The sequence below is a fragment of the Pseudophryne corroboree genome, chromosome 4, assembly GCF_028390025.1.
Source record: "Pseudophryne corroboree isolate aPseCor3 chromosome 4, aPseCor3.hap2, whole genome shotgun sequence".
Classification (NCBI taxonomy): Eukaryota; Metazoa; Chordata; class Amphibia; order Anura; family Myobatrachidae; genus Pseudophryne; species Pseudophryne corroboree.
This window is the reverse complement of record NC_086447.1, coordinates 853,973,278-854,117,456: the sequence shown is the minus strand read 5'-3', so window position 1 is coordinate 854,117,456 and position 144,179 is coordinate 853,973,278. Positions and strand designations below refer to the sequence as shown.

The 144,179-nt window shown below is 45.2% G+C and overlaps 1 long non-coding RNA gene across 1 annotated transcript; it reads left to right on the top strand.

Annotated features, from left to right (window-relative positions):
- The first annotated feature begins 72,774 nt into the window (after nucleotides 1-72,774).
- On the top strand, nucleotides 72,775-122,827 carry LOC134911837 (uncharacterized). Its single transcript, XR_010176885.1, has 3 exons — nucleotides 72,775-72,954; nucleotides 117,752-117,809; nucleotides 122,648-122,827. It is a non-coding gene; the product is annotated as an uncharacterized LOC134911837 (long non-coding RNA).
- Nucleotides 122,828-144,179: the final 21,352 nt, after the last annotated feature.

The window sequence follows — 144,179 nt, the reverse complement described above, 5'->3', positions numbered from 1 at the left end:
ACAGATTTAGGCTTCAGAACACGGTGGGCACCATTTTTCGGGGTCTGAACATATGCAGTAGACTATAGCTTAATGCCAGCATCTACTGCGCCGGTTAGAGGAGGGGATCCACCTGAATCCCGCACACGGACCCCCTCCTCTGGTGAAACGCCTTTGACGGCAGCATTTTGTTACTTAAATGCCATATATGGATGAGAATTCTTCAAATCTTGTGGACAGGTTCTGTAGATTAAATCTCACTTTGACTCTCAAGTACTTATTTCCTCCCTGTTTTACAAGACTGTTGGATGACTCAGTTGAGAAATTCAGTTCAGAGCAGAAATCTGCATGTCATAACCATTCTAAAAATGAACGTGATGCTGTGATGAACTTAATCATTATGAGGGCATTGTTATTCACCTCGCTGATAAAGTCTGTATAATAGTTATAGAAAATGTCTACGATTATAGGAGGAAAATTATGTGTCAATTAAATGATTTGAAGGTCTATAAAAAAATTGCAGAGAAATCCAACTGCTAAATTTAAGAGGAGCTTGATGCTATTCTGTGTAAAGCTTTCTTAGATTGGGGTCATTTCAGCCCTGGTTTTGAATGAGCTATCACAGGTTAATCCTATTACTGGTGGCGAAATTTCTGCCACCCAGCTCAGTGTCAGTGAGCCAGATGCAGTCCGTGACTACACTGGCTTCTCTGTGACTGGCAGTGACTTCCTATTGGAAGTCCTACCTGTCAGTTAAAGACACACAAGGCAGTCCCATTGGGAAGTGTTTCCTCCATCCGGGACTGCCAGACCGGGCTGCAATAAGCAGAGAGCTGGCTTCCTGTAGGAAGCCACTTCCTGCCTTTCGCACAGCCCAATCCGGCTTCTATGGCCTGCAGCCGATGCAGTCCATAGAAGCAGGGGGTTTGCACATGTGCAGTAACATCATGGTATCTTCAGGATCCATTGCACAAGTGCAGTCACCTGGGGCTGGCTGCCTCCTTTCCGGGCATGGGGGTAGTGGAAGCCCCCTACTAAAAGTAGGAGCCATGCTGCCTATTACCAATGTTCTTAACACAATTGCTAAAGTACACTAGAAACCTACCATGCCACTTGGTGGTGCCATTGTGTCCATTAGAGGTTTGCTCTATCAACCAATCCAATCACACTATGCACGTGCCAAAGGGGTGATACAGATATGCTGTGTCGCAATCAGGTGCTAACTACGCATGCATATGCACTAGAGATGTGCACCGGAAATTTTTCGGGTTTTGTGTTTTGGTTTTGGGTTCGGTTCCGTGGCCGTGTTTTGGGTTCGAACGCGTTTTGGCAAAACCTCACCGAATTTTTTTTGTCGGATTCGGGTGTGTTTTGGATTCGGGTGTTTTTTTCAAAAAACCCTAAAAAACAGCTTAAATCATAGAATTTGGGGGTCATTTTGATCCCAAAGTATTATTAACCTCAATAACCATAATTTCCACTCATTTTCAGTCTATTCTGAACACCTCACACCTCACAATATTATTTTTAGTCCTAAAATTTGCACCGAGGTCGCTGGATGACTAAGCTCAGCGACCCAAGTGGCCGACACAAACACCTGGCCCATCTAGGAGTGGCACTGCAGTGTCACGCAGGATGGCCCTTCCAAAAAACACTCCCCAAACAGCACATGACGCAAAGAAAAAAAGAGGCGCAATGAGGTAGCTGTGTGAGTAAGCTAAGCGACCCTAGTGGCCGACACAAACACCTGGCCCATCTAGGAGTGGCACTGCAGTGTCAGGCCGGATGGCCCTTCCAAAAAATACTCCCCAAACAGCACATGACGCAAAGAAGAAAAAAAAGAGGCGCAATGAGGTAGCTGTGTGACTAAGATAAGTGACCCTAGTGGCCGACACAAACACCTGGCCCATCTAGGAGTGGCACTGCAGTGTCACGCAGGATGGCCCTTCCAAAAAACACTCCCCAAACAGCACATGACGCAAAGAAAAATAGAGGCGCAATGAGGTAGCTGTGTGAGTAAGCTAAGCGACCCTAGTGGCCGACACAAACACCTGGCCCATCTAGGAGTGGCACTGCAGTGTCAGGCCGGATGGCCCTTCCAAATAATACTCCCCAAACAGCACATGACGCAAAGAAGAAAAAAAAGAGGCGCAATGAGGTAGCTGTGTGACTAAGATAAGTGACCCTAGTGGCCGACACAAACACCTGGCCCATCTAGGAGTGGCACTGCAGTGTCACGCAGGATGGCCCTTCCAAAAAACACTCCCCAAACAGCACATGACGCAAAGAAAAATGAAAGAAAAAAGAGGTGCAATATGGAATTGTCCTTTGGCCCTCCCACCCACCCTTATGTTGTATAAACAGGACATGCACACTTTAACCAACCCATCATTTCAGTGACAGGGTCTGCCACACGACTGTGACTGAAATGACGGGTTGGTTTGGACCCCCACCAAAAAAGAAGCAATTAATCTCTCCTTGCACAAACTGTCTCTACAGAGGCAAGATGTCCACCTCATCATCATCCTCCGATTCATCACCGTGTACATCCCCCTCCTCACAGATTATCAATTTGTCCCCACTGGAATCCACCATCACAGCTCCCTGTGTACTTTGTGGAGGCAATTGCTGCTGGTGAATGTCTCCATGGAGGAATTGATTATAATTCATTTTAATGAACATCATCTTCTCCACATTTTCTGGAAGTAACCTCGTACGCCGATTGCTGACAAAGTGAACGGCGGCACTAAACACTCTTTCGGAGTACACACTTGTGGGAGGGCAAGTTAGGTAGAATAAAGCCAGTTTGTGCAAGGGCCTCCAAATTGCCTCTTTTTCCTGCCAGTATACGTACGGACTGTCTGACGTGCCTACTTGGATGCGGTCACTCATATAATCCTCCACCATTCTTTCAATGGTGAGAGAATCATATGCAGTGACAGTAGACGACATGTCCGTAATCGTTGTCAGGTCCTTCAGTCCGGACCAGATGTCAGCATCAGCAGTCGCTCCAGACTGCCCTGCATCACCGCCAGCGGGTGGGCTCGGAATTCTGAGCCTTTTCCTCGCACCCCCAGTTGCGGGAGAATGTGAAGGAGGAGATGTTGACAGGTCGCGTTCCGCTTGACTTGACAATTTTCTCACCAGCAGTTCTTTGAACCCCTGCAGACTTGTGTCTGCCGGAAAGAGAGATACAATGTAGGTTTTAAATCTAGGATCGAGCACGGTGGCCAAAATGTAGTGCTCTGATTTCAACAGATTGACCACCCGTGAATCCTTGTTAAGCGAATTAAGGGCTCCATCCACAAGTCCCACATGCCTAGCGGAATCGCTCAGTGTTAGCTCCTTCTTCAATGTCCCCAGCTTCTTCTGCAAAAGCCTGATGAGGGGAATGACCTGACTCAGGCTGGCAGTGTCTGAACTGACTTCACGTGTGGCAAGTTCAAAAGGTTGCAGAACCTTGCACAACGTTGAAATCATTCTCCACTGCGCTTGAGACAGGTGCATTCCACCTCCTATATCGTGGTCAGTTGTATAGGCTTGAATGGCCTTTTGCTGCCCCTCCAACCTCTGAAGCATATAGAGGGTTGAATTCCACCTCGTTACCACTTCTTGCTTCAGATGATGGCAGGGCAGGTTCAGGCGTTTTTGGTGTTGCTCCAGTCTTCTGTACGTGGTGCCTGTACGCCGAAAGTGTCCCGCAATTCTTCTGGCCACCGACAGCATCTCTTGCACGCCCCTCTCGTTTTTTAAATAATTCTGCACCAGCAAGTTCAAGGTATGTGCAAAACATGGAACGTGCTGGAATTTGCCCATATTTAATGCACACACAATATTGCTGGCGTTGTCCGATGCCACAAATCCACAGGAGAGTCCAATTGGGGTAAGCCATTCTGCGATGATCTTCCTCAGTTGCCGTAAGAGGTTTTCAGCTGTGTGCGTATTCTGGAAAGCGGTGATACAAAGCGTAGCCTGCCTAGGAAAGAGTTGGCGTTTGCGAGATGCTGCTACTGGTGCCGCCGCTGCTGTTCTTGCGGCGGGAGTCAATACATCTACCCAGTGGGCTGTCACAGTCATATAGTCCTGAGTCTGCCCTGCTCCACTTGCCCACATGTCCGTGGTTAAGTGGACATTGGGTACAACTGCATTTTTTAGGACACTGGTGAGTCTTTTTCTGAGGTCTGTGTACATTTTCGGTATCGCCTGCCTAGAGAAATGGAACCTAGATGGTATTTGGTACCGGGGACACAGTACCTCATTCAAGTCTATAGTTGGCTCTGCAGTAATGATGGATACCGGAACCACGTTTCTCACAGCCCAGGATGCCAAGGCCTCAGTTATCCGCTTTGCAGCAGGATGACTGCTGTGATATTTCATCTTCCTCGCAAAGGACTGTTGGACAGTCAATTGCTTGGTGGAAGTAGTAAAAGTCGTCTTACGACTTCCCCTCTGGGATGACCATCGACTCCCAGCAGCAACAACAGCAGCGCCAGCAGCAGTAGGCGTTACACGCAAGGATGCATTGGAGGAATCCCAGGCAGGAGAGGACTCGTCAGAATTGCCAGTGGCATGGCCTGCAGGACTATTGGCATTCCTGGGGAAGGAGGAAATTGACACTGAGGGAGTTGGTGGGGTGGTTTGCGTGAGCTTGGTTACAAGAGGAAGGGATTTACTGGTCAGTGGACTGCTTCCGCTGTCGCTCAAAGTTTTTGAACTTGTCACTGACTTATGATGAATGCGCTGCAGGTGACGTATAAGGGAGGATGTTCCGAGGTGGTTAACGTCCTTACCCCTACTTATTACAGCTTGTCAAAGGCAACACACGGATTGACAAATGTTGTCCGCATTTCTGTTGAAATACTTCCACACCGAAGAGCTGATTTTTTGGGTATTTTCACCAGGCATGTCAATGGCCATATTCCTCCCACGGACAACAGGTGTCTCCCCGGGTGCCTGACTTAAACAAACCACCTCACCATCAGAATCCTCCTTGTCAATTTCCTCCCCAGCGCCAGCAACACCCATATCCTCCTCATCCTGGTGTACTTCAACACTGACATCTTCAATCTGACTATCAGGAACTGGACTGCGGGTGCTCCTTCCAGCACTTGCAGGGGGCGTGCAAATGGTGGAAGGCGCATGCTCTTCACGTCCAGTGTTGGGAAGGTCAGGCATCGCAACCGACACAATTGGACTCTCCTTGTGGATTTGTGATTTCGAAGAACGCACAGTTCTTTGCTGTGCTTTTGCCAGCTTAAGTCTTTTCATTTTTCTAGCGAGAGGCTGAGTGCTTCCATCCTCATGTGAAGCTGAACGACTAGCCATGAACATAGGCCAGTGCCTCAGCCGTTCCTTGCCACTCCGTGTGGTCAATGGCATATTGGCAAGTTTACGCTTCTCCTCCGACGATTTATTTTAGATTTTTGAGTCCTTTTTTTACTGATATTTTGTGTTTTGGATTTTACATGCTCTGTACTATGACATTGGGCATCGGCCTTGGCAGACGACGTTGATGGAATTTCATCGTCTCGGCCATGACTAGTGGCAGCAGCTTCAGCACGAGGTGGAAGTGGATCTTGATCTTTCCCTATTTTTGGAACCTCAACATTTTTTACTCCATATTTTAATAGGCACAACTAAAAGGCACCTCAGGTAAACAATGGAGATGGATGGATACTAGTATACTTATGGATGACGAGTGACTGACGACACAGAGGTAGCTACAGCCGTGGACTACCGTACTGCGTCTGCTAGTATAGAGATGATAATGATATAAAAAATATATATATATCACTACTGCAGGTATATATAATATAATGACGGACCTTCTGGACACTGTCAGCAGACTCCTAAACTACTAGTATGAAGAAGATAGAAAAAAAAAACCCACCACAGGTAGGTATACAATTATGGACGAGCACTGACGACACAGAGGTAGCTACAGCCGTGGACTACTGTACTGCGTCTGCTAGTATAGAGATGATAATGATATAAAAAATATATATATATCACTACTGCAGGTATATATAATATAATGACGGACCTGCTGGACACTGTCAGCAGACTCCTAAACTACTAGTATGAAGAAGATAGAAAAAAAAAACCACCACAGGTAGGTATACAATTATGGACGAGCACTGACGACACAGAGGTAGCCACAGCCGTGGACTACCGTACTGCGTCTGCTAATATAGAGATGATAAAGATGATAGAGATGAACAAAAAAATATAACACTACTGCAGGTAAATATTTATATAATATAATGAATGACGGACCTGCTGGACACTGTCAGCAGAATGCGTTTATAGAATAATAAAAAAAACACCACAGGAGTGTTTAACTTTTTCAGGCAGACAATATACTGGTGGTCACTGGTCAGTCACACTGGCAGCAAAAGTGTGCACTGTACTACTGCTATAACTGCACCCCAGTCTCCCCCACAATTCAGCTGTGTGAGCAGTCAGATATACATATAGATGATATTATCATGCAGCACACTGAGGCTGAGCACAGATATGGTATGTGACTGTGTATCGTTTTTTTCAGGCAGAGAACGGATTATATTAAATAATAAATAAAACTGGTGGTGGTCACTAGTAACTATCAGCAAAACTCTGCACTCTGAGTACTCCCTAATGCTCCCCAAAATTACTAAGTAATCAACTCAAGTGTCTCTATCTATTCTAACGGAGAGGACGCCAGCCACGTCCTCTCCCTATCAATCTCAATGCACGTGTGAAAATGGCGGCGACGCGCGGCTCCTTATATAGAATCCGAGTCTCGCGATAGAATACGAGCCTCGCGAGAATCCGACAGCGGGATGATGACGTTCGGGTGGGCTCGGGTTAGCTGAGCAAGGCGGGAAGATCCGAGTCTGCCTCGGACCCGTGTAAAAAGGCTGAAGTTCGGGGGGTTCGGATTCCGAGGAACCGAACCCGCTCATCTCTAATATGCACCACAATGAGCTCGAGTGTCGGACAACAACAATGGGCATCACCGGTCAGTGACAGGATGGTGTGATAAATCTGATCGCACAGGCATTCGCAAAGTGATTGACGGGAAGGTGCCGTTTGTGGGTGGCAACTGAGCATTTATTGGGAGCATCCGGAAATACGCAGGCATGTCCAAGCGTTTCAGGGAGGGTGTCTGACGTCAGCTCCGGCCACGATCAGCCTGTTCTCTTCGCACTGAAGAAATGAGTCCTGGGCTGCGCATAGACTGCACACAGTGGATTTTTGCAGCTTGGCATACACATGCGATAACACACTTGCACGGCGAATTTACACTCCCCTTGCAGGCGGCGACTATCTGAATGCAGGACAACAAAGTTTGCAGCCCAGCGATCAGATCTGAATCACCCCCAAGCAGGGGCGTATCTACGCCTTGGCCAGGATGGCACTCACCAGGGGCGCCAGCAGAGGAGTTGCACCACCCGGTCGTGCCACCCGCAGCCAGAGTGTAGAATCAATTACTAGAGGCAGTACCTGTATAGCTCAGCAGATTGCAGACACTGGAATTTGAGTCGGTGTCCGGCACCGTGGCCGCCCTACAGTGAAGAAACTCAATTTAAACTACAGTTCCCAGCAGCCCTTGCTCCCGGGACCTCGTGTCAGCAATGACTGCTGGGAACTGTAGTTTATTTAGAGTTTCCATTCCTCACTGTAGTGTGGTCGCTGTGCTGGACTCCGGCTCAAGTTCCAGTGGCTGCTATCGGCTGAGCTACACAGGTACTGCATATGGGCATGGCCGGATTAAGGCAGGGGCGGCAGTCCCGGGGCCCCCACACTGTCCGTTGTCTATTGGAGGAGTCTCCCTCCGGCAGCTCAGCTGTTCAGTAACAGCTGCCGTGAGGAGCTCCTCCAATCAAAGGTAGTCTTGCGGGACAGTAAAGGGGGATCCCATGAGCCAGAGACGTGCTGTACCTGCTGGCCGCTCAAGTGAAGTCCCTGCTACAGGAGATCTGTGAGCGATGCCTATTGGCCACCCCAGTGTGTCTATTGCAGGGGGGAGGGTGTCTCTTGCGGGCAGCCACGGAGGGGAGTTAATGTCTCTCGCGGGGGGATGGGGGTGTCCCTTTCGGGTAGCCGAGGGGGAAGTTAGTGTTTTGTGCAGGTGGGCAGCCGCAGAGGGGTGGAGTTAGTATCTCGCGCAGGTGGGTGGCCAGCCGCAGGGGGGAAGGGGTATTAGTGTCTCTTGCAGGCAGACAGTGGTGTCCCTACTGTATGGTTAGTTGTAATGTGTACAAGTGGTAACACTGTGCAGTGTAATGTGTATTGGTATTGTTTTTCACTCCCCTTCCCCCACGTCCCTTTATTTTTGGCACATGCCTGTAGTGCTTGCTATCCCTGTTTCTATCCCTGCTACAAGAGTGTGGGGGGGGGAGGGGGCTACCAACTCTCTTTCTTGCACAGGGCACCAAACTGTATAGTTTATACAGCACTGAATGAACGCTACTGTGTGGTGTAATGTGAGTGAGGGGTACAAATGTGCAGGGTAATGTGAGTGAGGGGTACTACTGTGCAGTGTAATGTGAGTAAGGGGTACTACTGTATGGTGCAATTTGAATTGGGGATACTAGTGTGTGGCCACGCGCCTTTTTCGGCCTTCCGAACATCAAATCTGGGGGGCAGGGCACCAGTTTCTTACTTTGCCATGGGCGCTTGGACCCCTAGATACACCCCTGCCCCCAAGGTACCATTGATAAGACCACAATTCTCATATTTTACAAATTCCATTCATCAGGGCTTACTGTAAGTCTGGTTTACCATAATCACAACTGCTACAGATGGCCATGATAAACAGCAACAATATTGCATTGGAAGTACAACTTAACAAGATCAGTGATGCACGCAGGGGGGTTTCTGATTACCCAGTAAACCCCTGATGACCAAATTTTTTAAATTTAAAAAAGCAACCTGCCAATTTAAGACCTGCCCCTCTGGCATTTAATACCACCCCCTTTCCAAGACCTGCAAACTGCGGGTTGTGCAGAAGATCCCTCCATGCAGGGACTCTGCCTCCGTCTCTCCACTTCTGCTGCAGCACTGCTTAATCCATAGAAAATCATCATAATTGCTGTATTTCAGCTGTCCAGCATCCCTACAGCCCACTGTCTGATCCTTTTCCCGGAGGCACTTCTTCTACTGTAATTGCTGATAAAGCTATGTATTTAAAGTTTCAGTTGTTCCAAAAATTCTCCAGTATATTTTCAATGTTTATATATATATATGATGTGATGATTTGAATACACACCTGTTTGCTTTTCAACAAATCTCTGAGTGCCGCCTAATTTTTTGATCTACATATCGGCGTTGCCAAACCCAGATGGAGGGCACCAGAGTAAGCAAGCCCTAGGGGGCATCCAGAGTGCCGGCGTTACGCTGTATGTACATATATACATATATATATATACATATATATATTTATATATATATATATATATATATATATACCACACAGAAAACCCGGCACTCTCCTAAGCAGCTTCATTCACCTTAATGCTTTAATATACATCTAAATAAATAATGGGGTTTTGGTTTATGAATTGTACAATGCATGTAAGCTTGCGGCCCACTCCACTGGACCCCATTTCACCGCAAGTCCTACTCTATCACAAACTTTCACATAGATTTTATAGAAACCTGGCAACTGCTGTCTCATAGAGGAAAATGTGCTTATCTGGTTTAAAGCTTACCTGCCACACTTATGGCTTTTAAAAAGGTAAGACAGTCACCAACACAAATAACACAACTACACAAGTGTGCTTACCTGGTTTACAGCTCACCTGCCAACAGACTACTGGCTTTCAAAGTGAGACAGTCACCAACACACCTAAATATATATATATATATATATATATATATATATATATACACACACTGCTCAAAAAACATAAAGGGAACACTTAAACAACACAATGTAACTCCAAGTCAAGTACACTTCTGTGAAATCAAACTGTCCACTTAGGAAGCAACACTGATTGACAATCAATTTCACATGCTGTTGTGCAAATGGAAAAGACAACAGGTGGGAATTATAGGCAATTAGCAAGACACCCCCAATAAAGGAGTTGTTCTGCAGGTGGTGACCACAGACCACTTCTCAGCTCCTATGCTTTCTGGCTGATGTTTTGGTCACTTTTGAAACCTGGTGGTGCTTTCACTCTAGTGGTAGCATGAGACGGAGTCTACAACCCACATAAGTGGCTCAGGTAGTGCAGCTCATCAAGGATGGCACATCAATGCGAGCTGTGGCAAGAAGGTTTGCTGTGTCTGTCAGGCGCTACCAGGAGACAGGCCAGTACATCAGGAGACGTGAAGGAGGCCGTAGGAAGGCAACAACCCAGCAGCAGGACCGCTACCTCCGCCTTTGTGCAAGGAGGAACAGGAGGAGCACTGCCAGAGCCCTGCAAAATGACCTCCAGCAAGCCACAAATGTGCATGTGTCTACTCAAACGATCAGAAACAGACTCCATGAGGGTGGTATGAGGGCCCGATGTCCACAGGTGGGGGTTGTGCTTACAGCCCAACACCATGCAGGACATTTGGCATTTGCCAGGGAACACCAAGATAGGCAAATTCACCACTGGCGCCCTGTGCTCTTCACAGATGAAAGCAGGTTCTCACTGAGCACATGTGACAGACGTGAGAGTCTGGAGACGCCAAGGAGAACGTTCTGCTGCCTGCAACATCCTCCAGCATGACCGGTTTGGCAGTGGGTCAATAATGGTGTGGGGTGGCATTTCTTTGGGCGGCAGCACAGCCCTCCATGTGCTTGCCAGAGGTAGCCTGACTGCCATTAGGTACTGAGATGAGATCCTCAGACCCCTTGTGAGACCATATGCAGGTGTGGTTGGCCCTGGGTTCCTCCTAATGCAAGACAATGCTAGACCTCATGTGGCTGGAGTGTGTCAGCAGTTCCTGCAAGACGAAGGCATTGATGCTATGGACTGGTCCGCCCATTCCCCAGACCTGAATTCAATTGAGCACATCTGGGACATCATGTCTCGCTCCACCCACCAATGCCACGTTGCACCACAGACTGTCCAGGAGTTGGCGGATGCTTTAGTCCAGGTCTGGGAGGAGATCCCTCAGGAGACCATCCACCACCTCATCAGTAGCATGCCCAGGCATTGTAGGGAGGTCATACAGGCACGTGGAGGCCACACACACTACTGAGCCTCATTTTGACTTGTTTTAAGGACATCACATCAAAGCTGGATCAGCCTGTAGTGTGTTTTTCCACTTTAATTTTGAGGGTGACTCCAAATCCAAACCTCCATGGGTTAATAAATTTGATTTCCATTGATAATTTTTGTATGATTTTGTTGTCAGCACATTCAACTATGTAAAGAACAAAGTATTTAATAAGGAATATTTCAATCATTTAGATCTAGGATGTGTTATTTTAGTGTTCCCTTTATTTTTTTGAGCAGTGTGTGTATATATATATATATATATATATATATAAAATAAACGCAGATAGATATATATATATATATATATATATATCAAACAAATACTCTCCCTTTGCGCTAATTTGTAAAACCTGTCACCCTGAATAAATACGTACGTAAACTATTTGGTATAGGCAGCCTGATTCAACTAAGTCCCCTGTTAGAAGGGACTGGAAATAAGGAATATACAACAATAGAAGAATTGGCGCCAGGGGGTCGCATCAACTCCCACTATTCCAACCCCTAATTGGTTAATACTTTTTAAAAAAATAATAACATGTTCCATCATAAAACATTTATTAAAAACATATTCAAATTAATACAGAGGAGATATATTATTCCACACTTTAAGATGTATGACTCTTAGCGCTGAATAAAAATGTTGAAGGATCACAACAATCTCCTCCTTCTCCTTATAGTTGGTTCGGAGATAGCTTCACAACACAGACAACCAACGCGTTTCGTCTTATACAAAAGACTTCATCAGGGGTATTTCTCAAGCAGCTGAGAAGTACAGTAGTTTATGCAAACAGTATAATGCAACAAAACTTGTTCATACATGCATGATGGAAACTTCAATATAACACAGAGGCTTTCTGATGAACAATCAGTGTGGCCTTGTGGTGAGATAACTTGTACAAAAATTCGTAAACCAAGGTACTGAAGGGTCACTTAGAAAGGAAACCTTCTATATATCTGCAGTGGATGCTCAGTACCTGTGCATCCACTGCAGATATATAGAAGGTTTCCTTTCTAAGTGACCCTTCAGTGCCTTGGTTTCCGAATTTTTGTACAAGTTATCTCACCACAAGGCCACACTGATTGTTCATCAGAAAGCCTCGGTGTTATATTGAAGTTTCCATCATGCATGTATGAACAAGTTTTGTCACATTATACTGTTTGTATAAACTACTGTACTTCTCAGCTGCTTGAGAGATACCCCTGATGAAGTCTTTTGTATAAGACGAAACGCGTTGGATTGTCTGTGTTGTGAAGCTATCTCCGAACCAACTATAAGGAGAAGGAGGAGATTGTTGTGATCCTTCAACATTTGTATTCAGCGCTAAGAGTCATACATCTTAAAGTGTGGAATAATATATCTCCTCTGTATTAATTTGAATATGTTTTTAAAAAATGTTTTATGATGGAACATGTTATTATTTTTTTTAAAAGTATTAACCAATTAGGGGTTGGAATAGTGGGAGTTAATGCGACCCCCTGGCGCCAATTTCTTCTATTGTTGTATATATATATATATATATATATATATATATATATATATATATAGACAGGAGGTGCAGGAGGCACTCAGAGACTTGCACACGTTGGCCCTCATTCCGAGTTGTTCGCTCGCTAGCTGCTTTTAGCAGCATTGCACACGCTAAGCCGCCGCCTTCTGGGAGTGTATCTTAGCTTAGCAGAATTGCGAACGAAAGATTCGCAAAATTGCGAATAGAAATTTCTTAGAAGTTTCTGAGTAGCTCGACACTTACTCTGCCACTGCGATCAGTTCAGTCAGTTTCGTTCCTGGTTTGACGTCACAAACACACCCAGCGTTCGCCCAGGCACTCCCCCGTTTCTCCAGCCACTCCCGCGTTTTTCCCAGAAACGGCAGCGTTTTTTCACACACACCCATAAAACGGCCAGTTTCCACCCAGAAACACCCACTTCCTGTCAATCACACTCCGATCACCAGAACGAAGAAAAATCCTCGTAATGCCGTGAGTAAAATACCTAACTTTTGAGTAAAATAACTATGCGCATGCACTCTGCGAACATTGCGCATGCGCAGTAAGCGACTAATCGCAAAATAGCGAAATTCGGCAACGAGCGGACAACTCGGAATGAGGGCCCTTGTTAATGAAAAAAAGCCAGGTGAGTTCTAGAGATGAGCGCCTGAAATTTTTCGGGTTTTGTGTTTTGGTTTTGGGTTCGGTTCCGCGGCCGTGTTTTGGGTTCGAACGCGTTTTGGCAAAACCTCACCGAATTTTTTTTGTCGGATTCGGGTGTGTTTTGGATTCGGGTGTTTTTTTCAAAAAACACTAAAAAACAGCTTAAATCATAGAATTTGGGGGTCATTTTGATCCCAAAGTATTATTAACCTCAAAAACCATAATTTACACTCATTTTCAGTCTATTATGAATACCTCACACCTCACAATATTATTTTTAGTCCTAAAATTTGCACCGAGGTCGCTGTGTGAGTAAGATAAGCGACCCTAGTGGCCGACACAAACACCGGGCCCATCTAGGAGTGGCACTGCAGTGTCACGCAGGATGTCCCTTCCAAAAAACCCTCCCCAAACAGCACATGACGCAAAGAAAAAAAGAGGCGCAATGAGGTAGCTGTGTGAGTAAGATTAGCGACCCTAGTGGCCGACACAAACACCGGGCCCATCTAGGAGTGGCACTGCAGTGTCACGCAGGATGGCCCTTCCAAAAAACCCTCCCCAAACAGCACATGACGCAAAGAAAAAAAGAGGCGCAATGAGGTAGCTGTGTGAGTAAGATTAGCGACCCTAGTGGCCGACACAAACACCGGGCCCATCTAGGAGTGGCACTGCAGTGTCACGCAGGATGTCCCTTCCAAAAAACCCTCCCCAAACAGCACATGACGCAAAGAAAAAAAGAGGCGCAATGAGGTAGCTGTGTGAGTAAGATTAGCGACCCTAGTGGCCGACACAAACACCGGGCCCATCTAGGAGTGGCACTGCAGTGTCACGCAGGATGTCCCTTCCAAAAAACCCTCCCCAAACAGCACATGACGCAAAGAAAAAAAGAGGCGCAATGAGGTAGCTGACTGTGTGAGTAAGATTAGCGACCCGTGTGGCCGACACAAACACCGGGCCCATCTAGGAGTGGCACTGCAGTGTCACGCAGGATGTCCCTTCCAAAAAACCCTCCCCAATCAGCACATGATGCAAAGAAAAAGAAAAGAAAAAAGAGGTGCAAGAAGGAATTGTCCTTGGGCCCTCCCACCCACCCTTATGTTGTATAAACAAAACAGGACATGCACACTTTAACCAACCCATCATTTCAGTGACAGGGTCTGCCACACGACTGTGACTGATATGACGGGTTGGTTTGGACCCCCCCCAAAAAAGAAGCAATTAATCTCTCCTTGCACAAACTGGCTCTACAGAGGCAAGATGTCCACCTCATCTTCACCCTCCGATATATCACCGTGTACATCCCCCTCCTCACAGATTATCAATTCGTCCCCACTGGAATCCACCATCTCAGCTCCCTGTGTACTTTGTGGAGGCAATTGCTGCTGGTCAATGTCTCCGCGGAGGAATTGATTATAATTCATTTTAATGAACATCATCTTCTCCACATTTTCTGGATGTAACCTCGTACGCCGATTGCTGACAAGGTGAGCGGCGGCACTAAACACTCTTTCGGAGTACACACTTGTGGGAGGGCAACTTAGGTAGAATAAAGCCAGTTTGTGCAAGGGCCTCCAAATTGCCTCTTTTTCCTGCCAGTATAAGTACGGACTGTGTGACGTGCCTACTTGGATGCGGTCACTCATATAATCCTCCACCATTCTATCAATGTTGAGAGAATCATATGCAGTGACAGTAGACGACATGTCCGTAATCGTTGTCAGGTCCTTCAGTCCGGACCAGATGTCAGCATCAGCAGTCGCTCCAGACTGCCCTGCATCACCGCCAGCGGGTGGGCTCGGAATTCTGAGCCTTTTCCTCGCACCCCCAGTTGCGGGAGAATGTGAAGGAGGAGATGTTGACAGGTCGCGTTCCGCTTGACTTGACAATTTTGTCACCAGCAGGTCTTTCAACCCCAGCAGACTTGTGTCTGCCGGAAAGAGAGATCCAAGGTAGGCTTTAAATCTAGGATCGAGCACGGTGGCCAAAATGTAGTGCTCTGATTTCAACAGATTGACCACCCGTGAATCCTTGTTAAGCGAATTAAGGGCTGCATCCACAAGTCCCACATGCCTAGCGGAATCGCTCCCTTTTAGCTCCTTCTTAAATGCCTCCAGCTTCTTCTGCAAAAGCCTGATGAGGGGAATGACCTGACTCAGGCTGGCAGTGTCTGAACTGACTTCACGTGTGGCAAGTTCAAAGGGCATCAGAACCTTGCACAACGTTGAAATCATTCTCCACTGCACTTGAGACAGGTGCATTCCACCTCCTATATCGTGCTCAATTGTATAGGCTTGAATGGCCTTTTGCTGCTCCTCCAACCTCTGAAGCATATAGAGGGTTGAATTCCACCTCGTTACCACTTCTTGCTTCAGATGATGGCAGGGCAGGTTCAGTAGTTTTTGGTGGTGCTCCAGTCTTCTGTACGTGGTGCCTGTACGCCGAAAGTGTCCCGCAATTCTTCTGGCCACCGACAGCATCTCTTGCACGCCCCTGTCGTTTTTTAAAAAATTCTGCACCACCAAATTCAAGGTATGTGCAAAACATGGGACGTGCTGGAATTTGCCCATATTTAATGCACACACAATATTGCTGGCGTTGTCCGATGCCACAAATCCACAGGAGAGTCCAATTGGGGTAAGCCATTCCGCGATGATCTTCCTCAGTTGCCGTAAGAGGTTTTCAGCTGTGTGCGTATTCTGGAAAGCGGTGATACAAAGCGTAGCCTGCCTAGGAAAGAGTTGGCGTTTGCGAGATGCTGCTACTGGTGCCGCCGCTGCTGTTCTTGCGGCGGGAGTCCATACATCTACCCAGTGGGCTGTCACAGTCATATAGTCCTGACCCTGCCCTGCTCCACTTGTCCACATGTCCGTGGTTAAGTGGACATTGGGTACAACTGCATTTTTTAGGACACTGGTGAGTCTTTTTCTGACGTCCGTGTACATTCTCGGTATCGCCTGCCTAGAGAAGTGGAACCTAGATGGTATTTGGTAACGGGGGCACACTGCCTCAATAAATTGTCTAGTTCCCTGTGAACTAACGGCGGATACCGGACGCACGTCTAACACCAACATAGTTGTCAAGGCCTCAGTTATCCGCTTTGCAGTAGGATGACTGCTGTGATATTTCATCTTCCTCGCAAAGGACTGTTGAACAGTCAATTGCTTACTGGAAGTAGTACAAGTGGGCTTACGACTTCCCCTCTGGGATGACCATCGACTCCCAGCGGCAACAACAGCAGCGCCAGCAGCAGTAGGCGTTACACGCAAGGATGCATCGGAGGAATCCCAGGCAGGAGAGGACTCGTCAGAATTGCCAGTGACATGGCCTGCAGGACTATTGGCATTCCTGGGGAAGGAGGAAATTGACACTGAGGGAGTTGGTGGGGTGGTTTGCGTGAGCTTGGTTACAAGAGGAAGGGATTTACTGGTCAGTGGACTGCTTCCGCTGTCACCCAAAGTTTTTGAACTTGTAACTGACTTATTATGAATGCGCTGCAGGTGACGTATAAGGGAGGATGTTCCGAGGTGGTTAACGTCCTTACCCCTACTTATTACAGCTTGACAAAGGGAACACACGGCTTGACACCTGTTGTCCGCATTTCTGGTGAAATACCTCCACACCGAAGAGCTGATTTTTTTGGTATTTTCACCTGGCATGTCAACGGCCATATTCCTCCCACGGACAACAGGTGTCTCCCCGGGTGCCTGACTTAAACAAACCACCTCACCATCAGAATCCTCCTGGTCAATTTCCTCCCCAGCGCCAGCAACACCCATATCCTCCTCATCCTGGTGTACTTCAACACTGACATCTTCAATCTGACTATCAGGAACTGGACTGCGGGTGCTCCTTCCAGCACTTGCAGGGGGCGTGCAAATGGTGGAAGGCGCATGCTCTTCACGTCCAGTGTTGGGAAGGTCAGGCATCGCAACCGACACAATTGGACTCTCCTTGTGGATTTGGGATTTCGAAGAATGCACAGTTCTTTGCTGTGCTGCTTTTGCCAGCTTGAGTCTTTTCATTTTTCTAGCGAGAGGCTGAGTGCTTCCATCCTCATGTAAAGCTGAACCACTAGCCATGAACATAGGCCAGGGCCTCAGCCGTTCCTTGCCACTCCGTGTGGTAAATGGCATATTGGCAAGTTTACGCTTCTCCTCCGACAATTTTATTTTAGGTTTTGGAGTCCTTTTTTTTTCTGATATTTGGTGTTTTGGATTTGACATGCTCTGTACTATGACATTGGGCATCGGCCTTGGCAGACGACGTTGCTGGCATTTCATCGTCTCGGCCATGACTAGTGGCAGCAGCTTCAGCACGAGGTGGAAGTGGATCTTGATCTTTCCCTAATTTTGGAACCTCAACATTTTTGTTCTCCATATTTTAATAGGCACAACTAAAAGGCACCTCAGGTAAACAATGGAGATGGATACTAGTATACAATTATGGACTGCCTGCCGACTGCAGACACAGAGGTAGCCACAGCCGTGAACTACCGTACTGTACTGTGTCTGCAGCTAATATAGACTGGTTGATAAAGAGAAGATGTCTATGTAACTATGTATGTATAAAGAAGACTGAAAAAAATCCACGGTTAGGTGGTATACAATTATGGACGGACTGCCTGCCGAGTGCAGACACAGAGGTAGCCACAGCCGTGAACTACCGTACTGTACTGTGTCTGCAGCTAATATAGACTGGTTGATAAAGAGAAGATGTCTATGTAACTATGTATGTATAAAGAAGAATGAAAAAAAACCACGGTTAGGTGGTATACAATTATGGACGGACTGCCTGCCGAGTGCAGACACAGAGGTAGCCACAGCCGTGAACTACCGTACTGTACTGTGTCTGCAGCTAATATAGACTGGTTGATAAAGAGAAGATGTCTATGTAACTATGTATGTATAAAGAAGAATGAAAAAAATCCACGGTTAGGTGGTATTACAATTATGGACGGACTGCCTGCCGAGTGCAGAGACACAGAGGTAGCCACAGCCGTGAACTACCGTACTGTGTCTGCTGCGACTGGATGATAAATGATATAAAAATATATATATATCACTACTGCAGCCGGACAGGTATATATTATATATTATATAATGACGGACCTGCTGGACACTGTCTGTCAGCAGAATGAGTTTTATTTTTATAGAATAAAAAAAAAAAAACACAAGTGAAGTCACACGACGAGTGTTTAACTTTTTCAGGCAATCACAATATAAGTATACTACTAACTATACTGGTGGTCAGTGTGGTCAGGTCACTGGTCAGTCACACTGGCAGTGGCACTCCTGCAGCAAAAGTGTGCACTGTTTAATTTTAATATAATATGTACTCCTGGCTCCTGCTATAACCTATAACTGGCACTGCAGTAGTGCTCCCCAGTCTCCCCCACAATTATAAGCTGTGTGAGCTGAGCAGTCAGACAGATATATAATATATATAGATGATGCAGCACACTGGCCTGAGCCTGAGCAGTGCACACAGATATGGTATGTGACTGACTGAGTCACTGTGTGTATCGCTTTTTTCAGGCAGAGAACGGATATATTAAATAAACTGCACTGTGTGTCTGGTGGTCACTCACTATATAATATATTATGTACTCCTGGCTCCTGCTATAACCTATAACTGGCACTGCAGTAGTGCTCCCCAGTCTCCCCCACAATTATAAGCTGTGTGAGCTGAGCAGTCAGACAGATATATATAATATTATATATAGATAATAGATGATGCAGCACACTGGCCTGAGCCTGAGCAGTGCACACAGATATGGTATGTGACTGACTGAGTCACTGTGTGTATCGCTTTTTTCAGGCAGAGAACGGATATATTAAATAAACTGCACTGTGTGTCTGGTGGTCACTCACTATATAATATATTATGTACTCCTGGCTCCTGCTATAACCTATAACTGGCACTGCAGTAGTGCTCCCCAGTCTCCCCCACAATTATAAGCTGTGTGAGCTGAGCAGTCAGACAGATATATATAATATTATATATAGATAATAGATGATGCAGCACACTGGCCTGAGCCTGAGCAGTGCACACAGATATGGTATGTGACTGACTGAGTCACTGTGTGTATCGCTTTTTTCAGGCAGAGAACGGATATATTAAATAAACTGCACTGTGTGTCTGGTGGTCACTCACTATATAATATATTATGTACTCCTGGCTCCTGCTATAACCTATAACTGGCACTGCAGTAGTGCTCCCCAGTCTCCCCCACAATTATAAGCTGTGTGAGCTGAGCAGTCAGACAGATATATATAATATTATATATAGATAATAGATGATGCAGCACACTGGCCTGAGCCTGAGCAGTGCACACAGATATGGTATGTGACTGACTGAATCACTGTGTGTATCGCTTTTTTCAGGCAGAGAACGGATATATTAAATAAACTGCACTGTGTGTCTGGTGGTCACTCACTATATAATATATTATGTACTCCTGGCTCCTGCTATAACCTATAACTGGCACTGCAGTAGTGCTCCCCAGTCTCCCCCACAATTATAAGCTGTGTGAGCTGAGCAGTCAGACAGATATATATAATATTATATATAGATAATAGATGATGCAGCACACTGGCCTGAGCCTGAGCAGTGCACACAGATATGGTATGTGACTGACTGAGTCACTGTGTGTATCGCTTTTTTCAGGCAGAGAACGGATATATTAAATAAACTGCACTGTGTGTCTGGTGGTCACTCACTATATAATATATTATGTACTCCTGGCTCCTGCTATAACCTATAACTGGCACTGCAGTAGTGCTCCCCAGTCTCCCCCACAATTATAAGCTGTATGAGCTGAGCAGTCAGACAGATATATATAATATTATATATAGATAATAGATGATGCAGCACACTGGCCTGAGCCTGAGCAGTGCACACAGATATGGTATGTGACTGAGTCACTGTGTGCTGTGTATCGCTTTTTTCAGGCAGAGAACGGATTATAAAGTAAACTGCACTGTCCTCACTAGTAAACTCTCTCCACTCAGTCTCTACACTTCTACAGTAACAGTACTCCTCCTAGTCAGCTCCAGTAAATCTCTCTCAGTCTCTTATAATCTAAATGGAGAGGACGCCAGCCACGTCCTCTCCCTATCAATCTCAATGCACGTGTGAAAATGGCGGCGACGCGCGGCTCCTTATATAGAATCCGAGTCTCGCGATAGAATCCGAGCCTCGCGAGAATCCGACAGCGTCATGATGACGTTCGGGCGCGCTCGGGTTAACCGAGCAAGGCGGGAAGATCCGAGTCGCTCGGACCCGTGAAAAAAAACATGAAGTTCTGGCGGGTTCGGATTCAGAGAAACCGAACCCGCTCATCTCTAGTTTGAACGCATCTGCATTCACATTCCTTGTTGTAAAGTAGAAATGAAAAGAGATGAAAAGTAACAATACAATAAATAAATATTATGTAATTAGACCGTGAATTCCCAAGATGAACATTAAGAAAGAAGATGTTTGAAAGGTTCTGTTACAAATGTAATAATGAAATAATAAACTATTAAATCTAATAGACTTCAAGATGCAACCGAATAAATTGCAACTCAATATAAAGTGATCATCTGTAGCGATAGCAAAAGGGAAATAATGAACAACTAATTGGAGTGACCTTTGAAGAGACGAGAAAAAAAGGAATATATTTTAAAAAGTGACAACTTTGATATTGCCCAACCACTTTTTAACACATTGCATTTGCTTTTTCACACTGTTACCTACATTTTAAAACACCTACTGTACTTGCTTTAGATTTCAGGGATAAACTGGATGTCTACCCATGAAAAAAAGAAATACTTTAAAACAACAAGTGCCATAATGCCCAGCTATCAAGGGCATGCACACAGTGGCGTTATACCTGTATAAAACAAATACAAATAAAGAATGGGCACCATGACATAAAGCATTTTATTGAAAGCACTGTTCCACGCAATCCTCGTTCACCACTTTATTTCTCAACTATATTCTACAGTATATGTCCCTGTAGGCAACCACAGCGACGCTGAAGTTGTCCTGTGAGGGACCCTGATGTGAATGACTAGTCTGTCACTCGTATTAAACCTAATGGCTATGCTCTAATTGGTCAAAGAGTGTGAAAAGCCATCTTTAAGTCGCAAAGACAGATGAGTACAATTTATATTTTCTTTTTGTACAAGGACATTTTATTTTATTATTGGATGTGAATTACATTGGTAATTGAATGGATGGCACAGTCTCTTCATTGATTACATAACTCACACTTTATATTTCTAGTAGAAACACAGGCTGCTTTGTTTGGATAATTCCCCAATGTCTTTCCAGACTTTGCTGCGCTTTTCACATCAAAAAATATTTATTATGTTTTAAATGTTCTAATTAGGTCACAGTGATTTAAGTATGGGTTTAGTGCTTGATCGCAAATTCAAACAATGCCTTTCCTGGCATAGGATCCCCCACTGGAATAGTCAGTACCACTTCTTTAAAATAAATAGTTTATTGGAGATTAGTAGTATGGCAAAAACACAAATGTGTCTTGATCAGCTGGTACAGCATGTGATAAACTGCATAAACTTTGTGACGCGTTTCATGGGACAACTGACTGCTTCTTCAGACAGTTTATGCCTATTTATTTCTGATGATATTGATGCTGGAATCAGCATAAACACGCTTTTTATCTTTGCAGAGTGTCTAGTTTGTTCTTTGCTGTGGATTTCTAGTGGAGTTGATCACAAATTGCATTTATACTTCTATGTGTCATACCCCCGATGAAGTTACAGTAAAATTACTGTTGTGTCATAAGAAACACTTTGGGTGTTTCACCTCTGTTATTTTGAAGGTGCTTGAAGGTGGATTTCCTTTTTGATGTCAGAATTGATCATTATCTGTAATATCAGATAAGCTCTATAATTTTTTTTTACAATGTATAGTACAGATGTGTCCAGTCTCATCTTACCCGCGAACGAGTCACATATGCACCGAGATTATGACTAGCGACGCCCACGTGTGACTTGTTCACAAGAGTGTACATACCATGCAATCCTGTGGATCGTGGGTGCATATGCTCAGTGGCACGAGGGTAGGGGGGGAGCAGGTATTCTTTACCCGGGCCTGTTGGAGGGTCCTGCTGCCCCACCTTCCTCAATGTAGACAGTGCCGGCATGGAGCAGGGAGAGAGAGGACACTGCTGAAGCAGCAGCCTCTCTCCCCAGTGCAGCACACCAAGGGAGTGAACGATCCCCGCGGCCTCCTTCTGCTCACTTGGCGTCTCCTTCCCTGTCCAGTGTGTGTGACCACAAAACTTTATTTTTAAATATTTTTAAAAGTGGTGCGCTGAAAACACCTCACTACATTGGCTAGGATCCCTCAGATTACCTGGGCCTGGCACAGGTGTCGGCACGCCTGGACATGCTAGTCACAGCAAATGACTGGCAATTGTGAGGAGGCTGGACAACTCTGTATGTGTGAGTCTTTGGATTTAATAAATATTCTTTGTCTGAGAATATTAAACCAGAGTTATATTAAAAGCCACATGGGCTGGGGCAGTAAATGATCAATGGCCTATTGTAAGAAGCAAAGGATCTGTGACCCGTGTTGTGTGGGTGTGGCCAGTGCTCAGTGGGTGTGGCCAGTGTCATATGGACCTGTGCATCCACTACACAATCAGCTCCAATAATTCTCTTTAAAAATAGCATAGTTTGTTAGGAAAATAGAAATACAATAGTTAGGGCCGGCTCGAGGCGCATTCCTTAGGAGCAGATGCGCAGGTCACTGGACTCCTAGGGGCGGCCATCTACCGGCCCATCAGACTTCTCAAATCAGGCAACGGTGAACTGGTACCATATCTGAGATGGTCACTGCATGAGACTGGAGTGAGGGCAGGAGAGACGCATGCCACGCTATCCTCTCCTCGGCCACAGGGGCAGCAACAGAGGAGCCCGGTGATAGCCAGTGGCTGTGGTGATAGAAGAAGAGGAGCCCGGCAGCAGTGACAGCAGGAGAGGAGCCTGGCAGCAGCTCCGGGGGTGGTGAGCAGTTCTCTTGGGGGCATATGTGTATCTGGCACTGGGACATATGTGTATCTGACACTGTACTGGAATGTTATGTGTATCTGACACTATACTGGGGACATTAGGGAAGATGTATTAAGCCTGGAGACGTGATAAAGCAGTGATAAGTGCAAGGTGATAATGCAGCAGCCAATCAGCATGCACTTATCACTGCTTTATTACTTCTCCAGGCTTAATACATCTGCCCCATTATGTCTAAGGAGCACTACTGTGGGCATTGTGTGTAAAGCTGCTAATTGTGTGTGTGTATGTGTAGAGAGGGGGGTGTAATTATATATTTATAGTTTTATATCAATATAAGATTGCAAGGCAATGTCCACTTTCCTAGGATGTTGGTAGGCCTGCAGCCGGCCCTGACGATTGTAACGCTTATGATGTATGGCTATAGTCAGCTAGGCAGATGATGGGCTTATTTTATGTGGAGGCCTGGAGCTGTATTCCCATCCACTCCATTGTTATTCTGGCTCTTTATTAAACTGTGTTTATTTATTTATTTATTTTGAGAGGTAAATGAGAAAAATAAACAGATCTGTTGGACTTCCTCATTCACAGCTTGATTAATTGTGTTCATCCTACACACTGCACCTGATGTGAGGAGGATGGCTTTAATACTGTGATAAATTTACCGGTGGGACTATAAATGGAAAAGATGAGTAAACACTATGGGGGTTATCCAATTAGTTGTGATCCAATTTCAGTGGATCAAAATGGCCGGATATTGTGATTTTTTTTACTGATGGTCATTATCGCAGTATCCAATTCGGGTCCATTTTGATCAGCCGAAAACGGACCCACGATCATGTAAAAAGTAAACACATATCCTGATCCCATGTGTTATTGCGATTCCAGCATCCCACTTATTGGGTACTCAAAGCAAAATCCGTGAAAAGTGTCGGCATCGTGGGAAGGAATGAGCCGCATTGGTGCTAATAGGATAGCTCCCGGTGATACAATTACCCATGGTTATTGACCATGGGTAATTGAATACCCCCCAGTCTGTTTTTGTACACAGATTTTTTAATTTGGGGAGAACTTATTTCCTATAGAAAAGGATTTCGGATGCGGTTATGTGACCGGTGGTCAGGAGACCACCGGTCACATTACCGACGCCGGGATCCTGAACGCTGAATAGCCCACTGGTTAGCATGCCGACCAACAGGGACTTTTCCCACTCCTGGGTGTCCACGACACCAATAGTCTTGGAATAGAACCTGTGGCGAACCCGTTGTATGGCGAGCACAGTGAGCCCACAAAGGGCTTCGTTGCGCTAGTTCCCCCATCGGCCATCTAAAAGCCGGGATCCCAGAGTCAGTAGAGTGACCGGTTGTCTCCCAACTGCTGGTCACCTGAACCCAACCCAAGGATTTGCACTACCAAATAGCATTTTATATGTTCCTGGTTCAGCTGGTTACCATTGATTAATAACTTATAACTACCTAACTGACTACAAGGATGGTGCAGGCTGAGCTTTTCTATTATAATTACAGTAGCTGTAATACTAGCACTTTATAGTGGCACAATTTCTGCCATGTTGATTAAATCTGTAAAGATTACTATTAATACATATATTTGATTCATTATAGAATTTGATGGATTACAGGATGTTATACTAAACTAAGATGTTTTTCATTAAAACCATCTCTTTAGTGTTTTTATGAAAAAGCAGATATTGGATGATTATTTTAACCAGCCAAGAATTTAGTATTATTTTCTGCTTACTAAGCAACAAGTACAGTATATTCCTTACACTACTCCTTTTATATAGGGCAGGTTTTGTTTTTGGTTGCATAGGGTCATGGGTCATTTTAAGACAAGCGAGGCACTGTGTGCAAGTTTCCATGATCCTCCTCCCCCTTGAGAAAATGTGCAGAAGATAACAAAGACTGTCGAAGAGTATTTGATATCTTCTGGTATATGTTCATGATGTAGATAGACAGAATGTTGCCACCAGAATGTTGATATGGTATAAATGTTGTCATGGACAGAATCTCAAAATTCAACATGTTGGCATTGACACAACACTGACAATTTTAGGATTAGACATGGTTAGGATAAGGGTTAGCCTTAGGGTTAAGATTAGGTTGTGCTTAGGGACAGATAATGGTTCGGTTTAGGGTTAGTTGATAAGTATATGGAAAACTGCATTGTTGACATGCCGACTGTTGACATTCACAATTTCAAAATTCTGGCAATGTTGACATTGCTTTGACCCCTCACCTTCATGCACCTGATTAGTGCTGCCAGACTGATTGAGCAGCTATCTCTGTGTTTGCAATTGTGATGGGCATTGTATGGGATCAGGCATGCTGATTGCTTTAATGCTACTTGGAGATCCCAGTGGTGGATACATTTCTGTATGGGCCTGTATCATGAGGCCTTACAATAGACAATTACATGGCCCTAAGTGTGCACTGTTATCATGCAGTGTAGGGACTGCCAATAATCAGAGAAGCTGTGAAAGGGTTTGGCCACTTACCATGTATTTGCAACAAATATCTCTGAGTTTCTATTGCCATATAGTTTTCAAATATTGTTGCAAGTATTATTTAGTGACAGGGGGATACCAGGGTCCTGCTTTTATCCCCATCATGCCTCTCAGTCCTGCTTTTATCCCCATAATGCCCCCAGTCCTGCTTTTATCCCCACCATGCCCCTCAGTCCTGCTTTTATCCCCATCATGCCCCCCAGTCCTGCTTTTATCCCCATCATGCCCCTCAGTCCTGCTTTTATCCCTATCATGCCCCTCAGTCCTGCTTTTATCCCCATCATGCCCCTCAGTCCTGCTTTTATCCCCATCATAACCATCAGTCCTGCTTTTATCCCCATCACCCAGCACCCTCAGTCCTGCTTTACAATACTTTACTTACCTTTTTTTTTGTCTTCACTTTCCTCTTTTTCTGTACTCTCTCTGCGGTGCTGCTGTAAATGGCGCTGGCATGCACGCCAGCGTCATTCACAGAAAACGAGGGGAGGGTGACCGCTCACTGTGAGATACTGAGACGCTGCAGCTGTGATTGAATGCCATCATTAAATCTTTAACAGCGGCATCCATTTCATGCGGGGGGTGGGGGGGCGGAGCTGGGGGCATTGTAGTGTAGCGCAGGGACCGGACAAAATTGGGATTTAGCTAGGTCTTATTTTCAGGGTAGGGTTTATTTTGAAAGAAGAAATATCTCTGTGGAGCGCTCTTATTCTATAATCTGATATAATTAGATGATTGTTGGTGGATGTTATATAAAGAGAGGATGACCTTACACATTTATACACCCATATTAGAATCACATATATCTCTTTATTAAAAGATTTTGATTTAAAACTTATCATAAAAATTTTCCTTTTCTTTTACATTGGAGATACAATTGTATATTTCAACATTATTTGTATAAGGAAAAAAACAACAATATAATGAGCTTTCATCCAACGCGTTTCGTCTATATCGACTTCTTCAGGGGTGTTTTCTAAATAACAGCTCTCTGTTTATATTGGAATAACTGAAGTATTCAAAAGGTATGAAGTTCTAATTGAACCAAAGTTGTACTGAAAAATATTTATTACCAAGTTGAAAAAACTTGAAGAAAATTATTCCCAGAATATGATAGCATTTATTGGGATTCCTTATTCTAGGCCACCTAATGAATTATATTCTCCTCCAGCATGTAGATATATATTTCATTCATTTTTCTTGGCTCATTGGGTTGGCATTTCCTCAGTTTTTCAAAGTATCAGTGAAGTCCAACAGAAGGGATCCACTTGTAAACAGCAGTTGTCCTATAGGTCTGCCTGCATAGGTATCCAATATTGGATACCTATGCAGGCAGACCTATAGGACAACTGCTGTTTACAAGTGGATCCCTTCTGTTGGACTTCACTGATACTTTGAAAAACTGAGGAAATGCCAACCCAATGAGCCAAGAAAAATTAATGAAATATATATCTACATGCTGGAGAAGAATATAATTCATTAGGTAGCCTAGAATAAGGAATCCCAATAAATGCTATCATATTCTGGGAATAATTTTCTTCAAGTTTTTTCAACTTGGTAATAAATATTTTTCAGTACAACTTTGGTTCAATTAGAACTTCATACCTTTTGAATACTACAGTTATTCCAATATAAACAGAGAGCTGTTATTTAGAAAACACCCCTGAAGAAGTCGATATAGACGAAACGCGTTGGGTGAAAGCTCATTATATTGTTGTTTTTTTCCTTATACAAATAATGTTGAAATATACAATTGTATCTCCAATGTAAAAGAAAAGGAAAATTTTTATGATAAGTTTTAAATCAAAATCTTTTAATAAAGAGATATATGTGATTCTAATATGGGTGTATAAATGTGTAAGGTCATCCTCTCTTTATATAACATCCACCAACAATCATCTAATTATATCAGATTATATAGAATAAGAGCGCTCCACAGAGATATTTCTTCTTTTATCTATTTTTGATCCTTACCGACAAAGGATTCTCTCTGTGTTGAAGCTTGCTTTCCCGTTTGGAAATATAATAGTATTTATGTTAGTAAACTCAGACACTAACTGACAAAGTAATTAGACATTTCAGTAGTGTATAATAAGAGCGCACTAAGGGAACATACTAATTTTTAGGGTTTATTTTGGCCTGTTCTGCAGAAGTAAGGTTAGGTCTTATTATCGGGGTAGGTCTTAATATCGGGGAAACACGGTAGGGTCTAATGACACACTCCAAGTATACTTTTCTCTTTCTAATTGCTAGAGATAGATATGAAAAAGTGGGTTTACCCCTTGTAAATCCATTAAACTGCTCAGTTATTAAAAGTCAATGCTTTTTTTCCTCATCATTAAGTATGTATCAAACAGTGGATATTTGCGCTCATTATCATTTGAGAGCCAGTTCATTTGGACAAAGAGGCAGTGTAAGAGAGGAGACGGCCTGTTTGTAGGCTCCTTGCGGGCACCCTGCTCTCGGGCAGCACTGTAGACTTTGTGCCAGAGTCTACTGCGCATTCATTAGAATAGGGAGGAGTCCCGCGCCAAAATGTTCTCAGAGGGTGACTTGTTAAGTATGCAGCCAGGAACATCAGGAATCTTACAACAGGATTCCTTAGTGGGTATGCAGTAGAATAAATAAATTTTAGCACCACACAAAGTACAACGTACAAAATCTATTCAGAGCATAGATTTTACTCATTTTTAAATCACTCACCAATGGACTTCGAGCTATATAACTAAGTGTCCAAAGCGCCGCCGGTTCAATAAAAAAAGATGAGTACTATACTAACTCAAGTACATTTTGGTCTGATCATGTTTGGAACCTTATCTTCCCAATATATGAGGTATTTAACTATCTAAGACTCTGGAGGAAGGTAAGATACCCACAGAATCGTGGGGGAGAGTGGTCTTGTATGGTAGCAAAATGCACTCTTCTCAGCTTGTTCTTCCATTGAGATAAGGAACTCCTACATCTATCTACACCAACTAGTTGACTATGCGACCACCACAGGACATCAGTGCTATCATTGTCCATCATCTATTATCACTCGCAATGAGTATACCGTACAAGACCATCCTCTGCATTGTAGCACAGTGTACACTCTATTCTTTTTTTTTTCTATATTTTCATTCTTCATTATTCATTATTACCTTCTTGGTGATTGCGCATTGATGGCTAAGAAGATCTGGACCCACTTACACTACTGTGCATGCACAGGTATCCAGGAACAAGGCGTCTGTGCCCTATTCACGGAGACATCTTTATTGTGTTTGCAAAAAATCGCTGGGAAAATGGCCATGGCTGGAATTTCTCAGTTATTTCTGAAGTTCCACAGCACTGCAGGACTCCAGAGAAGAAAGCATGATTATGGGTGAAGGTTGTGTGATGTGGGCATTGCCTGGACCCAGGAGCCCATGCACCCATTATAGGTATGCCAATGTTTGGTTTCCTGATGAAAGATTAAATTCTGAAATATTGGAATGCTGCCACATGAGAGTAGTGGTTATTTTCTGTATGAATCCTGAGTGCCAATGATACTTCTGCAATTTTGGTATACCTTAGTCTTTAAATATACACCTGGGCAAGAAAATTGGCCTGTAAGATGAGTGCCACCTGCTATGGATGATTTTAGATAGATAGATAGATAGATAGATAGATAGATAGATAGATAGATAGAGTCACAGAAATAACTTATCCTGTGCCAGACTTTCAATGAGCCTCCTGTTAGTGGGGCAAGAAATTATTCATGGTTTCAAATATCGATGGGATATTACCTTAAGGAGCTAATATAGAAGTTATTCTTATATAGGACATACCTTCCTATTTCCCTGACTAGTAGTAAAAAAATTTACCTTTTTTGTTTTACTGAATAGATGCCCCCAAAATATCTTTAACATAATATCATGTAGTAACACCCTATAAAACAAACTTATTATAACTATTTAAAAAAATATTAATATTGTGATCTCACATAGTAAGATCCACCTAGAGTATCCACCTTGAGGATTTAAAACTGGAGTGAGTGTGTGTGTGTGTGTGTGTGTGTGTGTGTGTGTGTGTGTGTGTGTGTGTGTGTGTGTGTGTACACAGCAGAAACCCTACGCTATAAACACGCCAATCATTATAGTGCACATTTTTTGTGAACCTTTTTGAGCTTTTTTCAATGGTACTGTAGCTGCAGTTGCAAAGAGAATTTAAATGACCATGACATAATACAAGGGATTTGTGAAAATAATAAATAATACATTTTTAGACAAATTCAGAAGAATATGAATGCTTTAAAGATATGCTGTCTGACTATTGAAAACCAAACTTAAATTTTACCCATAAGGTGACCTCTCTTGAATAAATGACATGCTGACTTTCCAACTAGTTTAAATTTGAATACATTTAAGAGCAGGAACTTGGGATGATTGCCCCTCTATATCCACCTGTGATAGAGTCAGTGCAAATGAACACAGTGCTGTAACTAGGGGTGTGTGAGTGGTGCCGCCCCTCAGAACACAGAGCCCTGTAGGTGGCATCACCACTCACCCATGTGTCCTGCATAAGGCTACCAATGTACCATTCCAGAATCATTGCTGCAGTGCCGCTAGAGGCTCAAGACATGCACACTGCAGCTCCCTCCCTCCCCCTCCCGGTGCACTCTGAGGATACTCCAGTCAGTGTTGTAATTTCCAGTGCTGCCGATCCCATCCCCCCTCTACATGATGTCATACGGTCAGCAGTCTTTAATGTAACCAAAGCTGGTAATACCCATAATATATCATATGGAAGATTAAAAGATAACACAGAAGGTCTGAGAAGGTACACTTTCACAAGAGAGGTACAACACAGTGATGACTTCTGACACAGTGCCACCTACTGGTCCTCCCATATATTTTCCAAACAGAGCTCAGCCTTTAGCTGTTGCCATACAGCATCACGTGATTGTAGATCACTTCATTAAATCACATTTTAATACTTTTCTTGGTGGGAGAAAGTGATAGGTTCTCTTTAACAGATTTGGTAGGGGTTTGCTTTAATGTACATTGGCCCTCATTCCGAGTTGTTCGCTCGCAAGCTGCTTTTAGCAGCATTGGACACGCTAAGCCGCCGCCTACTTGGAGTGAATCTTAGCTTAGCAAAATTGCGAACGAAAGATTCTCATAATTGCGAATAGAAATTTCTAAGCAGTTTCTGAGTAGCTCGAGACTTACTCTGCCACTGCGATCAGTTCAGTCAGTTTCGTTCCTGGTTTGACGTCACAAACACACCCAGCGTTCACCCAGACACTACCCCGTTTCTCCAGCCACTCCCGCGTTTTTCCCAGAAACGGCAGCGTTTTTTCACACACTCCCATAAAACGGCCAGTTTCCGCCCAGAAACACCCACTTCCTGTCAATCACACAACGATCACCAGAACGAAGAAAAAACCTTGTAATGCCGTGAGTAAAATACCAAACTTCTTAGCAAATTTACTTGGCGCAGTCGCAGTGCGAACATTGCGCATGCGCAGTTTGCGGAAAATCGCTGCGATGCGATGAAAAAGAATGAGCAAACAACTCGGAATTACCCCCATTGATGGGCCACCCTCCATGATAGAAGTACATTATTAATTATCCCCGTTGTCACTCATATACTTTAAAAAACCATATCACCTATAATAAAAAAACACACCTTAAAATAATTATAATCAATTAACTATAATTAATTCAATAAATTGTCTAAGCTGGTTCGTGCCTTTGTTAGGAGTAAAGGTTGTAATTAATGCATTTCTAGACTTAAGGGGTGACCTATAATTGACTATATGCCCGTTTGTGTAGAGAATTTTGAATGAAATCTCACTGAACATGCTCAGAAAATGGATGCATGCAAGTTTATACAGTCAAGTTTGCTGTGGTGCGCTCCCTGGGTTATTAGGGCAATATTCAATCTTCAGACGTGTTAGGCTCAGGTGAGTATATTCTTAGTTCGACAACGATTCCCCACTCCAATTCACACGATTTTACCCAAAAAATAGAAAAGAGAGCAATATAGTGAAGTATAGTCTGATTCAGTTATATTAATATGAATGGGGTTATTCTAACGTATGGAGTCCCAATGAATGGGCGGACCCACGTACCAGTTTTTTTGGGGTGTCAATAGTGCCCACCCAAATACGCCTGTGGTGTTACTTCCACTGCTCTCTGGTAGTTTTCCTCAAGGATTCTTCACCAATTCACCTCTCCAATCAGAGTTTAAACCCCGAAAAGTAGGAAGAGAACAGCAGTATATAGTGAAGTACTGTTTGTTTTGATATGCAAATGATAATTTTATTTAAAGTGCAATGGAAATTCTTTTTCTAAAAACATATGACGTCCAAGTGCAAATTCAAAAGGCGCTTTTTTGGGTGGACATTTGATACACCCCAACAACTCTGGTACGTGGGTCCACTAATCTGTGTTGGATTGCAATTTTATTATTCATTTTATTCTTGCTGAATTTGCACTTGGACGTCATATGTTTTTAGAAAAAGAATTTCCATTGCACTTTAAATAAAATTATCATTTGCATATCAAAACAAACAGTACTTCACTATATACTGCTGTTCTCTTCCTACTTTTGGGGGTTTAAACTCTGATTGGAGAGGTGAATTGGTGAAGAATCCTTGAGGAAAACTACCAGAGAGCAGTGGAAGTAACACCACAGGCGTATTTGGGTGGGCACTATTGACACCCCAAAAAATCTGGTACGTGGGTCCGCCCATTCATTGGGACTCCATACGTTAGAATAACCCCATTCATATTAATATAACTGAATCAGACTATACTTCACTATATTGCTCTCTTTTCTATTTTTTGGGTAAAATCGTGTGAATTGGAGTGGGGAATCGTTGTCGAACTAAGAATATACTCACCTGAGCCTAACACGTCTGAAGATTGAATATTGCCCTAATAACCCAGGGAGCGCACCACAGCAAACTTGACTGTATAAACTGTGATTTTTTTGGGGATTTAGTTGACCATCCCGGCTGGAGGACTGCAGCACCTTTGAACTTAAGCGCCATCTTTACATTTCTTTTGTCTACGGATGCATGCAAGTGTCAGTGATGCAAAGTAGAATGGCTTTTTATTGCATCTGTACTTATCACCAAAGAGTTGAAAGGGGGTTATAACGGGGCATTCTTATATAAGCAAAGGTCAGAAAGGTGCGTTCATGAAAATGCAGGCTATATAGATCTGAACATACTGTAAGTGAAAAATTAGCCAGTTTATTTGTTGCATCTAGTAAAAGTGAAATGCAAGTGATTGCTGCTGATGATGCATGGACACATCTATTGTATAATGAGTGTAGGGTCTACAGAGCATGTTGAAACCATGTTGGCTCCTTTAGGGAGGCTTCAATCCCTAACCAAGATGGCCACCTTCTGTACTTCTGCTCATGCGTGGTGCAATCTTGTCACTGTGTTAGAGCTCTACAGTGGAACACAGATGTGTGAGACACTGTGACTCCATAAATACTGTTACTGCTATAACAGTTGAAATCAGTGGCGGCTCCTGAGGTGGGGCTGCAGCACAGTCCAACTTTCAAATAGGAGAGATACACCAACTGCCACCCCAAATGCTGACAAACAATTGGGCAGATGTATTAGCCTGGAGAAGGCATAAGGAAGTGATAAATCAGTGATAAGTGCAATGTGATAAACGCAGCAGCCAATCACCTCCAATATGTAAATTAACAGTTATGAGCTGATTGGCTGGTGCGTTTATCACCTTGCACTTATCACTGGTTTATCACTTCCTTATGTCTTCTCCAGGTTAATACATCTGCCCCATTGTTGGCCGGGACTCACTGGCAGTTGGTATGGCTCCCCTATTTGAATTTTAGACTGCGCTGCAGCCCCACTTCTGGAGTCACAACTGGTTGGTATTGGTTGCATCCCGCACCGCCACCCACATGTAGTCATCCATTGGTGGTCTGTATGCTCTGCTCAAGCTCCGCTACATTATGAGAGTCTGTTACATATATAACTGTGAGTATAACTGTATACCCAGATTACTGCTGTATTAAGCACTTCTCTGGTTAAGCACTGGGCTGTTCACTGACTTCAGGGCATCTGCTGGTGTGTACATATTCTATTAGTGCACATGGGTGGTCATTCCGAGTTGTTCGCTCGCTAGCTGCTTTTAGCAGCATTGCACACGCTAGGCCGCCGCCCTCTGGGAGTGTATCTTAGCATAGCAGAATAGCGAACGAAAGATTAGCAGAACTGCTAATAAATAATTATTTGCAGTTTCTGAGTAGCTCCAGACCTACTCCTAGATTGCGATCACCTCAGTCCGTTTAGTTCCTGGTTTGACGTCAAAAACACGCCCTGCGTTCGGCCAGCCACTCCCCCATTTCTCCAGCCACTCCTGTGTTTTTACCTGACACGCCTGCGTTTTTTAGCACACTCCCGGAAAACGCTCAGTTACCACCCAGAATTGAAACGCCCCTTTCCTGTCAATCACTCACCGATCAGCAGTGTGACTGAAAAGCGCTGCACGAACAACAGCAAAACTGCTAAGTTTTTAGTTAAACAACTAAGCGCATGCGCGCTGCGTACCATGCGCATGCGCATTTAGCAACAAATTGCAGCATAGCGAAAATCGGCAATGAGCGAACAACTCGGAATGACCACCATTGTCCCCTGGGGATCCACAGTGTACACCCTGCACCCATTCAAGTTAATTATCTCTCCATGTCCATATTTCTGGAAATCTGCACATGCGTATTACAAAAATCACTGGCAAAATGGCACCTGCGCTATTTTTCTGGAGATTGGTGCATGCAGGCAAATATACACAATTTTTATTTTGAGCTGTACACTCCCGTTTTACTTCTATCTCTGTACCAGGTCTCTTATACATTTCCTCTGGAGTAGGGTCCTAACAACATTCCAGAGTGCATGGGTTGAGCAAGGGGAATGATTAAGGCTAAGATCCATCCATGAACCAACAATATCTGCATGGACCAGTAAGATCCTGCCTATATTTAATAATATTTTGTTTCATTATAACTAAAGAATTCTGGCAGACCAGAAGCCATTGCTGCATAATATGTGTAAATCTTCCTTACTAGTAATTTCATAGTGTTGAAAATATTTCTCGGTTACGATAAGTTCACAATATAAATCCACATGTTGAAATAGGTTTTCAATATAAACCCTCACACAATGCATCATTATATTTTGTATTTTAGCACTAAAACATCGCTTCTCCTACTTTAAGCAATATGTGTACTAAAATTGGATTACTTTATCAAAGCTGACACTGCTGAGTAAAACAAAATGAGCACAAATGGCCAAAACGGATTCTGAAAGAACAAGCAAACTGCAGCGTTACTCAGATCAGATTACATCTGTCTATTCCAGTTTTCCTATACTCGGGGAAATGCCCATGCTTACATATAGAAACAATAAAGGCAAATTTTAAAATGCATACATGAAATAGTATACTAAGAAGTGTTCATTAGCCTTTAATTATGCGTCAGATCTCTGTCTGGAACTTGCCGCTACTGTCACACCTTCTAATATCTTTGTATTACCTAAATAGAATTGTGCATTGACTGAAACCTTGATGGAACATAATGAGGCTTATTTTGAAACATACCAGAAAATAAATATATATCGGCTCTCGGTTTTAAGCCCCGTACACACAGGGAAGATGTGTGCTGAGTGATCTAGCACAGACTGCTCGGCACACATCCCCCCCTCCCCCTCAGCACTCAACGCGATGTGTGCTGAGCGAGGGGGGGGGGGGGAACCGCTCACTTCACCCAGCAGTGAAATGAGAGATCTACTAGATGTGGCATGCATGCAAGCCAAATCTAGAGCCGGTGATAGCGACGCGCGGAACCGCGCATCACTGGCACCCTACACACAGAGAGAAACGTGCTTAATTTCTAAGCAATCTAGTTAGATTACTTAGAATTTAAGCATTGATCCCTCCGTGTGTACCCCCCTTTACCCGCGCTGTACATGGTACCAGCTGTGTGTCAGCATTATTGCCACATACTGTACAGTATGTATACAAAACAGAAAGACTTTTGCTATCGGCACTACAATAATATACAGATGTGTTCTGCTACCTTTTATCTCCATATGCCATGTAGTGGGCCTTGCTAGTCGTGCCTTGCTGTGCCGCTGCCTGACCTTCTAAGTCATTAATGTAACATAACATTGTAACATAATGTACTGAGGCACTGGAAAAGATGGAGAGTGTAATACAACTTTCTGTCCACCAGATGTCACTTTTCCTAAACTGCACAGCGCATGCGTCAAATAGCCAATGAAGCTTCTGTAGTGCCTCTTGCTGATTGGCTGATGGAACCTGTCATTCATTACACTATACAGTAGTGCTGAACAGCATTTTGTCACGATCATCCTTCTAAGGAAGCCACTGACGGGTGTAAAAGACGGGGAAATGCATCTGGCAGTACGGATGGTTTAATGGTTAGCATTACTGCCTCACAGCACTGAGGTCATGTGTTTGATTCCCACCATGGCTCTACCTGTGCAGAGTTTGTATATTCTCCCCGTACTTGGTGAGTTTCCTCAGGGTACTCCGGTTTCCTCCCAAAATCCAAAAATATACTGGTAGGTCAATTGGATCCCAACAAAATTAACCCTAGTATGAATGTTTGCGTGTGTACATGTGGTAGGGAATATAGTTTGTAAGCTCCACTGGGGCAGGGACCAATGTGAATGGCCAAATATTCTATGTAAAGTGCTGCCGAATATGTGTGCGCTATATAAATAACTGGTAATAATAAATAATAAGTATCCTCTTACTATCGGCCATCTGCTAGCTGTAAGGGACGTGGAATCTCCAGAAAAGCTGACAAACAACGGTTATTAATAGCACCAGCAGCCGGGAGACACAAACCCCAAGTCCCCACTGAACTTCTAATTGGATCTTTTCAGCATAAGCAGACTTCCAATTTACAATCATGCAATTCCTGGCCAGGAGTGCTACATAAAGGAGGTGATTATAGGGTATAATTCAGACCTGATCACTAGGCTGCATATTCACACAGCGGGCGATCGGGTCCCAAACTGCGCATGCATATGCATCGCAATGCGCAGGCGCCTCACATGGGTACACAGCAGATCACCGCTCAGCGATGGGTTTGTGCAAAGGATCCATTTGCACAGGCGTTCGCAAGGAGATTGACAGGAAGAAGCTGTTTATGGGTGGCAACTGACCATTTTCTGGGAGTGTTTGGAAAAATGCAGACGTGTCCCATCGTTTGCAGAGAGGGTTCCTGAAATCAATTCCGGTCCCGGACAGGCTGAAGTGATCGCAGCGGCTGAGTAAGTCCTGTGCTACTCAGAGAGTGCACAAAATCTGTTTGTACAGCTCTGCTACACATGTGTTTGCACACTTGCAAAGCGAAAATATACTCCCCTATGGGTGGCGACTATGCGAACGCAGGACTGAAAAAACCCTCTAGCAAGCGAACAGGTCTGAATTAGCCCCATAGCCTCTTATTGGAAGCTAGACCTTTTACTGTGGATTGTTTCCACTTAGAACTTCATACGCTATAAAATTGCATGGCTCTTACTAACTGATTTCAGCTATAGGGGATCACTCTGACCCGATCGTATGCTGCAGTTTATCGCAGCAGTGCGATCGGGTCAGCACTGCGCATGCGCCGGTGCCACAGTGCGCCAGTGCATGCCAGACGTCCAAAGGTCGTTGTTGCCTAGCGATCGCCTCTGCCTGATTGGCGGTCGCAGGGCGGGAGGGGGCTTGGTGGCGATGTTAAGCCGCCATTTAGGGGGCGCAGTCCGGCCAAAGCAGGCATGGCCGGACCATTGGGGGGCGGGCCGCGTAGGCTGCGCGATGCCACACGAAGCCACTGCGACCCGGGCAGCAAAGAGGTTCTCCGGCCAGCCGCAGGACCTGCGCTGGCTGGGAGTTACTCCTCAAATGCAAAAGCATCGCCGCTGTGCGATGCTTTTGCACTTCTGGGGGGGGGGGGCGGCACTGACATGCGGGGTGGACTAGCCCTGTGCTGGGCATCCCTCCGCATGTCTGAGTGCCTGATCGTAGCTGTGCTAAATTTAGCACAGCTACGATCAACTCGGAATGACCCCCATAGTGAATTGCATTAATGCTCTGCAAAACTAAAAAGGCTAAGTGTTTTTTATAAGTTTGCAAACTAATCGAATTACTTTTTTTCAGCTTCTTTGCATATCTATGGAAAGTTAACATGTAATAACACCAACATGTATTTTTAGAATTGTTTATTTTATCGTATAACAGGCTGGTACTGTGTATTTTGATATGTATCAATTTCAATTATATTTGTAAACTCATCTATATATATAAATTAGTAATGTGCACCGGAAATTTTTCGGGTTTTGTGTTTTGGTTTTGGATTCGGTTCAGCGGCCATGTTTTGGATTCGGACGCGTTTGGGCAAAACTTCCCTAAAAATTTTTTGTCGGATTCGGGTGTGTTTTGGATTCGGGTGTTTTTTACAAAAAAACCTCAAAAACAGCTTAAATCATAGAATTTGGGGGTCATTTTGATCCCATAGAATTATTAACCTCAATAACCATAATTTCCACTCATTTCCAGTCTATTCTGAACACCTCACACCTCACAATATTATTTTTAGTCCTAAAATTTGCACCGAGGTTGCTGGATGACTAAGCTAAGCGACCCAAGTGGCCGACACAAACACCTGGCCCATCTAGGAATGGCACTGCAGTGTCAGACAGGATGGCACTTCAAAAAAATAGTCCCCAAACAGCACAATATGCAAAGAAAAAAAGAGGCGCAATGAGGTAGCTGTGTGACTAAGCTAAGCGACCCAAGTGGCCGACACAAACACCTGGCCCATCTAGGATTGGCACTGCAGTGTCAGACAGGATGGCAGATTTAAAAAATAGTCCCAAACAGCACATAATGCAAAGAAAAAAAGAGGTGCACCAAGGTCGTTGGATGGCTAAGCTAAGCGACACAAGTGGCCGACACGAAAACCTGGCCCATCTAGGAGTGGCACTGCAGTGTCAGACAGGATGGCACTTCAAAAAAATAGTCCCCAAACAGCACATGATGCAAAGAAAAAAAGAGGCGCAATGAGGTAGCTGTGTGACTAAGCTAAGCGACCCAAGTGGCCGACACAAACACCTGGCCCATCTAGGATTGGCACTGCAGTCTCAGACAGGATGGCAGATTTAAAAAATAGTCCCAAACAGCACATAATGCAAAGAAAAAAAGAGGTGCACCAAGGTCGCTGGATGGCTTAGCTAAGCGACCCAAGTGGCCGACACAAACACCTGGCCCATCTAGGATTGGCACTGCAGTGTCAGACAGGATGGCCGATTTAAAAAATAGTCCCAAACAGCACATGCTGCAAAGAAAAAAAAGAGGTGCACCAAGGTCGCTGGATGGCTAAGCTAAGCGACCCAAGTGGCCAACACAAACACCTGGCCCATCTAGGAGTGGCACTGCAGTGTCAAACAGGATGGCCGATTTAAAAAATAGTCCCCAAACAGCACATGATGCAAAGAAAAAAAGAGGTGCACCAAGGTCGTTGTATGGCTAAGCTAAGCGACCCAAGTGGCCGACACAAACACCTGGCCCACTTAGGAGTGGCACTGCAGTTTTCTAGCGATAGGATGAGTGCTTCCATCCTCATGTGAATCTGAACCACTAACCATGAACATAGGCCAGGGCCTCAGCCGTTCCTTGCCACTCCGTGTCATAAATGGCATATTGGCAAGTTTACGCTTCTCATCAGATGCTTTTAATTTTGATTTTTGGGTCATTTACTGAACTTTTGTAGTATACTTGACGACACAGAGGTAGAGCAATGGACTACTGTACCGTGCTGCTATATATATACTGGTGGTCAGCAAAATTCTGCACTGTCCTCCTACTATATAATACTGCGCACAACTAAAATGCACCAAAGGTATGGATGGATAGTATACTTGACGACACAGAGATAGGTAGAGCAGTGGACTACTGTACCGTACTGCTATATATTATATGCTGGTGGCCAGCAAAATTCTGCAATGTCCTCCTACTATATAATACTGCGCACAACTAAAATGCACCTCAGGTATGGATGGATAGTATACTTGACGACACAGAGGTAGGTAGAGCAGTGGACTACTGTACCGTACTGCTATATATTATATACTGGTGGTCAGCAAAATTCTGCACTGTCCTCCTACTATATAATACTGCGCTCAACTAAAATGCACCACAGGTATGGATTGATAGTATACTTGATGACACAGAGGTAGGTAGAGCAGTGGACTACTGTACGTACTGCTATATATTATATACTGGTGGTCAGCAAAATTCTGCACTGTCCTCCTTCTATATATACTGTGCACAACTAAAATGCACCACAGGTATGGATGCATAGTATTTAAAAAATGGTTTGTCAGTTCCGCACTAGCTGTGTACAGTAAAGCCACATTTAAATATGAAAAAATCTGAAAATGACCAATATAGACGGTGCCAATATTCAAATCCTTTAAAAGCACCTTGGTTATTGGTGGTGCTCCCAAAAAAACTTTTGTAGATTAACTACATAGAAGGGAGACAAGACAAAAGAAATCCTTTTCGGGAGCACTCTTAATTGAAAAATTATAGTGATAATTAATCAATATATAGTGAAATGATATGATGATAAATAATCTAAAACTTAACTTTTATTTTATTCCATTAAAATATCGACCTGAGTGGTCCAAACATATTATATATCTATTAATCAAAAATAGAAGAGAGAAAAAGGTGAAATATAGTTAAGATGAGTGAGAGTGAGCAGATTAGAACTGCCCCACCAGTGTTTTCACATGAAGATATAGGTGATCATCTTGGTGATATCCACAGTGCCTGGTATTCCTAAGTGGTCCCCCTTCAAAGTACTAACCAGGTCTATCCTATCAGCTTCCAAGATAGAAGATCGGGCTACTCTCAGGATAGTAAGACCTTGAATGATGAAGATGACATATGAAGGAAGAGAGAACCCACTTCTGCTGTCTGTACTCTGCCTGCTATACGTCACTGGATAAATTGGCCCCAGGCTTTTCCAGATGAGAGAGTGTTGGAAAAGAGAACCATTACCAGTTTTTGAATAGGGGAAGATCATGAATTGGTTAGTCTACCTCCACTTAGGATCAAGGCAGAAGGAAGAAAGGAGCACTTCTACTTTCTGTTGTGATAGCCAAGTGTACGCTGGGAAGGGCGGAACCCAAGCCAGCACAGCTATCAGCCAGATGAGAGGGTGCTGAGAAGAGATAAAGCTCTGATGGATAATCAGAAATGTATAATTTGTTTGAACTAATTCATTCAAATAACATTCAAAATATTATAGTTAATCTCCTCTTATTCTCCCATGCCAAAGTGCATAAGAATAATACAGTGATTTTCATAAACAGGAAATCAATTAATATTCACACACTTTTTCTAATTAAATTATATCCTGAGCATTTATCAATCAACATATGCTGGTAATTCAGATGAGGCATTTAGGCAGAGGTGGCAACTCGTGGTAATCATACAAAATCATAAATATCTAAAGTACCTTAAATGATAAATAATTATTGGCAGGAAAGTCCTAATCTCTCACATAAAGATATAAAGAAACAGTGTTGCAGAGAAATACTCCAGCAGAAAGTCTGCAAAATCAATTGGTTATCACATGAAGATATAAGAGAAACAATGTTGCAGAAAAAGTTTTCCAGCAATAGGTCTACAAAATCAATCACTTGGTAAATTAACCTTGTATAGGCATGTAACAATTCTGCAATCAGAGAAAACACTATCTCCTGGGCTTGTAACAATTTAGCATTAAAGTGATCCCCAATGCACATAATTACATGAGCTCATTGAATAACATTTCATTGCTACAAGTACGTCATCAAGCTTTGATGCATTAATAAAATTCCAGAAATTTGTTAATTCATTATATTGCACTGTGTTACGTATATTAACAGACCTAACGGTCTTAGTCTTTTGTCAACGCAAGAGGTACAGTTAATCAGCAAACTAATTATGGTTTATACTGATTGAAAACAAATGCATGACTGTCAGATATGATAATATCGCCTTGCTAGCATCAGAGTACAAGGAACTCTGCTTTGAAGTTTCATTAGTATCAGTTCAGAAATGCATAAACCACATAAATGGAAGAATAGTGTGCAACAAATGTATCACAGTGTAACAGAGTATCACATAAGTATGCAACATGTATATTTTAAAATGAAATAGATGCACCTTTTTGATGCTTTCATTTTTGTGCATCAAGTGAGGACAACATGAAATGATCTAGACTAATGAGGATGTTAGAAAAATATATTAACCCCTAGTGATGATCCTCAATTGATAGCAAGCAATAGGGGGAGAGGGAGGGGGGGAGGGGGGGAAAGGTGGAAAAAGAAGACGTAATAAATGTAGCCGTGAGTGGAGAATATATTTTGAATATTATTCAATTTGTCACCACTCCAGCCAAATTTAAGTACCGGTCTGTCACCTTCACTTTCTAGCCCGACCCGTTTCTGCTTCCCTTAATGCACCTTCCACCTTGTATAGGGAATACATAAATATGAATATCCCTATTGATTAACCTCAGATACCGGTGTGTGGTGTAGGGCAGGGAGGAGGGGATAAAGAAGGGGATATGAAGAGACACGACCGTGAAAGGATTATGCAGGATAGTGCCGTGATGTTACCAATCGCCGCTCCAACTGTTTTGGATGCCGGCGTTCGTCTGTCGTCTCCACAGGTCCGGCTCGACCCGCTCCTGCTTTCCCCCTCGTCTCACATGTGTGTCCTCACAGTAAAGGTGCTGCGGCCGCCCGAAATCCAAAAGGGGCGTGACCGTACGACGTCCTTGATGACGTCAATCCCTACGTACGTTTCACCTAACGGGCTTGTTCACGGGAGCCTCAGTCCTTCAAGCCCAGCCATACCTTTATATAGCGATGTGTTAATTAACAGTAGTTATGTAAATTAAACGATTGTGCTGTTAGTACTTAATCTGGTCTGAAATGGTAAGCAACCCTCCTAATGCCAAAGCAATACAGTTAATCGGCATTAAATTTGAGCTGTTTAATTGATCTAAAAATCTGAATGATTTCCTTAATTACTAAATCGATGTTTTAATTATGTTGACAATTGAGTCTTAGTATAGTAAAACCTGGAAATCAAACGGTACAGGACATCATGTATATAAATGGAGTCTCATTCGATGTATAATAAATATAAAAAATAAAAATAATAAATAAAAATAAATATAAAATATATAAATAAAAATAAAAATACTCAAAAACAATTTTCTTAAATGAGATATGAGTAATGTATATATATGTGTTATACATGTAAAGGAGAGCTACCAAAATAGATTATGAGGAGAGTATTGGGACTATATAGGTCCTTGCATGAGGATCTCTATAAAGTGTCAATTTCCACATGTATGTACTTCTATATGTCCAGCTAGTATTTGTCTATTTATATCTTCTTTTATGAGAAATTATTTGATCAGGATTTTATTTCTATAGGTAATTGTGTATTATTGTTAGTGGCTTGGAAAGGCACATAGACATTAGTACCATTCCAAAGAAAAAGTAATGATTCAAAAGGGAAACATTAATATTTATAAATGAGTCATCAATGGATGATATTAATTCCAGGGATAGTGATTAGGTGACTGAGTGACATAAAAATAAGTAAGTAGATGTTGAAACAGTGAAAATGATGATGTAGACTATGAATATAATATTATTAGAACATTATTTTTAATATTATTGTTTATTATTATGAATATTAGAGCTGTGTACTAAAAAAGGGGGATTGTGTACTCAAAAAGTATACACCTGAATAGGTGTACATAAAGTAAGAAAAAGTGAAAATGTTAAAATATAAAAATTAAAATTAAAAATTAATTAAAATAAAAAATATATAAAAAAATATATATATAGAAAATACTTACTCTTGGTGTGCTGAGCAGATGTCTCTTTGGTTGTCCTGAGAAAGGCTTGCTTAAGCCGAAACGTCGACAGTATGAATTGGCTCTGATGTACCATTAAATCCTTTATATTGAAATTGAACTGGTGAGTGCCCTCTATTCTGGATTTGTTGTCTGGAAAAACACCTGATATATGTGGATGTCCTGATTTGGGCCTCCCTGAGGAGCACCCCCCTGGTGACTTTGATTGCTGTGAGTGCGGACATTACATATTGGTATATATAGAAAATATATATAAAAGTATAATAATATATATGTGAAAAAATATATGTAATAATTTATTTTGACACACACTCTAGATATTCTAGTCATATTTAAACGATCAATAATACTTATTTTGGTGCCTAAAAGCCCAAAAAATGTTTTAACTAAATCTCAATTCATGTCATCACATTTTCCCACATATATTTTCTTACATATATTTTTTCACATATATATTATTATACTTTTATATATATTTTCTATATATATTTTTTTTTATATATTTTTTATTTTAATTAATTTTTAATTTTTATTTTTATATTTTCACATTTTCACTTTTTCTTACTTTATGTACACCTATTCAGGTGTATACTTTTTGAGTACACAATCCCCCTTTTTTTAGTACACAGCTCTAATATTCATAATAATAAACAACAATATTAAAAATAATGTTCTAATAATATTATATTCATAGTCTACATCATCATTTTCACTGTTTCAACATCTACTTACTTATTTTTATGTCACTCAGTCACCTAATCACTATCCCTGGAATGAATATCATCCATTGATGACTCATTTATAAATATTAATGTTTCCCTTTTGAATCATCACTTTTTCTTTGGAATGGTACTAATGTCTATGTGCCTTTCCAAGCCACTAACAATAATACACAATTAGCTATAGAAATAAAATCCTGATCAAATAATTTCTCATAAAAGAAGATATAAATAGACAAATACTAGCTGGACATATAGAAGTACATACATGTGGAAATTGACACTTTATAGAGATCCTCATGCAAGGACCTATATAGTCCCAATACTCTCCTCATAATCTATTTTGGTAGCTCTCCTTTACATGTATAACACATATATATACATTACTCATATCTCATTTAAGAAAATTGTTTTTGAGTATTTTTATTTTTATTTATATATTTTATATTTATTTTTATTTATTTTTTATTTTTTATATTTATTATACATCGAATGAGACTCCATTTATATACATGATGTCCTGTACCATTTGATTTCCAGGTTTTACTATACTAAGACTCAATTGTCAACATAATTAAAACATCGATTTAGTAATTAAGGAAATCATTCAGATTTTTAGATCAATTAAACAGCTCAAATTTAATGCCGATTAACTGTATTGCTTTGGCATTAGGAGGGTTGCTTACCATTTCAGACCAGATTAAGTACTAACAGCACAATCGTTTAATTTACATAACTACTGTTAATTAACACATCGCTATATAAAGGTATGGCTGGGCTTGAAGGACTGAGGCTCCCGTGAACAAGCCCGTTAGGTGAAACGTACGTAGGGATTGACGTCATCAAGGACGTCGTACGGTCACGCCCCTTTTGGATTTTGGGCGGCCGCAGCACCTTTACTGTGAGGACACACATGTGAGACAAGGGGGAAAGCAGGAGCGGGTCGAGCCGGACCTGTGGAGACGACAGACGAACGTCGGCATCCAAAACAGTTGGAGCGGCGATTGGTAACATCACGGCACTATCCTGCATAATCCTTTCACGGTCGTGTCTCTTCATATCCCCTTCTTTATCCCCTCCTCCCTGCCCTACACCACACTCCGGTATCTGAGGTTAATCAATAGGGATATTCATATTTATGTATTCCCTATACAAGGTGGAAAGTGCATTAAGGGAAGCAGGAACGGGTCGGGCTAGAAAGTGAAGGTGACAGACCGGTACTTAAATTTGGCTGGAGTGGTGACAAATTGAATAATATTCAAAATATATTCTCCACTCACGGCTACATTTATTACGTCTTCTTTTTCCACCTTTCCCCCCCTCCCCCCCTCCCTCTCCCCCTATTGCTTGCTATCAATTGAGGATCATCACTAGGGGTTAATATATTTTTCTAACATCCTCATTAGTCTAGATCATTTCATGTTGTCCTCACTTGATGCACAAAAATGAAAGCATCAAAAAGGTGCATCTATTTCATTTTAAAATATACATGTTGCATACTTATGTGATACTCTGTTACACTGTGATACATTTGTTGCACACTATTCTTCCATTTATGTGGTTTATGCATTTCTGAACTGATACTAATGAAACTTCAAAGCAGAGTTCCTTGTACTCTGATGCTAGCAAGGCGATATTATCATATCTGACAGTCATGCATTTGTTTTCAATCAGTATAAACCATAATTAGTTTGCTGATTAACTGTACCTCTTGCGTTGACAAAAGACTAAGACCGTTAGGTCTGTTAATATACGTAACACAGTGCAATATAATGAATTAACAAATTTCTGGAATTTTATTAATGCATCAAAGCTTGATGACGTACTTGTAGCAATGAAATGTTATTCAATGAGCTCATGTAATTATGTGCATTGGGGATCACTTTAATGCTAAATTGTTACAAGCCCAGGAGATAGTGTTTTCTCTGATTGCAGAATTGTTACATGCCTATACAAGGTTAATTTACCAAGTGATTGATTTTGTAGACCTATTGCTGGAAAACTTTTTCTGCAACATTGTTTCTCTTATATCTTCATGTGATAACCAATTGATTTTGCAGACTTTCTGCTGGAGTATTTCTCTGCAACACTGTTTATTTATATCTTTATGTGAGAGATTAGGACTTTCCTGCCAATAATTATTTATCATTTAAGGTACTTTAGATATTTATGATTTTGTATGATTACCACGAGTTGCCACCTCTGCCTAAATGCCTCATCTGAATTACCAGCATATGTTGATTGATAAATGCTCAGGATATAATTTAATTAGAAAAAGTGTGTGAATATTAATTGATTTCCTGTTTATGAAAATCACTGTATTATTCTTATGCACTTTGGCATGGGAGAATAAGAGGAGATTAACTATAATATTTTGAATGTTATTTGAATGAATTAGTTCAAACAAATTATACATTTCTGATTATCCATCAGAGCATTATCTCTTCTCAGCACCCTCTCATCTGGCTGATAGCTGTGCTGGCTTGGGTTCCACCCTTCCCAGCGTACACTTGGCTATCACAACAGAAAGTAGAAGTGCTCCTTTCTTCCTTCTGCCTTGATCCTAAGTGGAGGTAGACTAACCAATTCATGATCTTCCCCTATTCAAAAACTGGTAATGGTTCTCTTTTCCAACACTCTCTCATCTGGAAAAGCTTGGGGCCAATTTATCCAGTGACGTATAGCAGGCAGAGTACAGACAGCAGAAGTGGGTTCTCTCTTCCTTCATATGTCATCTTCACCATTCAAGGTCTTACTATCCTGAGAGTAGCCCGATCTTCTATCTCGGAAGCTGATAGGATAGACCTGGTTAGTACTTTGAAGGGGGACCACTTAGGAATACCAGGCACTGTGGATATCACCAAGATGATCACCTATATCTTCATGTGAAAACACTGGTGGGGCAGTTCTAATCTGCTCACTCTCACTCATCTTATCTATATTTCACCTTTTTCTCTCTTCTATTTTTGATTAATAGATATATAATATGTTTGGACCACTCAGGTCGATATTTTAATGGAATAAAATAAAAGTTAAGTTTTAGATTATTTATCATCATATCATTTCACTATATATTGATTAATTATCACTATCATTTTTCAATTAAGAGTGCTCCCGAAAAGGATTTCTTTTGTCTTGTCTCCCTTCTATGGATGCATAGTATACTTGACGACACAGAGGTAGGTAGAGCAGTGGACTACTGCACCGTACTGCTTTATAATACTGGTGGTCACTGGTCAGCAAAATTCTGCACTGTCCTCCTATACTACAATGCAGCACAGATATGGAGCATTTTTCAGGCAGAGAACGTAGATATTTTCAGTAGAGATGTGCACTTGAAATTTTTCGGGTTTTGTGTTTTGGTTTTGGGTTCGGTTCCGCGGCCGTGTTTTGGGTTCGGCCGCGTTTTGGCAAAACCTCACCGAATTTTTTTTGTCGGATTCGGGTGTGTTTTGGATTTGGGTGTTTTTTCAAAAAACACTAAAAAACAGCTTAAATCATAGATTTTGGGGGTCATTTTGATCCCAAAGTATTATTAACCTCAAAAACCATAATTTTCACTCATTTTCAGTCTATTCTGAACACCTCACACCTCACAATATTATTTTTAGTCCTAAAATTTGCACCGAGGTCGCTGGATGACTAAGCTAAGCGACCCTAGTGGCCGACACAAACACCTGGCCCATCTAGGAGTGGCACTGCAGTGTCACGCAGGATGGCCCTTCCAAAAAACACTCCCCAAACAGCACATGACGCAAAGAAAAAAAGAGGCGCAATGAGGTAGCTGTGTGACTAAGCTAAGCGACCCTAGTGGCCGACACAAACACCTGGCCCATCTAGGAGTGGCACTGCAGTGTCACGCAGGATGGCCCTTCCAAAAAACACTCCCCAAACAGCACATGACGCAAAGAAAAAAAGAGGCGCAATGAGGTAGCTGTGTGACTAAGCTAAGCGACCCTAGTGGCCGACACAAACACCTGGCCCATCTAGGAGTGGCACTGCAGTGTCACGCAGGATGGCCCTTCCAAAAAACACTCCCCAAACAGCACATGACACAAAGAAAAAAAGAGGCGCAATGAGGTAGCTGTGTGAGTAAGCTAAGTGACCCTAGTGGCCGACACAAACACCTGGCCCATCTAGGAGTGGCACTGCAGTGTCACACAGGATGGCCCTTCCAAAAAACACTCCCCAAACAGCACATGACGCAAAGAAAAAAAGAGGCGCAATGAGGTAGCTGTGTGAGTAAGCTAAGCGACCCTAGTGGCCGACACAAACACCTGGCCCATCTAGGAGTGGCACTGCAGTGTCACGCAGGATGGCCCTTCCAAAAAACACTCCCCAAACAGCACATGACGCAAAGAAAAAAAGAGGCGCAATGAGGTAGCTGTGTGACTAAGCTAAGCGACCCTAGTGGCCGACACAAACACCTGGCCCATCTAGGAGTGGCACTGCAGTGTCACGCAGGATGGCCCTTCCAAAAAACACTCCCCAAACAGCACAAGACGCAAAGAAAAAAAGAGGCGCAATGAGGTAGCTGTGTGACTAAGCTAAGCGACCCTAGTGGCCGACACAAACACTTGGCCCATCTAGGAGTGGCACTGCAGTGTCACGCAGGATGGCCCTTCCAAAAAACACTCCCCAAACAGCACATGACGCAAAGAAAAAAAGAGGCGCAATGAGGTAGCTGTGTGAGTAAGCTAAGCGACCCTAGTGGCCGACACAAACACCTGGCCCATCTAGGAGTGGCACTGCAGTGTCACGCAGGATGGCCCTTCCAAAAAACACTCCCCAAACAGCACATGACGCAAAGAAAAAAAGAGGCGCAATGAGGTAGCTGTGTGAGAAAGCTAAGCGACCCTAGTGGCCGACACAAACACCTGGCCCATCTAGGAGTGGCACTGCAGTGTCACGCAGGATGGCCCTTCCAAAAAACACTCCCCAAGCAGCACATGACGCAAAGAAAAAAAGAGGCGCAATGAGGTAGCTGTGTGAGAAAGCTAAGCGACCCTAGTGGCCGACACAAACACCTGGCCCATCTAGGAGTGGCACTGCAGTGTCACGCAGGATGGCCCTTCCAAAAAACACTCCCCAAACAGCACATGACGCAAAGAAAAAAAGAGGCGCAATGAGGTAGCTGTGTGAGTAAGCTAAGCGACCCTAGTGGCCGACACAAACACCTGGCCCATCTAGGAGTGGCACTGCAGTGTCACGCAGGATGGCCCTTCAAAAAAATACTCCCCAAACAGCACATGACGCAAAGAAAAATTAAAGAAAAAAGAGGTGCAAGATGGAATTGTCCTTGGGCCCTCCCACCCACCCTTATGTTGTATAAACAGGACATGCACACTTTAACCAACCCATCATTTCAGTGACAAGGTCTGCCACACGACTGTGACTGAAATGACGGGTTGGTTTGGACCCCCACCAAAAAAGAAGCAATTAATCTCTCCTTGCACAAACTGGCTCTACAGAGGCAAGATGTCCACCTCATCATCATCCTCCAATATATCACCGTGTACATCCCCCTCCTCACAGATTATTAATTCGTCCCCACTGGAATCCACCATCTCAGCTCCCTGTGTACTTTGTGGAGGCAATTGCTGCTGGTCAATGTCTCCACGGAGGAATTGATTATAATTCATTTTAATGAACATCATCTTCTCCACATTTTCTGGAAGTAACCTCGTACGCCGATTGCTGACAAGGTGAGCGGCGGCACTAAACACTCTTTCGGAGTACACACTTGTGGGAGGGCAACTTAGGTAGAATAAAGCCAGTTTGTGCAAGGGCCTCCAAATTGCCTCTTTTTCCTGCCAGTATAAGTACGGACTGTCTGACGTGCCTACTTGGATGCGGTCACTCATATAATCCTCCACCATTCTTTCAATGGGGAGAGAATCATATGCAGTGACAGTAGACGACATGTCCGTAATCGTTGTCAGGTCCTTCAGTCCGGACCAGATGTCAGCATCAGCAGTCGCTCCAGACTGCCCTGCATCACCGCCAGCGGGTGGGCTCGGAATTCTGAGCCTTTTCCTCGCACCCCCAGTTGCGGGAGAATGTGAAGGAGGAGATGTTGACAGGTCGCGTTCCGCTTGACTTGACAATTTTCTCACCAGCAGGTCTTTGAACCCCAGCAGACTTGTGTCTGCCGGAAAGAGAGATCCAAGGTAGGTTTTAAATCTAGGATCGAGTACGGTGGCCAAAATGTAGTGCTCTGATTTCAACAGATTGACCACCCGTGAATCCTTGTTAAGCGAATTAAGGGCTCCATCCACAAGTCCCACATGCCTAGCGGAATCGCTCCGTGTTAGCTCCTCCTTCAATGTCTCCAGCTTCTTCTGCAAAAGCCTGATGAGGGGAATGACCTGACTCAGGCTGGCAGTGTCTGAACTGACTTCACGTGTGGCAAGTTCAAAGGGCAGCAGAACCTTGCACAACGTTGAAATCATTCTCCACTGCGCTTGAGACAGGTGCATTCCACCTCCTATATCGTGCTCAATTGTATAGGCTTGAATGGCCTTTTGCTGCTCCTCCAACCTCTGAAGCATATATAGGGTTGAATTCCACCTCGTTACCACTTCTTGCTTCAGATGATGGCAGGGCAGGTTCAGGCGTTTTTGGTGTTGCTCCAGTCTTCTGTACGTGGTGCCTGTACGCCGAAACTGTCCCGCAATTCTTCTGGCCACCGACAGCATCTCTTGCACGCCCCTGTCGTTTTTTTAAAAATTCTGCACCATCAAATTCAAGGTATGTGCAAAACATGGGACGTGCTGGAATTTGCCCATATTTAATGCACACACAATATTGCTGGCGTTATCTGATGCCACAAATCCACAGGAGAGTCCAATTGGGGTAAGCCATTCCGCGATGATCTTCCTCAGTTGCCGTAAGAGGTTTTCAGCTGTGTGCGTATTCTGGAAACCGGTGATACAAAGCGTAGCCTGCCTAGGAAAGAGTTGGCGTTTGCGAGATGCTGCTACTGGTGCCGCCGCTGCTGTTCTTGCGGCGGGAGTCCATACATCTACCCAGTGGGCTGTCACAGTCATATAGTCCTGACCCTGCCCTGCTCCACTTGTCCACATGTCCGTGGTTAAGTGGACATTGGGTACAACTGCATTTTTTAGGACACTGGTGAGTCTTTTTCTGACGTCCGTGTACATTCTCGGTATCGCCTGCCTAGAGAAGTGGAACCTAGATGGTATTTGGTAATGGGGGCACACTACCTCAAGAAATTGTCTAGTTCCCTGTGAACTAACGGCGGATACCGGACGCACGTCTAACACCAACATAGTTGTCAAGGCCTCAGTTATCCGCTTTGCAACAGGATGACTGCTGTGATATTTCATCTTCCTCGCAAAGGACTGTTGGACAGTCAATTGCTTGGTGGAAGTAGTAAAAGTGGGCTTACGACTTCCCCTCTGGGATGACCATCGACTCCCAGCAGCAACAACAGCAGCGCCAGTAGCAGTAGGCGTTACACGCAAGGATGCATCGGAGGAATCCCAGGCAGGAGAGGACTCGTCAGAATTGCCAGTGACATGGCCTGCAGGACTATTGGCATTCCTGGGGAAGGAGGAAATTGACACTGAGGGAGTTGGTGGGGTGGTTTGCGTGAGCTTGGTTACAAGAGGAAGGGATTTACTGGTCAGTGGACTGCTTCCGCTGTCGCCCAAAGTTTTTGAACTTGTCACTGACTTATTATGAATGCGCTGCAGGTGACGTATAAGGGAGGATGTTCCGAGGTGATTAACGTCCTTACCCCTACTTATTACAGCTTGACAAAGGCAACACACGGCTTGACAAATGTTGTCCGCATTTCTGTTGAAATACTTCCACACCGAAGAGCTGATTTTTTTGGTATTTTCACCAGGCATGTCAATGGCCATATTCCTCCCACGGACAACAGGTGTCTCCCCGGGTGCCTGACTTAAACAAACCACCTCACCATCAGAATCCTCCTTGTCAATTTCCTCCCCAGCGCCAGCAACACCCATATCCTCCTCATCCTGGTGTACTTCAACACTGACATCTTCAATCTGACTATCAGGAACTGGACTGCGGGTGCTCCTTCCAGCACTTGCAGGGGGCGTGCAAATGGTGGAAGGTGCATGCTCTTCACGTCCAGTGTTGGGAAGGTCAGGCATCGCAACCGACACAATTGGACTCTCCTTGTGGATTTGGGATTTCGAAGAACGCACAGTTCTTTGCGGTGCTTTTGCCAGCTTGAGTCTTTTCATTTTTCTAGCGAGAGGCTGAGTGCTTCCATCCTCATGTGAAGCTGAACCACTAGCCATGAACATAGGCCAGGGCCTCAGCCGTTCCTTGCCACTCCGTGTGGTAAATGGCATATTGGCAAGTTTACGCTTCTCCTCCGACAATTTTTTTTTTAGATTTTTGAGTCCTTTTTTTACTGATATTTGGTGTTTTGGATTTTACATGCTCTGTACTATGACATTGGGCATCGGCCTTGGCAGATGACGTTGCTGGCATTTCATCATCTCGGCCATGACTAGTGGCAGCAGCTTCAGCACGAGGTGGAAGTCGATCTTGATCTTTCCCTAATTTTGGAACCTCAACATTTTTGTTCTCCATATTTTAATAGGCACAACTAAAAGGCACCTCAGGTAAACAATGGAGATGGATGGATACTAGTATACTTATGGATGGACGAGTGACTGCCGACACAGAGGTAGCAACAGCCGTGGACTACCGTACTGTGTCTGCTGCTAATATAGACTGGATGATAATGAGATAAAATTAAAATATATATATATATATCACACTAGTACTGCAGCCGGACAGGTATATATATTATGTAATGACGGACCTGCTGGACACTGTCTGTCAGACTCAGCACTGCAGACTCCTAAAGTAAGCTACTAGTATCAAGAAGATAGAAAAAAAAAAAAACCACGGGTAGGTTGTATACAATTATGGATGGACGAGCGACTGCCGACACAGAGGTAGCTACAGCCGTGGACTACCGTACTGTGTCTGCTGCTAATATAGACTGGATGATAATGAGATAAAATTAAAATATATATATATATCACACTAGTACTGCAGCCGGACAGGTATATATATTATGTAATGACGGACCTGCTGGACACTGTCTGTCAGACTCAGCACTGCAGACTCCTAAAGTAAGCTACTAGTATCAAGAAGATAGAAAAAAAAAACACGGGTAGGTGGTATACAATTATGGATGGACGAGCGACTGCCGACACAGAGGTAGCTACAGCCGTGGACTACCGTACTGTGTCTGCTGCTAATATAGACTGGATGATAATGAGATAAAATTAATATATATATATATATATCACACTAGTACTGCAGCCGGACAGGTATATATATTATGTAATGACGGACCTGCTGGACACTGTCTGTCAGACTCAGCACTGCAGACTCCTAAAGTAAGCTACTAGTATCAAGAAGATAGAAAAAAAAAAACCACGGGTAGGTGGTATACAATTATGGATGGACGAGCGACTGCCGACACAGAGGTAGCTACAGCCGTGGACTACCGTACTGTGTCTGCTGCTAATATAGACTGGATGATAATGAGATAAAATTAAAATATATATATATATCACACTAGTACTGCAGCCGGACAGGTATATATATTATGTAATGACGGACCTGCTGGATACTGTCTGTCAGACTCAGCACTGCAGACTCCTAAAGTAAGCTACTAGTATCAAGAAGATAGAAAAAAAAAAAAACACGGGTAGGTGGTATACAATTATGGATGGACGAGCGACTGCCGACACAGAGGTAGCTACAGCCGTGGACTACCGTACTGTGTCTGCTGCTAATATAGACTGGATGATAATGAGATAAAATTAAAATATATATATATATCACACTAGTACTGCAGCCGGACAGGTATATATATTATGTAATGACGGACCTGCTGGACACTGTCTGTCAGACTCAGCACTGCAGACTCCTAAAGTAAGCTACTAGTATCAAGAAGATAGAAAAGAAAAAAAAACACGGGTAGGTGGTATACAATTATGGATGGACGAGCGACTGACGACACAGAGGTAGCTACAGCCGTGGACTACCGTACTGTGTCTGCTGCTAATATAGACTGGATGATAATGAGATAAAATTAAAATATATATATATATATATATATATATATCACACTAGTACTGCAGCCGGACAGGTATATATTATGTAATGACGGACCTGCTGGACACTGTCTACAGAATGCGTTTATAAAAACACCACACGACGAGTGTTTAACTTTTTCAGGCAGACAATCACAATATACTGGTGGTCAGCAGACAATTACAATACTGGTGGTCAGTGGTCACTGGTCAGTCACACTGGCAGTGGCACTCTGGCAGCAAAAGTGTGCACTGTACTTAAGTGCAGTCAGATAATGATATACAGTATATGATGCAGCACACTGGGCTGAGCACAGATATGGTATGTGTGTGTGACTGTGTCACACTGTGTATCGTTTTTTTTCAGGCAGATAACGGATTAATTAAACTGGTGGCACTGGTCACTGGTCACACTATCAGCAGCAAGTAGTACTCCTCCTATATGCTCCCCAAAATTTGTGTCTCTCTCTAGTACTCTAGTCACTCTAAACGGAGAGGACGCCAGCCACGTCCTCTCCCTATCAATCTCAATGCACGTGTGAAAATGGCGGCGACGCGCGGCTCCTTATATAGAATCCGAGTCTCGCGATAGAATCCGAGCCTCGCGAGAATCCGACAGCGGGATGATGACGTTCGGGCGCGCTCGGGTTAACCGAGCAAGGCGGGAGGATCCGAGCCTGCTCGGCCCCGTGTAAAAAAAGCTGAAGTTCGGCGGGTTCGGATTCCGAGGAACCGAACCCGCTCATCTCTAATTTTCAGCACACTGAGCACAGATATTTGCAAGCACACTGAGCACAGATATTTGCAGTACACTGAGCACAGATATTTGCAGCACACTGAACACAGAAACTGTGAGAATGCTGCACGTCCTCTCCCTATCATCTCCAATGCACGAGTGAAAATGGCGGCGATGCGCGGCTCCTTATATAGAATATGAATCTCGCGAGAATCCGACAGTGGTATGATGACGTTCTGGCGTGCTTGGGTTAACCAAGCAAGGCGGGAAGATCCGAGTCTACCTCGGAACCGCGTAAAATGGGTGAAGTTCGGGGGGGTTCGGATTCCGAGAAACCGAACCCGCTCATCACTTATATAAATATACATTATTATTATGATGACACCTGGTTTCCAAGTGCCCTGTTTTTTTACTGTTATCTTTCGAAGTGTTGAAGGAGCTAAGTAGTCTCTATCTCAGTGGCAGCTGGCAACACCGATATTTGATTTCTTTTACTTGCTTGCTAAAACATCAGCGCCAGATAACCCTTTTTTCTTTTTTGTAATGTAATGTACTGTGGTGATGGAAAAGCCAGAGAGTGTAATATAACTTTCTGTCCACCAGATGTCGCTTTATCTAAACTGCACAGCGCATGCGTCAAATAGCCAACGAAGCTTCTGTAGCACTGATTGCTAATTTGCTGATGGAACCTGTATTTCATTACACTATACAGTAGTGCTGAACAGTGTTTTGTCACGAATGCAGTTGACTATGTAATAAGCTATAAACTTATTTGGTATGTGAGTCCTGTGTTTAATAACAATACATAACAAAACATATCTGATATCTACATTGGTGTGAAAACGAACGCCCAGCATAACATATAGGCAGAACATTTTGAGTTCCATATTCTTAAGGTACTCTGCCAAAATACATTGCTACCAACTTGCCATCACCTGTCATTTCTGTGTTATGCCACCCAGCTGCATTTTGCGGTAAACCGCTTTTGATATTTTACTGTATACAACACTTTACCGGGCCGTCCGTAAACTGTTGTTACATGATGTACAGAAGTCTGTTGTAAAAACGCAGAGGAAGTTTTTCATAAAGAGAGATCATTTCAGGTTCAATACTCTGAAAATACCCTGCTCAACTTTATGTTTTGCTCTGCACTCTCTCCCTCCCTTCCTCTCTGTGTTAGGCCACCCAGCTGCATTACACTCTAAGGGGGACATTTACTAAGCAGTTATAAGAGCAGAGAAGTGAGCCAGTGGAGAAGTTGCCCATGGCAACCAATCAGCACTGAAGTAACATTTATAATTTGCACACTATAAAATTATACAAAGCTGCTGATTGGTTGATGGGGCCACTTCTCCACTGGCTCACTTCTCCGCTCTTATCACTGCTTAGTAAATGTCCCCCTAAGTCACTATTAATGACATGGTATTATACCCCATATGTGGGGTAAAGGCACACGCTTAACATCACATTTCCGACAGGTGTGGATACTGCTACGGCTGGCTTGCGTGGCGATTGGGTAAGGTGAGTGCCTTCTATAGCCGGCATCTCAGGTTCGAGGCCCAGACAGGGACAAAGTCATTGTATAAATCATTTATTTACTTATTTTTATTATAATCTTTAATACAGGAATAAATGAGGATTAAGTCATTTGGTGTGTGGGTCCCATGTTTGATAACAATACACTGCTACTGACATTGGGGGTAATTCCGAGTTGATCGCAGCAGGAATTTTGTTAGCAGTTGGGCAAAACCATGGGGGTAATTCTGAGTTGATCGCAGCAGGAACTTTGTTAGCAGTTGGGCAAAACCATGTGCACTGCAGGGGAGGCAGATATAACATTTGCAGAGAGAGTTAGATTTGGGAGGGTTATTTTGTTTCTGTGCAGGGTAAATACTGGCTGCTTTATTTTTACAATGCACTTTAGATTGCAAATTGAACACACCACACCCAAATCTAACTCTCTCTGCACATGTTATATCTGCCTCCCCTGCAGTGCACATGGTTTTGCCCAATTACTATCAAAAATCCTGCTGCGATCAACTTGGAATTACCCCCCATGTGCAGTGCAGGGGAGGCAGATTTAACATGTGCAGCGAGAGTTAGATTTGGGTGTGGTGTGTTCAATCTGCAATCTAAGTTGCAGTGTAAAAATAAAGCAGCCAGTATTTACCCTTCACAGAAACAAAATAACCCACCCAAATCTAACTCTCTCTGCACATGTTATATCTGCCCCCCCTACAGTGCACATGGTATTGCCCAACTGCTAACAAAAATCCTGCTGCGATCAACTCGGAGTTACCCCCATTGTATTCAACACTTTACTGTGCCATTCGTTAACTGTCGTTACATGATGTAAATAAGCCTGTTGTGAAAATGCACAGGAAGAGATCATTTCAGGTTCAATACTCTGAAAATACCCTACTCAACGCTATGTGTTGCTCTGCACTCTCTCCCTCCCTTCCTTTCTGTGTTAGACCCCCCTCCCCCGCTGCATTAAATTGTAAATCGCTATTAACGATATTGTATATTACACCTTATGTGGGGTAAAGGTGCATGCTTAACATCACATTTCCAACAGCTGTGGATGCTGCTATTGGTGGCTTGTGTGGCCGAGTTTGTAAGGTGAAATTTGAGTTTAAAATCCTAATACCAAACCAGGGGAAGATACAGACTGGACTCGGATCGAATCAGATCTCCTTGGGAGATCTGGACCGCGGTTTAGTTCAGTTCGAATTCCCAAAAAATGTGGGTGGATTTTGATGTCTGGAGAACTGCACATCTCTAGGTGTGATACAGTATGTGCATAATGTAAGCAGGCCTACTGTATCTGCACACAGTGGCGTCACAACGTGGGTGCGGGGGTGCGGCCCGCACCCGGCTGTCACCTGCCGAGGGGTGACACCAAAATGCCGGCTCCTGATCAGTGACAGGAGCCGGGCGCTGCACTGTAACAATACCTGCAGCAACTGGATCCTGTCCCTGTGTAGGAGCTGGCACTAGATTCTGCATTCAGCCTGTGCACGAGAGACTTGCTGCAGCTTCACCCGCTGGCAGCGCTACACACTCACATGCAGACCGGACCCAGGCGAGAGACTCAGGAGCCCCAGGCTGCAGGCTTAGGAGGGTGGGAAGGGGTGGGATGGGGGAGTAAGGGGCATGTATGAGGGATAGAGGCACTTCCCGGGGGGGGGCAGCCAACATCTTCTTAACCTCCTGGAGTGCCGAAAATGGGGGTCCAACCATGAGGCCACGCCACCTTATGGTAGGCCACGCCCCCGTTTCGCGACCTCCCGCACCGGGTGTCACCAGGGGCAGTGACTCCCCTGCCAGTACATAGCCGCAAATACTTCTCATATGTTTCGTTTTTAGAGCATGTTTAGCGCAAACTCAAGCAACATATGCTAGGCAAACTACTGTTCGCTGAACTGTGCATCAACCCAACTGTGGCCCTCATTCAGAGTTGTTCGCTCGCTAGCAGATTTTAGCAGCATTGCACACGCTAGGCCGCCGCCCTCTGGTAGTGTATCTTAGCATAGCAGAATTGCGAACGAAAGATTAGCAGAATTGCGAATAGAAAATTCTTAGCAGTTTCTGAGTAGCTCGAGACTTACTCCTACACTGCGATCAGCTCAGCCCGTTTCGTTCCTGGTTTGACGTCACAAACATGCCCTGCGTTCGGCCAGCCACTCCCCCGTTTCTCCAGACACTCCCGCATTTTATCCTGACACGCCTGCGTTTTTCCGCACACTCCCAGAAAACGGTCAGTTTCCGCCCAGAAACACCCACTTCCTGTCAATCACACTACGATCACTTCAACGATGAAAATTCTTTGTTCGGACGTGAGTAAATCTACTAAGTTTTGTGCTAAAATACTTAGCGCATGCGCACTGCGTACCATGCGCATGCACATTTTCGCCTTAATCGCTCCGTTGCGAAAATCGGCAACGAGCGAACAACTCGGAATGACCCCCTGTGTGCAATACAGTACATTGCTACATTGTATTCAGTTTGAGTGTCTGTGTATTTTCAGCATTTCTTGTTTCACAAACATTTCTTTTATTTACTAACAATTTCAATTTTATGGCTTTCTGCCAGATATATGCTTATTAGCAAAAAAAGTAAAAATAAATATTTCAGTACTCATTAGTACGCCAAATGCAGCAAAGTAGTGTAATCACTGGGAGCTTCGGTTTAGGATTCCCATGGGGCAGACTTTTTGCATTTTGCTGTATAGCATATAATTGGCCCCTTTTTGCAGATGCATATTAATTAGCAATGCAGAACATAAAAGCACATAATTCATATATTATTAACTTATTGTTCAAATGAAATTATAAACTTTAAAAATGTACACATTCAGTAGTAGATCACTGTATTCATGCCTTGTTTGAAATGTAATATGGAATTTTTGAATATTGTCAAATTGACCATTTTTGTTTTACTCCTCCTCAGTTGCTGCATGCGAGGATGACTCCTGCTCTAAAATAAAATGGTCAGGACATACCTTTATGGCATCTGTTGTTAGAGGTAAGTCTACATCCAGGACAAGTACATACCATCGCTTTGCATATTAGTCTATTGCATTTTGCTGTGTTAAGGTTAATATTATATTACAATTATATTACATGTATTACAAGTCTCTACACATATTATAACTAGTGATGTGCACCTGAAATTTTTCGGGTTTTGTGTTTTGGTTTTGGGTTCGGTTCCGCGGCCGTGTTTTGGGTAGAGATGAGCGCCTGAAATTTTTCGGGTTTTGTGTTTTGGTTTTGGGTTCGGTTCCGCGGCCGTGTTTTGGGTTCGAACGCGTTTTGGCAAAACCTCACCGAATTATTTTTGTCGGATTCGGGTGTGTTTTGGATTCGGGTGTTTTTTTCCAAAAACACTAAAAAACAGCTTAAATCATAGAATTTGGGGGTCATTTTGATCCCAAAGTATTATTAACCTCAAAAACCATAATTTACACTCATTTTCAGTCTATTCTGAATACCTCACACCTCACAATATTATTTTTAGTCCTAAAATTTGCACCGAGGTCGCTGTGTGAGTAAGATAAGCGACCCTAGTGGCCGACACAAACACCGGGCCCATCTAGGAGTGGCACTGCAGTGTCACGCAGGATGTCCCTTCCAAAAAACCCTCCCCAAACAGCACATGACGCAAAGAAAAAAAGAGGCGCAATGAGGTAGCTGTGTGAGTAAGATTAGCGACCCTAGTGGCCGACACAAACACCGGGCCCATCTAGGAGTGGCACTGCAGTGTCACGCAGGATGGCCCTTCCAAAAAACCCTCCCCAAACAGCACATGACGCAAAGAAAAAAAGAGGCGCAATGAGGTAGCTGACTGTGTGAGTAAGATTAGCGACCCTAGTGGCCGACACAAACACCGGGCCCATCTAGGAGTGGCACTGCAGTGTCACGCAGGATGGCCCTTCCAAAAAACCCTCCCCAAACAGCACATGACGCAAAGAAAAAAAGAGGCGCAATGAGGTAGCTGACTGTGTGAGTAAGATTAGCGACCCTAGTGGCCGACACAAACACCGGGCCCATCTAGGAGTGGCACTGCAGTGTCACGCAGGATGTCCCTTCCAAAAAACCCTCCCCAAACAGCACATGACGCAAAGAAAAAAAGAGGCGCAATGAGGTAGCTGTGTGAGTAAGATTAGCGACCCTAGTGGCCGACACAAACACCGGGCCCATCTAGGAGTGGCACTGCAGTGTCACGCAGGATGTCCCTTCCAAAAAACCCTCCCCAAACAGCACATGACGCAAAGAAAAAAAGAGGCGCAATGAGGTAGCTGACTGTGTGAGTAAGATTAGCGACCCTAGTGGCCGACACAAACACCGGGCCCATTTAGGAGTGGCACTGCAGTGTCACGCAGGATGTCCCTTCCAAAAAACCCTCCCCAATCAGCACATGATGCAAAGAAAAAGAAAAGAAAAAAGAGGTGCAAGATGGAATTATCCTTGGGCCCTCCCACCCACCCTTATGTTGTATAAACAAAACAGGACATGCACACTTTAACCAACCCATCATTTCAGTGACAGGGTCTGCCACACGACTGTGACTGATATGACGGGTTGGTTTGGACCCCCCCCAAAAAAGAAGCAATTAATCTCTCCTTGCACAAACTGGCTCTACAGAGGCAAGATGTCCACCTCATCTTCACCCTCCGATATATCACCGTGTACATCCCCCTCCTCACAGATTATCAATTCGTCCCCACTGGAATCCACCATCTCAGCTCCCTGTGTACTTTGTGGAGGCAATTGCTGCTGGTCAATGTCTCCGCGGAGGAATTGATTATAATTCATTTTAATGAACATCATCTTCTCCACATTTTCTGGATGTAACCTCGTACGCCGATTGCTGACAAGGTGAGCGGCGGCACTAAACACTCTTTCGGAGTACACACTTGTGGGAGGGCAACTTAGGTAGAATAAAGCCAGTTTGTGCAAGGGCCTCCAAATTGCCTCTTTTTCCTGCCAGTATAAGTACGGACTGTGTGACGTGCCTACTTGGATGCGGTCACTCATATAATCCTCCACCATTCTATCAATGTTGAGAGAATCATATGCAGTGACAGTAGACGACATGCCCGTAATCGTTGTCAGGTCCTTCAGTCCGGACCAGATGTCAGCATCAGCAGTCGCTCCAGACTGCCCTGCATCACCGCCAGCGGGTGGGCTCGGAATTCTGAGCCTTTTCCTCGCACCCCCAGTTGCGGGAGAATGTGAAGGAGGAGATGTTGACAGGTCGCGTTCCGCTTGACTTGACAATTTTGTCACCAGCAGGTCTTTCAACCCCAGCAGACCTGTGTCTGCCGGAAAGAGAGATCCAAGGTAGGCTTTAAATCTAGGATCGAGCACGGTGGCCAAAATGTAGTGCTCTGATTTCAACAGATTGACCACCCGTGAATCCTTGTTAAGCGAATTAAGGGCTGCATCCACAAGTCCCACATGCCTAGCGGAATCGCTCCCTTTTAGCTCCTTCTTCAATGCCTCCAGCTTCTTCTGCAAAAGCCTGATGAGGGGAATGACCTGACTCAGGCTGGCAGTGTCTGAACTGACTTCACGTGTGGCAAGTTCAAAGGGCATCAGAACCTTGCACAACGTTGAAATCATTCTCCACTGCACTTGAGACAGGTGCATTCCATCTCCTATATCGTGCTCAATTGTATAGGCTTGAATGGCCTTTTGCTGCTCCTCCAACCTCTGAAGCATATAGAGGGTTGAATTCCACCTCGTTACCACTTCTTGCTTCAGATGATGGCAGGGCAGGTTCAGTAGTTTTTGGTGGTGCTCCAGTCTTCTGTACGTGGTGCCTGTACGCCGAAAGTGTCCCGCAATTTTTCTGGCCACCGACAGCATCTCTTGCACGCCCCTGTCGTTTTTTAAAAAATTCTGCACCACCAAATTCAAGGTATGTGCAAAACATGGGACGTGCTGGAATTTGCCCATATTTAATGCACACACAATATTGCTGGCGTTGTCCGATGCCACAAATCCACAGGAGAGTCCAATTGGGGTAAGCCATTCCGCGATGATCTTCCTCAGTTGCCGTAAGAGGTTTTCAGCTGTGTGCGTATTCTGGAAAGCGGTGATACAAAGCGTAGCCTGCCTAGGAAAGAGTTGGCGTTTGCGAGATGCTGCTACTGGTGCCGCCGCTGCTGTTCTTGCGGCGGGAGTCCATACATCTACCCAGTGGGCTGTCACAGTCATATAGTCCTGACCCTGCCCTGCTCCACTTGTCCACATGTCCGTGGTTAAGTGGACATTGGGTACAACTGCATTTTTTAGGAGACTGGTGAGTCTTTTTCTGACGTCCGTGTACATTCTCGGTATCGCCTGCCTAGAGAAGTGGAACCTAGATGGTATTTGGTAACGGGGGCACACTGCCTCAATAAATTGTCTAGTTCCCTGTGAACTAACGGCGGATACCGGACGCACGTCTAACACCAACATAGTTGTCAAGGACTCAGTTATCCGCTTTGCAGTAGGATGACTGCTGTGATATTTCATCTTCCTCGCAAAGGACTGTTGAACAGTCAATTGCTTACTGGAAGTAGTACAAGTGGGCTTACGACTTCCCCTCTGGGATGACCATCGACTCCCAGCGGCAACAACAGCAGCGCCAGCAGCAGTAGGCGTTACACGCAAGGATGCATCGGAGGAATCCCAGGCAGGAGAGGACTTGTCAGACTTGCCAGTGACATGGCCTGCAGGACTATTGGCATTCCTGGGGAAGGAGGAAATTGACACTGAGGGAGTTGGTGGGGTGGTTTGCGTGAGCTTGGTTACAAGAGGAAGGGATTTACTGGTCAGTGGACTGCTTCCGCTGTCACCCAAAGTTTTTGAACTTGTCACTGACTTATTATGAATGCGCTGCAGGTGACGTATAAGGGAGGATGTTCCGAAGTGGTTAACGTCCTTACCCCTACTTATTACAGCTTGACAAAGGGAACACACGGCTTGACACCTGTTGTCCGCATTTCTGGTGAAATACCTCCACACCGAAGAGCTGATTTTTTTGGTATTTTCACCTGGCATGTCAACGGCCATATTCCTCCCACGGACAACAGGTGTCTCCCCGGGTGCCTGACTTAAACAAACCACCTCACCATCAGAATCCTCCTGGTCAATTTCCTCCCCAGCGCCAGCAACACCCATATCCTCCTCATCCTGGTGTACTTCAACACTGACATCTTCAATCTGACTATCAGGAACTGGACTGCGGGTGCTCCTTCCAGCACTTGCAGGGGGCGTGCAAATGGTGGAAGGCGCATGCTCTTCACGTCCAGTGTTGGGAAGGTCAGGCATCGCAACCGACACAATTGGACTCTCCTTGTGGATTTGGGATTTCAAAGAACGCACAGTTCTTTGCGGTGCTTTTGCCAGCTTGAGTCTTTTCAGTTTTCTAGCGAGAGGCTGAGTGCTTCCATCCTCATGTGAAGCTGAACCACTAGCCATGAACATAGGCCAGGGCCTCAGCCGTTCCTTGCCACTCCGTGTGGTAAATGGCATATTGGCAAGTTTACGCTTCTCCTCCGACAATTTTATTTTAGGTTTTGGAGTCCTTTTTTTACTGATATTTGGTGTTTTGGTTTTGACATGCTCTGTACTATGCCATTGGGCATCGGCCTTGGCAGACGACGTTGCTGGCATTTCATCGTCTCGGCCATGACTAGTGGCAGCAGCTTCAGCACGAGGTGGAAGTGGATCTTGATCTTTCCCTAATTTTGGAACCTCAACATTTTTGTTCTCCATATTTTAATAGGCACAACTAAAAGGCACCTCAGGTAAACAATGCAGATGGATGGATTGGATACTAGTATACAATTATGGACGGGCTGCCGAGTGCCGACACAGAGGTAGCCACAGCCGTGAACTACCGCACTGTACTGTGTCTGCTGCTAATATATAGACTGGTTGATAAAGAGATAGTATACTCGTAACTAGTATGTATGTATAAAGAAAGAAAAAAAAACCACGGTTAGGTCACTGGTATATACAATTATGGACGGGCTGCCGAGTGCCGACACAGAGGTAGCCACAGCCGTGAACTACCGCACTGTACTGTGTCTGCTGCTAATATATAGACTGGTTGATAAAGAGATAGTATACTCGTAACTAGTATGTATGTATAAAGAAAGAAAAAAAAACCACGGTTAGGTCACTGGTATATACAATTATGGACGGGCTGCCGAGTGCCGACACAGAGGTAGCCACAGCCGTGAACTACCGCACTGTACTGTGTCTGCTGCTAATATATAGACTGGTTGATAAAGAGATAGTATACTCGTAACTAGTATGTATGTATAAAGAAAGAAAAAAAAACCACGGTTAGGTCACTGGTATATACAATTATGGACGGGCTGCGGAGTGCCGACACAGAGGTAGCCACAGCCGTGAACTACCGCACTGTACTGTGTCTGCTGCTAATATATAGACTGGTTGATAAAGAGATAGTATACTCGTAACTAGTATGTATGTATAAAGAAAGAAAAAAAAACCACGGTTAGGTGGTATATACAATTATGGACGGGCTGCCGAGTGCCGACACAGAGGTAGCCACAGCCGTGAACTACCGCACTGTACTGTGTCTGCTGCTAATATATAGACTGGTTGATAAAGAGATAGTATACTCGTAACTAGTATGTATGTATAAAGAAAGAAAAAAAAACCACGGTTAGGTCACTGGTATATACAATTATGGACGGGCTGCCGAGTGCCGACACAGAGGTAGCCACAGCCGTGAACTACCGCACTGTACACTGGTTGATAAAGAGATAGTAGTATACTCGTAACAACTAGTATGACGACGGTATAAAGAATGAAAAAAAAACCACGGTTAGGTGGTATATAATACAATTATGGTTGGACGGACTGCCTGCCGAGTGCCGACACAGAGGTAGCCACAGCCGTGAACTACCGCACTGTACACTGGTTGATAAAGAGATAGTAGTATACTCGTAACAACTAGTATGACGACGGTATAAAGAATGAAAAAAAAACCACGGTTAGGTGGTATATAATACAATTATGGTTGGACGGACTGCCTGCCGAGTGCCGACACAGAGGTAGCCACAGCCGTGAACTACCGCACTGTACACTGGTTGATAAAGAGATAGTAGTATACTCGTAACAACTAGTATGACGACGGTATAAAGAACGAAAAAAAAAACCACGGTTAGGTGGTATATATTATAATACAATTATGGATGGACGGACTGCCTGCCGTGTTCCGACACAGAGGTAGCCACAGCCGTGAACTACCGCACTGTACACTGGTTGATAAAGAGATAGTAGTATACTCGTAACAACTAGTATGACGACGGTATAAAGAACGAAAAAAAAACCACGGTTAGGTGGTATATATTATAATACAATTATGGATGGACGGACTGCCTGCCGAGTTCCGACACAGAGGTAGCCACAGCCGTGAACTACCGCACTGTACACTGGTTGATAAAGAGATAGTGGTATACTCGTAACAACTAGTATGACTATGACGACGGTATAAAGAAAGAAAAAAAAAACCACGGTTAGGTGGTATATAATACAATTATGGATGGACGGACTGCCTGCCGAGTGCCGACACAGAGGTAGCCACAGCCGTGAACTACCGCACTGTACTGTGTCTGCTGCTAATATAGACTGGTTGATAAAGAGATAGTATACAATACTACTAATATACTGGTGGTCAGGCACTGGTCACCACTAGTCACACTGGCAGTGGCACTCCTGCAGCAAAAGTGTGCACTGTTTAATTTTAATATAATATTATTTATCATGTACTCCTGGCTCCTGCTATAACAACCTGCAGTGCTCCCCAGTCTCCCCCACAATTATAAGCTTTATATACAATACATTGATGTGCAGCACACTGGGCTGAGCAGTGCACACAGACTGAGTCACTGTGTGACTGTGTATCGTTTTTTTCAGGCAGAGAACGGATATATTAAATAAAACAAACAACTGCACTGTCTCTGGTGGTCACTGGTCACTGTGGTCGTCAGTCACTAAACTCTGTCTGCACTCTGCACTCTCTTCTAATCTACAGTATCACAGCAATCTCTCTCTCTCTCTCTCTTCTAAATCTAATCTAAATGGAGAGGACGCCAGCCACGTCCTCTCCCTATCAATCTCAATGCACGTGTGAAAATGGCGGCGACGCGCGGCTCCTTATATAGAATCCGAGTCTCGCGAGAATCCGACAGCGTCATGATGACGTTCGGGCGCGCTCGGGTTAACCGAGCAAGGCGGGAAGATCCGAGTCGCTCGGACCCGTGAAAAAAAAAGTGAAGTTCGTGCGGGTTCGGATTCAAAGAAACCGAACCCGCTCATCTCTAGTTTTGGGTTCGGACGCGTTTTGGCAAAACCTCACCGAATTTTTTTTGTCGGATTCGGGTGTGTTTTGGATTCGGGTGTTTTTTTCAAAAAACCCTAAAAAACAGCTTAAATCATAGAATTTGGGAGTCATTTTGATCCCATAGTATTATTAACCTCAATAACCATAATTTCCACTAATTTTCAGTCTATTCTGAACACCTCACACCTCACAATATTATTTTTAGTCCTAAAATTTGCACCGAGGTCGCTGGATGGCTAAGCTAAGCGACCCAAGTGGACGACACAAACACCTGGCCCATCTAGGAGTGGCACTGCAGTGTCACACAGGATGGCCCTTCAAAAAAATACTCCCCAAACAGCACATGACGCAAAGAAAAAAAGAGGCGCAATGAGGTAGCTGTATGACTAAGCTAAGCGACCCTAGTGGCCGACACAAACACCTGGCCCATCTAGGAGTGGCACTGCAGTGTCACGCAGGATGGCCCTTCAAAAAAATACTCCACAAACAGCACATGACGCAAAGAAAAAAAGAGGCGCAATGAGGTAGCTGTATGACTAAGCTAAGCGACCCTAGTGGCCGACACAAACACCTGGCCCATCTAGGAGTGGCACTGCAGTGTCACGCAGGATGGCCCTTCAAAAAAATACTCCACAAACAGCACATGACGCAAAGAAAAATGAAAGAAAACAGAGGTGCAAGATGGAATTGTCCTTGGGCCCTCCCACCCACCCTTATGTTGTAAAAACAGGACATGCACACTTTAACGAACCCATCATTTCAGCGACAGGGTCTGCCACACGACTGTGACTGAAATGACTGGTTGGTTTGGGCCCCCACCAAAAAAGAAGCAATCAATCTCTCCTTGCACAAACTGGCTCTACGGAGGCAAGATGTCCACCTCATCATCATCGTCCGATTCATCACCCCTTTCACTGTGTACATCCCCCTCCTCACAGATTATTAATTCGTCCCCACTGGAATCCACCATCTCAGGTCCCCGTGTACTTTCTGGAGGCAATTGCTGCTGGTGAATGTCCACATGGAGGAATTGATTATAATTCATTTTAATGAACATCATCTTCTCCACATTTTCTGGAAGTAACCTCGTATGCCGATTGCTGACAAGGTGAGCGGCGGCACTAAACACTCTTTCGGAGTACACACTGGAGGGAGGGCAACTTAGGTAGAATAAAGCCAGTTTGTGCAAGGGCCTCCAAATTGCCTCTTTTTCCTGCCAGTATACATACGGACTGTCTGACGTGCCTACTTGGATGCGGTCACTCATATAATCCTCCACCATTCTTTCAATGGTGAGAGAATCATATGCAGTGACAGTAGACGACTTGTCAGTAATCGTTGGCAGGTCCTTCAGTCCGGACCAGATGTCAGCATCAGCAGTCGCTCCAGACTGCCCTGCATCACCGCCAGCGGGTGGGCTCGGAATTCGTAGCCTTTTCCTCGCACCCCCAGTTGCGGGAGAATGTGAAGGAGGAGATGTTGACGGGTCGCGTTCCGCTTGACTTGACAATTTTGTCACCAGCAGGTCTTTGAACCTCTGCAGACTTGTATCTGCCTTAAAGAGAGATCCAAGGTAGGTTTTAAATCTAGGATCAAGCACGGTGGCCAAAATGTAGTGCTCTGATTTCAACAGATTGACCACACGTGAATCCTGGTTAAGCGAATGAAGGGCTCCATCCACAAGTCCCACATGCCTAGCGGAATCGCTCTGTTTTAGCTCCTCCTTCAATGCTTCCAGCTTCTTCTGCAAAAGCCTGATGAGGGGAATGACCTGACTCAGGCTGGCAGTGTCTGAACTGACTTCACGTGTGGCAAGTTCAAAAGGTTGCAGAACCTTGCACAACGTTGAAATCATTCTCCACTGCGCTAGGTCCTTTGCCTATATCATGGCCAGATGTATAGGCTTGAATGGCCTTTTGCTGCTCCTCCATCCTCTGAAGCATATAGAGGGTTGAATTCCACCTCATTACCACCTCTTGCTTCAGATGATGGCAGGGCAGGTTCAGGTGTTTTTGGTGGTGCTCCAGTCTTCTGTACGCGGTGCCTGTACGCCGAAAGTGGCCCGCAATTCTTCTGGCCACCGACAGCATCTCTTGCACGCCCCTGTCGTTTTTTTAAAAATTCTGCACCACCAAATTCAAGGTATGTGCAAAACATGGGACGTGCTGGAATTTGCCCAGATGTAATGCACTCACAATATTGCTGGCATTGTCCGATGTCACAAATCCCCTGGAGAGTCCAATTGGGGTAAGCCATTCTGCGATGATCTTCCTCAGTTGCCGTAAGAGGTTTTCAGCTGTGTGCCTATTCTGGAAAGCGGTGATACAAAGCGTAGCCTGCCTAGGAACGAGTTGGCGTTTGCGAGATGCTGCTACTGGTGCCGCCGCTGCTGTTCTTGCAGCGGGAGGCAATACATCTACCCTGTGGGCTGTCACAGTCATGTAGTCCTGAGTCTGCCCTGCTCCACTTGTCCACATGTCCGTGGTTAAGTGGACATTGGGTACAACTGCATTTTTTAGGACACTGGTGAGTCTTTTTCTGACGTCCGTGTACATTCTCGGTATCGCCTGCCTAGAGAAGTGGAACCTAGATGGTATTTGGTAACGGGGGCACACTACCTTAAGAAATTGTCTAGTTCCCTGTGAACTAACGGCGGATACCGGACGCACGTCTAACACCAACATAGTTGTCAAAGCCTCAGTTATCCGCTTTGCAACAGGATGACTGCTGTGATATTTCATCTTCCTCGCAAAGGACTGTTGGACAGTCAATTGCTTACTGGAAGTAGTACAAGTGGTCTTCCGACTTCCCCTCTGGGATGACGATCGACTCCCAGCAGCATCAACAGCAGTGCCAGCAGCAGTAGGCGTTACACTCAAGGATGCATCGGAGGAATCCCAGGCAGGAGAGGACTCGTCAGACTTGCCAGTGACATGGCCTGCAGGACTATTGGCTTTCCTGGGTAAGGAGGAAATTGACACTGAGGGAGTTGGTGGTGTGGTTTGCAGGAGCTTGGTTACAAGAGGAAGGGATTTACTGGTCAGTGGACTGCTTCCGCTGTCGCCCAAAGTTTTTGAACTTGTCACTGACTTATGATGAATGCGCTGCAGGTGACGTATAAGGGAGGATGTTCCGAGGTGGTTAACGTCCTTACCCCTACTTATTACAGCTTGACAAAGGCAACACACGGCTTGACACCTGTTGTCCGCATTTCTGTTGAAATACTTCCACACTGAAGAGCTGATTTTTTTTGGTATTTTCACCAGGCATGTCAATGGCCATATTCCTCCCACGGACAACAGGTGTCTCCCCAGGTGCCTGACTTAAACAAACCACCTCACCATCAGAATCCTCCTTGTCAATTTCCTCCCCAGCGCCAGCAACACCCATATCCTCATCCTGGTGTACTTCAACACTGACATCTTCAATTTCACTATCAGGAACTGGACTGCGGGTGCTCCTTTCAACACTTGCAGGGGGCGTGCAAATGGTGGAAGGCGCAAGCTCTTCCCGTCCAGTTTTGGGAAGGTAAGGCATCGCAACCGACACAATTGGACCCTCCTTTGGGATTTGTGATTTCGAAGAACGCACAGTTCTTTGCTGTGCTTTTGCCGCAAGTCTTTTCTTTTTTCTAGCGAGAGGATGAGTACTTCCATCCTCATGTGAAGCTGAACCACTAGCCATGAACATAGGCCAGGGCATCAGCCGTTCCTTGCCACTCCGTGTCGTAAATGGCATATTGGCAAGTTTACGCTTCTCCTCAGACGCTTTTAATTTTGATTTTTGGGTCATTTTTTTACTGATCTTTTGTGTTTTGGATTTTACATGCTCTGTACTATGACATTGGGCATCGGCCTTGGCAGACGACGTTGATGGCATTTCATCGTCTCGGCTATGACTAGTGGCAGCAGCTTCAGCACGAGGTGGAAGTGGATTTTGATCTTTCCCTATTTTTGGAACCTCAACATTTTTGTTCTCCATATTTTGCGCACAACTAAAAGCCACCACAGGTATACAATGTAGATGGATGGATAGTATAGTATTATATTACTTATGGACGACGAGTGCACTGACGACACAGAGGTAGGTACAGCCGTGGCCTACCGTACTGCTGCTTATATATATAATATACTGTATAACGGACCTGGTGGACACTGTCAGCAGACTGCTAAACTAGGATGAAGAAGAAAAAAAACACCACAGGTATACAATGTAGATGGATGGATAGTATAGTATTATTATAAGGGCACGGTCGTGCCCTTATATTAAGGCTGAATCGAACAAACGGAATTCTCCCATAGGGAACGTCTGAGATGGGGGCATGGTGTTTGAGGGGCTCCACCTCAAAAGTAACTGGACGTACTGAGCTGAAATTTGGCATGGACGTGTAGAATCGTCACCCGGTGCTGCATGCCAAATTTCAGGGCAAAATAATAAAAAATGAGGATTTGGGAGTAACCTAAAGTTCCAACTGTCAGTTTTTTTCTGCCACTCCCTCTGTGGCTTTTTGACATGGTTTTCCTATAGAGTGAATGAGGAGATTTTTGGGAAGGCATAACTCAGGATAGAGGACGAATTAAGACCTGGGGTTTGTTTTACTAGATAGCGTATGTCCCAGTGTAGTGCCTTTTGGGGTTGTGGTTTTTCAGAAAGTTATAGTTTTTTTTAAATTAAGTAAAATATGCCCCATTATAAAGATAGGGATTTTCAATTTGTTGCGGCTGCGCAGTGGCCGCCAGCAGGGGGTGTACAGAGAGTAGCTTCACTTGGGTGTACAAACATGGCCGACGTCACCCATTTAGCTAATTTTATCCGTGTGTAGTAGAGGCTTTAGAGACATTTGTGTCATATTGCAGAGTAAGGGGGGAGGGGGGGGGGGTTTAGCTGTGCCGTGCAAACTGTGATTTTACGCTAGCAGTGCTCACATTAAAGACTGAGTCTGTGCGGTGGTCGGGCAGGTATTAACATAGCCGCACCCACTTCAGTGACGTCACCAGCGGGAAATTTAAAAGTGCTTTGGAAAGTGTAAACAAGCTCCTGCACGTGAAGTAGACTGTTTTTTACATTTGTTCGCACAATCCCCGTCCCTCCCACCCCACTGAGTCTGGCAGGTATGACAGGGCAGGAAGACAGGGGGAAGCTGCAGCCGCGGGATCCCCGGCAATCCTACTCCCACCATGTGATCCCACTGCTCCTCCTCAGTGACATGCTGCAGCCATGGCCCCCAGCATATATTCGACCATCCACACATCTGCCATCAGAGACCATCGCACACATGTTAGCAGCAGCCGATGCAGCAGCACCATAGCAAGAGACTCTCGTGCTGGGCTGGTCCTGGGACAGCTCGCACGGTGCCTGCCTATGGCACGGTAAGGTATAAGGTTTTGGGGTTTTTTTATGCTATTTTTTTAAAGGGGGCGTGGCCACACGGGTCGCGATTAGGCCCCGCCCCCAACTTTGCCGGAATTCGTCTTTCTTCTGCTCATGGTTGTGTCTATTTCATGGCTCCTGCTGTCTTTTCTCAACATTGGGTGAGAGTTTGTGTGTGTGCTGTGGGAACCCCCTCAACCCACCTCCCAGCATGTGATCCACTGGAGTCATCGCAGATAGCAGGCTCCCAGTACTTGGCTTTGCTGCAGCCATGTCACCCTGCTTCTGGCTGTAGAGGTGAGTGGATGGAGAAGAGATCATGATTGACTTATAATTCTTGCATTACATCTTCCTTTGTGCGGGTGCCCATGGGACCCTCTTCTGCAGGGGTGCTGGCTGTTGCTGGTTTGGCCACTCTCCATTACCCCCCACCTTAGGCGAAATTGGGGGTGGTCTAGAGGTGCACCGGACTAGGGTGGACATAATATGGGGTGGATGCAGTCTATGATATGATTATGCCCGGCCTGCTGCATCCCTCTGGTGCGCAATGACAAGCAGCCGTCACTAGCTCTAATTCGCAGCTGCCCATGGTCACTGTCAGATGCAACCGAGTGCAGTCAGCCTGGAATTACGTTGTGACATCGAGGGCTGGAACCAAAGGGAGGGTGTACTGTATGCGGGCAGCTGGAAGCCTCAAGGTATGCAGATCTCGCCACAGCACTGACTGCTTGGCTGTGGGACCTGCGTGGTAAGGAGGGCAGTAGTGCCCACGCGATTCGGGCTGCTGGGGAGCTGAGCATACTGATGCTGGGCAGGAACAGCTGTGCAGCCACAGAAGAAAGAGAGATTAAGCTACAGTACAGCAGGTAAATTTGCTTATGCTGCTGTGGGAGGTCCTGTTGTGTGATAATTGGAGAGGCTGTATCTATCAGTGTGGCCAGTCCTGCGTGTCAGTGTGGCCGGGTCCGTCTCTGTATATCTGTCCTACCGCTTTCAGATCGCAATGCCGGGTCCCTCCCGGAAATTGGAAACGGGTCCTTCCCGGGTGGGACCTGGCATTGGACCCTATACACCGCAATCCCGACCCAGCAATTTGCCGGGTCAAGTTGTCATCTGGGGGCAGAGACGGGGCCGGGATCAGAGGCAGGTGCCTCTCCCTATGCAGTGAACGGATACCGGGTCGCATTGACCCGGGTAACCTGTTCACACTGCACCTGACCCAGTAATTACCCGGGATTAACCCTTTTTATAACCCAGGGTGAATTATCAGGTCAGGCGACCCGGAAATTCGTCCATGTCCCCTTTCACACCACACAGTGACCCGTGTCGACCCGGCAATATACCAGGTCAAAACCGGGTTATTTGCGCAGTGTGAAAGGGGTATCTGTGAGTCCGGTCCCGTCTCTGTATATCTGTCAGTGTGGCCGGTCCCGTATCTGTATATCTGTCAGTGTGGCCGGTCCCGTATCTGTATATCTGTCAGTGTGGCCGGTCCCGTCTCTGTATATCTGTCAGTGTGGCCGGTCCCGTCTCTGTATATCTGTCAGTGTGGCCGGTCTCAAGTCTCTGTAAATTTATCTGAGGGCCCGGTCCTGTATGTCAATCTGAAAAGCAGGGCAACTTGGTTGCATTTGCCCCCCTGACCGAAAGCTGCCAGCCCCTGGAGGGAGGGGAGCTGGGAACTGTGCCCAGGGAGGGAGGGGAGCTGGGAACTGTGCCCAGGGAGGGAGGGGAGCTGAGAACTGTGCCCAGGGAGGGGAGCTTGGAACTGTGCCAAGGGTGGGGGTCAGTGGCGGAACTAGCGAGCGGTGGGCCCAGGTTCACCCCCTGGTGATCTGGTGAGTGGGACCTGCTCAGGGCCAGAGAAATGGATACCTAGCAATAGTGCCGTAACTAGACATTTTAGCACTGTGTGCAAGAAACGTCATCGAAGCCCCACCCCTGCATGCAAAACAGTGGCAGTGCGCGCAAAAATACATAGTGGCGTGGCTTCGTGGGGAAGGGGTGTGGCCACAAAATAATACCAATTCATAAAACGGTGCACAGTAGTCTCCATTATTCAAATTATGTCGCACAGTAGCACCACTACATCAGGTAGAGACCCTTTTACACCTTACGGCGGACAGATTCCTCTTTTTACACATAGCGGCAGACAGCGTGCCCTTGTTACACATAGCGGCAGACAGCGTGCCCTTGTTACACATAGCGGCAGACAGCGTGCCCTTGTTACACATAGCGGCAGACAGCGTGCCCTTGTTACACATAGCGGCAGACAGCGTGCCCTTGTTACACATAGCGGCAGACAGCGTGCCCTTGTTACACATAGCGGCAGACAGCGTGCCCTTGTTACACATAGCGGCAGACAGCGTGCCCTTGTTACACATAGCGGCAGACAGCGTGCCCTTGTTACACATAGCGGCAGACAGCGTGCCCTTGTTACACATAGCGGCAGACAGCGTGCCCTTGTTACACATAGCGGCAGACAGATTCCCCCTTTTTACACATTGCGGCAGGCAGATTCCCCATTTTCTCTATCGTCCTAGTGGATGCTGGGGTTCCTGAAAGGACCATGGGGAATAGCGGCTCCGTAGGAGACAGGGCACAAAAGTAAAGCTTTCCGATCAGGTGGTGTGCACTGGCTCCTCCCCCTATGACCCTCCTCCAAGCCAGTTAGATTTTTGTGCCCGGCCGAGAAGGGTGCAATCTAGGTGGCTCTCCTAAAGAGCTGCTTAGAAAAGTTTAGCTTAGGTTTTTTTATTTTACAGTGAGTCCTGCTGGCAACAGGATCACTGCAACGAGGGACTTAGGGGAGAAGAAGTGAACTCACCTGCGTGCAGGATGGATTGGCTTCTTGGCTACTGGACATCAGCTCCAGAGGGACGATCACAGGTACAGCCTGGATGGTCACCGGAGCCTTGCCGCCGGCCCCCTTGCAGATGCTGAAGTAAGAAGAGGTCCAGAATCGGCGGCAGAAGACTCCTCAGTCTTCTAAAGGTAGCGCACAGCACTGCAGCTGTGCGCCATTTTCCTCTCAGCACACTTCACACGGCAGTCACTGAGGGTGCAGGGCGCTGGGAGGGGGGCGCCCTGGGAGGCAAATGAATACCTATTTTGGCTAAAAATACCTCACATATAGCCTCCGGAGGCTATATGGAGATATTTAACCCCTGCCAGAATCCGTTAAGAGCGGGAGACGAGGCCGCCGAAAAAGGGGCGGGGCCTATCTCCTCAGCACACAGCGCCATTTTCCCTCACAGAAAGGCTGGAGGGAAGGCTCCCAGGCTCTCCCCTGCACTGCACTACAGAAACAGGGTTAAAACAGAGAGGGGGGGCACTAATTTGGCGTTAGAAATATATAAAAAAGATGCTATAAGGGAAAACACTTATATAAGGTTGTCCCTATATAATTATAGCGTTTTTGGTGTGTGCTGGTAAACTCTCCCTCTGTCTCTCCAAAGGGCTAGTGGGTCCTGTCCTCTATCAGAGCATTCCCTGTGTGTGTGCTGTGTGTCGGTACGTGTGTGTCGACATGTAGGAGGACGATGTTGGTGAGGAGGCGGAGCAATTGCCTGTAATGGTGATGTCACTCTCTAGGGAGTCGACACCGGAATGGATGGCTTATTTAGAGAATTACGTGATAATGTCAACACGCGGCAAGGTCGGTTGACGACATGAGACGGCCGACAAACAATTAGTACCGGTCCAGACGTCTCAAAAACACCGTCAGGGGTTTTAAAACGCCCGTTTACTTTAGTCGGTCGACACAGACACAGACAGGGACACTGAATCCAGTGTCGACGGTGAATAAACAAACGTATTCCTTATTAGGGCCACACGTTAAAGGCAATGAAGGAGGTGTTACATATTTCTGATACTACAAGTACCACAAAAGAGGGTATTATGTGGGATGTGAAAAAACTACCGTAGTTTTTCCTGAATCAGATAAATTAAATAAAGTGTGTGATGATGCGTGGGTTCCCCCCGATAGAAAATTATGGGCGGTATACCCTTTCCCGCCAGAAGTTAGGGCGCGTTGGGAAACACCCCTTAGGGTGGATAAGGCGCTCACACGCTTATCAAAACAAGTGGCGGTACCGTCTATAGATAGGGCCGTCCTCAAGGACCAGCTGACAGGAGGCTGGAAAATATCATAAAAAGTATATACACACATACTGGTGTTATACTGCGACCAGCGATCGCCTCAGCCTGGATGTGCAGAGCTGGGGTGGCTTGGTCGGATTCCCTGACTAAAAATATTGATACCCTTGACAGGGACAGTATTTTATTGACTATAGAGCATTTAAAGGATGCATTTCTATATATGCGAGATGCACAGAGGGATATTTGCACTCTGGCATCAAGAGTAAATGCGATGTCCATATCTGCCAGAAGATGTTATGGACACGACAGTGGTCAGGTGATACAGATTCCAAACGGCACAAAGGTGTATTGCCGTATAAAGGAAGAGGAGTTATTTGGGGTCGGTCCATCGGACCTGGTGGCCACGGCAACTGCTGGAAAATCCGCCGTTTTTACCCTAAGTCACATCTCTGCAGAAAAAGACACCGTCTTTTCAGCCTCAGTCCTTTCGTCCCTATAAGATCATATCTGCCCAGGGATAGAGGAAAGGGAAGAAGACTGCAGCAGGCAGCCCATTCCCAGGAACAGAAGCGTTCCACCGCTTCTGACAAGTTCTCAGCATGGCGCTGAGACCGTACAGGACCCCTGGATCCTACAAGTAGTATCCCAGGGGTACAGATTGGAATGTCGAGACGTTTCCCCTTCGCAGGCTCCTGAAGTCTGCTTTACCAAGGTCTCCCTCCGACAGGGAGGCAGTATGGGAAAAAATTCACAAGCTGTATTCCCAGCAGGTGATAATTAAATTACCCCTCCTACTACAAGAAAAGGGGTATTATTCCACACTATATTGTGGTACTGAAGCCAGAAGGCTAGGTGAGACTTATTCTAAAAAATTTTTTGAACACTTACAAAGGTTCAAATCAAGATGGAGTCACTCAGAGCAGTGATAACGAACCAGGAAGAAGGGGACTATATAGTGTCCCGGGACATCAGGGATGCTTACCTCTATGTCCCAAATTTGCCCTTCTCACTAAGGGTACCTCAGGTTCGTGGTGCAGAACTGTCACTATCAGTTTCAGACGCTGCCGTTTGGATTGTCCACGGCACCCCGGGTCTTTACCAAGGTAATGGCCGAAATGATGATTCTTCTTCGAAGAAAAGGCGTCTTAATTATCCCTTACTTGGACGATCTCCTGATAAGGGCATAGTCCAGGGAACAGTTGGAGGTCGGAGTAGCACTATCTCGGATACTGCTACAACAGCACGGGTGGATTCTAAATATTCCAAAATCGCAGCTGATCCCGACGACACGTCTGCTGTGCCTAGGGATGATTCTGGACACAGTCCAGAAAAAGGTGTTTCTCCCGGAAGAGAAAGCCAGGGAGTTATCCGAGCTAGTCAGGAACCTCCTAAAAACAGTGCATCATTGCACAAGGTTCCTGGTAAAAATGGTGGCTTCCTACGAAGCAATTCCATTCGGCAGATTTCACGCAAGAACTTTTCAGTGGGATCTGCTGGACAAATGGTCCGGATCGCATCTTCAGATGCATCAGCGGATAACCCTATATCCAAGGACAAGGGTGTCTCTCCTGTGGTGGTTATAGAGTGCTCATCTTCTAGAGGGCCGCAGATTCGGCATTCAGGATTGGATGCTGGTGACCACGGAGCCCAGCCCGAGAGGCTGGGGAGCAGTCACACAAGGGAATAAATTTCCAGGAAGTGTGATCAAGTCTGGAGACTTTTCTCCACATAAATATACTGGAGCTAAGGGTAAATTTATAATTCTCTAAGCTTAGCAAGACCTCTGCTTCAAGGTCAGCCGGTATTGATCCAGTGGGAAAAACATCACGGCAGTCGCCCACGTAAAAAGGACAGGGCGACACAAGAAGCAGGAGGGCAATGGCAAAAATTGCAAGGACTTTTCGCTGGGCGGAAAATCATGTGATAGCACTGTCAGCAGTGTTTCATCCCGGGAATGGAAACTGGGAAGCAGACTTCCTCAGCAGGCACGACCTCCACCCGGGAGAGTGGAAACTTCATCGGGAAGTTTTTTCCACATGATTGTAAACCGTTGGGAAATACCAAAGGTGGACATGATGGCGTCCCGTCTGAACAAAAAACGGGACAGGTATTGCGCCAGGTCAAGAGACCCTCAGGCAATAGCTGTGGACGTTCTGATAACACCATGGGTGTACCAGTCGGTGTATGTGTTCCCTCCTCTGCTTCTCATACCTAAGGTGCTGAGAATTATAAGACGTAGAGGAGTAAGAACTATACTCATGGCTCCGGATTGGCCAAGAAGGACTTGGTACCCGGAACTTCAAGAGATGCTTACAGAGGTCTTATGGCCTCTGCCGCTAAGAAGGGACTTGCTTCAGCAAGTACCATGTCTGTTCCAAGACTTACCGCAGCTGCGTTTGTCGGCATGGCGGTGGAAAGCCGGATCCTAAGGGAAAAAGGCATTCCGGAAGAGGTCATTCCTACCCTGGTCAAAGCCAGAAAGGAGGTGACCGCACAACATTATCACCACATGTGGCGAAAATATGTTGCGTGGTGTGAGGCCAGGAAGGCCCCACACAGAAATTTCAACTCGGTCGTTTCCTGCATTTCCTGCAAACAGGAGTGTCTATGGGCCTCAAATTGGGGTCCATTAAGGTTCAAATTTCGGCCCTGTCGATTTTCTTCCAGAAAGAATTGGCTTCAGTTCCTGAAGTCCAGAAGTTTGTCAAGGGAGTATTGCATATACAACCCCCTTTTGTGCCTCCAGTGGCACTGTGGGATCTCAACGTAGTTCTGGGATTCCTCAAATCACATTGGTTTAAAACCAGTCAAATCTGTGGATTTGAAGCATCTCACATGAAAAGTGACCATGCTCTTGGCCCTGGCCTGGACCAGGCGAGTGTCAAATTGGTGGTTTTTTCTCAAAAAAGCCCATATCTGTTTGTCCATTCGGACAGGGCAGAGCTGCGGACTCGTCCCCAGTTCTCTCCCTAAGGTGGTGTCAGTGTTTCACCTGAACCAGCTTATTGTGGTGCCTTGCACCTACTAGGGACTTGGAGGACTCCAAGTTGCTAGATGTTGTCAGGGCCCTGAAAATATGTTCCAGGACGGCTGGAGTCAGGAAAACTGACTTGCTGTTATCCTGTATGCACCCAACAAACTGGGTGCTATTGCTTCTAAGCAGACTATTGCTAGTTGGATGTGTAATACAATTCAGCTTGCACATTCTGTGGCAGGCCTGCCACAGCCAAAATATGTAAATGCCCATTCCACAAGGAAGGTGGGCTCATCTTGGGCGGCTGCCCGAGGGGTCTCGGCTTTACAACTTTGCCGAGCAGCTACTTGGTCAGGGGCAAACACGTTTGCTAAATTCTACAAATTTGATACCCTGGCTAAGGAGGACCTGGAGTTCTCTCATTCGGTGCTGCAGAGTCATCCGCACTCTCCCGCCCGTTTGGGAGCTTTGGTATAATCCCCATGGTCCTTTCAGGAACCCCAGCATCCACTAGGACGATAGAGAAAATAAGAATTTACTTACCGATAATTCTATTTCTCGGAGTCCGTAGTGGATGCTGGGCGCCCATCCCCAGTGCGGATTATCTGCAATACTTGTACATAGTTACAAAAATCGGGTTATTATTGTTGTGAGCCATCTTTTCAGAGGCTCCGCTGTTATCATACTGTTAACTGGGTTTAGATCACAAGTTGTACGGTGTGATTGGTGTGGCTGGTATGAGTCTTACCCGGGATTCAAAATTCCTCCCTTATTGTGTACGCTCGTCCGGGCACAGTACCTAACTGGCTTGGAGGAGGGTCATAGGGGGGGGAGCCAGTGCACACCACCTGATCGGAAAGCTTTACTTTTGTGCCCTGTCTCCTGCGGAGCCGCTATTCCCCATGGTCCTTTCAGGAACCCCAGCATCCACTACGGACTCCGAGAAATAGAATTATCGGTAAGTAAATTCTTATTTTTAAACATTGCTGCAGGCAGATTCCCCCTTTTTACACATTACGGCAGACAGTCCCAAGAAAGACAGACAGACAGAAAGAAAGAAAGAAAGAAAGAAAGAAAGAAAGAAAGAAAGAAAGAAAGAAAGAAAGAATTATACTTACCCTCTCCGCTGGCTCGGGCTCCTCGGTGCAGCTTCTGGTCACGATTCCCGGGCAGGAGAGAAGGAGGAGGAGGGAGGTGAAGGAGGGAGCCGTAGCAGCGCTGTGTTATTGGTGGGGGCGCTGCTGCTCCTCTGCTTCACTATAGGCTTTTCTCGGAAGACGGCCTATAGTGAAGCAGAGGGACAGCAGCAGCAGCGCCTCAACCAGTAATAAAGCGCTGCTGCGGATCCCTCCTCCACCTCCCACCTCCTCCTTTTCCCCCGTGGCCGCTGCAGTGCGCTCCTCTCCTCTCTGGGCGGCAGTGTGCTGCGGGCAGCGGTTGCCCGCAGCACACAGCGGCATGTTATGAGTCAGTTTGACTCATTACATGCTTTGGGCCCCTGGACATAGGCGGGCCCCAGTGCATCGCACTGGTTGCACTGGCGGTAGTTCCGCCTCTGGTGGGGGGAGGGGACCTGGGAACTGTACGGAGGGAGGGAGGGAGGGGACCTGGGAACTGTGCCCAGGGAGGGAGGGAGGGGACCTGGGAACTGTGCCCAGGGAGGGAGGGAGGGGACCTGGGAACTGTGCCCAGGGAGGGAGGGAGGGGAGCTGGAAACTGTGCCCAGGGAGGGAGGGAGGGGAGCTGGAAACTGTGCCCAGGGAGGGAGGGAGGGGAGCTGGAAACTGTGCCCAGGGTGGGAGGGAGGGGAGCTGGGAACTGTGCCCAGGGTGGGAGGGAGGGAAGCTGGGAACTGTGCCCAGGGAAAGAGGGAGGGGGAGCTGGGAACTGTGCCCAGTGAGAGATAGATGGAGGGAGGGGAGCTGGGAACTGTGTCCAGGGAGGGAGGGAAGCTGGGAACTGTGCCCAGGGTGGGAGGGAGGGGAGTTGGGAACTGTGCCCAGGGTGGGAGGGAGGGGAGCTGGGAACTATGCCCAGGGAGGGAGGGAGGGAGGGGAGCTGGGAACTGTGCCCAGGGAGAGAGGGAGGGGGAGCTGGGAACTGTGCCAGGGGGAGGGGGAGCTGGGAACTGTGCCCAGTGAGAGATAGATGGAGGGAGTGGGAGCTGGGAATTGTGCCCAGGGAGTGGGAGCTGGGAACTGTGCCTAGGGAGAGAGAGAGGAAGAAAGGGAGGGAGGGGGAGCTGGTAACTGTGCCCATGGAAGGAGGGAGGGGAGCTGGGAACTGTGCCCATGGAGGGAGGGGAGCTGGGAACTGTGCCCATGGAGGGAGGGAGGGGAGTTGGGAACTGTGCCCATGGAGGGAGGGAGCTTGGAACAGTATTGTTTATACAAGATATTTTGTGTTCTACCCTTCAATGTTCACTGAAATAATTGCCAACTCTTGCAGACTAAACATTTAATCTTTAATTAGTTGCATTGCTTTAATCAGTGTCCGCCAGGTCAGGAATGCATTTATTGACTGGGAGGACAATGACAGCATTGCAGCTCCCCAACTCTGCCTCCTTCTGTTTTAATCTATGTACTGAGTCCTCTGTGTATGTGCATGGTGTGACTAGATAACGTCATGACGCACTCAATCGGAGGTGATGGTGTTCTGAGAGATGACACAGGGGTAGGTGATGGTGTTCTGAGAGATGACACAGGGGGAGGTGATGGTGTTCTGAGAGATGACACAGGGGGAGGTGATGGTGTGCTGAGAGACGATGCAGGGGAAAGGTGAGTGACACAGAGGGCAGGAGGTGACACGAGTCTGGTTGAACCGCTGTTGTATGATGATGACCTTATTAATATTTCTACACAAACGGGCATCTTCTGGATGATATGATCTCCTTCATGAATAGTAAATACCGGCTGAAGACGCCATCTGCCTCAAAGGATACAGTTCTTCAGAGGTTCCACATTGTGATAAACCATCATATACTGTAGGCACGGTGCATTTAGAATTGAAAAGAATATTCTTAGTGTGACGAGAAACCGGTTGCGTGTCATGTTGACACTCCCCATTTTCAGTGACCACGCCCCTTCTGGTATTTGGCCACATGCACATGACTTACTTTACTGGTCTTTTTGGGAGGGGGGACCCAACTGGGACCGCCCATAACCAAAACTGTAGTTTCGCCTATGTCCCCTACTTTGACCTTACACACACCTTTGTGTGAGGGTGCAAGAAATCACGGCAAAGCTCCCAACCTACACCTTTGCCCTCCCACATGGGTGGCACTTGTATCCTGACCCCTTTGATGCCATCCATCAGTTATTTCTCTTACATCCTAGAGCAGGCTTTTTCAACCAGTGTGCCGTGGCACACTAGTGTGCCGTGACCAGTTGCAAGGTGTGCCGCGGAGCCAGAGCAGCTTCCTGCACCTTCAGAGTGAACTGTTGGACCGGGCTCTTCTTAGAGGATCATTTATGCTCTGGCTGTGACCTGTGCCATGTTGATGCGGCGGTGTGATATCATAGGTCACGGTCGCCGCATCTCACCACCCAGCCAGCCCACCTGCCTGCATACAATTCTTCCAGTTCCCGCGTGCATCCACAGCTTTCCTTGCCCTCCCACATCCACACCTGCCCGAACGCCCGCTGCTCAGTATTCGCTGTAATACACTATGAACAACCCCCGCCACTGAGGGACAGGAAGGACAGCTGCCCGGTACGGGCTAATATTTTTTATGTTATTTCTCCTGTGGGGAGCAATAGTATTTATGGGGGGAACAGTGTGAATTATTCATGTGGGGAGCAATAGGATTTATGTGGGGAGAAATGTGATTGTTTTTTCTATTTAGGCCGATGTATGTGTGGATTTTTTATTACTGTGAAGGCCAATGTGTGTTTTTTAGTTTTTTTGTGTGTGGAACGGATGGTGTGCCTTCGCAATTTTAAAATATTGTTTGGTGTGCCGAGAGAGAAAAAAGGTTGAAAATCACTGTCCTAGAGGATGCTGGGGTCCACATTAGTACCATGGGGTATAGACGGGTCCTCCAGGAACCATTGGCACTTTAAGAGTTTGAGAGTGTGGGCTGGCTCCTCCCTCTATGCCCCTCCTACCAGACTCAGTTAGAAAATGTGCCCGGAGGAGCCCGTCACAGCTAGGGGAACTCTCCTGAGTTTTCCTAGAAAAGTAATTTTTTTGAGTTTATTATTTTACAGGTAGGCTGCTGGAAACAGCCTCCCTGCAGCGAGAGACTGAGGGGGGAGCAGTGTCCACCCTGCGCGGTCTGAGCCACTATCTCCGCTGACTGGACGCTGAGCACCATAGGGGTCGGATCGTTCTCCGCCACAGTGGACCACTCGACCCAGCAGCATACCGTCACCCCCTTGCAGAGTTGAAGAATCGGTGGCGAGTGAGTCACCGACCCCCCCACGCAAGCGGGGGATCGGTGTGAAGATGGCGGTACAGGGTAGGAGCGCAGTGTGTTAACTGCGCTCCGGGGATGAGCCAGCGCAGACACCCTACACTAGTCCTGAAGCCTATCGGGGTCCCCGGATCTCAGCCAGCACTAATTCCTCAGGCCAGTATAATCCATGAAGAGCGGGAAGACAGCACCATTAAGGGGGTGGAGCTTCTCAGAGCGGACTCAGCAGCGTTTCAGCGCCATTTTCCTGCCTGCACAGCGCTGAGAAGGAGAAACACAACTCCAGCTATCTGTAAACGGTACCAGGGGGTTGTAGAAGGGTGGGGAGGCTGTAATACGACTGTGTGTCCTATTAAGATGCAGAGTCAGCGCTGACAAGGGGTCTAGCTTGGGTAAAAGCGCTGTGTGTGGGTTGGCTCCAATCTCTGTGTCTCTCTTGCCATTCTTGTGGGGGAAACTCTGTCTGCCCCCACCTGTGTGTTTGTGTGTGTAGAGTGTTTGGTGGTCTCCTTTAGCTATGTCCAGGGACACTGTGTCATATGCTGCAGAGGATTTGTCCTCCCAGGATGATCCCATTCTATGTAATCAGGATAGCACTGGTTTAGCACAGTTACCACCAAGGGTGCCTGAGTGGTTTTCCCCTATCAAATCTTGGATTTCTCAGATGTCTGACAGGGTTGCAAGTAATGAATCTGCAACCCAGGTATTACAGAACTCTATGGGAGTATGGCCCGATTCTGGTATCTCAGGACACTCCGCTATATACCCCCACAAACGTGCGCTGGTGCAGGTCACACAAGACGACACGGATACTGACTCTGACACCACAGACGGTGATGGGAATGTGTTGTGGGGGTCCGCATCTCTTGCAAAGGGGGTGCAATTGTTGATAGAGGCTATCAGGAATGTGTTGAATGTTAATGATACCACACCTGAACAGGTTGAGGAGGCTTTTTTCACTGAAAATAAAAAAGCCTTGCTAACCTTCCCTGCGTCAAAGTAATTGAATGCTATATTTGAGAAAGCATGGGAAAACCCTGAGAAAAAATTCCAGGTCCTTAAAATGGTCCAGGTGGCGTTTCCTTTCCCTGAGGAGGATAGGAAAAAATGGGAAAACCCGACGATTGTTGACAAATCTGTGTCCAGACTCTCAAAGAAGGTGGTTTTGCATGTTCCAGGATCTACTGCCTTAAAGGAGCCGGCTGATAAAAAAAATTGAAAACACCCTAAAATCAATGTACACTGCTTCAGGGGCCATATTATGTCCCACTAATGCTACTGCATGGATTGCAAAGGCAATAGAAAAGTGGTCGGCTACCTTACTTGAGCATTTGGATATAATGGATAGGGATGATACTGCATTATATTTACGCAGCATACATGATTCAGCAGGTTTTATGGTAGAATCCATGAAAGACCTGGGTTCCATGGCTGCTGGAATCTCTTCCATGTCTGTTTCAGCTCGTCGGGGACTGTGGCTGCACCAGTGGTCGGCTGATGCGGAGTCCCTACCCTATACAGGTCAGGCTCTCTTTGGGGAAGCTCTAGACGCGTGGATATCCACGGCTACAGCGGGTAAGTCTCCGTTTCTTCCCACAGCAGGTTCTTCATCTGCAATGCAGTCCTTTCGGACTAACAAGCCTAGAAAGGCCAGACCGTCCAATACCTTTTTTTAGGGGAGGTTTAGTTAAGCCCAAGAAACCTGCCGCTGCAGGTTCCCAGGACCAAAAGCCTGCTTCAGGTACACCAAAGTCCTCCGCATGACGGTGGACCGCGCGGCCTGGAGGTGGGGCCCATCGGAGCGAGACTCGGACAATTCAGTCACGTCTGGGTATCGTCTGGCCTGGATTCCTGGGTGATAGATATTATGTCCCAGGGATACAAGCTGAAATTTCAAAATCTACCTCCTCACCGATTTTTTTGTAAATCAGGCTTGCCAGTTCTACTGACAGACAGATCTGTACTACAGGAAGCAGTCCAGAAGTTGGTGGAGGCACAGGTCGTTGTACCAGTTCCTTATTTACAAACCACAGGTTACTATTCGAACCTTTTCGTGGTACCGAAACCGGATAGTTCGGTCAGGCCCATTCCGAACCTAAAATCACTGAACCCCTTTCTAAAGGAGTTCAAGATGGAGTCCCTCAGGGCGGTGATATCAGGTCTGGAAGAGGGGGAATTCTGGTATCACTGGATATCAAGGATGCGTACCTCTACATTCCGATATGGCTGCCGCATCAGGCTTATCTATGTTTCGCATTGCGGGACTGTCATTTCCAGTTCCATGCCCTGCCATTCGGCCTCTCCACAGCACCGAGGGTGTTTATCAAAGTAATGGCAGAAATTATAGTTTTCCTCCGCAAACAAGGGGTGAACATCATTCCATATTTGGACGATCTGCTGATAAAGGCATCGTCCAAGGAGAAGCTGCTGCAGTCCATTGTTCTCCCAACACGCCTCATCAAGAGTGATGGCTGGATTCTGAACCTTCCAAAGTCACATTTGGAACCAACCCAGAGTTGTCGTTTCTGGGAATGATCCTGGACACAGAAGTGCAGAAGGTGTTTCTTCCACAGGAAAAGTTGTTGGTGATACAAACTTGGTCCGGGATGTCCTGAAGCCAGCCCAGGTGTCGGTTCATCAATGCATTCACCTGTTGGGAAAAATGGTGGCCTCTTACGAGGCTCTCCAGTACGGGCAGTTCCACGCTCGGACCTTCCAACTGGATCTCCTGGACAAGTGGTCGGGATCTCATCTGCAGATGCATCAGAGAATTCGTCTGTCACCAAGGGCCAGGATTTCGCTCCTCTGGTGGTTGCAATTACCTCACCTTCTGGAGGGCCGCAGGTTCGGGATTCAGGAATGGGTCCTTCTAACCACGGATGCAAGTCTTCGGGGCTGGGGAGCAGTCACTCAAGGAATAACCTTACAAGGACGGTGGTCAGTCATGGAATCTGGCCTTCCCATCAGCATCCTGGGACTAAGAGCCGTCTACAACGGTCTTCTTCAGGCGGCCCCTCTTCTAAGAAATCGGGCCATTTAAATGCAGTCGGACAACGTAACAAGTGGCTTACATAAACCAACAAGGCGGAATGAAGACCAGAGGGGCACTGTCAGAGGTGACAAGAATACTCCTCTGGACAGAAAAACACGCGTTGGCGCTATCAGCCATCTTCATTCCAGGAGTAGACAACTGGGAAGCAGACTTCCTCAGCAGTCACAATCCCCATCCAGGGGAGTGGGGTCTCCATCCGGAGGTGTTCAAGGAAATAACAGACCTTTGGGGATTACCCCAAATAGACATGATGGCCTCTCGTCTCAACAAGAAGCTTCAGCGTTATTGGTCCAGGTCGAGGGACCCACAGGCAGTGGCAGTGGACGCCTTGGTGTCTCCGTGGGTGTTCCAGTCGGTGTACGTGTTTCCTCCACTTCCACTCACCCCGAGAATCCTAAAGCTCATGAGAACAAGGGTTCAAGCGATCCTCATTGCCCCAGACTGGCCAAGAAGGGCTTGGTACGCGGACCTTCTGAATTTACTGCGAGAAGAACTGAGGCCTCTTCGGGAGGACCTGCTGCAGCAGGCGCCGTTCACCTATCAAGAATTGCCGTGGCTATGTTTGACGGCATGGAAGTTGAACGCATGATACTTGCTCGGAAGGGCATTCCGACGAAGGTAATTCCTACCCTCATCCAGGCTAGGAAAGGGGTAACGTCTAAACATTACCATTGTATTTGGAAGAAATATGTCTCTTGGTGTGAATCCAAGAAGTTTCCTATGGTGGAGTTTCAACTCGGACGTTTTCTCCTCTTCCTGCAAGCGGGTGTGGATATGGGCCTGAGATTGGGATCTGTGAAGTTCCAGATTTCGGCCCTATCCTTTTTCTTTCAGAAACAATTGGATGCCCTCCCTGAGGTTCAGACTTTTATGAAGGGAGTTCTGCACATCCAACCTCTCTTTGAACCACCTGCGGCTCCTTGGGACCTTAACGTGGTGTTGCAGTTCCTCCATTCGGATTGGTTTGAGCCTCTACAGGAGGTTGAGGTCAAATTTCTTACATGGAAGGTGGTCACGTTGTTGGCCTTAGCTTTTGCTAGACGTATGTCCGAATTAGGGGCTTTATTCTGTAAAAACCCTTACTTGATCTTCCACGAAGATAGAGCTGAGCTCTGTACACGTCAGCAGTTTTCGCCGAAGGTTGTGTCGCCATTTCATATCAGCCAACTTATTGTGGTGCCAGTGGCTACTGACTCCTCAATTACATCAAAGTCCTTGGATGTTTATAAGGGCTCTGAAGATATATGTGAAGAGAACTTCTCGTCACAGAATGTCGGACTCTCTGTTTGTTCTATATGATCCCAAGAAAATTGGGTGTCCTACTTCTAAGCAGACTAGTTCTCGCTGGATTAGGTTCACTATCCAGCACGCTTATTTTATGGCAGGACTGCCGTGTCCAAAATCTGTTAAGGCCCACTCTATCCGTAAGGTGGGGTCTTCCAGGGCGGCTGCCCGGGGTGTCTCGACAGTGCAACTTTGCCGAGCTGCAACTTTGTCTGGGTCGAATACGTTTGCAAAGTTTTACATGTTTGATACTTTGGCCTCTGATGATCTGAAGTTCAGTCAATCAGTTCTGCAGGAGCCTCAGCGCTCTCCCTCCAGTTCTGCAGGAGCCTCAGCGCTCTCCCTCCAGTTCTGCAGGAGCCTCAGCGCTCCTTTTGGAAGCTTTGATACATCCCCATGGTACTAATGTGGACCCCAGCATCCTCTAGGACGTAAGAGAAAATAGAATTTTGGTACCTACCGGTAAATGCTTTTCTCTATCGTCCTAGTGGATGCTGGGGTTCCTGAAAGGACCATGGGGAATAGCGGCTCCGCAGGAGACAGGGCACAAAAAGTAAAGCTTTAGGATCAGGTGGTGTGCACTGGCTCCTCCCCCTATGACCCTCCTCCAAGCCTCAGTTAGATTTTTGTGCCCGGCCGAGAAGGGTGCAATCTAGGTGGCTCTCCTAAAGAGCTGCTTAGAAAAGTTTAGCTTAGGTTTTTTATTTTACAGTGAGTCCTGCTGGCAACAGGATCACTGCAACGAGGGACTTAGGGGAGAAGAAGTGAACTCACCTGCGTGCAGGATGGATTGGCTTCTTTGGCTACTGGACATTAGCTCCAGAGGGACGATCACAGGTACAGCCTGGATGGTCACCGGAGCCTCGCCGCCGGCCCCCTTGCAGATGCTGAAACAAGAAGAAGGTCCAGAATCGGCGGCATGAAGACTCCTCAGTCTTCTTAAGGTAGCGCACAGCACTGCAGCTGTGCGCCTTTTCCTCTCAGCACACTTCACACGGCAGTCACTGAGGGTGCAGGGCGCTGGGAGGGGGGCGCCCTCGGAGGCAATGAAAACCTATTTTTGGCTAAAAATACCTCACATATAGCCTCCGGGGGCTATATGGAGATATTTAACCCCTGCCAGAATCCGTTAAGAGCGGGAGACGAGGCCGCCGAAAAAGGGGCGGGGCCTATCTCCTCAGCACACAGCGCCATTTTCCCTCACAGAAAGGCTGGAGGGAAGGCTCCCAGGCTCTCCCCTGCACTGCACTACAGAAACAGGGTTAAAACAGAGAGGGGGGGCACTAATTTGGCGTTAAAAATATATAAAAAAGATGCTATAAGGGAAAACACTTATATAAGGTTGTCCCTATATAATTATAGCGTTTTTGGTGTGTGCTGGCAAACTCTCCCTCTGTCTCTCCAAAGGGCTAGTGGGTCCTGTCCTCTATCAGAGCATTCCCTGTGTGTGTGCTGTGTGTCGGTACGTGTGTGTCGACATGTATGAGGACGATGTTGGTGAGGAGGCGGAGCAATTGCCTGTAATGGTGATGTCACTCTCTAGGGAGTCGACACCGGAATGGATGGCTTATTTAGAGAATTACGTGATAATGTCAACACGCGGCAAGGTCGGTTGACGACATGAGACGGCCGACAAACAATTAGTACCGGTCCAGACGTCTCAAAAACACCGTCAGGGGTTTTAAAACGCCCGTTTACTTTAGTCGGTCGACACAGACACAGACAGGGACACTGAATCCAGTGTCGACGGTGAATAAACAAACGTATTCCTTATTAGGGCCACACGTTAAGGGCAATGAAGGAGGTGTTACATATTTCTGATACTACAAGTACCACAAAAGAGGGTATTATGTGGGATGTGAAAAAACTACCGTAGTTTTTCCTGAATCAGATAAATTAAATGAAGTGTGTGATGATGCGTGGGTTCCCCCCGATAGAAAATATGGGCGGTATACCCTTTCCCGCCAGAAGTTAGGGCGCGTTGGGAAACACCCCTTAGGGTGGATAAGGCGCTCACACGCTTATCAGAACAAGTGGCGGTACCGTCTATAGATAGGGCCGTCCTCAAGGAGCCAGCTGACAGGAGGCTGGAAAATATCATAAAAAGTATATACACACATACTGGTGTTATACTGCGACCAGCGATCGCCTCAGCCTGGATGTGCAGAGCTGGGGTGGCTTGGTCGGATTCCCTGACTAAAAATATTGATACCCTTGACAGGGACAGTATTTTATTGAATATAGAGCATTTAAAGGATGCATTTCTATATATGCGAGATGCACAGAGGGATATTTGCACTCTGGCATCAAGAGTAAGTGCGATGTCCATATCTGCCAGAAGATGTTTATGGACACGACAGTGGTCAGGTGATGCAGATTCCAAACGGCACAAAGGTGTATTGCCGTATAAAGGAAGAGGAGTTATTTGGGGTCGGTCCATCGGACCTGGTGGCCACGGCAACTGCTGGAAAATCCACCGTTTTTACCCTAAGTCACATCTCTGCAGAAAAAGACACCGTCTTTTCAGCTTCAGTCCTTTCGTCCCTATAAGAGTCATATCTGCCCAGGGATAGAGGAAAGGGAAGAAGACTGCAGCAGGCAGCCCATTCCCAGGAACAGAAGCGTTCCACCGCTTCTGACAAGCTCTCAGCATGACGCTGAGACCGTACAGGACCCCTGGATCCTACAAGTAGTATCCCAGGGGTACAGATTGGAATGTCGAGACGTTTCCCCTGCGCAGGCTCCTGAAGTCTGCTTTACCAAGGTCTCCCTCCGACAGGGAGGCAGTATGGGAAACAATTCACGAGCTGTATTCCCAGCAGGTGATAATTAAATTACCCCTCCTACAACAAGAAAAGGGGTATTATTCCACACTATATTGTGGTACTGAAGCCAGAAGGCTAGGTGAGACCTATTCTAAATCTAAAAAAATTTGAACACTTACAAAGGTTCAAATCAAGATGGAGTCACTCAGAGCAGTGATAACGAACCGGGAAGAAGGGGACTATATGGTGTCCCGAGACATCAGGGATGCTTACCTCCATGTCCCAAATTTGCCCTTATCACTAAGGGTACCTCAGGTTCGTGGTACAGAACTGTCACTATCAGTTTCAGACGCTGCCGTTTGGATTGTCCACGGCACCCCGGGTCTTTACCAAGGTAATGGCCGAAATGATGGTTCTTCTTCGAAGAAAAGGCGTCTTAATTATCCCTTACTTGGACGATCTCCTGATAAGGGCAAAGTCCAGGGAACAGTTGGAGGTCGGAGTAGCACTATCTCGGATACTGTTACAACAGCAGGGGTGGATTCTAAATATTCCAAAATCGCAGCTGATCCCGACAACAAGTCTCCTGTGCTTAGGGATGATTCTGGACACAGTCCAGAAAAAGGTGTTTCTCCCGGAAGAGAAAGCCAGGGAGTTATCCGAGCTAGTCAGGAACCTCCTAAAATCAGTGCATCATTGCACAAGGGCCATGGTAAAAAAATGGTGACTTCCTTCGAAGCAATTCCAGTCGGCAGATTTCATGCAAGAACTTTTCAGTGGGATCTGCTGGACAAATGGTCCGGATCGCATCTTCAGATGCATCAGCGGATAACCCTATATCCAAGGACAAGGGTGTCTCTCCTGTGGTGGTTACAGAGTGCTCATCTTCTAGAGGGCCGCAGATTCGGCATTCAGTTTTGGATGTTGGTGACCACGGAGGCCAGCCCGAGAGGCTGGGGAGCAGTCACACAAGGAAAAAATTTCCAGGGAGTGTGATCAAGTCTGGAGACTTTTCTCCACATAAATATAGCTAAGGGTAAATTTATAATGCTCTAAGCTTAGCAAGACCTCTGCTTCAAGGTCAGCCGGTATTGATCCAGTGGGATAAAACATCACGGCAGTCGCCCACGTAAATAGACAGGGCGGCACAAGAAGCAGGAGGGCAGTGGCAAAAACTGCAAGGACTTTTCGCTGGGCGGAAAATCATGTGATAGCACTGTCAGCAGTGTTTCATTCCGGGAATGGAAACTGGGAAGCAGACTTCCTCAGTAGGCACGACCTCCACCCGGCAGAGTGGGAACTTCATGAGGAAGTTTTCCACATGATTGTAAACCGTTGGGAATTACCAAAGGTGGACATGATGGCGTCCCGTCTGAACAAAAAACGGGACAGGTATTGCGCCAGGTTAAGAGACCCTCAGGCAATAGCTGTGGACGTTCTGGTAACACCGTGGGTGTACCAGTCGGTGTATGTGTTCCATCCTCTGCTTTTCATACCTAAGGTACTGAGACGTATAAGACGTAGAGGAGTAAGAACTATACTCATGGCTCCGGATTGGCCAAGAAGGACTTGGTACCCGGAACTTCAAGAGATGCTCACAGAGGACTTATGGCCTCTGCCGCTAAGAAGGGACTTGTTTCAGCAAGTACCATGTCTGTTCCAAGACTTACCGCAGCTGCGTTTGACGGCATGGCGGTGGAACGCCGGATCCTAAGGGAAAAGGCATTCAGGAAGAGGTCATTCCTACCCTGGTCAAAGCCAGAAAGGAGGTGACCGCACAACATTATCACCACATGTGGTGAAAATATGTTGCGTGGTGTGAGGCCAGGAAGGCCCCACGAAGAAATTTTCAACTCGGTCGATTCCTGCATTTCCTGCAAACAGGAGTGTCTATGGGCCTCAAATTGGGGTCCATTAAGGTTCAAATTTCGGCCCTGTCGATTTTTCTTCCAGAAAGAATTGGCTTCAGTTCCTGAAGTCCAGAAGTTTGTCAAGGGAGTATTGCATATACAACCCCCTTTTGTGCCTCCAGTGGCACTGTGGGATCTCAACGTAGTTCTGGGATTCCTCAAAACACATTGGTTTAAAACCAGTCAAATCTGTGGATTTGAAGCATCTCACATGAAAAGTGAACATGCTCTTGGACCTGGCCTGGACCAGGCGAGTGTCAAATTGGTGGTTTTTTTCTCAAAAAAGCCCATATCTGTTTGTCCATTCGGACAGGGCAGAGCTGCGGACTCGTCCCCAGTTCTCTCCCTAAGGTGGTGTCAGTGTTTCACCTGAACCAGCTTATTGTGGTGTCTTGCGCCTACTAGGGACTTGGAGGACTCCAAGTTGCTAGATGTGGTCAGGGCCCTGAAAATATAGGTTCCAGGACGGCTGGAGTCAGGAAAACTGACTTGCTGTTATCCTGTATGCACCCAACAAACTGGGTGCTCTTGCTTCTAAGCAGACTTTTGCTAGTTGGATGTGTAATACAATTCAGCTTGCACATTCTGTGGCAGGCCTGCCACAGCCAAAATATGTAAATACCCATTCCACAAGGAAGGTGGGCTCTTCTTGGGCGGCTGTCCGAGGGGTCTCGGCTTTACAACTTTGCCGAGCGGCTATTTAGTCAGGGGCAAACACGTTTGTAAAATCCTACAAATTTGATAACCTGGCTAAGGAGGACCTGGAGTTCTCTCATTCGGTGCTGCAGAGTCATCCGCACTCTCCCACCCGTTTGGGAGCTTTGGTATAATCCCCATGGTCCTTTCAGGAACCCCAGCATCCACTAGGACGATAGAGAAAATAAGAATTTACTTACCGATAATTCTATTTCTCGGAGTCCGTAGTGGATGCTGGGCGCCCATCCCAAGTGCGGATTATCTGCAATACTTGTACATAGTTACAAAAATCGGGTTATTATTGTTGTGAGCCATCTTTCAGAGGCTCCGCTGTTATCATACTGTTAACTGGGTTCAGATCACAGGTTGTACAGTGTGATTGGTGTGGCTGGTATGAGTCTTACCCGGGATTCATAAATCCTTCCTTATTGTGTACGCTCGTCCGGGCACAGTATCCTAACTGAGGCTTGGAGGAGGGTCATAGGGGGAGGAGCCAGTGCACACCACCTGATCCTAAAGCTTTACTTTTTGTGCCCTGTCTCCTGCGGAGCCGCTATTCCCCATGGTCCTTTCAGGAACCCCAGCATCCACTACGGACTCAGAAATAGAATTATCGGTAAGTAAATTCTTATTTTCTCGTAGTCCGTAGAGGATGCTGGGCGCCCGCCCAGCGCTTCATTTTCCTGCAAATGTTATTTGGTTCAGTACAACTTTGTTTTAGTTGAGTACTGCATTGTTACTTGGTAAGTAATGTTTCAGCTGTTGCTGAATGTTCAAGCTAGGTTAGCTTGATGTGCCTTGTGTGTGAGCTGGTGTGAATTTCGCCACTATCTGTGTTAAATTCTACTCTCAAAGATGTCAGTCTCCTCAGGCACAGTTTCTAGACTGAGTCTGGTAGGAGGGGCATAGAGGGAGGAGCCAGCACCCACTCTCAAACTCAATAAAGTGCCAATGGCTCCTGGTTGACCCATCTATACCCCATGGTACTAATGTGGACCCCAGCATCCTCTACCGCAGTGGTTCCCAAACTTTTTTTGAATTACGGTGCCCTACAGTATCAGAATTTTTTTCAGGGCACCCCATGGCGAAAAGTTTCTTATTGGGAAATTTTTAAATGAATTTTAAATTAGGTAAATTGTGTTTATATGTCATCCTTATGGCAAGTTATGTGTTGAGGGACAGGATTCACTTCTGTTTGTCCACATATTTTATGACTGGCAGCCACCAGCACTGGTTTTGTCTATTCTATTGACCATAAATAATTTGAATTGGTCCTTGACCACCAATCCAAGGCACCCCTGTTTGTGTCCCGAGGCGCCCCAGGGTGCCACAGCACACCGTTTGGGAACCAATGCTTTACAGACTACGAGAAAAGATTTACTGGTAGCTGGTAGGCAACCAAAATCCTATTTTTACCCCTATCCAACCCTGTCTGTGCTGATTAACCCTTGTGTGGTTCCTTGCAAAAGCAGATCATCATTCTGGGCCCTATGGGCCATTGATTGTGATGTCTCATCTCTTCCCAGCTCTCCCCTCTGCTTTCTGAGTGCCAAGGGGTGGTTGGCTGATAATGAGGGAGAGGCAGTGCCGCCGGAGATAACAGCCAGGCAGATAGGAGGAATAGCTTTGCCTGCAGAGCCAGACCATCTCACTGCCCATCCAAGCCATGCTGATCTGGACTTGGCCAGCCAATCCGTGCTGATCTACACTCGGCCCAAGAAGTATATTTATGAATGTCTCTGGGTGCATCCACCTCACAGCGGTCACCCACTATCTCCCTGTCACATCTGCCTCCCCAGTCGCCGACTATCTCCCTGTCACGCGCAGACCGCAAGGTTCCCACCACAGGCGATAATGGGGATTTCTCTCCCCATTACAGCCTATACGCTCCGCTTGATTGGCAGGCCTGGAGCGCATAGCTAATCAGGAGAGCGCTATGACCTGGCGCTCCCTTATTGGCTGACGGGTCCCCAACTGACAGACATCATGAGGGGTCCTGGCATTTGGGGAAAGCACATGGATCCCCTTTAGTTGCGAGGATCGGGTTGTTTTGTTTTTCTTTTTTACCCTGTGGATGCCTACTTGGAACAAAGAGGACCGACCGCCGCCAGTATTTATTTATTTTTCCTTTTTTAAAGGTACCCTAATGGATTCTACTGGAGAAGGGGACGTGAATGGCGGCGTGAGATGTAGGTAAGTATGTGTAATAGGCCCTACTCACATGGCGATGTGCCGCCGAGGTGCCCGACGGCCGATACGGCCGAAGAGCGACCCGGTGGCGGGGGGGCAGTGGCGGGGGGAGTGAAGTTTCTTCACTCCCCCCGTCACCCGGCTGCATTGAAGTGCAGGCAAATATGGACGAGATCGTCCATATTGGCCTGCATGCACAGCCGACGGGAGACCAGCGATGAACGAGCGCGGGGACGCGCATCGTTCATCGCTTAAGTCTCCACACTGAAAGATATGAATGAGTTCTCGTTCATTTATGAATGAGATCGTTCATATCTTTCATAATATCGCCAAGTGTGTAGGGCCTATAAGTGTGTTTTAATAAACTTATACTGTCACGGTGTGTTTCTTTATTTAAATATTTATTTTGTTTTGTAACAGTACCAGCTGTTTTGGAACTACAGGTACAGGTAAGATGCATCCTGGTACTTGTAATTCTCCAAGTACCAGCATTGTGGTTCTCCAAGTACCAGCATGTGGGGGAAGCTTGCTGGGACCTGTACTTCCACAACAAAAGACAATGTTTATTTAATAATTTTTTTTTTTTTTACACTTTCAATGGCCTGAGTGCTGGGGACAGGCTTGGGCTTCATCCCTGGCCCTTGGGTGCCTGTTGGGGGGACCCCTTTATTTAAGAGTTCCCCACTCCCCCAGGGAACCCCGCTCAGTGGTGACTAGTTGCGGTGTGTGTTGCCTCAGTAACCTGTATAAAAGTGTCCCCCAACTGTGGCATTACCTCCCTGGCTAGGGGAGCCTGGTGCTGGTTTTAAAAATACAGGGGGCTCCTATTTATTTTTGTCCCCCATATTTTTGGAACTAGGACTGGTCCAAGACCCAGTGCTGGATGTTGAATTACGGGGAACCCCTAGTCAATATTTTTCCCATATTTTTGCAACCAGGAGGGGCTCAAAGAGCTTGGGGCTGGTTGTGCTTTTGGGGGGGGACCTGCACGGGTTTTTTTTTTTTTGTTTGTTTTACAATTTCTTCACACTTCCATGTCTTAAATTTATTACTAAAAACCACATGTTTCCTTTACTAAAAAATTGCAAAACATTGCATGCGACTCCCTTTTTTACCCAAAAAAATCGCACCCTATCACAATTGTGATTTTTTTTTAGCATAAAATCAGGTGTTACAAACGTGCGTTTTGATGACATTTTTTGGGAAACCCGAAAAATTGCACTCCATTACATTTGGCCCCAAATATTTATTCTTACAGTGAAATATTACATTTCTGAATGAAAAAAATAAATTTTAAAAAAGCGATGAAATTCCATAGACAAAAAACCTTACGGTTTCACATGTCCCATTAAGGCTTCTTACACATGATCTGGCATTTCAGAAACCTGCTACAACTCTTCCACACAAACTCCAAAAAGCAATGAAATTCCTATCATTAAGGCTGACGCCTTAATGGACGTGTTCCTTGCGCAATACAGATATGGTATGCCATCACAGCCTGTGGGTAAGTGCAGATTCAGCACTCTCACAGAGTGAGATTGCTGTCACTCACACAATGGTGGAGCTGCTAATTCACAGATTTGTGTGCTCATTGGAATACACACATGCAGTCTGAGCGAAGACAAATACACACAACTGAAGGTCTGAGCGAAGACAAAGCTGCTCGGATGAAGTAAGAGTGTTGGTTGGAGGGAGGAGACAGAGCGGTGTGGATGGGGTAACAGAAGTGTGTGGATTGAGGGAACACTAAGACACTAAGCAGCACTGATGAGGGGGACAAAGAAACACAGGGGGTAATTCAGACGGCAGCGATCGCAGTTTGAATTAGTTTGTGGGGTGCATACGCGCAATGGCCGCACTGTGCATGCGTACCCCGGGAGAACCAGAGAGATGCTATCACTCTGCCTGATTGACAGGCAGAGGCGGTTGTGGGGAAGGAGGGGGGCGTGCCAACGGTGTTAGAATGCCGTTGGCGGGGCAAGGTCTGCAAAACGGAGGCATTTCCAGACCATTGGGGGGGTGGGCTGCGGCGGTTATTCCCCTGCCAAGAGCGCAGGAGCTGCACTGCCAGGGAGCTACTTGTCAGGTACAAAAGCATTGCCGCCATGCAATGCTTTTATACCTGTCGAGGGGGGAAAGGGCCTGACAAGCGGGGCGGACTAGCCCTGTGCGTTCCCCCGCATGTCAGAGTAAATGATCATAGAATAGCACATCTACGATCAACTCTGAATTACCCCCACAGATGGGGGGGAAGTAAGACCGAGTACAACAGATGGGGGAAAGACAATGGCACTGATGGTGGGGAGACAGAGCTGTGTGAATGGGTGGACAGTGCCGCGTGGATGAGGGGGAAAGAGCAGCACAGATGGAAAGAAATGGCACGGATGAGGAACACAGAGCAGCATGGATGAGGGGAATACAGTCCCAACATCGGAGGGGAAAAGTATTTTTACATTCCCTTGGGGGATGGCACCTAGGCCTAATCCTTGGGGGGGAAGGGGGGTTGCCCTATCCAACCCACCCAATAGTGACCCACAAAACTTACATTCAGGATGTCAGCTACATGAATAGAGTAAGAGTGGTGTGGATAGGGGGTAGATTAAGAAACAAGTATGGGAAGGGAGACAGTGGTGCGGATGGGGAAACGATGCAGATGGGTTGAAAACACTGGCACGGATGGGTAGAAAATTGGTGCAGATGGGAGAGAAGACACTGTGCCATGTATTGGAGGAGGCAGAGTGACGTCGAAGAGGGAAATACTGAGCAGCACAGAGAGAAGGAAATGGTGGTACAGACAAGGCACAGATGGGGAAAGACAGATGGTACAGATAAATTAGTACAGACTAGCACAGATGGGAGAACACAGCAGTAGGGATTGGAGAAGACAGGGCAGCATGGGGGTGTATAGGGGAAGTAAGTGTAGATGCATAGACCGTAGATGGGGTATTATAGTTTTAGCAATTAACCAAGATGTTTGAGGGAGCGAAATGTGTATACTAAGTGAGATGAATGTATGGAGTTAGAAGGATGTTGTAACAAGGTGGGATTGTTGTGGTGACCGAATGGGATGGTTGTGGGCACTGTGTGGGATGGGAGCAACACATAACTGCTCAGACCTTCAGTTGCATAGACTGCATGTGTGTATTCCAATGAGCACACAAATCTGTGAATTAGCAGCTCCACCATTGTGTGAGTGACAGCAATCTCACTCTGTGAGAGTGCTGAATCTGCACTTACCCACAGGCTGTGATGGCATACCATATCTGTATTGCGCAAGGAACACGTCCATTAAGGCGTCAGCCTTAATGATCGGAATTTCATTGCTTTTTGGAGTTTGTGTGGAAGAGTTGTAGCAGGTTTCTGAAATGCCAGATCATGTGTAAGAAGCCTTAATGGGACATGTGAAACCGTAAGGTTTTTTGTCTATGGAATATTACTTATGGACGACGAGTGACGACACAGAGGTAGGTACAGCCGTGGCCTACCGTACTGCTGCTTATATATATAATATACTGTATAACGGACCTGGTGGACACTGTCAGCAGCCTGCTAAACTAGGATGAAGAAAAAAAAAACACCACAGGTATACAATGTAGATGGATGGATAGTATAGTATTATATTACTTATGGACGACGAGTGACGACACAGAGGTAGGTACAGCCGTGGCCTACCGTACTGCTGCTTATATATATAATATACTGTATAACGGACCTGGTGGACACTGTCAGCAGACTGCTAAACTTAGTATGAAGAAAAAAAAAAAACACCACAGGTATACAATGTAGATGGATGGATAGTATAGTATTATATTACTTATGGACGACGAGTGACGACACAGAGGTAGGTACAGCCGTGGCCTACCGTACTGCTGCTTATATATATAATATACTGTATAACGGACCTGGTGGACACTGTCAGCAGACTGCTAAACTAGGATGAAGAAAAAAACAACAACACAGGTATACAATGTAGATGGATGGATAGTATAGTATTATATTACTTATGGAAGACGAGTGCACTGACAACACAGAGGTAGGTACAGCCGTGGCCTACCGTACTGCTGCTTATATATATAATATACTGTATAACGGACCTGGTGGACACTGTCAGCAGCCTGCTAAACTAGGATGAAGAAAAAAAAAACACCACAGGTATACAATGTAGATGGATGGATAGTATAGTATTATATTACTTATGGACGACGAGTGACGACACAGAGGTAGGTACAGCCGTGGCCTACCGTACTGCTGCTTATATATATAATATACTGTATAACGGACCTGGTGGACACTGTCAGCAGACTGCTAAACTAGTATGAAGAAAAAAAAAAACACCACAGGTATACAATGTAGATGGATGGATAGTATAGTATTATATTACTTATGGACGATGAGTGACGACACAGAGGTAGGCACAGCCGTGGCCTACCGTACTGCTGCTTATATATATAATATACTGTATAACGGACCTGGTGGACACTGTCAGCAGACTGCTAAACTAGTATGAAGGAAAAAAAAAACACCACAGGTATACAATGTAGATGGATGGATAGTATAGTATTATATTGCTTATGGACGACGAGTGCACTGACGACACAGAAGTAGGTACAGCCGTGGCCTACCATACTGCTGCTTATATATATAATATACTGTATAACGGACCTGGTGGACACTGTCAGCAGACTGCTAAACTAGGATGAAGAAAAAAAAAACCACAGGAATGTTTTTCAGGCAGACAAACGTATACTGGACTGGTGGTAACTGTCAGCAAAACTTTGCACTGTACTCCTGCTATAACTGCTCCCCAGTCCCCACAATTAGGCAGTGTGAGCAGAGCAGTGCACTCAGCACAGATATATCATGCAGCAGTGCAGCACACTGAGTGAGCACAGATATGGTGGTTGGAGCGTTTTTTTCAGGCAGAGAAACAAAGGATTAAACTCACTGGTGGTATAATCAAAACCCTGCACTGTACTCCCTAACAGTTGCTCCCCGTCCCCAATCCTCCCCACAATTATAACTAACTAAGTCACTCTGTGTTCTACTGTAACGGAGAGGACGCCAGCCACGTCCTCTCCCTATCAATCTCAATGCACGTGTGAAAATGGCGGCGACGCGCGGCTCCTTATATAGAATCCGAGTCTCGCGAGAATCCGACAGTGGGATGATGACGTTCGGGCGCGCTCGGGTTAACCGAGCAAGGCGGGATTATCCGAGTCGCTCGGACCCGTGTAAAAAAAAGGTGAAGTTCGGGCGGGTCAGATTCCGAGGATCCGAACCCGCTCATCACTAATTATAACCACCGACTACTTCGCCTTTGGGCGCATGGTATGAACTTACGCCCCTGCTGTTACAAACTACTGTAACTACACTCCCATTGTTTGGCGCTGACTGCATTCTGCATGCTGTTAAAGATATATGCAAGTATGTGTGCAGAAGAAGATCTTTGGTGGGGGTGTGGGCACATATACGATGATATTGCCTGGAGTTACAAAAACAGGCTACTGGGAATCAAGAACCACCACTGCTAACAGCACCTATATGCTAGAGTTGTGAGTAGGCATGTTCCATTTATCTCTGGCACAAATGCTACTGTTGAACACATCTTGAGATGCATCTACCTGAAAATATATATACATAAAAATATGCTTCTTCTGGTATGTATCAGGCTTACCTACTTTATGATCTCCTGTCCACGAGAAACCTGAAGAGGAGATGCAGGTGGCAACTGAAGGGGGTGAGGCAGACTAGTTAAAATTATGCAATTATCACAGAATTGCATCATATTGTCTCTGCCCTCATCCGCGATTCCCAGGATTATTTTCCTTATCCTGCCCTCTTCACTAGGAGGTGGGCAGGATGCAGGAGAACACCTACTCTTCCAGCAGCCCAGGGGACTAGCCATAAAATAGGTAGAGTCTTCCTGATTTTGCAGGAGAGTAGGTAATCATGGCATGCATTTCTCCTTCCAAGGAGACTCTACTGCTAAGAAACTGTAGATAGGATGAAAAAATCCAGAAGCTCTTTTCAAATCTGTACTTGAAAGGCTGTTTTTAGTGGGGAGGGAAATGGAAGATGGGGCAGCCTAACACTGTGTATGCGCTATAGCCCTCCCAGAGAAAAAGTCATCCACATTGGGGGTCATTCCGAGTTGTTTGCTCGCAAGATGCTTTTAGCAGCTTTGCACACGCTAAGCCGCCGCCTACTGGGAGTGAATCTTAGCTTATCAAAATTGCGAACGAAAGATTCGCAATATTGCGAAAAGACTTCTCTGTGCAGTTTCTGAGTAGCTCGAGACTTACTCTGCCAGTGCGATCAGTTCAGTGCTTGTCGTTCCTGGTTTGACGTCACAAACACACCCAGCGTTCGCCCAGAGACTCCTCCGTTTCTCCAGCCACTCCCGCATTTTTCCCAGAAACGGTAGCGTTTTTTCACACACTCCCATAAAACGGCCAGTTTCCGCCCAGAAACACCCACTTCCTGTCAATCACATTACGATCACCAGAACGAAGAAAAAACCTTGTAATGCCGTGAGTAAAATACCTACCTGCATAGCAAATTTACTTGGCGCAGTCGCACTGCGGACATTGCGCATGCGCATTAGCGACTAATCGCTCCGTTGCGAGAAAAAAATAACGAGCGAACAACTCAGAATGACCCCCATTATGGGGGTAATTCCAAGTTGATCGCAGCAGGATTTTTGTAAGCAATTGGGCAAAACCATGTGCACTGCAAGGGAGGCAGATATAACATGTGCAGAGAGAGTTAGATTTGGGTGGGGTATGTTCAATCTACAATCTAATTTGCAGTGTAAAAATAAAGCAGCCAGTATTTACCCTGCACAGAAATAAAATAACCCACCCAAATCTAACTCTTTCTGCACATGTTATATCTGCCTCCCCTGCAGTGCACATGGTTTTTACCCAATTGCTATCAAAAATCCTGCTGCGATAAACTTGGAATTACCCCCCATATCCTTAGTCCCCTTTCATATCCTAATGGTTAATCTGCCACTGCTACATTGGGATTCAGTTTACTCCATAGAGGGGTATTTTATAGGGTAATAGCCTTAATTACAGCAATACACAAAAACTGAAGAACACATATTGCCTAATTCATGTTGGTAAGTAAAGTAAAAAAAAAAAAGCAAGTAACTTTGTGTTTGGAACAAACCATGTTGCCATGCAAGTAGAGCAAGTACATTTATATTGTTTCTGTGCAGGGTAAATACTGGCTGCTTTTGCACGTAGCCCACAAATTTTAGACAGTTTTAGTTTTACACTGCAATTTAGATTTCAGTTTGAAGACACCCCGCCCAAATCTAATCTCTACAGTATGCACGGTACATCTGCCCCACCTGCAGTGCAACATGGTTTGGCCCAGTTGCTTGCTTTTTTGCTTTAGTTATATACTGTGCACTAACTAGGGTCAAAATTTAATATTGTGAAGGATAAATTAAATCATGAGTGAACCCCCAAAACCTCAACTCTGGCACTAAAAACTGACCAGGTTCCTGCAAAAATGTTCAAACACCACTGAGCGCCTTTGGAGGAAATCTTGCTCTCTGGCAAACTTCCTCCATTTCAAGTTTATTTTCTCTCCCTACAGCTCTGCCCTCTCCCTCCCCAAACAATCCTTTTTCCAATCACTAATCTCTTCTCAGTCCTCCAGTCCCTGTTGCTTCTTTGATATTTTCATCACTCCTTCGCCCCTCCTCATCCCCTCCCATCCTCCCTCACTGCCACTGACTTTGTCTCCTTCTCCTATAAAATTTAGGCAATCCAACATGAAGTCTCCTGTCTCCCCTTGCCCCAGCCATCTCACCAGCTACCTCTCTGACAACTCCATCCTTGATCCTCTTTAATTAGGCTTTCACTAACTCCACTGAAACTGTACTGGCCAAAGTCACCAATGACCTGCATTTGGCCAAATCCAGAGATCACTTCTCTGCTCATCTTCCTAGATTGGTCTGCTGCTCTTGACACTGTTAATCACCCTCTCCTCCTCAGCACCCTCCAGATAATTGTCCTATCAAGGACTATCCTTGCCTGGTTCACCTCTTACCTCACTAACGGTTCCTTCTCAAGTGTCTGCTTCCAGTCCACCTCCCCCTCTTCCCCTTCCATGGGCAGCACGGATGGTGTAATGGTTAGCGTTACTGCCTCACAGCACTAAGGTCATGGGTTAGATTCCCACCATGGCCTTAACTGTGTGGAGTTTGTATATTTTCCCGTGCTTGCGTGATTTTCCTCCCACATTCAAAAAATATACTGGTAGGTTAATTGGCTCACAACAAAATTCACCCTAGTGTGAATGTGTCTGCGTGTACATGTGGTAAGGAATATAGATTGTAAGCTCCACTGGGGCAAGGACTGATGTGTATGGCTAAATACTCTCTGTAAAGTGCTGCAGAATATGTGTGCGCCAGTGCCGTAACTAGGTGTGTGCGAAGGGGGCGTTGCACACAGCGCAGTTAGGCTGTGGGCGCACCATTCGCACACACTGATTGCTCCCCACCAGCTGCAGCGCTGCCTGCTGTAGTGTAGTGTAATATTAGTAGCGCTGCGCCCGGCACCTTCCCTGCCAGAGGCAGCGCTGCTAATATACATTACACTACAGTCACAGCAGGCAGCGGCGCGCTGTCTGTGAATGTAGTCTCTCCCCACGATCATTCCCCCTCTGCTTAGTCCGCCCCCCTCCTCCTGCTCTTCTCTGCACTGTGTGCACACACTTCCGGGTTTGACGGCTGCTGCTGCCTTCACAGGAGTAAAGTAAGTTTTTCTCCTCTCCCTCCCCTCCTGCAGACTCCATAACATGTAGGGTACTGTACACCAGTATTTGTATATTAATGTTCTGGCCAGTAAATTAAACAAGATTAAGATAGACTGGCCTTGTGGTTGCTCATCCGGGACTGTATCTCAGCAATTTTAAAAACAAATCACTGTGTAAAATACAGTATAAAGATTTGTAAAAAATAAATAAAAAAAAACCCTCCAAAAACTGCACATACATTAATCTGTGTTTGTATGTGTTTGTATGTGTGTGTGTGTATATGTATGTATATATATATATATGTATGTATGTGCATATATATGTATGTGTGTGTGTATATGTATATATATATATATATATATATATATTTATTTATTATAAGTACTACTGTCTGTGACTATCGGACGCTGCCATGCTGTGTAATGTGACTGATGGACACTACCGTGCTGTGTAATGTGACTGACTGATGCTGCCATGCTGTATAATGTGGCCGATGGACGCTACTGTGCTGTATAATGTGGCCGATGGACGCTACCTGGCTACCGCGCTGTGTAATGTGGCTGGTGTACACTACCCGGCTACCGTGCTGTGTAATGTGCCCGACAGACGCTGCCATGCTGTGTAATGTGACTTATGGACGCTACCGCGCTGTGTAATGTGATTGACCGAAACTATCGCACTGTGTATTGCGACTAATGGATGCCACCGCTCTGCGTAACGTGACTAATGGACGCTACTGTGTGGTGTAATGTGACTAATGGGTGCCACAGTGTGGTGTAATGTGACTAATGGGCGCCACCGTGCAGAGTGATGTGAGTAACAGACGCTACTGTGCGGTGTAGTGTGAGTAAAGGGTGCTACCGTACGGTGTTATATAACTAATAGATGCTCCGTGAAGCCACACCCCTATTTTTTTATGCCCGTAACTTGCGGTGTGTGATTGATCGGGGGGGGGGGGGGGGGGGGCGCCGATGCTATTTCTTGCACACAGCGCTAAAATGTCTAGTTACGGCACTGGTGTGCGCTATATAAATAACTGGTAATAATAATAATAATAATAATAATCCTCCCCATTGGTGTCCCCCAGGGTTCTATCCTTGGCCCCCTTCTCTTCTCCCTGTACATCTCTTCCCTGGGTGCACTCATAAGCTCTTTTGGCCTTCAATACTATCTCTATGCTGACGATACACAACTATACCTCTACTCTCCTGAGCTTTCTCCTTCTGTCCTCTCTCGGGTATCCTGCTGCCTCTCCGTCATCTCCTCCTGTATATTTGAGCTCTCTCTGAAGCCCAACATGGACAAAAACTCATCATCTTTTCTCCATCCAGAGTCTCCACCCCCCCCCAATATCTTTTTCACTGTTGACAACATCATCATCTCCCCCGATCTCCAACTCGGATGCTTAGGTTACACTCCCAGAGTGTGAAAAAACGTATTATCCACGGCTTGACTACTGCAACAATCTCCTCACTGGCCTCCCATGCTCCCATCTCACTCCCTTCAGGTCTGTTGTCAACTCCGCAGCTAGACTTATCCTCCTCTCCCACTGATCCACATCTGCCACTCCCCTTCTATAAAATCTACACTGACTAGTATTCCTCTACAGAATCTTCTTTAAATTCCTCACCCTCACTTTGTCTACAAGGTCCTCTCTAACTCCATGACTCCATACATTACTAACCTCAACTCACTACATACTCCCTCCCACCCTCTTCAGTCAGATAATGACTGTCACCTCTCATGCTGCCCCCCTTGCCTGTGTTTCCCCCTTTCACTTGAATGAGCTCAATTGCTCTATTAGACTCTCCTTGACCTTGCAAAGCTTCAGACACTGAAAACCCACTGATTCATTAAAGCGTACCCTTCCACCTTAGAACCTTGTCTCGAGGTCACTCTCCCAACCCTCTGCCTCACACCTTGGTCATTTCTGCCTCGCTTGCTTCCTGCCATCAGGTCACCTTCTGCTTGCTTCCTCTTCATATAACCTGTCTGTCTCCCCTCTCCCCCTAGATTGGAAGTTCCTTCGAGCAGGGCCTTTTTTCCCTCCAGTTCTCAAAGCCCTCTTCTTTCACACTTCAATTACAGCTTTGTCATACTTAGCTACCGTCTATACCTCATTCTCCTCTTGCTCTTAACCGTTCATCTCTTCCAATGGCCTGCTTGCCCTAGTAGTACACCGATTACTCATTTGCTTCCTTACATCACAGCTGTATTGTGTACTGAGAATTGTAGTGCTAATTGTTACCTGTGCTCTGTTTTAGTTAGTAATGTTAAGTTCTGTATACCCTGTATTGTTATCATGTGTGCCGTATGTATGGCACTGCGAACCACTTGTGGAGCCTTATAAATAAAATGTAATAATATTAATAATAGCTAGAATCTGATTGATTGCTATTGGCCGTACAGTATATCCACTTTTATAAACCCATTCTTTAGTAACTCCCCCTAAGTCATTTCTGGGGCGAGGAGGGAGTTTGTAGTTTGTTGTTTTAAGGAGAGCAGCAACTCTGCTTGAGGGGAGCTGACAACTGTTGGGCACTAGGACTCACCGACTGGCTGGAGCCCCAACATCATCTTCTGCGTATATGCAGCACTGCCTGCTTCGAACAGCAGGAATCCCCAGCCAGCCAGCCGCTGGTACACACACACAGCAAAGGAGGCAGTAGTGGTCGGTTAGGTCAGTGGCTAATGGGGTGAGAGGGGGTGGGGTTACAGTAATATGGGTGCAGGCAAAACCAGATTAAGGCAGGGCACAGGAGGAACTTGCATTGTCACGCTGTGCATTACCCACTGTCCTACTGTCCTGTGTATATGTCCCACTATCACCATAAGTGCACTGTCACCCTGTGTATGCCACTCCCCTTTTAGTGAGACCATGCCTCTTTGTGCACATAGTTCTAGTACCACTTACCTCCCTCCTTCACCTATTATGGTTCCACCCCTGCCTATACCCCGAATCAATTCAGCCAATAACAGTAGGAAGCCTCTTATGTCAACTATTGCTATATTATTCTGATGGGATAATGAGAAAATAACACATTTTTCCCTTCCTTCCTCCATTTTTAAATGTATAACTTTATTTTCAATTTTATATTCAATATTTTTATCTAAAGTTTGTTTTCTATTTTTAGCTACAGATGCACTGATAAGACATATACTGAAGTCCAGTATCATAAAAGTAGGACATTATCAATAAAACATGGAATTTGTTAACAATATGCATAATTATTCGGAGCTGCAAGATGTGATGGATGCAACAAATATAAATATTCTATTTGTTTCAACTTGCACAGAAAAAATACAAACAGAAGAGTGATTGTAAATCAAGTAATTACTACTTTGATTAGTAAAGCTCCTTCATCTTAACAATCTATATCTCTACATCATGTAGTCTCATATGCAAACAATCAGATGAGCCCTTTTACTATACATCATTACAAATGTTCACACAGTTGTGTTCAGTAGGAGGTGGGAAAAAAAGCACTGTCAAAAAAAGTGAGGATGATTCCTCCAACATCAATAGCACAAACATCACAGGATTCTGCTGGGAATAGTTGGAAAGATATTTCACCATCTGGACAGTTCTTTGTTGAGAATTTTCACACATTAGAATACTGCATAACTTATTTACTGATGATAGGCAGAAATGTGACAGCATATCTTAAGTATTTCAGTTTATTTAAATAAATACACTGTAGTGGTACAGATGTAATGCTAGCTGAGGAGTTAGAGATGAGCAGAGAGATCAATTTGAATTTGAATATGAATATCAGTACAAATGTCTTAAATTCGGATAAGAAAAATAAATAAATTCAGTAATCGAGCCTGAGTTGGATCAAATCAGGTAAATTCATGTATAAGGGGTATATTTACTGAGTGTGGATCATAGGGTCTACAGTATCTAGGTCGACAGTCATTAGGTCGACCACTATTGGTCTACAGTGACTAGGTCGACACCAGAAATAGGTCGATACGGTCGTTAGGTCGACATGGAAAAGGTCAACATAGAAAAAGGGTCGATGTGAGATTTTAATATATTTTGGTGTCTTTTTCTTCATAAAGTGACCGGGACCCCCTATTAATGCACTTTTTCCCGATTTTTCTATTTGCAGTTGATTTTCAATAGAAATAAAAAAAAAAAAAAACTACTGCCTTCTGGCAAAAGAAAAAAAAAATTGTCCAACATTGACATTTAAAATTTATATAAAAATAGACTGATAGTGAATATGGAATTTTAACTCTGTCGATGTTGAACTATTTGTAAATTGATCTGAAATAGTAAATTTACTCCCCAGTTGTCAACAAAACTGAAATGCTTGAAGAGTGAGGGCTACCCATTGCATTACGGTGCTGTTGCCTGATGCATTTGTGGTTCTGGGGTGTCTTTACGCCTCAAGTCTGCAGCCTCTACTACAGTATCTTAAGACCCAAAGTAGGTATTGCTGGTAACTATACTTCAACACTCCCTTATCTACATTTATTTATTAACATTTATTTTATTACTGGCCCAGATTTACGCTACTGGAAAATGTATCTACAATAAATGCTGTTGTCAGTGGCAGTTTGACATCATTTTTCACAATCATTACATTATACTGTAGATAATGTCTTGGGTACTTTATTCTATTCAGAATTTGAAGTATATGTTACACTTGTAACTATGTCACTCTCTACTCACAGAAGCTGTCTTTATATACGTGTTCTGGGATAATAGAATATCTCATTTTAAATATACTGGACGTGACTGTTAACACCAGGCGCTGCATTTGTAGTAATTTTAGTACAGTATTATAGGCACCTGGGCCTGAAGGAACGGTAGTGTATTTTATACCATTAGTACCTAACACAGCAGTTAACATAATGTAGCTGTGAAATAGAAATGGGGCTTACTGTTGTAGTGCACACTGTCTTAGTGTACATTAACTCTCACTTCAAATATATATGCATGGATTTGTAATGAATTCTCCCTGCACCCTCCCTTCTATAAACTACATTGTACAGTATTCATCTAATCTGTTTCTTATTTGATCAGATGCATGTGGTGGAGGCAGAACTACCATTGGTGTGGCAGGTGCATTACACCGGGGCCCCTGAGGAATAAGGGGCCCACTGCTACCCGGACCAACAATGAGCTATCCCCTGCAACCACCCCCCCCCAGGCCATTTTGAGCAATGTCAGATGAATAACTAAGTGCAGAGATCAAGATGGATGTCCCTTACCATAATGTGCCCCTTACCATATGTAGGCAGGGCTGACCTTGGGGGTCATACCGAGTTGTTCGCTCGCAAGCTGCTTTTAGCAGCTTTGCACACGCTAAGCCGCCGCCTACTGGGAGTGAATCTTAGCATAGTAAAATTGCGAACGAAAGATTCGCAATATTGCGAAAAGACTTCTCTGTGCAGTTTCTGAGTAGCTCGAGACTTACTCTTCCAGTGCGATCAGTTCAGTGCTTGTCGTTCCTGGTTTGACGTCACAAACACACCCAGCGTTCGCCCAGACAGTCCTCCATTTCTCCAGCCACTCCCGCGTTTTTCCCAGAAACGGTAACGTTTTTTCACACACTCCAATAAAACGGCCAGTTTCCGCCCAGAAACACCCACTTCCTGTCAATCACATTACGATCACCAGAACAAAGAAAAAACCTCGTAATGCCGTGAGTAAAATACCTAACTGCATTGCAAATTTACTTGGCGCAGTCGCATTGCGGACATTGCGCATGCGCATTAGCGACTAATCGCTCCGTTGCGAGAAAAAAATAACGAGCGAACAACTCGGAATGACCCCCCTTGTGTGTGATAGAGTGATAGAGGAGTCCTGACACCTACAGGCACTGAAGATCATGACACATTCTGCCTCTAATTAATAAACAGTTGTACATTTTGTCTGATTCACTGCTGTCTGTGATTTAAAGGCAGCTCACAACCTATGTAACTGGAACGGATTACTTGCTCCCATTCACATTTGCAGCACACACCCTATGGAATGCCCTTCCATGCACAAAAAGACTCTCCTCTAGCCTCCAAACTTTCAAGCGATTCTGTTTATTCATTGGGTTTATTTCAAATCTTCTAGACATGTTTTCTTGGGACCAGAGTAATAACTCTTTCAGACTGACAGAGTCGGGTCACACCCGGGAATGTGTTCCTGGATGCATCCCAGAACACAACCCGGGAATGACCCCTTTCACACTGCACTTAGACCAGGGATCGACCCGGGACAGCCCCGTTTACACTGATCCCGGGAAATACCTGCAAACACATATGTATGTCATTAGAAATGGTTGGTGTCATTAGAGATGAGTGGGTTCGGTTCTCAGAGAACCGAACCGTACCGAACTTCACCATTCGAGTCCGGTCCGAGCCAGGCTCGGGTTTTCCCACTTGACTCGGAAACCAGAACAAGGTAAAATGTCATCATCCCGCTGTCGGATTCTCGTGGGGTTTGGATTCCATATAAGGAGCCGCGCATCCCTGCCATTTTCACTCCGGCATTGGAGAGTGTAGAGAGAGGACGTGTCTCCGGTCTCAGTGTCCTCAGTGACCTATGTGGTAGTGTCTTGTGCTGTATTTGTCCAGTCAGTGTTTGTGTCCTCTTGCTGCCATATGTCCATTGCTGCTGTGTTGTGCTGCATCAGTTCAGTGGTAGTGTATTGTGCTTCATCAGTCCAGTGGTAGTGTCCTGTGAATCAGCCATCAGTCATTCCAGTGACCAGGCAGTCACAGTGTTTGTGTCCTCTTGCTGCCATATGTCCATTGCTGCTGTGTTGTGCTGCATCAGTTCAGTGTTGCTGTGTTGTGCTGCATCAAACCAGTGGTAGTGCCCTGGCCATCAGTCATTCCAGTGACCAGGCACTCACAGTGGTATACGCTGCTGCTATATGTCCACTGCTGCCGTATATTAATAATAATAATAATAATAATAATAACAACAACAACAAGTCCCTTACAGTGTTGCTGGACATTGGTAGTGTCCTGGCCATTACTCAGTCCAGTGACCAGGCAGTCACAGTGGTATACGTTGCTGCTATATGTCCACTGCTGCTGTATTATAATAATAATAATAACAACAACAACAAGTCCCTTACAGTGTTGCTGTGTTGTGCTGCATCAGACCAGTGATAGGGTCCTGGCCATCAGCCATCAGTCATTCCTGTGACCAGGCAATCACAGTGGTATACGCTGCTGCTATATGTCCACTGCTGCCATATTATAATAATAATAATAATAATAACAACAAGTCCCTTACAGTGTTGCTGTGTTGTGCTGCATCAGACCAGTGGTAGTGTCCTGGCCATCAGCCATCAGTCATTCCTGTGCCGCATATTGTGTTATATAACTTCATAAAAATAATGGAGAACAACAATTTAGAGGATAAAATAGGGAAAGATCAAGAACCACTTCCTCCTAGTGCTGAAGCTGCTGCCACTAGCCATGACATAGACAATGAAATGCCAACAACGTCGTCTGCCAAGGCCGATGCCCAATGTCATAGTAGAGGGCATATAAAATCCAAAGAGCCAAAGTTCAGTAAAAAGACCCCCCAAAAAAAGAAATTTAAATGGTCTGAGGAGAAACGTAAACTTGCCAATATGCCATTTACGACATGGAGTGGCAAGGAACGGCTGAGGCCATGGCCTATGTTCATGACTAGTGGTTCATCTTCACATGACGATGGAAGCCCTCATAACTGAGGCCTTGACACTTATGTTGGTGTTAGACATGCGTCCGGTATCTGCCATTAGTGCAGTGGGATTTAGACAATTAATTAAGGTATTGTGTCTCTAGTACCAAATCCCATGTAGATTCTACTTCACTAGGCAGGCGATACCGAAAATTTGCCATTTAATCCAGTGATTTGGATTTATAATTCCAGTGATTTTGCCATTTAATTCCAGTGATTTGGACATATAATTCCAGTGATTTGGACGTATAATTCCAGTGATTTTGCAGTATAATTCCAGTGATTTTGCCATTTAATTCCAGTGATTTGGAAATATATTTCCAGTGATTTTGCAGTATAATTCCAGTGCTTTTGCAGTATAAATCCAGTGATTTTGCCATTTAATTTCAGTGATTTGGACATATAATTCCAGTGATTTTGCCATTTAATTACAGTGATTTGGATGTATAATTCCAGTGATTTTGCAATTTAATTCCAGTGATCCTGCCGTATAATTCCAGTCATCCTGCCGTATAAATCCAGTGATCCTGCTGTATAATTCCAGTAATCCTGCCGTATAATTACAGTGGTACTGGCGTATAATTACAGTGATCCTGCCATATAAATCCAGTTATTCTGCTGTATAATTCCAGTAATCCTGCCGTATAATTACAGTGGAGCTGGCGTATAATTACAGTGATCCTGCGGTATAAATCCAGTGATCCTGCAGTATATGTCCAGTGATCCTGCCATATAATTACAGTGGTACTGGCGTATAAGTCCAGTCCAGTGATACTGCCATATATATATATATATATATATATATAGTATACTCTGTTGCAAAGCCGATTACTGAGGCCATAACAACTATGCTGGTGTTAGATGTGCGTCCGGTATCCACCATTAGTGCAGTGGGACTGCAGTGCCAACCCTAGATGGGCCAGGTGTTTGTGCCGCGCACTTGTGTCGGTTAGGTTAGTCATACAGCTACCTCATTGCCCTCTTTTACTTCTTGGCATGATGTGCTGTTTGGGGACTATTTCTTTAAAGTGCCATCCTGTCTGACACTTCCATATATGTCCAGTGGTACTGCCATTTAATTCCAGTGATTTGGACGTATAATTACAGTGATTTTGCAGTATGATTCCAGTGATTTTGCCATTTAATTCCAGTGATTTTGATGTATAATTCCAGTGGTTTTGCCATTTAATTCCAGTGATTTTGACGTATAATTCCAGTGATTTTGCAATTTAATTCCAGTGATTTGGGCGTATAATTCCAGAGATTTGGACGTATAATTCCAGTGGAAATTGTTTGTGTTGCTTGGCTTAGTCATACAGCTACCTCATTGCACCTCTTCTACTTCTTTGCATGAGTTGCTGTTTGGGGTCTTTTTTTATATCTGCCCTCCTGTCTGACACTGCAGTGCCACTCCTAGATGGGCCAGGTGTTTGTGTTGTCCACTTGTGTCGCTTAGCTTAGTCATACAGCAACCTTAGTGCAACCTTTGGGCCCTAAAAACAACATTGTGAGGTGTGAGGTGTTCAGAATAGACCGGAAATGAGTGGAAATGAATGTTATTGAGGTTAATAATACTGTAGGATCAAAATGACCCCCAAATTCTGTGATTTTAGCCGTTTTTATGTTTTGTTTTTTTTAAATCATCCAGATCCAAATCCAAAACACGAAAGGGTGGTTTTGGCAAAACCAAGCCAAAACCAAAACACGAAAGTGGAATTAGAACCAAAACCAAATCACAAAACACAAAAAGTGCCAGCTACACATCTCTAGTTGTCATGCACCTTCAAGAACTGCTTTTTCAGAGTCTTCATTTCATTAACAACTTGCTGTTGTGTACGGATAATTCCTCTGGCTTCAAGCAGCTTTGAAATGTTTTTATAAATAATAACATCCTTCACTGTGTCTGCGATCTGCCTCTTTATTTCCTCCTCCACCCTTATGCTGAGCAGCTCTCTGATCTCCTGATCAGTCCAGGTAGCCATATTGCCTGTCTCCTCCACTTCCAGGCCGCTTCCCTGGGCTCTGGATGATGACATCATCTTTTCTGAGCCCAAGAAAGCTCCAATGAGAGGCCTTTCACCAGTCCCGTGTACTGAATACTAGGTAGGGCCCATTCACACTACACTGCACTCTGGGACGATCCTGGATTCAACCCGGGTCGAGACCTGGGATGAAATGCTGGTACTTTTAACCCGGGATATTCTTTCAGTACCCATTCACACAGAGCAAATTCCCGGGTTGATGCGTGTTCATGTACAATAACCCGGGAAATATTTGTCAGTCTGAAAGGGGTATAATTGTACTGGATTCATGACCAGTGGCCTGTGACACAAAGGGAAAAAATGAAAGCATATTACCCATACTGTTAAACATTACATCGTACAGTACAGTAACATTTACAGTACTTTGTTATATTACACTAGAGCACTGCCTACTGTATGCAGGAAAACAGGCATTCTCACTGTGGTAGTGTGCTTGCCCATTGATACCTTATTCAACCATAAATGTAGCAGATACATTGTTTGGGGCTGTTAGCCTGACATAATCTATGGCCAGATGGACAGGAGTGCTGACGTGTGGCACCAATGCACCTATGATGGTTCTGTCTAGGAAAAAGGTTTTGTCCATGATACCTGCCATACGGGATCCGGTCTGAAGATCGACAGTGTCTAGGTCGACAATGTTTAGGTCGACCACTATAGGTCGCCAGTCACTAGGTCGACATGGATGGAAGGTCGACAGGGTTTCTAGGTCGACATGTGCTAGGTCGACAGGTCTAAATGTCGACATGAGTTTTTCACATTTTTTGGGGGGATTTTTTTCATACTTAACGATCCACGTGGACTACTATTGGAATGGTAAAGTGTGCCGAGCGAAGTGGTAGCGGAGCGAAGGCACCATGCGAGGGGACGCGGTACACTAATTTGGGATCCTGGACACTTTACGAAGAAAACGACACCCAAAAAAAAAAAAATCCACATTTCGAACTTTAGACCTGTCGACCTAGCACATGTCGACCTAGAAACCCTGTCGACCTTCCATCCATGTCGACCTAGTGACTGTCGACCTATAGTGGTCGACCTGAACATTGTCGACCTAGATACTGTCGATAAAACGAACCACACCCCTGCCATACAGTAATGATAAATAAATGCCAAATACGAAGCTCTAAAATCATTGCCAATAGGGTGTTTAATGAATATAGTCTATGTAGTTTTGGTGTCCCTTTCACTGTAAATGTGGTCCACAGTGAGCTAAATTGAAAAAAGAAGTCAGCTGCGCAATGAAATTGGAAATATGAACAAAAGCTGATGTATGTTGAGATAAATTATAAAGAAGAATTTAATATGACAATGAAGGAAATTACATACAATAAAACATATAGGGGGTGATTCCGAGTTGTTCGCTCGCTAGCTGCATTTAGCAGCATTGCACACGCTAAGCCGCCGCCCTCTGGGAGTGTATCTTAGCTTATCAGAATTGCGAACGAAAGATTAGCAAAATTGCGAATAGAAATTTCTTAGCAGTTTCTGAGTAGCTCGAGACTTACTCACAAATAGCGATCAGTTCAGTCAGTTTTGTTCCTGGTTTGACGTCACACACACGCCCAGCGTTCGGCCAGCCACTACCCCGTTTCTCCAGACACTCCCGCGTTTTTCCCTGACACGCCTGCGTTTTTCCGCACACTCCCAGAAAACGGCCAGTTTCCGCCCAGAAACACCCACTTCCTGTCAATCACACTCCGATCACTTCAATGAGGAAAAATCTTTGTTCGGCCGTGAGTAAATCTACTAAGTTTTGTGTTAAAATACACAAAATGTGCGAGTGCATTTTTGCCTTAATCGCTCCGTTGCAAAAATCGGCAACGAGCGAACAACTCGGAATGACCCCCATAGTCTGGACATTAAACCTTATAGGGAAAATAGTAAAATACCCTGTACTGGATATCAGATAAAACAAGCACTTGTGATGTGAGTGGTAACAATATGCAACATTTGTATCCAACAAGTAGAAACAGTATCGTATCCTGGATATGAATGAATTGTTAGAATGTGGAGTAATTCATAAGTTTTAGACTGGTAACTGCAGTCCCATGAATGTATTAATGGAGCTCTGGTATGTAGAAATACTCCGATGTCAGATAAAGTCAAATTTACCTCTCCCGTGGGCTGGTTTCTAACCGAGCGTCCTCGGTTTGATTATCCTGCGTTACCCACCACGTAGCTGTCACTGGGAGGGAGAGTGCAAAGCTTGCACTGGACGGAGTCCTACACGGAGACGCTGCTGGAGGTATAAAGGAGCCACTATGGAGACTGAGTTACCAATGCCGCTCGGCGGGCCTGATGTCAGCTGCGGCGTGCAGAGAATATAAACTGCTGCAGGGGCTGCAAGGCCAATATTGGTCTATAAATATAGATGAAAGTGCTTGTCATGCAAAATGCTTGTTAGGCAGAGTGTAGAAGTCCAGTAGGTAAAAAAGAATTGAGAATTTTTCCACAGTGAGACTCGTAGTGCATCAGGGAAAAATGAGAAAACACTGCAAATACACACAGTAATTACAGATGTGTCCTCATATACCCAGCATCTATATGTCATATTGATCAAGAGGCCTGATCCCATGCCACTCTGAAAGGTGTAGCGCACTGTAGTTTTCTTTCAATTTTGTGTCTTACTCGCATTGCAGACCAGCAAGACACCTTGGAGAGTGATAAATAACACGGTGGTAAAGTGCCAGCCAATCAGCTGCTGCCATTTTTCAAACCCAGCCTGTAACATGTCAGTTAGGAGCTGATTGGCTGGTACTTTATCACTGTGCTATTTATCAAGGCTTGATAAATCTGTGTCAAAGTGTACTATAAATGCTTAGCAGTGACTTTAACTGCACAGGAATTAGCTTTAAACACGTCAAAAGTTGCAGACGAAGCACAACAGAACTTTGCCTGAGAAAAAGCTGCATTATAGCACTTCATATAAGGATTCAGACTCGGCTGCACACAGATATATAAATGTTGCACTTTAAACTGATTGGTGTAATCTAGCAGAGTAGTTTTGTTGCTTCCAGTTGTTTTATTTCTGCAGATAAGATGCACTTTTTGAGCAAGAAACTCATTTGGCGCTGCGAGGAAATCCATGCGGTCTGGGATCCGGAAGGGGCTGTTTGCCACGACTTGAGCAACAATGTATAAGAACACATCTGTAAACATCCTCTATTAAATAAATGCTCCCTCACACCCTTTTTCCTTCTTTATTAGACACCTATTTCCAGTTGGCATCCAGCAGATCCAAGGCCCAGGCATGATTGAAAATCAGGTACATTATATAGCAAATAAACACTCTTTTTGCTTCAGTTTTTTTTTTTAAATTAGCATACAGGTTTATACAATATTTTCCTGTCCAATTCATCATGACCGCCCATTTCCCTGTGCCAGCCTTCTGCAGCATACAATACTAAGACAGAATACAGTAAGTATAGTACTAAGGATGGTATTTGGAACATAGCACAGTAGAGTACTAACTAATGGACTAACTGCCAATTAGCCCACATCTATCATGCTCTTTTCTAACTACCATCCTGGGTTGGGTATATTAAGCCGGCGGTCGAGATGCCGCCGGTCAGAATACTGATCACGGCATCCCCATGATTAGAATCCTGACAGAGGAAGGTAAGTATACTTACCTTCCCCCCTGGCCCTCTAGCCCTAACCCTCCCTTAGTGTAGCCTGAACGTAACACCCCATCCCCCCCATCCGCCCCTCCCCGGCGGCTTACCTGTCTACTTGTTCGGTATCCTAGCTGTCGGGATTCTGGCGGTGGGATTCTGACTGTTGGGATCCTGACCGGATCCCCCTGGGCACAATCTGGCCTCTACACACATACACACACATCTATATTCTTTTGACTGATAACATATACATCATAAGTATTTAAAAATATATATTTTTTGTATACAGGTCTAATGTATTTAATATATGCTATTATATCGAAACTTTTTTTTCTAGCAGTAAACTGATTTGGAATTTTGGAATTCTGAAATCAGGAAACATATATAAACATCATCATACAGTATAATGAACTACATTATCACTTTTGAAACTATGGGGCAGATGTATTAACCTGGAGACGGCATAAGGAAGTGATAAACCAGTGATACGTGCAAGGTGATAAAGGCACCAGCCAATCAGATCCTAACTGTTAATTTACATATTGGAGCTGGTTAGCTGGTGCTTTTATCTCCTTGCACATATCACTGTTTTATCAATTCCTTATGCCTTCTCCAGATTAATACATCTGCCCCTATATTACCATCCATTTGTATTGTAAACATTGTGTAATTTGGAAAAAGGTAGACAGTTTTGATTCAAAGATCATGTATCCAAATACAATTCTTTCTTCAAAACTGGCTGCTCCTAGTTCTGCTGTCTAATTTATGTCCTGTTCATTGATGATAAAATATTAAATGGATTTTCTACCCACTAGTGTATTGGAGACAAAGGAATGAATCTTCACTACACCCATCTTATCATTTCGATAACAAATCCTTGTATGCTTTATATTTATTCTGATATATGGAATGTTTATTTATTCTTACTATGTTGTTATGGAACACAGAGTGCTTATTTTTACACTTTTATATATCATCATTACACAGTTCATCGGTTAATCTGAATTTTAATCCTAATAAAATGTCAAATAGATAGTTAGGTGGGGGACAGATGTCATACTTTATTAGCTATTAAGATATAATATTCAATTATCACGCCTCATCACAAAAGAGAATAAATTGAGCTAATAAAGATGAATTTATCATTCACAGGTTAGTGCGCCAAGCCTCACTTTCATTAAGTTATAAGCCTCTGGTGATTATGTTTATTGCAAATACAATTGGAATGGCATTGAAGGTTATCAAGTATGTAGCTATACAGAATATAACAGAAACACTTTTTACATCTACTGTAATAGTGTTACATGTGTATTAGCTATTATTTTACTCTAAAAATCCCCATTGATAATAACAGATGAAAAGGGAAGTCATAAATGTAGAACCTTGGAAATCAAACAAGAAAGTTTATGAGGTTCCGTGATACCAATCAATGTGCAGTATGCTATGTCTGGTTACTCACAGATGAAACGTACATATTTGCAAAAACCTATTTAGTCTTTTTTTAAAAAGGACTGTCTTGATTGAAGGGACCATTCAATTAGTGATGATTTTAACATTGTTTATTTTGGAACATGATCTATTATCTACATGGTTAGGGTCAAGTGATCCATTGCCATAACAGGGCACTTCCAGCCTCTGCCTCCCAGCATAGGGGATCTAATAAAGAATCGCTATACTACAGTATCTCTTTAATGCATTGGGTATAAAATGCCAGCGGTTGGGATGCTGGAGGTACGAATACTGAATACGGCATCCCAATGTTTGGAATCCCCAATGGCAGCCTAACTCTTACCCTCCCTACCCCTAGCCTAAACCTACCCTTTCCCCCCACTCGCAGCTGCCTAAACCTAACTACCCCCCTACCCACAGTCTAAACCTAACCAACCCCCTCCCAGCAGCCTTACCTCTCCAACGCACGGCATAAAATTGTTTGTGATTCCGGCGGTCGGGATTTGTAATGTGTACCTTATCAGGGTGCCAGCGCCAGCATTCTGTGATGTGTCAGGATTCCGGAGTTGGCATTTTGATTACCGGAAACCCGACCGTTGGGATTCTGACCGAATCCCCCTTTAGGGACATATGTGTCCTTTTATACTGTGGCTCAAGTCCCACAAATTGTCCCTCTCGGAGCACCATGTCCCGTGCGACTAGCCGCGCTGTGCGTCTTTTTTGTTTAAAAGGTGCATATTACTTGCATCATTAAAACAACTGAAAGCAACAAAGCTGCATTCCTACATACACTGACTACTGGAGCTGTGTGTCATTTGTACATCTGTGTACGACTGAGTCTGAATGTGCGTAAGAAGGGCTCAGATGCGAGCGGCCAAGATTTTCATTAAGTCAGGTTCCGTTGTGCTTTAGCTATGAATTTGTACATGTGTTATACTGTACCAATTCCTCTGTGGTTATTGACACAGCCTAGTGCCTCTAGCACACTGTAAGCATCTTTTTGCAGCATCTACAATGCGACTAAGATGCAAATTTAAAAGAAAATTGGGAAGGTACACCTTACCAGCGGGTAGGGGTCATTGGGTTGACTTAGGTTGACAGTCATTAGGTCGACGACTGAAGGTCGACATGGGCTAGGTCAACAGGTGAAAAGGTGGACATGAGCTATTGGACTGTTTTTGGTGTCGTTTTCTTTGTAAAGTGACGGGGAACCCCAATTAGTGCACCGTGTCCCCTCACATGGCTTGCTTCGCTCGCCATGCTTCGGGCAAGGTTACTGTTCCAATCATAGTCCACGTGGATCGTCAAGTATGGAAAAATCCCAAAAATGAAGAATAAAAAATGTGAACGACTCATGTAGATATTTTGACCTGTTGACCTAGCACGTCGACCTAATGACCATGTCGACCTATTGGCCATGTCGACCTTCAGTGGTTGACCTAATGACTGTCGACCTAAGCTGTATTGACCTAACAACCGTATCTCTTACCAGCAACAGTATCCTACAAAGCCCCTACTTCATTCCTGCATTTTCCATTTTTCCTTGCACCCACATAGGAAAATTCACAAGGTTAGACTACAGTATGTATAGGAGAAATATGCACTGGACATCACCTGTACCACTCCCTGGAACATGCATATTACATTGACCTAATAGTGTCCCTTGTACAGATTACTGTGTTGGAAAGATCAGATGAGTTCAAAGAGGGAACAAAAGTTCCACGTATACAGTGGTGGAACAAGTGGGTGATGGGCCCAGGTGTAAAATTATGCTTTGGGCTCCTGCCCAATGACTATGAGGACTAGCTTCTCTTAACTGATTGGATGAGAATAATGTTGGTAAGTAGTGTCCCTCTACGGCAGGGCTATTCAATTAAGATTTGGTGGCCAAACATTTCAGTTTTAATATAAAAAAACAAGTTTAAAATATATTACACATACTATATGCTATCAGAGCCACATGTGACTTATTATATGCCGTCAGAGTCCTACTCAAGGGTATAGTATGCATGACCAGTGGTCAGGAGACCGCTGGTCAGCATACCGATGCCGGGATCCCGGCAGTGGAATCCCAGCACAGGGTGGCAAGTGCAGCAAGCCCCTTGCCGGCTCCGTAGTGACCTACAGTCGCCATGGGTTCTATTACTACTATATTGGTGTCGTGGACACCCACGAGTGGGAATAGTCCCTGTTGGTCGGCATGCCAACCGTCGGGATTGTGAGGGGGCGGGACATAGGGGGAGGTCATGTGACAACCGGTGACATAACAACATCCCCTCCTCCACAGGATACCAGCATTTAATACACATATCCCCATGCTTTTCACACATATCTCCCTGCTGACCAGCTGCTGACAGCAGTGCCCCTTATACACATAATGCCACAACATAGACCACTTACAGTATTTACATTATCCACGCCATAGTGCTGCTTCTTTACATTATGCCACCCAATATTGCCAATTCACATTATGCCACACAGTTGAGATGCTTGTTCATGTTATGCCACACAGTACGGATGCTTATTCACATTATGCCACATAGCAGTACCCCACACTTAGTTGCAAAATTAAAATTATGCCACACAGTAGTGCACCTTATTTATATTATAATATTTATTTATTTATTATTTTATATTTTAATATATATATACACACAGAGTAAAAACCACAGCACTCACCGCACCAGAAGCGGGACACAGCTATGCACTTACCACTCACAGGGTGGGGTGCATGTAACACTGCACCCTCCACCACAGAAGCGGGGTACACAGCTGTACTTACCACTCACAGGGCGGGGTGCATGTAGCCCATGACCACATCGCTCTAATAAATACAAACAGAGAACCCAGCACTCACCAAAGTTAATATATATATATATATAAATAGTCGATGACAGTACAGCGGCACTCCCACGGATTTTTAAAGCAAGTGATCTGTATGACAGAATTCAATTAAAGCATAGTACCAGTCTGTATCCACCGTCGTTGCACAGATTAGTTACAATGTTGATCATTTGATACTTGTGCTTTCATGCAGCGCTCCTGCCTGTGAGCCGGTGAGACAGCGCGTTGGACAGGAGATGCGTTGCCTAGGCAACACCTGTGCCCAGGTCTGATGCAATCAGGATGAGTGGGACGCGATCCGGCACGCCCACGTGCACACCACCCACCACGCCTCCCACTCCCGGTCTGCAGACAAGACAGATGCTGGGCTAAAAAAAGGTAACTTATTTGTCTTGCTTCATTTTTGTCTTTGTTATTTTTTGCTCTCGTCTTCTCTAGCTACCACCTTGAAAAAAGGGTGTGCCATGCCCTGAAACGTCAGTGGATACAGACTGGCACTATGCTGTAATTGAATTTTTTAATACTAATCACTTGATTCAAAAAACCTTGGGAGTACTGCTGTTCTTTCATCGACTGTAAACTTCTTCATGCAGAAGGCACCCAGGTACAACTCCCGGTGATTGGAGAGTGCCGGTTCATTATTCTGTTTGTAAATATATACTGTATAGAGATGTGCACCGGAAATTTTTCGGGTTTTGTGTTTTGGTTTTGAAATCGGTTCCGCGGCCGTGTTTTGGATTAGGACACGTTTTGGCAAAACCTCCCTTAAAAATCTTTGTCGGATTCGGGTGTGTTTTGGATTTGGGTGTTTTTCTTTCAAAAAACCCTCAAAATCAACTTAAATCATAGAATTTTGGGGTAATTTTGATCCTATAGTATTGTTAACCTCAATAACCATAATTTCCAGTTCCACTCATTTCCAGTCTATTCTGAACACCTCACAATATTATTTTTAGTCCTAAAATTTGCACCGAGGTCGCTGGATGACTAAGCTAAGCGACCCAAGTGGGCGGCACAAACACCTGGCCCATCTAGAAGTGGCACTGCAGTGTCAGGCAGGATGGCACTTATAAAAATTGGCCCCAAACAGCACATGATGCAAAGATAAATAAAATAAAAAAGAGGTGCAAGATGGAATTGTCCTTGGGCCCTCCCACCCACCCTTATGTTGTATAAACAGGACATGCACACTTTAACAAACCCATCATTTCAGCGACAGGGTCTGCCACACGACTGTGGCTGAAATGACGGGTTGGTTTGGGCCCCCACCAAAAAAAGAAGCAATCAATCTCTCCTTTCTCAAGCTGGCTCTACAGAGGCAAGAAGTCAACCTAATCATCATCCTCCGATTCTTCACCCCTTTCACTGTGTACATCCCCCTACTCACAGAGTATTAATTCGTCCCCACTGGAATCCACCACCTCAGGTCCCTGTGTACTTTCTGGAGGCAATTGCTGGTGAATGGAGGAATTGATTATAATTCATTTTGATGAACATCATCTTCTCCACATTTTGTGGAAGTAACCTCGTACGCCGATTGCTGACAAGGTGATCGGCTGCACTACACTCTCTTTCGGAGTACACACTGGAGGGTGGGGTGGGGGGCGGGCAACTCAGGTAAAATAAAGCCAGTTTGTGCAAGGGCCTCCAAATTGCCTCTTTTTCCTGCCAGTATACGTACGGATGGTCTGACGTGCCTACTTGGATGCGGTCACTCATATTATCCTCCATCATTCTTTCAATGGTGACAGAATCATATGCAGTGACAGTAGACTTGTCAGTAATCATTGGCAGGTCCTTCAGGCCAGACCAGATGTCAGCACTCGCTCCAGACTGCCCTGCATCACTGCCAGCGGGTGGGCTCGGAATTCTTAGCCTTTTCTTCGCAGCCCCAGTTGCGGGAGAATGTGAAGCAGGAGCTGTTGATGGGTCATGTTCCGCTTGACTTGACAATTTTCTCATCAGCAGGTCTTTGAACCTCTGAAAACTTTTGTCTGCCGGAAAGAGAGATACAACGTAGGCTTTAAACCTAGGATCGAGCACAGTGGCCAAAATGTAGTGCTCTGATTTCAACAGATTGACCATCCGTGAATCCTGGTTAAGCGAATTAAGGGCTCCATCCACAAGTCCCACATGCCTAGCGGAATTGCTCCATTTTAGCTCCTCCTTCAATCTCTCCAGCTACTTCTGCAAAAGCCTGATGAGGGGAATGACCTGACTCAGGCTGGCAGTGTCTGAACTGACTTCACATGTGGCAAGTTCAAAGGGATGCAGAACCTTGCACAATGTTGAAATCATTCTCCACTGTGCTTAAGTCAGGTGCATTCCCCCTCCTTTGCCTATATCGTAGGCAGATGTATAGGCTTGAATGGCCTTTTGCTACTCCTCCATCCTCTGAAGCATATAGAGGGTTGAATTCCACCTCGTTACCACCTCTTGCTTCAGCTGATGGATGGGCAGATACAGCAATGGCCTACTCTAGTGTATAGCTTTATACTGGTGGTCACCAAAATGCTGCACTGTACAACTATATATACTGCTCACAACAATGCAGCACAGATATGGATACTTGAAGTGACACGGAGCTGCAAGATACAGCAATGGCCTACTGTACTGTACAGCTATATACTGGTGGTCACCAAAATGCTGCACTGTACTACTATATATACTGCTCACAACAATGCAGCACAGATATGGATACTTGAAGTGACATGAAGCTGTAAGATATAGCAATGGCCTACTGTACTGTACAAATATATACTGGTGGTCACCAAAATGCTGCACTGTACTACTATATATACTGCTCACAACAATGCAGCACAGATGTGGATACTTGAAGTGACATGGAGCTGCAAGATACAGCAATGGCCTACTGTACTGTACAACTATATACTGTTGGTCACCAAAATGCGTCACTATACTACTATATATATATATATATATATATATATATATATATATATATATATATATATACACTGGTCACACAACAATGCAGCAGATATTGAGCACTGATCAGGGTACTGTCTAGAACTGAGTCTGACACGGAGCTGCAAGATACAGCAATGGCCTACTGTATTGTACTAATATAATATACTGGTGGTCCCCACAATGCAGCACACTGAGCACAGATATTTGCAGCACACTGAGCACAGATATTTGCAGCACACTGAGCACAGATATGGTGCTTTTCAGGGAGAGAACGTAGCCACATCCTCTCTGTTCAATCTCCAATGCACGAGTGATAATGGCGGCGACGTGCGGCTCTTTATATGGAATACGAATCTCGCGAGAATCCGACAGCAGAATGATGACGTTCGGCCTCGTTCTGGTTAACTGAGCAAGGCAGGAAGATCTGAGGCTGCCTCGGACCCGTGAAAAATATGTGAAGTTCGGGGAGGGGAGGGGGGGGGTTGGTTCGGGTCTCGACGAACCGAACCCGCTCATCTCTAATACTTTATATATATCTATACAGGTTGAGTATCCCTTATCCAAAATGCTTGGGACCAGAAGTATTTTGGATATTGGATTTTTCTGTATTTTGGAATAATTGCATACCATAATGAGATATCATGGTGATGGGACCTAAGTTTAAGCACAGAATGCATTTATGTTTCATATACACCTTATACACACAGCCTGAAGGTCAGTTTAGCCAATATTTTTTATAATTTTGTGCATTAAACAAAGTGTGTGTACATTCACACAATTCATTTATGTTTCATATACACCTTATACACACAGCCTGTAGGTCATATAATACAATATTTTTAATAACTTTGTGTATTAAACAAAGTTTGTGTACATTGGGGGTCATTCCGAGTTGTTCGCTCGTTACCGACTTTGGCAACGGAGCGATTAAGGCGAAAATGCGCATGCACATGGTACGCAGTGCGCATGCACTAAGTATTTTAGCTCAAAACTTAGTAGATTTACTCACATCCGACCGAAGAATTTCCATAGTTTAAGTGATCGGAGAGTGATTGACAGGAAGTGGGTGTTACTGGGCGGAAACTGTCCATTTTCTGGGAGTGTGCGGAAAAAAGCAGGCGTGCCAGGATAAAACTTGGGAGTGTCTGGAGAAACGGGGGAGTGGCTGGCCGAACGCAGGGCATGTTTGTGATGTCAAACCAGGAACAAAACGGGCTGAGCTGATCACAGTGTAGGAGTAAGTCTCGAGCTACTCAGAAACTGCTAAGAATTTTCTATTCGCAATTCTGCTAAGCTAAGATACACTCCCAGAGGGCGGCGGCCTAGCATGTGCAATGCTGCTGAAATCTGCTTGCGAGCGATCAACTCGGAATGACCCCCTTTGAGCCATCAGAAAACAAAGGTTTCACTATCTCACTGTCACTCAAAAAATTCCGTATTTCGGAATATTCCATATTTTGGAATATTTGGTTATGGGATACTCAACCTGTATATATTGTAACACTGTAAGGGTACAAGGTGCCATTTCCTGGGGGTAAATGGCAGCAAGCAGCAGCTGAGGAATCACACAAGTCCAGTTTGTGGTGCAACTGGCCACAGCCAGTTTTATTAAACAGAAAATAAAACAAACACCAAAAGAAAATACCTTGCCTGTCCGGCACTAACTAAACACAAGACGTTCCTAAATATCACTAAACAAAAACACAGAGTTCTCCAGTAAACACTGTATAGCTCACTTGTATAAAGAAGCATGTTTCTCTCTTCAGAGAGTCTCCAGTCTCCTCAGGCAGTCTGCACACACTAATCAGGCTAGCAGCCCTAAAAGGCTCTTGCACAGCTGAAAGCCCTGATTAGCCCTCAGTGAGGCCAAAGACCCGAACTGGGCCCAATGTCTGGAACTTGCCCTATCTCTCTTTCAGGGCCCTTATCCAGCTTTTCAAATAAACTGAAAAGGTTCTGACAAAACAAAACATTTTCCTAGAAGTTTTCATTTTTCTAATACATGTAAGACAAGAACCTGGGACAAACATACCTGCCCTCAAACACTATTCCAGTGTTCATGTCACATATCCCCCTCCCCTGTTTCGACCTAGGGGCTGGAACACTTGTAGCCCCCAAACAGAAGATGCGGGACAATGCATCTGCATTGGCCAATTGTGTACCCGGTCTATGTTCAATAGTAAACTTAAAATCCTGCAATGCTAGAAACCATCTAGTTACCCAAGCAGTCTGACCTCTATTTACATACATCCATTTTAAAGGGGCATGATCTGTCACTAGTCTGAATTGTCTACCCAAGAGATAATATCTCAAGGCAACTAGTGCCCACTTAATGGCCAAAGCCTCCTTTTCCACAATGGCATACCTTTTTTCATGCTCATTGAGTTTCCTACTCAAATAAATGATAGGGTGTTCGTCCCCATCTCTGATTTGGGACAACACAGCCCCTATCTCTACCTCTGAGGCATCTGTCTGTACAACAAATTCTTTTGAAAAATCTGGTGTTATCAATACCGGTTGTGAACACAAAGCCACTTTTAATGTTTGGAACGCTTTTTCTGCATCAGGGTTCCATTTCACCATATTTGACTGCTTCCCTTTGGTAAGGTATGATAACGGCACTGCTGTGGTCGCAAAATTGGGAATAAACCATCTATAGTATCCAGTAATTCCCAGAAAAGCCCTTACCTGTTTTTTATTCACTGGACGAGGCCAGTTTTGAATAGCATCAACTTTATTCAATTGGGGCCTAATCAGACCTCTGGCTATGGTGAAGCCCAAGTATTTGACCTCCTCCATTGTGAGGCAGCACTTCTTTGGGTTAGCAGTTAACCCTGCCTCTCTGATTGAGTCCAGTACTGCTTGTACTTTAACCAAATGGGACCCTCAGTCTGTACTGTGAATTACCACATCATCCAAATAGGCAGCTGCATATTTTCTATGGGCCCTCAAAATTTTATCCATCGCCCGTTGAAAGGTTGCTGGAGACCCATGTAGCCAAAGGGTAACATCTTATACTGGTATAGCCCCTCCGGAACCGAAAAGGCTGTTGTTTTTTTTGCGCTATCAGTTAAAGGTAGTTGCCAGTAACCTTTGGTCAGGTCCAACATGGTGAGAAACCTGGTTGTTCCAAGCCTTTCTATCAGCTCATCCACACGGGGCATGGGGTATGCATCAAATTTAACTTACGAAAGTCATTACAGAAGCGTATGCTACCGTCTGGCTTCGGGATGAGAACTATGGGACTGGACCACTCACTGTTAGATTCCTCTATGACTCCAAGTTCTAACATGGTTTTAACTTCTTAAGAAACAGCTTCTCGCTGAGCTTCAGGAATCCTATATGGTTTTAAATGGACCCTGACCACTGCTTCTGTGACAATGTCATGTTTTATTATGGTCGTTCGGCCAGGCAGCTCTGCAAATGTCTCCCTATTTTGGATGAGAAATTCTTTAACCTGATTGTTCTGATCAGCTGATAATGTCTCTGACACCTTTACTGCGGGAAGCAACTGAGGTGAAGATACCGAAGGGCAAGGCTCCGCTGACAGAGACAACCTATCTTTCCAGGGTTTGATTAAGTAAACATGGTAGATTTGTTCGGGTTCTCTCTTTCCCGGCTGGTATACTTTGTAATTAACCTCATTCACTTTTTCCCTAATCTCAAATGGACCCTGCCATTTAGCTAGGAATTTGCTTTCCACAGTGGGTACCAAAACAAGAACTCTATCTCCTGGAGCAAATTCCCGTATCTTGGCCCTCCGGTTATATACCCTCTGTTGAGCATTTTGGGCCTGTTCCATGTGCTCTCTGACAATAGGTACCACGGCTGCAATCCTATCCTGCATTTGTGTTACATGTTCAATAATGCTGCTATAAGGAGTGGGCTGTCCTTCCCACGTCTCTTTGGCAATGTCCAACAGCCCTCTGGGGTGTCTACCATACAACAAATCAAATGGAGAAAACCCCGTAGAGGACTGAGGAACTTCTTTGATGGCCATTAACAAGTAGGGCAACAAACAATCCCAGTTTTTCCCATCTCTATCAACAACCTTTTTTAATATACTTTTTAATGTTTTATTGAAGCTTTCCACCAACCCATCAGTTTGGGGATGGTAAATGGACGTCCTGAGGTGAGTGACCTTAAATATTTTGCACAACTCTTTCATGATCCTTGACATAAATGGAGTACCTTGGTCAGTCAAAATTTCTTTTGGTATTCCCACTCTACTAAAAACCTGAACCAGCTCCCTAGCTATCGCCTTGGTTGTGATAGTGCGTAAAAGGACAGCCTCAGGATATCGAGTGGCATAGTCCATAATTACCAGGATATACTGATGGCCCGAGCGGATTTTAACAAGGGCCCCACGAGATCCATGGCTATTCTGTCAAACTGGACCTCTATAATAGGCATGGGAACTAGTGGGCTCCTGAAATGGAGTCTAGGGGCATGATACTGGCATTCAGGACAGGAAGAACAATATTCAGACACTTCTTTATAAACCCCTGGCCAAAAGAACCTTTGTAAAACTCTTTCAGTGTTTTTTTCTGCCCCTAAATGTCCTGCTGTAACGTGACTATGAGCTAAATCTAGTACCGTTCTCCGATAAGGCTGGGGAACTACCAGCTGTTCCACCACATCCTCACCCTTTTTGACAATGTGGTGCAAGAGCTCTTTACACATGGCCATGTGGGAATACGTAACCCTGTCACCTGGTACCACAGGTTCCCCATTAACAACCTTAACATTCTCTCTAGCCTTTATTAAGGTAGGATCCTTTAACTGTTCAGATGCAAATAGATCCTTCTTTACCTCCAGGTCAGGCCCGCTTTCAGTTCTAACTACTATGTCTCTGTTCCCAGCAAGAGGGTCTTCACTGGACTCCCCATCTGTCACTTCCCCAGCCAAACTAGCAAAAGGCAAAGGGTCAGAAAGTTCTGAAGACACAAGTACATCCATAAAATCACCGGTATTATCAACTGGCTCTTTACTTCTCACATCTGTTGATAAACGTGATTCCCACAGTTTCCAAAAATGAGGAAAATCCCACCCTATTATGGCCTCATGCACCAAGGTGGGGACCAGTCCTACTTTAACAATTGCTGACCCACAACAAGTTTCTATATTCACTTCAGCAGTGACATAATGTTGGGTATCCCCATGTATGCAAGTTATCACAGTAGGTATTTTCTGGACCTTTAAGGGGTTCACTAACCCAGCTTTCACGAGGGTAACTAAAATTCCTGAATCTAGCAAGGCCTCTACCCGGTTACCCTCTAAGAACACATCACACATTTGTTTTTCCAGCTCAGGTGAAGGTACCACAGTATAGGCTAACCTAGCAAAGAAAGACATTCTGCGACATTCAAAGGCAGCATCACATTGCATGGGTTCTTGCGTGACTGGGCAATTGGCAAAAACATGACCTGGCATACCACACCTAAAACATTTAACCACACGATTATCAACCCTTTTGGGCAGCATAGACCATTCTAGCCCCATTGGCCTGCCTCCAGGGCCAGTGTTTACAGTCTCTCCAGCCTTGCGTTCTCTTAACCGCCCAGCAACGTTTTCCCACGGAACAGTCTTACCAGTCTTTACTGAAGGGTGCTGTCGAGGATCTATGGGTTGCTGGGTGGTCATCAGTAGTTCCTCTGCCGCCAAATACCTCTCTACCATGTCCACTACTTGGTCAGCAGTATCCGGGTTTCCATGGCTCACATACTTGCGCAGGACCACGGGCAAAGATCTCAAATAGCGGTCCATGACGACTCTTTCAACCATCTGGGGACCAGTTAATGTCTCTGGCTGTAACCATTTTTTTGTTAGCTGAATAAGGTCATGAATCTGGGAGTGAGGAGGCTTCTCCATGGCGTACACCCAACGGTGCACCCGTTGTGCTTGTACTGACAGCGTGACTCCCAGGCGGGTCAGGATCTCAGTCTTTGGTTTATCATAGTCCCGAGCCTCAGCAGGGCTTAAATCAAAGTACGCTTTTTGGGGCTCACCTGACAAAAAAGGTGCCAGCAGACTGGCCCACTGTGCTTTCGGCCAGTTCTCACGCTCGGCAGTCCTTTCAAACGTGGTCAGGTAGACCTACACATCATCAGCCTCTGTCATTTTCTGCAGGAAGTGACTGGCCCGTATAGCACTAGAGCTGGTCAGAGCACTGATGGCCATATCTCCAATCCGGGCTGCAAGGCTCTGCACCACTTCTGTTAAGGCCTCTCTATCTTGACACTGTTGCCTGTAAAGTTCGTCAATAGCCACCTGCTGCTGTCTCCTATTTTCCTCCATTGCCACCTGCTGCTGTCTGTTGGCCTCCTGCTGAGCCGCTGTAGCTTGCAGCAAGGCTTTGAGCAGTTCCTCCATGTTGACATATTTTTCAGGCGGCTTTGTAGCTGCTTTCACCCAGGACATATATCAAATCCTCAGGGCGATTCTCAGCAACTTCACACTGGGCTGTAGCTGCATAAACCACCATTTTCTGCAGGCCTCATAAAGCTGCTGTTTTCACTTATGCACAGAACGGCATGCTCGCATTCTCCACCAAGTTGTAACACTGTAAGGGTACAAGGTGCCGTTTCCTGGGGGTAAATGGCAGCAAGCAGCAGCTGAGGAATAACACAAGTCCAGTTTGTGGATAGAAAAACAGAAAACAGAATTAAACAGAAAATAAAACAAACACCAAAAGAAAATACCTTGCTTGTCCGGCACTAACTAAACACAAGACGTTCCTAACTATCACTAAACAAAAACACAGAGTTCTCCAGTAAACACTGTATAGCTCACTTGTATAAAGAAGCGTGTTTCTCTCTTCAGAGAGTCTCCAGTCTCCTCAGGCAGTCTGCACACACTAATCAGGCTAGCAGCCCTAAAAGGCTCTTGCACAGCTGAAAGTCCTGATTAGCCCTCTGTGAGGCCAAAGACCCGAACTGGGCCCAATGTCTGGAACTTGCCCTATCTCTCTTTCAGGGCCCTTATCCAGCTTTTCAAATAAACTGAAAAGGTTCTGACAAAACAAAACATTTTCCTAGAAGTTTTCATTTTTCCAATACATGTAAGACAAGAACCTGGGACAAACATACCTGCCCTCAAACACTATCCCAGTGTTCTTGTCACAATATATATATATATATATATATATATATATATATACATACATGATCAAAGAATGGACACCAATTATTTTTTTAACAGAAACAGCCACTCATCTTTCCCCAGAGCTGACCACCTATCCTTTTACTGCTGAAATGTTCACAGCAGTCAGTGTGTGGCATGAGGGCAAGGGATCGTGGCTGAAGAATGGAGGAGTATGGCAGATTTTAGAGGGAGAGGTGGTGTACATAGACAGAATGTCCATGAGTGAATACCCCTCCAAAGGATTAACTGAAGCTGGTGTTGACTAATCTTCTGGTATGGCAATTAATGCTCCCACAGGCTCATATAGTCTATCATTAATTTAAAAGACCGGAAGTACTGGTGATGAATCTGCTAGCTGTGGACACCTCGACTGAGGTGGGTCTAGGAGCTCTGCACTGGCTGCAACACCAATAGTTCTGCCACTGACTGCATGTTATAGTCAATTTTTAAATACATCAAAAATTATTATTATACAGCCAGGTACGTTATACATATACTGCAATGGCAAGCAGTACCCACCCATGTTTGCCTGGTGTCCACACCTGTGCAAGTGAAAGCCTGAATATCCCAATGCAGCTAGGGGCACCCGTAGTTACCTGTGCTGAGCTGCCTCTTTTGCCACCACATTCACTACATCTAGATGTGCATGTGGTTGAGGCAAATGAGGCACATTCGCGTCTTGATGTAGCCACAATGAGCGTGGATACATCTGTACTTCATCAACAGATGGATCAATAAAGAACAAATTAACAAATAAACATAATTATATAATCAACTGACTATATAATTATATATAAGCCACAAAGAGGGAAAGGACAAGAGCTTACATTCTAAATAGGCTGTGAGAAGATACATAAATGAGACTACAGAGGTGTACACATTCATCTTTCCTATATCCTGCCATCAGTGCCAGCGCTACCCATAATGTGTCACAGGCATGATGGTGTGTGGTATACTGTATCACAGGCATTGTATGTGCTATAATGTCTCAGGGGTATTGCAGTGTGTAGCATAATGTATAACGGGCATTGCGATGCATGTCATAATGTGCCACAGACATTACGGTGTGTGGCACAATGTGTCAGGGGCATTGTGGTGTGTGGCATATTGTGTAATAGCAATTATTGTTTGTGGCATAATGTCTAAGGGCCATTGCAGGATGTGGCATAATGTATACTGGGCATTATTATAAGGAGGAAAAAGTACAAATAATGTAAGGGGCATGAATCAGGACTATTTTTTTTCCTGTGGTGGCCAACGTCTGGGCATTCAGGTTGCAAAACTGGGGTATAAGGTAGATTTTTTCCTGCAATGCCACGCCCATTTATGCAAAGCCACACCCATTTTGCTAAGGACATGCCCCCTTTTTGCTGCACACGACTTCGGCGCGAGCAGATTCATCACTTTACTGATGGCAATTATGTTACTGGTGGCAATTGTTACTATATATATATATATATATATATATATATAGAGAGAGAGAGAGAGAGATAAATATATATATATAGAGAGAGAGAGATAGGTACATCTATATATATATATATATATATGTGTGTGTATATATATGTATATACTTGTCACATAGAAAGCAGGGTGTGTAAAACGGGACTCTATATGGTGTAATGTGTAAAAGGGGGCTCTACCTAGCATAATGTATAAAAGGGGCTCTACCTGGCATAATGTATAAAAGGGGGCTCTACCTGGAATAATGTGTGACAGGAGCTCTACCTGGAGTAATGTGTAAAGGGGGGCTCTACCTGGTGCATTGTGTAAAAGGTGGCTCTGCCTGAAATAATGTGTGACAGGGGCTCTACCTGGAGTAATGTGTAAAAGGTGGTACTACCTGGCATCATGTGTGATGGGGCTCTACCTGGAGCAATGTGTAAAAGTGTCTCTAACTGGTGTAATGTGTAAAAGGGGGCTCTACCTGGCATAATGTATAAAAGGGGGCTCTACATGAAATAATGTGTGACAGGGTCTCTATCTGGAGTAATGTGTAAAAGGGGCTCTACCTGGTGCAATCTGTAAAAGGTGGCACTGCCTGGAATAATGTGTGACAGGGGCTCTACCTGGAGTAATGTGTAAAAGGTGGCTCTACCTGGAATCATGTGTGACGGGGCTCTACCTGGAGCAATGTGTAAAAGGGGCTGTAACTGGTGTAATGTGTAAAAGGGGACTCTACCTGGAATAATGTGTGTCAGGCAGAGGCGTAGCTGGGGTTTCCGGAGCCCAGGGCAAGATGGAAAATGCCCCCCCCCCCCCCCCAAAAAAAAAAAAAGAAAAAAAAAGAAGCATGTGCGCGCGCCTTTGGCCACGCTCCAGAAGGGGTGTGGCCACTGAAAATGGCCCACAGTGCCAGTTACATTGCCCCACAGTGCCAGATACAATGCCCCACAGTGCCAGATACATTGCCCCACAGTGCCAGATACATTGCCCCACTCACTGCCAGATACATGCCCCACAGTGCCAGTTACATGCTTCACAGTGCCAGATACATGCCCCACAGTGCCAGTTATATGCCCCACAGTGCCAGGCCCCACTCAGTACCAGTTACATGCCCCACTGTGCCAGTTACATTGCCCCACAGTGCCAGTTACATTGCCCCACAGTGCCGGATTCATGCCCCACAGTGCCAGATACATTGCCCCACAGTGCCAGTTACATTGCCCCACAGTGCCAGTTACATGCCCCACAGTGCCAGATACATTGCCCCACAGTGCCAGTTACATTGCACCACAGTGCCAGTTACATGCCCCACAGTGCCAGATACATGCCCCACAGTGCCAGTTATATGCCCCACAGTGCCAGTTATATGCCCCACAATGCCAGGCCCCACTCAGTGCCAGTTACATGCCCCACTGTGCCAGTTATATGCCCCACAGTGCTAGTTATATGCCCCACAGTGCCAGTTATATGCCCCACAGTGCCAGGCTCCACTGTGCCAGTTATATGCCCCACAGTGCCAGTTATATGCCCCACAGTGCCAGTTATATGCCCCACAGTGCCAGGCCCCACTGTGCCAGTTATATGCCCCACAGTGCCAGTTATATGCCCCACAGTGCCAGGCCCCACTGTGCCAGTTATATGCCCCACCGTGCCAGTTCCCACTGTGCCCCCCCCCCCGGTCACTCACCGGTGCCTGTTCTGTATGTGAGGGGAGGAGAGCGCAGCGCAGCGCAGCACCTCTCCTTCCCCTCACCGCTCCAGGTCTCCGGCGGCTGTCTGGCGCCGGTTCGCTAGCCAATCAGAGCTCGCGGACCGGCAGCCAATCAGGAGCCGGTCCGCAAGCTCTGATTGGCTAACGCCGGAGACCAGGCGGACACAGCAGTGCTGCTGGCAGCACTGCTAGGGCTTCCAGCGGCGGTGAGGGGAGGGAGAGACGGTGTGCTCTCCTCCCCTCACATCTCGGGTTGACAGGGGTGAGTGGGGCATGATGCCCTGGCTGCCAGCGGCGCCCCCCTCTCCTGGGCCTGCCAAGATACGCCTCTGGTGTCAGGGACTCTACCTGGAGTAATGTGTAAATGGGGCTCTAACTGGTGTAATGTGTAAAAGGGGACTCTAACTGGCATAATGTGTAAAAGGGGGCTCTACCTGGAATAATGTGTGACAGGGCCTCTACCTGGAGTAATGTGTAAAATGGGCTCAACCTGGAATAATGTGTGACAGGGGCTCTACCTGGAGTAATGTGCAAAAGGGGGCTCTACCTGGAATATTGTGTGACAGAGTCTCTATCTGGAGTAATGTGTAAAATGGGGCTCTACCTGGCATAATCTGTAAAATGTGGCTCTGCCTGGAATAATGTGTGACAGGGGGCTCTACCTGGAGTAATGTGTTAAAGGGGGCTCTACCTGGAATAATGTGTGACAGGCACTCTACCTGGAGTAATGTGTATAAAGGGTCTCTACCTGAAATAATATGTAAAAGGGGGCTCTACCTGAAATAATGTGTGACAGGGGTTCTACCTGGAGTAATGTGTAAATGGGGACTCTAACTGGTGTAATGTATAAAAGGGGCTCTACCTAGCCCTATGTGTATAAGGGGGCTATACCTGGTGTAATGTGTAAAAGGGGCTCTGCATGGAGTAAAGTGTGAAAGGACTCTACCTGGTGTAATGTATATAAAGGGCTCTTCCTGGTGTAACGCGTGTTTGAGTCACTACTGAGCAGCGTAATTTGAATAATACAGACACCTCTATGGCATAATATGAATTGGTATTGTGTTGTGACCACGCCCCTTCCCCATGAATCCATGCCCCTATATTTTGTAGCGTTATGGGAATTATGTGTAATGGGCACTACTAATGTGGGCATTATGTATATAAGGGGCACTACAACTGTGGGCATTATGTGTATGAGGAATTTCTGTGGCCATTATGTACATAAGCGGCAGTACAATAGTGGACTTTTTCTATATATGGGGCTCTACTACTGTGGACATGTGTATAATGGGCACAACTACCATGGGCATTATGTGTATAAGGGATACTACTACTGTAGGCATTATGTGTAAGAGGCACTACTGTTGGAATTATGTGTATAATTGGCACTACTATTGTGGGTATTATGTGTAAGGGGCATGAAGATGGGCATTTTGTATAAGGGACACTATTTTGGGTATTGTGAATAAGGGGCACTACTGTGTAAGGTGTACTACCGTGTAGCATCATGTGAATAAGGGAAACTACTATGTGGTGTAATGTGAATAAGGGGCACTGTGTTAGGTGTAAGTGAATAAGATTGGGCTACTGTGTGGTGCACTTTGAATTGGGGGTACTGTTGTGTGACCACACCCCTTCCATGTGAGACCACACCTCTTTGGCATGCACTATCTCTTTATTGAATATGGAAGGGTGCAAATTTCTAGTTTGCAGGAGTACGCCAAATACCCTAGCATTGTCCTTGCCTGCTATGTATGGCACGGCTTAGAACTCCATAGACTCCGAGATTTAGCCATGATTTGTGATTAATCTTAAATTGCTTCTTCAATATGCTACTTCATACATATTCTATTATGGCAGACATAAATTTTAAAATAAACCCACTTGCTACTCATAAAAAAAAGCTTAGCCGTAATATGCAAGGTGTGCCAAATTGAGCAAAATAGAAAAGGTGTATGTGGACACATCTGTAGAACAGAGTAGCATATTGCAAAGGCTAAGGGGGGTCATTCCAAGTTGATCACTCGCTGCCGATTTTCGCAGTGCAGCGATCAGGTGAAAAAATGGCATTTATGCGCATGTGTATGCCCTGCAATGCGCATGCACGATGTACGGGTACAAAGCTCTTTGTGGTTGTGCTCAGGTTCTAGCGAAGTTTTCCTTCGCACTGACGGCCGCAAGAAGATTGACAGGAAGGGGGCATTTCTGAGTGTCAACTGACCGTTTTCAGGGAGTGTCTGAAAAAACGCAGGCGTGTCTAAAAAAACGCAGGCGTGGCTGGGCAGGTGTATGACGTCAAATCCGGAAACGAATAGGCTGAAGTAATCGCAAGCACTGAGTAGGTTCAGAGCTACTCTGAAACTGCACAAACTGTTTTTGCAGAGCTCGGCTGCACAAGCGTTCGCACTTCTGCTAAGCTAAAATACACACTCCTCAGTGGGCGGCGGCATAGCGTTTACACGGCTGCTAAAAACTGCTAGGGAGCGATCAACTTGGAATGACTCCCAAAGTGCTAAGAGGAGTGGCAGCTTTGGGTGACTGAAATAGTTTTGAGGTGGTTTTGATTTCTGGGAGGTGAAGGGAATATCTGATAGACCATGGAAGGGCATATCAGAGGACAAGAGAAGGACAGGGATATCTTGGAAACATGCATTGAAGGTAGCAATCAGTTTGGAGGTCATTGGAGGAGCAAAGTGAGTGGAATAGAGTGACTGTGCAATTAAGGGTGGTGTTGTAAGGAGAGTTGGAGTGGTTGACTGCTTTGATGGTGAGCATAGGCGTGCACAGAACATTTTATTAGGGGGTGCACTATCGGAAGGGTGTGTTTAGCACCACCTTCTGGGCATGTCTAGCACCGCCTGTTGGGCGTGTCTAGCACCACCTATTGGCACTCAAAGTAATATAAACATACGCCCACAGAGGTGCACCTTACTCAATACTCCCAGCAGTGTCAGATACACACTTGGCCCCAGCGGTGCCAGATACACACTTGCCCCCAGCGGTGCCAGATACACACATGCCCCCAGAGGTGCCAGATACACAAATACCCCCAGCGGTGCCAGATACATAAATACTCCCAGCGGTGCCAGATACATAAATACTCCCAGCGGTGCCAGATACATAAATACTCCCAGCGGTGCCAGATACATAAATGCCACCAGTGGTGCCAGATACATAAATACCACCAGTTGTGCCAGATACATATGCCCCCAGTGGTGCCAGATACATAAATGCCCCCAGTGGTGCCAGATACATAAATGCCCCCAGTGGTGCCAGATACATATGCCCCCATTTGCGCTTACCCTCCTCTGTTGCCAGTGCCGCCAATTTCCGTCTCTGCGCTGAGGGAAGGAGAGCGCAGCGTACATCTCTCCTGTGCCTCAATTCACTGAGTCCCTGGCTATCTCCAGCGGCCATTTGAAATATGAGCTCACGGGCCGGCAGCCAATCAAGAGTCGGACCACGAGCTCTGTTTGGCTGACAGCCGAGAAACATTGTAAATGACTGCCGGAGACGGGAACACACAGTGAGGGGCAGGAGAGACGCGCACAGTGCTCTCCTTCCTTCAAGTTCAGCGTCAGACGGGAATCGTCGGCAGCAGCAACAGGCATGTGCGTGTGTGCGGGGGTGCCGGACATTAGGGGGTGACTGTGCGCACCAGACACCCCCCGTGCGCACGCCTTTGATGGTGAGTGATAATTATTTGAATTTGATCCTAAGTGGTAAAGTGAATGAGTGGAAGTGATTGGCAGAAGGGGGCAGCAGAGATGCAGTGGTGGGCGAGGAATTCATTAAGGTTTTCTGTTACCATATAACAAAACAAATCTGTAAGCCATATCATTTTATACTCTAAGCATTGATTAATGCAGAGTGTTATCTTTTCCCCTTGTAATACACAAGTGATGACATAAATACCAACCAGCTATAAACAATGCCATGGCAACACACTGTTTCTATAGATATTATATACAGCTGTATAAAGTTTAAACATATTAATGTCATCACTTTCTAATATAGTGATACCATTCTTTATTTGTGCATGATGCGCATAATGATTAAACACTTTGAGGCTGACACATTGTTGAACGTAAGTCTGTTTGCAGGGGATGTAGTTAGCAAGACTGCAGTCACTATATTGACAGTGACTATGTAGATACAAAAAAGTCGTTGCCAGAACTCTAACATGTTTGTATTACTTTGTAATGCTATTTTAAGTATTTTAACCATGAGGCATTATAATTTAAACAGGATCAGTGTCTTTTTTATGGCCGGGTCTGCTGTGCAATTGCATGAAGTGCTGGCCCGTGGTCATTGTAAGTACACTGTGGCAGTATTCTATGCAGTCTGGCCTGACGCATAGAACACTGTGAAAACATCCCTCTCAAAATGGCTCCCACCTGAGATAAGATAGTTTTTAAAGTTTCTAGAGCAGGGTGCAGCCATTTTGGGAGAGACATCTCATAGATGCAGCCCAGAGGGAGCAAGAAGAGGCAGAAAATGGCACAACAGGGCCAGGGATGTGGAGGGAGCAGGCATGGCCAGCAGCGTGAATCAACCCCTTGACAACAAGTAGATACAGTGGCAATCTTAAGTATGGCATGGCGCTATGGGGCATTATTGTGGTGGACATAATAAGGTGCAATGGGCATTACTGTGTGGATCTTAATATAGGGCAAGGGGCATTACTGTGTGGGGCATAATTTGGTGCTACGAGCAATACTGTTTAGGGCATAATATGGTGTAAGGTAGTATTTTCCTTCAAGACCATGCCCATTTAAGAAGCTCATGCCCATTTTCTGCTATACCATACCCCATTGTCAGGGGGGCACATTTTTTGTGTTCGCACTGGGAGCCAAATTGGCTAGAAACAGCCCTGAACAGGATGCAGTCAAAAAGTCGAAAACTACAATATCAGTACTCAAAATATAGACACCACAGTGTTGGTAGTTATAATGGTCGACATTGTCAAAATGTCAACAAGCAACATGTCAGCATTCTCAGTATGTCAACATTTAGTTAGACTGTGGGTGGGAGGGTTAGGGTTAGAATGCGGGGCAAAGCTTATGTTAGGTTGTGGCGGGGGTGGGTGTAGTGTTAGGCCCAGTGCTGCAAGTAGAAATGTTTTCTTAGTAGTACTGATAGTAAAAAATTGCCGTGGTCATGTGTCATGAGGGGGCGTGGTCACACAAAACTAGGGGAGTGGTTACATGACAATAGTGGCAAGGCCACATTATGCCACACACAGTATTGCCCCTTACACATTATGCCAAACACGGTAATGTACATTACACATCATGCCACACACCGTAATGCCCATTACACATTATAGTAGACACCATAACACCCATTACACATTATGTCACACACTGTAATGCCTCTTACATATTATACCACACCGTAATGCCTATTTTATATTATACCACACACAGTTATGCCACTGACACCATTTTATTTTACAAAAATGTCCCATATAAATTATGCCCCAGCTGAGAACCACCACCATATTTCTTAATTGTACTCCGTACCACGCTGTACCACCCCGTACCACCCTACTTTCAGCACTGTTTAGGCCCTAAAGGGAGTGATGGGATTAAGAATAAGGATTACGAATAGCAGGGAAATAGTTACCAGACTTGCAGGAGATTGGAGGTCTAACCCAGAAGTGATGGTCATATGAAGATGCAGCTGGAGCCACTGCAGCCACCAGGAGAAGGTAAGTTACTGCTGGGCCACCAGAGGATGAAATGTAAACATTCTAACATTTCATCCCTGTCTACATAATGAATGTTGACATGGTAATCATATCAACATGATACATCATTTGGTACCAAAACGCTTTAAATATGTTCCTAAAGCAGGCATGTCCAAACTGCGGCCCTCCAGCTGTTGTGAAACTACATATCCCACCATGCCCTGACACAGTTTTGCTGTCAGAGAATGCTAAAGCTGTGTCAGGGCATGCTGGGATGTGTAGTTTCTCAACAGCTGGAGGGCCGCAGTTTGGACATGCCTGTCCTTAATTATGTGTTTAAAGTTATTATACTCACATGGTTAAAATTCTTAAAGCAGCATTTCAACTGTGTTGACAAACTTCCACTGACTTTCCTGTGTCTACATAGCTACTGTCGACATAGTGACTGTAGACATACTGCATCATATGTATCCCATGTGCAGAGTGCATCTTTAATATATTTGCATTGTACATGCAATGGAGCTGAGCACAGGCAAATACAGGTAATGCAGAGTGGTGGTCATTTTTCACATGTCCACTTACAGTACCACTGAAGAGGTGTAATGTGGTTATTATGGGCAGAGGCATCACAAGAGGAGTGTGGGGTTGTGGACCTCACCCAGTTAACACAAAAATGCCAGTTCTTCTGCAGTAAATGGGTGCTGGGTGCTGCCCCTGTCACTGAAGAGGAGTCGCCAGTGCAGTCAGAGTTCCCGGGGGTAGTCCAACATCTCCGGCAATGCTGGGCATGCCCCAGAGTGAGGTAACTGGGAGACTTCCCATGATGCCACACCTCTCATTGTGAGGCCAGCCCCCCATTTCAGTCTGTTTGCCGCACTAAGTGTCACTGATGCGGACACTGATAGGGCACTCGCACATAGGAAATGTTCATAGAGTTTACGTTGATGCAGCGGTAGACTTTGTTGTTTTGAGTGAAAACACCTGTTTTCAAAATATATCTTTGCATCAAGTTTAGGCTCATGTAAGTACACACTGATGATAATGATAATGAGTAGCAAATCATGTATACTACTAAAAAAGAAGGAAGTAGATTTTTATCTACATGGACTCTCTCTTAGCGACTATTATAAAACAAAGAAAATACCTAGGGGATTTAGAGTTAGGAACTGTCCCACAATTGGCCGCTTTGATCCTCAATTTTGACGTAAATGGGTTGGCATCTTAAACCGATGCTCCTTTGACCTTATCTTATTAGTTATTGAGCAATCCACTAAGGAGCTCCATTCTATCAGAGATAAAATCACGAGTTTTGAATCTACTCATATGGCTACATTAACATCTGACCAAGGGACTGATTGGGTGGATCGACTAAAACAACAGATTGCAACTTACAAAAGAGAATTACTACAATTTAAGAAAGAGAAACTAAGCAAGGTTGAGTCTGATTATGAAAGACATTCGGTTTACAGGTGGCTCTCTGGAGGGTCGAATGAGGAACGTAAGCAACCATTCTTTAGGAAAAATAAACAACGCAACTATAGGAAAACCACACGTTTTGACACGGATTCTTCCCCAGATAATTTGAGTTCCAACAGTGAACTGGATCAAACTTCTTCAACATCTGGCCCTTTAGGGGCTTTGACCCGGGCAGCGCACCGGGGGTTTACCCAAGGAGAAAAAGGAAATTCACGCGGCGGGGGGGGGGGGGGGGCAGTCAGAAAGGCAGAGGGCGAGTAGGCCGCCCTCCCCTAGCCAGGAAGACCTAATCTTTAATCTATCTTCCCATGAACTCTCCAAAGGTGAAGTCAGTTTATTGTTAAAAGGACTGTCATTTATTCCTTCAGTAAGTTTTAAGGAATTACCCTGGATGATGGAAAAACAAGAACTGGCTAGATCTATTAGACTGAAAGAGTTTTTTGGTAATAACAAAGGGTCTGGAGTGGGAACTAAATTAGAAATTCCATCTCAATTAAAAAAGTTTGCTGCACGCTCTAACTTTGACCCTAAATTAGAAATTCCATCTCAATTAAAAAAGTTTGCTGCACGCTCTAACTTTGACCCAATTTCTAATAATGCCAGTATAAGAACCTTCTTTAGGCTGTTAGACCAGGAGGTTTATGCATCAACTTCCCCCCGTGTTCCAGCACATCCTAATTTAACTGTGGCAGAATGCCAGGCTTTAAAAACATTGACTTCTAATAAGATGCTAATTATCCGCCAAGCAGATAAAGGCAGAGGGATAGTTCTGCAGGATCTGCTTGATTACGATAGGGAAGTGATGCGTCAACTTAATGATGTTACAACATATCAACTATTATCTAAAGATCCTTCTAATGCTTGCAAGAGAAAGTTGTTCCAATTGTTACAGGCTGCATGTGATATGCATTTTATTTCTGATAGCATTATGGATATTTTGTACCCTAAATTCCCATTGGTACCAATTTTTACACTATTCCCAAAGTGCATAAAGGGTTAAACCCGCCACCAGGCCGTCCTATTGTATCGGCCCGAGGATCGCTACTTCAATCCCTAGCAACTTTTTGGGATGCTTTGTTGCAGCCTTTGATCCAATTTGAACAAACTTTCTTACTTGATACGACCTCTTTTCTTACTCGGTTGAGTACTATCACCGAGGTTCCTGATGATTGTTATCTAGTAGTAATAGATGTTGTTAGCCTGTACACGTCTATCCCGCACTCTTTGGGTTTACAGTCACTTAAATCATTTTTGCAAGCTAAAAGTGAATATTCTGATGAAGTGGTTGAGTTGATCCTTCAGATGTTTGAACTTATCCTATATAAC